We start from the raw sequence: 144,179 nt of genomic DNA, 5'->3' as shown, positions 1-144,179 counted from the left end.
CCAAGATTCCCTACCAAATATCTATTAAATTAATACAACAAATAAAATTCTGTAGTCACAGAACCAGTCAAATGTCAGAATGAGACATTCTTTCAGCCCAAGACAACTTAAGAGTTCAGAAAGAGAGATCTGTGACAATGAGGGTAGAAGCTGGCCCAGATTCAATGTGGATAAAACACCAGTGATGGGAGTAGGTTGTAGTAACAGAAATAGTAGCAACTTTGGGAGGTCCTAAGCCAGAGACACTAAGTGGACCTGGAAACTGGTCAGAAAGAGACTATAGGGGACCCTTTTACTAACACTGGACAAAGAACCAGATTCTGTTTCATAACCCCATTTCCTAAAACCACTTTTGTTGTAATTTGAGTGGAGAGAAACACTTCTGTCAAAAAGGAGTGGAAGGCCTGGGTGGCAGTATCACTTCCCATCACAAGGTATCAAAACCCTGAGGAGCAGTAAGGATTGTAATCACAAGTAATCAGGGACCCTTTCTGTGTAAGAACCAGTGTAGACCAGGAGACTATATGTCTCCACAGATCATATCAGAAGCCCCCCCAAACTTCTAAATTCCTAGAACTAGCTCTGACAACAGCCTAAAACTTAAGACAGTGCCTTGTAACATGTTGGTTACAAGAAACAGACTTGAAACAAAAAGATATGCACGGAGTTAAAATAATGGGCTGGAGCAGAATCTATTGTACTTAATTGGAAATTAATAAGACAGAAATAGCACCAAGGAACTCTATGAACACAATTACAAAACACTCTTCAAAAAAAAAAATCAGATCTATGTAATTGGAAAAATATCAATTGCTCATGGATAGGCTGAGCTAATATAATAAAAATGACATTTCTACCTAAATTCATTTACCTATTCAGTGCCATACCAATCAGACTACCTAAAAATTATTTTATAGAGTTAGAAAAAAAATAGCAAAATTCACCTGGAAAAACAATAAGTCGAGAATATCAAGGGAACTAATGAAAACAAATGCACAGGAAGGTGGGCTAGCCATACCAAATTTGAAGCTATACTATAAAGCTGCAGTCATCAAAACTATTTGCTACTGGCTAAAAAATAGAGTGGCAGATCAATGGTATAGGTTAGGCACAGGAGACACAGTAGTAAATGATCTACTGTTTCTGATAAAGGCCTCATTTCTAAAATATATCAGGAACTAAACCAAATTTATAAGAATCCAAGTCATTCCCCAATTGAGAAATGGTCAAAGGATATGAACAGGCAGTTTTCTGATGAAGAAGTCAAAGCTATCTATTGCCATATGAAAAAATGCTCTAAATCATGATTGATCAGAGAAATGCAAATTAAAACAACTCAGGTACCACCTCACACCTATCATATTGGCTAATATGTCAAAAAAGGAAAATAATAAATGTTGGAGAAGCTGTGGAAAAAATTGGAACACTAATGCATTGTTGGTGGAGCTGTGAACTGATCCAACCATTCTGGTGAGCAATTTGGAACTGTGCCCAAAGGGCTATGAGACTGTTCATAGCCATTGACCCAGTGGTACCACTGCTATGTCTGTATCCCAAAGAGATTAGAAAAGGGAAAGGGACCCATGTGTACAAAAATATTTATAGCATCTCTCTTTGTGGTGGCAAAGAGTTGAAAATTGAGGGAATGCCCATCATTGGGGGAATGGCTGAATAAGTTGTGGTACATGAATGTAATGGAATACTATTGTGCTGTAAGAAACAATAAGTAGGAGGAGTTCAGAGAAACCTGGAAGGACTTACATGAACTGATGTTGACTGAGAGGTGCAGATCTAGGAGAACATTGTACACAGTAACAGCAACATTGTGTGATGAACAACGGTGATGGACTTGGCTCTTCTCAGCAGTGCAATGATCCAAAACAAATTACAAAGAGCTCATGATAGAAAAAGTTCTCAACATCCAGAAAAAAAAGAACTGTGAGGTATGTATGCAGATTGAAGCATACTGTTTCTACTTTGGGGACTGGGTTTTTTTCCCTTCTTTTTTTAGGATTTTCCCTTGTGCTCTGATTCTTCTTTTACAAGATGACTAATGTAGAAATATGTTTAATGTGATTGTACATATACAACCTATATCAGAGTGCTTTCCATCTTGGGGAGGAGGGAGGGAAGGAAGGGTGGGAGAAGAAAAAATTTGGAACTAAAAATCCTGTGAAAACAAATGTTGAAAACTATCCTTATATCTAACTGGAAAATAATAAATTACTTTAAAAAATAAGACAGAGATAGCAATCATGATCTCAGAAAAAGCAAAAATAGACCTAAAAATAAAACAGACCTAAAAGTTTAAGCCTAAAGCTTAATACCAACCCCTCTAATCCCATGCTGGGAACAGAACACAACATTGACATAAAGTACCCAATCAAGAAATAGGGTGGAAAAATGAGCAAACAACAAAAAAAGAACCCGACCATACAAGATTTAACAGCTACCATGCAAAAGAGCAGAGGGATTGGAATATAATATTACAGGAGGCAAAAGAATTGGGATTACAACCTACCCAGCAAGACTGAGTATAATCCTTCAAGGAAAAAGGGAAAAAATTGATATTTAATGAAATAGAGGATTTTCAAGCATTTCTGATGAAAAGACTAGAGCTGAAGAGAAAATTTGACGTTCAAATACAGGACTCAAAAGAAACATAAAAAGGTAAACAGGAAAAGAAGTCATAAGGGACTCAATAAGGTTAAACTGTTTACCTTTTTATATCAGAAGATGATACTGTATCTAATAAATACTTCTATTATTATGGCAGTTAAAAAGATCCTACATAGAAAGGGGGTGAAAGAGTGAGTCAATTATGATGGGATGATGAACAAATGACATGAAAACAAGAGATCCCCTATAAAAAGGAGTAAAAGAGAGGAAGAATGCAGAAAATGATCTCACACAAAAGAGGCACCCAAAGAAGAGATTTTTATCGTGGAGGGGAAAATCTGGGGTGTGGCTGAGTAATGCTTAAACCAACTCATCTAAATTGGTTCATAGAGGGCAAATATATATATGTATATGTATGTGTGTATACATATAAATACATGCATACACATTCAAATGGTAATAGAAATCTATCTTATCTAACAAGGAAGTAGGAGGGGGAGGGATAAGAGAAAGTTGGGGGTGGTGATAAAAAGGAGGCCACATAAAAGGCAATGTTCAGAAACTAAAAACAGGTTAGAAAAGGAGAGAGAGGGGAGGGGTGGAGAGGAGAGAGAGAGAGAGGAGAGAGAGGAGAGAGAGGAAGAGGATAAATAGAAAAAAAAATGCATAGTTACTAATCTTAACCATGAATGTGAATGAGATGAACACACCCATAGAAAGAAAGTAGATCTCAGAATGGATTAAAAACCAGAATCCAACATGTGGGTTACAAGAAATACATTTGAAACAAAAGGACACTAACTGAGTTAAAATAATGGGCTGGAGCAGAATCTATTATACTTCATCTGAAATTAATAAGACAGAGATAGCAGTCATGATCTCAGAAAAAGCAAAAATAAACCTAAAAATAAAACATGACCTAATAAAAAAGGCATAAGCAAGGAGACAATATCTTGATAAAAGTTTGTTAATTATTTCAATGAATTTTTAAACTTATTATCTGGGGTTTTCTAAGTATACAGTAATATCATCTGAAAAGAGTTATAATTTTGTCTTTTCATTGCCTATTTTTGTTACTTCAATATCTTTTTCTTATATTGCTATAGCAAGCAAATCTAATACAATATTGAATAATAGTGCTGATAATGAACATTCTTATTTCACTCCTGATCTTATTGAGAAGGCTTCAAATTGATCTCCATTATAAATAATGCTTGCGGGGCAGCTAGGTGGCACAGTGGATAGAGCACCGGCCCTGGAGTCAGGAGTACCTGAGTTCAAATCCAGCCTCAGACACTTAACACTTACTAGCTGTGTGACCCTGGGCAAGTCACTTAACCCCAATTGCCTCGCTAAAAAAAAACCAAACAAACAAATAAATAATGCTTGCTTTTTGTTTTAGATAGATATTACTTATCATTTTAAGAAAGGCCCCATTGATTCCTATGCTTTGTAGTGTTTAATAGGAATAGGTGTTATATTTCATCAATTTTTTTTCTGTATCTATTAAAATAATCATATGATTTATGTTGCTTTTGTTATTGATGTGGTCAATTATGCTTATTTTTTCCCTAATATTGAACCAGTCCTGCATTCCTGATATAGATCCCTCCTGGTCATAGTGTATGATCTTTGTGACATATTGCTATAATTCCCCTTACTAAAATTTTTATATTGATAATCATTAAGGAAATTGGTCAATACTTTTCTTTCACTGTTTTTGCTCTCCATGATTTAGGATCAAAACAATATTGGTATCATAAAAGGCATTTTTTAAGACTCCTTATTTACCTATTTTTAAAAAATAGTTTACTTGCTATTGTGATTTAATGTTCCTTAAATGTTTAATATAATTTATAAACTCTGTCTTTCTGTGTGTGTATACACATACATATATATGTGTATGTGTTTATGTATATATACATATATATATATATATACATACACATACATGTAATTTATATAACTTATAAATCAAATCTGGTCCTTGGGATTTTTTTCTTAAGGAGCTCATTGATGGCTTGTTCAGTTACTTTATTTTCATTGTTCTATTTTGTTTGTCTTTTCTTTCACCACATGGAACGTGGTGATAGTCTAATATGGAAATATATTTTCTATTATTTATATGTATAATCTACATAAAATAGTTTGCTTTCTCAAAGCCAGGAAGGGCAGGAGATAAATAGGTGGTTTGGAACTCAATTTTCAAAAAAAAAAAAATGAGTATTTTTTTTACACATAACAGGGAAATATTTAACAAAATAAATAAAATAATTTAAAGAAACAAGAAAAATACTTATATTGCATTAGATAAATATGCTACAGAGCATTATAGAAAACATGAATCAGAATCAGACAGTCAGTCTATCAATCAAACATTCATTAGGCACCTCCTATGCACCAGGCACTGTGGTAAGCATTGGGGTTACAAAAAAGAAGTAAAGGCAGTTCCTTCTCTCAAGGAACTCACAATCTGTTCAGAAAGACCATAGGCAAACAAATACATACAAAGCAAGCTATATACAATACAACTAGGAAATAATTATAAGAGGTAAAGGATTAAAGAATGAATTAAGTATTAAGGATTAAAGAAATTTTCTTGTAGAAGATGGGATTTTAGCCAGGGAAGTCAGTAGTCAAAGAAAAGGAGAGAAAAAGCATTCCAGGAATGGAGGAGAACCAGAGAAAATAGAGTATTTTGTTTGTGGGACAATTAGGAAGTCAGTGCTAGTGGATTGAAGAGTGTGTGTTGTGGATTAAGGTGTAAGAAGACTGGAAAGGTAGGAGGGGCTGAGGTTCTTAAAAGCTTTAAGTGCCAAACATGACAATTTATATTTGCTCCTAGTGGCAATAGGAAGCCACTGGAGTTTATTGAGTATAAGTCATGTGACATAAGACCTGCATTTTAGGAAAATAACTTTAGTGACTAAATCAACAATAGTTTGGAAAGGAAAGATATGAGAAGCAGACAGACCCAACAGTAGGTAATTGCAATAATAAAGGCATGTATTGATAAGTGCCCTTACTAGAGTGGTGGCAGTGTCAGAGAAAAGAACAGGTGGTCTTTGAGAGATGTCATAGCCTTGGCAACAGCTTGGATATTAGGAAATAAGTAAGAAATACTGAGGAATTGAGGATGATTCCTAAGTTGTAAGCCTCAGGGTCTGAGAGTTTGGTGTTGCTCATTACACTAATATGGGTCAGAATATTATTACCAGGGGCTCCCTGCTGAGAGAGCATGAGACCACCCTCAACCAATCAGTTTGAAGCAGTGTGTAAGGCATTTCATTTTGTCAGTTGGTGGTTGGTATGTCCTGGTAGTGGTGGTAGAAGGACGAGTAAGGTAGAACTCTGGTATTTCTTTGAGGGTAGATAGATTTTCCTATTCTTTCAGAGACATTTGTTCTCTAACATATTTTAATAAATGTTTAATGCCTAAACTGTTATCCTAGCTAGCTTTCTCCACACAGGGAACAGGTAAGGTGACTTCTCACATTTATTTTTACCCATCACACAGGTAAGGTAGGAGGTAGTGACAGGTTTTTCTTTGTTTTTTGTGAGGCAATTGGGGTTAAGTGACTTGCCTAGGGTCACACAGCTAGTAAGTGTCAAATGGCTGAGGCTGGATTTGAACTCAGGTGCTCCCGAATCCTGGGCTGGTGCTCTATCCACTGTGCCACCTAGCTGCCCCGGTAGTGACAGTTTAAGGGGAAAGATAATGAGTTCTGTTTTGGATATATTATGTTTACTAAATATTCAGTTCAAGATGTCTGAAAGTGAGTTGGAGATATGATATTGGAGAAAAGTAGAGAGATTGGGGCAGGAAAGGAAGATTTGAGAGTCATCACTATTAGAGATGGTATTTAAACCCATGAAAGCTGATGAGATTACCAAGTGAAGTAGCATAGAGGGAAAAGAAAAGATGGGAGGGATACCTACGGTTAGAGGACCTGACCTGGAGGAGGGTTCAGAAAAGGAGAAAGAAAAGAAGTGCTCAAATGGGTAGGAGGAAAACCAGAAGATGGTGGTGTCCCAAAAACCTAGAGGGAAAAGAGAATCAAAGATGAGAGAGGATCAAAGATTGCAGAGGGGTCGAGTAAAATGAGGATAGGGAAAAGGCTATTGGATTTGGCCTCTAAGAAATCATTAGTAATTTTCAAGAGAGACATTATGGTTGAATTATAAGGACAGAAGCCAGATTATAAGGAGTTAAGAGAAGAGTGAGAGGAGAAAAAGTAGAAGCACCTATAATATATGGCTTTCTCAAGGCATTTAACTACAAAGGGCAGAAGAGATATAGCCTGAAAATTAACAAGGGTGTAAGGATGAACTAAGTTTTTCTTTTTACCCATGATAAAGAAGACATGGGAATGTTTGTAGGCATTAGGAATTGATACAGTAAAAAGGGAGATGTTGAAAATAAATGAAAGAATAGGGATGAGAAAAGTGACAATCTTTGGGGGAGACAGGATGGAATCAGATAACTCAAACAAGTAGAGAGGTTCATTTTGGTAAGGAGTAAGATTACTTAATCACATGAAATAGAAGTGAAGAAGGAAAAAGGGGCAGAAGGTACCTGAGTGATAGGAGATAAGGAAGAAAAAAGAAGAGAGTTCAATATTAATGACCTCAATTTTTTTTCTGTAAAATATGAGGCAAGGCTTTCAGCTGAGAGAGGTGTTAAGGAGTACCATGGGAGGTTTGAGGAAGGATCAAAAGGTTTGGAAAAATTTCTGTGAAGAGTGGGATAGGGAGAAATAATCGGATTGCCTAATAGTAGTAAGGGCCCATTTAAGATTATGTAACATAAATTTGTAGTAGACTCACTCAGAATTATTCCATGATTTTTCTCCACCCTTATTTAACAGTACATCAGTAGGCATATGGCTGATGAATGTTGAGAGTGATTCAATCTGAGGCTTGAATGGGCACACTGATGATAGAATAAGTAAGGATAGGGATTTAAGAGAAGAAGACAATGTAGAGTTGAATTGGTTCACCAGGGAGTCATGATAAGGAGAAGAGTATTTCAACTCTCCTGCTTTGAACTAAGTAAATGCAGAGCCAGTACTGGTGGCCAGGGAGGCTGTGTCATCAGGGAAAATCCAGGTTTCATTAAGAACAAGTATATGGAAGGAATGAGAGAGTAATAGATTTAAGATGAAGGGAAAGGGGGCAGCTAGGTGGCGCAGTGGATAGAGCACCGGCCCTGGATTCAGGAGGACCTGAGTTCAAATCCGACCTCAGATACTTGACACTTAACTAGCTGTGTGACCCTGGGCAAGTCACTTAACCCCAATTGCCTCACCCCCCCAAAAAAAAGATGAAGGGAAAGTCATTGCTTATGGAACAGGCATTCCAGAAAGCACGCTAGAAGGAGGTTGGAGATAGGATGAAACTATAGGATGGGAGGCTTGAGATGGACAGTAAAGAAGAATCAGGTGATGGGGATGCTTAATGATGTCTGTATAATGATCTATAGAATTTTAAAGACACTGGGACATGAAAGGTATGATCAGATGTGAGAATATTCATCACTGAATGGAGGGCACCATTCCTCTACCCTCAAGGTATAGGCACAGCAGGAGATGGGAGGTCTGAAGCCAAAGGGAGGGCTGTTCTTAGACAAGAGGTTCTCCACATCCAAGTTGGGATACCATACTGGCAGCAAGAGGTAGAAGATGCATTGTGCTGGTAGAGATGGATGGGTTTTTTTGGAGGCAGATGGAAGATGCCCATCCTAGCCCTCAGGTGGACTTTTCTGTGGGGACACACTGTGCTGATCAAGAGTTTGAAGGTTCAGAGTGAATGTGAATAGTACATGTGAAATCTAAAGTCTTCTCACCTGAAGAGGTTCAATATAAAGCAGCACCAGAAAGTAGTAGACTCCTTGAACAGACAGAAGATTCCTAGCCTGGCCCCTAATAGCCTTTCCTCAAAGGACACATTTTGCCCAGCAGGAGATGGAAATTTCAGGGCGCTAGCACATCTATGGAATGTGACAATATGAAAGAACTACCTATATTGATGAAATAATTGGTTTATTAAATATAAAATATTTATTCCATATAACAATGTTTAGCTAAATAAAGAATGAGAAAAAAAAACCTTAGTATTATGTTCTCAATTGGTTAACCCAAAAATTGGATGTAGAAGTGAAATTTGGCATTACCAGATGCAGAAATGTTTTTTGATTACCAAATGAGTTGGAATAGCCAAGAATTTATCTGTTAGTAATCTTCAGCTGTCTTCTTTCCCCATCTGAAATGGAATTCAGTACCCATTTGCTCATCTGGAGTTGGATAGAGTTTAATCTTCATTATTATATCATTAGAGATAAAAAATATACTTAGGTCATTATAACTAGGTGGGAAAGTGTGTGTATACAACAGGGTATTGAAATTTTCATTGATTTAGTACATGCATTTGAAGTGAGAGAGATGGACCTAAATCATGAGAAATTGAGTTATTTTATATGGCAAAACACATCATGGAAATGTTTGCCCTCATTAGTTAGTGGATATTTAGAACACAAATCTGATTTATATTATTTTCCTTCTTATTTCAGAAGCTTAGAATATAATGAAAATATAAGCAAAAGAGGAAATTTCTGTTGGACTGCTATTCTGGAATTGGAGTAGAAAAAAAAATCTATCATTTCAAAACAATTCCAAGATTTTACTCACATTCATGGAAAGAGGTTCTAATATGAAAAATGGGAACTAAATGACATATTCTCAATGGACAGTAGAATACACAGCAATTCACCTTGTAAGAAACTAGGCCAAATTTACTTGTAAAACCTCTGTGAAATATGTGTAACATGCTAAACTCAAAGCCAACTCAGTTCCTAATTACATTTAGTCCAGTTCTCCTCTTGGAGCTTTGGAGAGTGTAAAGAAGCAACTTCCATGTTTGAAAAAGAAAGAAAATTTTCTCTTTTACCAATCCAGATGTTTTCCTTTAACCAAAAAAATCCTTCACTTTAGCACAAGAAATAGTCCACCATTCATTAAGTTAACATTTATGCTATGTAGTTATTAACATAACCACGCAAAAGAATTACAAACCTCCTGTTGAACAGAAAAACAGAGAAAACAAAAATCAAAACCTGTAATTTGACAAAATTTCCTTAATGACTACCACATTCAAGATTCTAAATCAATTGGCATAGCTAACCTCAAAGAACTTACATTTTACTGATATATTTAAGGTAGGGAGTTATGGGAGCAAAGAAGACAAAGTACTAAGACTAATAAGGAGAGAACATTCCCTTTGGGGGAACAAGGAAGGCTTCAAGGGGGAAGTGGTACGTGAGCTTATAAAAAAGATAAGGATTTTGAGAAAAGGAGGAGTAAACACCTCTATTGTGTGAAAGCACAGAAGACAGAGATGGCTTGTCAAGTTCTGAGGAAAAGCTAATATTGTAGTTTGACTCATACATAGGGTTCATGAAGGGAAGAAATGTAAAATGTGGAAAAGGTAGGTTAATATCAGACTTTGGAGAATTTTAAGTGATAGGTTAAAGAGTTAATTTATGATATAAGCAATAGGAAATCACTGAAGATTTTGAGGAGTGACATGGTCATATCTTTGCCTTAAGAAAATTATTTTCACAGATTGTATGCCAGATGGATTGTAAAGGGTGAGAGACTAGAAGCAGGGAGATAATAAAAGAGGATATAATAATAGCCTAGGTGATAAGTGATAAGAGTTTGGACTAGGGTAGTTGCACTAGGCAGTAGTAGACATATTATGGAGGAATAATCAACAAGTCTCGGAAATGGATTGGACACAAGTTGGGTAGAGAAGTGAAAGTAAAGTATGACTCAGTTTAAGAAAATGGGTTATTTGGGGAATAGTGGTATCCTTGATCAAAACAAAGATATTTAGAAGAGGCACAGATTTAAGAAGTTGAATTAATCAACTTTGTCCACATATCTGCTTGTTGAAATTTTTATTCTTTAAGATTCAATTCAGGTGTTGCTTCTACTAAGAAACTTTCTTTGGTTTCCTAAGCTGAAATTGATAGCTTTTTCAGATTTCTTATAGCACTTTGTCTAGACTTGTTTTTTTGCTTTTTTATCATTATCAAGCTTTTGCTATTATTTTCTTATTTTTTTATGATATAATATCCTGGAGTTAAAAAGACTGTTCTTATTTTCACTTTCCCATTCCCAGTACCTATGTGCTATGATGGCTTGCACCATTGTGTATTGAATAGATTTGTAATGAATTGAATTAGAACAAGGTTTATGCAGTTAACAATAACAAAAGAAATTCACCCAAAGATGACATAAGACATACTTTGGTAAAGATCTGAAGTGATAACTTCCTGGTAGTTCAGTGGCTCTAGGATTTAATTTTCTAATAGCAAAAGTAATCTGTATGATATCCATTGAGTAGCAGTCCAGGCATAGTTAAAATACCTAAACCAGTCTTGAATATCTACTTAAGTATTTTGTACACTTTTACCTTGACATCACAGTTTTAATTATTAGAGTGTTTCTGTGTGTGTGTATATGTATGTATATATGTATGTGAGTGTGTATGTGGGGGGAGGTGGTGTTACTTTGACCTGGAGGCAATTTTATTGATGTGTGGCAAATCCCTCCATAAATTTAACTGTAACATGTTCCTGGAGAATGCCCCAAAGAACTAAGTTGTGTTTGGCTTATCTTACTATTAAAAACATGGCTTGTACCATGATCTTCCTTATATTGAAGTAAAACCTCTATCCAGTAGGCTATTCTAACTTATAGTTAGATAGAAGTTGGCTATCACCCTAGGTTGTAAGTTAACTTGCTTTTTTATAGTTTTTCATAATCTATCTCTAAAATATCCCACTCTAATGGCTCATAGTGATATGGAGGTTATCCCAAGTTACTAAAGATGATTGTGCCAATGAATATAATCTGTGGCAGGACCTACCATTCTGGGAAAGATAATGGTTAAAAAAAGTATTTTGCCCAATGAATCTTTGACCATGGCAATTCATGAAAACTAAGAAAAAAATCATCCAGCACATTCAATGTATCCTTTGGAGGGAGATATATAAAAGGACACAGATAAGAATTCTAGATGCATAGGTATGTATGGATTACAATCTGCTTAGAGGTCTGTGAAATCATTCAAGTATAGTCGGATCAATTTTGCAAAGAAGTAAAAGGAATGAGTGCAAGGCAAATGTTCTAGGATGACTATATTAAAAAGATTAATCATGGATTAGGTTCTCTTGCTTTGGTGCAGTCATCTGGGCTGTAGAGGAACACGAGTGTACATACATCTGTGAAAAACCCACATTGGACACACAAGGGGAGAAATTAAATTTAATTCAACTAACATATATTATGTGTTTACTATATGTAAGGCAGGGAGCCACCAGCTCCTTCTTTACTCTGATTTGTACTTAATGGTTTTTTTTTCTATCATCCCCAATACTGTGAGTGTACCTCACTTTTCACCCTCACCTAACCTCCCAATTTATGTTTTCAAAATGCTCTCACTGCTTATGGCCAAATAAAAACTGTTTTATCAATAATATACCAATGATCTTCCCACAGTCTGTCGTCTTGAAGTATCTTAGGTGATCACTGAACAAAAAGGAAGTGCCAACATGATTAGTGTATACGTTGTCCTGACACTTTTGCAATGAAGAATACTGTTCCTGAAGCAAAAATTTCCATAGGTTTCTAGCCAAACTACAATATAAGGCAGAAACATGCTGAGAAAGACCTCAGCAAGCAATCCATGCTTGCACATGCTCCTGCTGCTTCTAAGCCTAGTTGCCTCTTTCTCTGACTGTGGCCTTGAATGTTTATTAATACTTATTTTCTAAAGGAGTATCACATTGGACAACATAATCCCATTTCTAGTTTTAAGAAACCTTCATGAGTATCACATTTCAAACTCAGAGGTGCTAAATTAAGGTCGTTATTCTTACCGTAAATTTATCATGCAATTATGCAGTGTATAACATCAAAAAAGCTAATAATTTTGGACACAAAATAAAGGTAAAAATACTTTTGATGTAGTACATAAAGCTGTAAGTATTTTTTTTTACTGGCACAAAATGTGAATATTGAATCAGTTTGAATATATGCTGTACTGATTTTACCACTATCCAGTTTCTGTAAAGCCCAAAGGTGGCCTATAATTGTTCTCCAACTGTCCTGCAGTGAGTCAGTAAAATTTTTACAGTAAAAAAATTACTTTCATGTGGGAATTTTGTGTAATGGTTATTCTCTGTATGAGAAAGATGCTGAGGTAGCAAAGAGACTAGCCAGAATAGAAGGTTACTAAAGTCTAAAGAGTAGGGAAATCAGAGAAAAGAAAGGAAGAGGGGGAAAATAACTAGAACTACAACATGAGACCTTACAAATAGCAGCTGAGGATCCCTTCTCTTCACCTTAGGAATTTGGAAGGGATCTTTGAGTCACTTTTCAAAACTAAGCAACATTATTTAATGTGGAAGGTTTGGAAAACTGAAAAAAAGTTGGAAAGCCCATTATAGTCAGAATATTATTTAGGATGCTGCTGGCAACTGAGCCCCAGGACAATGTGAGGCATGACAAACATGCAAGCAGCAACAGACAATCACACAAATTACCCATGAAATAAAAAGTAGTGATTTAGAATTGAGGCTTTTAGCTCCATCTAGTATAGAGACTAAAGGAAAATTTCTAGTGACCTGCAGAGAATATACTATATTTGGATTCCTTTCAATGGCAAGTAATACATGGAAACACGCTTGTATTATTTTGTTTGTTTGTTTTTTAGTGAGGCAATTGGGATTAAGTGACTTGCCCAGGGTCACACAGCTAGTAAATATAAAGTGTCTGAAGTCGGATTTGAACTCAGGTCCTCCTGACTCCAGGGCCGGTGCTCTATCCACTGCACCATCTAGCTGCCCCCACACATGTATTATTATAGGAGGAAGGAACTGCTTGTTTGTTGAAAATGTTGATGAGAATCCAAAAAAGTCACCAAGAGAAAAAACATCCATTACATTTAAGAGAGGGAAGAGATAGAATGTGGTAGTTGTCAATTCTCTGGTAACAGGGTGTATTGAAGCAACCTCATATTAACCTGATATGAATGACGGAGATATGTTGTCTTCTTAAGTTGTATATCATAGACATGTCACCTGCCTGAATTTTGTCAAACCAGATTAATGGTATCAATTTTTGATGATTCACATGATACTGCCATAAAGAACCTAAAAAAATATCACTAGGGGTTACAGAACAAAGTAATCAGCAAGCAACTGAAGACCTTTGAAGCACAGGCCCTGTTTTCTTTGCTGCAGCCAAGTGGAGGTAGAGTCTTCAGAAGAGAAAGCTAGATTGGAGAAATTAGCAACTAGATGAGAAGATACAGTCTGTAAATAGGATTTAGATATCTGACTAATGGCTTAAGATAGAAAAGCAATAAGTTTTTGGACTAAAATGAATAATGACTCTTAAAAGCTAAAAAAAGGGATTTAAACTGAAAAATCCATATATTAATGCCAAACTATATGCCACAGAGCAGCAGGTATTACAAAGGATAAATGTCAGTAATTCATGGGGGATGATAAAAATCCATGGCTCTATGTTTTTATATAAAATGGCATGAAATCTAAGTAACAAAGAAGGTAAACTAGTATTGTTAAAACAAATAAGCAATTTACTCTTGCTATGGAATATAGCAATGGGAAGGCAGACTTTATCCAAAGAGAATAGGTAGATAAAAGAAATGGTGGAAAAACTATTGTGTATTAATGAAATCAACATGTGTGGAAATTTAAACAGTATAAGGAGGAAGCATGGGGGAAAACATCTGGAGCAAATACATGGAAGAAGAAATAAGAATAAAAATATAACAGTTGAAATTCTTCTGGACTTAAAGTCAGGAGAAACCTGGGTTCAAATCCTGTGGTACTTAACTAGAAATATGAAAATGGTACAGTCACTTAACCCGTAGTAACTTTAGTTTCCTTTTCTATATAAGTGAGTATGAAAGGATTTATGTAAAGTGTTTATGAAACATAAAGAGCTTTTAAATATCAGTCATTGGGAAAGGGCGGCATATTACAGGACACCTGAGGAAAATAATAGATGATGAATTAAAGAAACATCACAAACCTGGTATGGAACAAAATATTGAAATGAAAGGGCACTTCTACAATAGTGACATCTGTTGGAACTGTCTCTGAAAAACAAAGGAGTTGATATATTCTTGGATTGTGTTGATGATTTAATTGTTTTTTAATTTATGGAATAAAACAAGAATTTCCATAACAGTACAATAAAAATGATGACTGTACACGAAACTGCAAATATACTATGTACAAAATGCTATTCCTTTCATATATACAATAAAATTATCATGTAAGTTTCTTTTTTTTTCTTTCTTCCCCCACCCTAGAGATGGCCACTATTAGACACAAATAGGTATGTGCAAGTATGTGTGTATATATGTTTATATATATACACACATAACATATATAAACATATAACATTTCTGTTATTTATAATATATGTATATATGGATATACACATATATATAAAATTATTCTATACAAACCTCTATTTATCAGATCTTTTTATTTTCTGAATGCAGATAGCATCTTTCTTCATATGTCCTGTCTAGTTATTTTGGGTATTTATAATAGTCGAAATAACTTATTCACTCAAAGTTGTTTTTAAAACAGTATTTCTGCTATTGTATATAATGTTCTCTTGATTCTGCTCATTCTTCCCTTCATTATTTCATGCAAGTCTTTCAATGTTTTTCTAAATCATTGAGCTCATCACTTCTTATAGCATGGTAGTATTCGATTACAATGATATACTACAACTTGTTTAGTCATTTCTCAATAGATGGGCATCCCTGCAATTTTTAGTTCTTGAACATATAGGTTCTTTTTCTTTTTCCCTAATTATCTTTGGAAATAGAACAAATAGTGGTATTGCTGGGTCAAAAGGTATGGGTAGTTTAATAACTGTTTGGGCATAATTCCATATTGCTCTCCAAAATGGGTTGGGTCAGTTCACAATTTCACCAACAATGAATTAGTTTCCCAGTTTTTCCATATCCTCTCCAACATTTGTCACTTTCCCTTTCTGTCATTTTAGCCAATTTAGTAGGTGTAAATGATATCTCAAGGATGTTTTAATTTCTATTTTGCTAATTAATAATGATTTTGAGCATTTTTTAATATGGCTAGAAAAATGTTTTGATTTCTTCATTGGAAAACTGCCTGTTCACATCCTTTGACCTTTTATCATTTGGCGAATGACTCATATTCTTATAGATTTGACAAAGCTCTTTATATATTTTACATATGAGACCTTTATCTGATACACTGTGTATAGAAAATTTCCCTCTATTTTCTTCGTTCCTTCTAATCTTGGCTATAATTGTTTTATTTGTACAAATATTTTTTAATTTAATGTAATCAAAATTATCCATTTTAAACCCAATTTTCCTCCCTATCTTTTGTTTATTCATAAATTGTTTGCCTACCCACAAGTTTGATAATATGTTTCACATTCTTCTAATTTTTCTGTAAAATATCTCTTTATATCTAGGTCATGTATCCATCTTTACCTTATCTTGGTAAATCTCGTAAGATATTGTTCTATGCCCGGTTTCTTCCATACTGCTTTCCAGTTTTCACAATAATTTTTATGAAATATTATTTCTCATCCTAAAATCTTAAGTCTTTCCACTTGTTAAACACAAGATTATTACGTTTATTTGCTACTGTAAATTGTATGTCTATTCTATTCCACTGATCCACTGTTCATTTTTTTTGCCAGTATGAGAGAGTTTTGATAATTACCACTTTTTTTTTTGGTTCTCCACTATTTTCTTTCTTTTTCTTTTCTTTTTGTAGGGCAATGTGGGTTAAATGAATTGCCCAAGGTCACAGAGCTAGTAAATGTAAAGTGTCTGAGGTCAGATTCGAACTCGGGTCCTCCTGAATCCAAGGCCAGTGCTTTATCCACTGTGCCACCTAGCTGCCCCCTAATTACTGCTTTATAATACAATTTAAGATTTCGTAATGCTAAACTTCCTTCCTTTATATTGCGAGGTGAAACTTCCTAAGTTGAATTTTTTTGAGGCTGTGAATGATGTGAAAATTGAGGGAAAATTTCTTGAGGCCTAGTCTGCTTCCTACAGAGCCTGCTGTTTGTTGATTCAGTGAAGTGACCTGGAGGTTTTTACACTTCATCCAAAACAAACCTTAGCTCTTGAGGTCTTCTGTGAGGTCCAAGATGTCCTAGGAGAGGAACTACCTTACCCCTGTATTTTTGCTTTATTTTGTTTCTCAAGGTTATTTTCTTTCTGTTTGTGGAGAAAATGTGGAGAGCCAGGAAATTTCTGACCTATTCTGCCATCTTCCCAGAATATACCTTTTGATGATTTAATTCGTGAAAAGGTACCTTCAAGGAGAATTGTTATTTTGCACCAACAAGGAAGAACTGGTTACCAAATAAAAAAATGATGGGAAAAATGACCATGAGCACTCTGTCTTAAAGTTTGTTGTACATAAGAACAGCTAACATAATGCATCACATATTTTAGATTTTTTTCTTTTTTTTCTTTTCTTTCTTTTTTTTTTCAGTGAGGTTATTGGGGTTAAATGACTTGCCCAGGGTCACACAGCTAGTAAGTGTTAAGTGTCTGAGGCTGGGTTTGAACTCAGGTACTCCTGACTCCAGGGTTGGTGCTCTATCCAGTGTGCCACCTAGCTGCCCGTACACATTTTAGATTTTGAGAGAGATTTCTTTTTCTTTTTTTTCCCCCTTGAGGCAATGAGGGTTAAGTGACTTTTCCAGGATCACACAGCTAGTGTCAAGTGTCTGAGACTAGATTTGAACTCAGGTCCTCCTGAATCCAGGGCAAGTGCTTTATCCACTGCAACACCTAGCCAGTGGAGACAGAGATTTCAAAGAATTCAGAGAAAGAATAGATAGGATCATGGCCCCAAATTCTAGAGAGGAAGTCAATTGAGACCAATTAAATTCATCAAACATGTATAAATTACCTTCTCTGGCTGGGGATAAAAGGCAACAATGAAACAAAATACCTTTCCTCAAGGAACTTATGTCCTCCTAGGGCATAGTGTAAGTAAACTGTGGAGTAAATACTGGATAGCTAGAAGAGAAAACCTAACAATTAAGAATATCAGGACAGGTTTTGCATAAGAATGACACAAGATGTGGGGCAGATAGATGGCACAGTGTATAGAGCACCAGCTCTGGATTCAGGAGGACCTGAGTTCAAATCTAGCCTCAGACATTTAGCTATGTGACCCTGGTCAAGTCACTTAACCCCAATAACCTCACTAAAAAAAAAAACACAAAACAAACAAATAAACAAAAAGAATGACGCAAGATGAGACTTGCAGGAAACTTGGTTTTCTGAAATATAGAATTAATTAGAAAGAATAGTCCAGGGAAAGTCAGACTCAACAGAGAAAAAGTCAAAAACTTTACACGAGCTAATATGACTATAAGGTGGAATGTGAGAGAGTAAAGTAAAATAATGCTAGAAAGGTTATTGGGTCAGATTATGAAAGTCTTGAAAGTTTGAGAAGTGTGCCGTTTATTTCACAGGCCATAAGAAAACATAGAAAAATTTTTAGCAGATGAATTGCATAATCAAACTGATATTTTAGAAAGATTAATTTGGTAGATTTGGGGAGGATGAATTAGAGAACAGGGAGACTGAAAGTACAGAGAACAATTAGGAGGATCATTATCTTGGCATGGAGCAGCTTGGTGGGCTGAACTAGGATGGTGGTCACTGCATTGAAGAGTATGTGGCAGGAAGGAAGGCATAAGAAGACTAGAAAGATAGTAGATGGATTTATTATGAAGTACTTTGAGTTCCAACCAGAGCCTTTTGTATTTGATCATGGCAGTAATAGGGAACCACTTGAGCCTATTGAGTAGAGAGTGACATGGTTGGACTTTCACTGGAAAAATCTCTTTTGTGGCTAAATGGAGGATGGATTTGAACAAGGAGAGACTTGAGGTAGACAGACCCATCAGCAGGCTATTGCAATAATCCAACCATGAAGCGATGAGGGCTTGTAGCATGAATGTTCAAAGATAACTAACAGCAACTGTCGTCAATGTGATTAGGTTTTAGTCTAGACAAACAACACCCCAGGTTACTGAAAATGATGACTGCAGGATTCAAGATGGAGAAATGTCTCATCTTGCTAATCCTCTGACTCCCCCCAGTAAACTACATTGTTGTATTTATCTACTTTTTTGTATGTTGTACTCCCCTAATAACATATAAGATTTATGTGTTCATTTATTATGCCATACAAAATAGGGAGGCACTAGAGTTTAAGTAGGGCAAGGATATGGTTTGACTTTTGCTTTAGGGCAATAACTTTGTAAGCTATGAAGATGGATTGGAGAAGGAAGAGATTTTAAGGCAGGGATAGCAATTAGGAGACTAATGTAATAGTTCCAATGATAGGTAATGACAGTCTGAACTATGTTGATGAACATGCAAGTGGAGAGAAGAAAATCTGCAAGAATTGTGGAGATAGAATTAATAAGACTTGGCAACTGATTGGATACATGAGATGACAAAGTAAAGAGTTGAAGAAGTCACCAAGGTTACAAATTTTGGTGGATGAAAGAATGGTGATACCCTTGGCAGAAACAGGAAAACTCAAAAGAAGTATGAATTTTGGGGAAAAGATAATTAGGTGTTTTTGTTGGTCGTGGTGGTTTTTTTCAGACACGTTGCAATTGAGATTCCTAGGGGACATCCACTTGGAAATGTCAACAGCCAGTTTCTGATATGGACTGGATCTCAGGAGAGATACTAGAGCTAATTCTATTAGAACTGTGAATTATATTCATAGAGTTGGTAAATGTACCCATGGAAACTGAAGAGGTTATTAGGTATGTATAGAAAGAAGAGAACCCAGGAGAGAACCTTAAGCACATCAAAAGTGAGGGGTGAGATATTCATGGTGATCTATTGAGGACATTTAAGTATTCAGGCAGATAGCAAAATCAAAAACAAAGAGAAAAGAATATTCAGTAAGATATGGTAGTAGAAAATGTCAAGATAGATAAGAATTGAGAAGAGGTTACTGGATTTAGTAATGAAGGGATCACTAGTAACTTTGGAAAAAGAAGCTTCAGTTGAGACATAAGGTCAGAAATCAAAATGAAAGTGGTTGAGAAATGAGAGAGATGAAGTGATGTATAGACAACTTTTTTCCCCAAAGAGTTTGTGAAAATGAATAGAGTATACAATGATATCTAGAGAGTGTGGTAGAGTGAACTGAGGGTTAAAGGTGGGAAAGACTGGAGGGCAGCTAGGTGGCGCAGTGGATGGAGCACTGGCCCTGGATTCAGTAGGACCTGAGTTCAAATCTGGCCTCAGACACTTGACACTAGCTGTGTCACCCTGGGCAAGTCACTTAACCCTCATTGCCCCGCCAAAAAAAAAAAAAGGTGGGAAAGACTTATATATGTTTATATAGGCTTAATTGAATAATTTAGTAGATTAAGTTATATTAAAAATTACAGAAAGAATGATAGTGGGGAAATTCTGCTTGGGTGTTAGAAAGGGATAATTTTGGTCAGGAGCAGGGCTACCTATTTATCAGAGTTTGGAGTGAAGAGAATGAGGGAAATTGTCAAAAGATTTTGAGAGAATAATGTAGAACAGTTCATTCATATCTGATAATTTAGGGGACTACAACAGCCTTCCTGAGAGACATTTGAAAAAGGTCCATAGAGGAAAAAATAAAAACAAAAGTATAATATAGAGGATACAGATCTTTCTGCAGAGCTAGGAAAACCTAGGTTCAAGATCTACTATTTTAGTACATACCAGTTATACCATTAGCATGTCCTTTAATTTCTAAGTGTTCAATACAACTCTCTAACATTTTAAATTGCAGAGAGGGTAGCAGCCGACATTGGTGAGTTTCCTCACCTGATAGTACTCCATGTCAATGAAAGCACAGGTATGTGAAGGAGAGTGGGAGATTGTTACTGCTTCTGAAGAGATCAGAACAATTAAGCAGTGACACTATGAGTAAGATTATAGTTTATATTCAGAGCTACTTTTAGGCAAATTTAGGGAAGATTACAACCTATAGTCTCGTGATAGGCCTTTTTAGCTGTTTTCATTTTAGTCAGTGGGTTAGAATTTTGTAGAAGTTTAGAGCAGTGGCTTTGGTCACTGTCTCTATCTCTATATAATTACAAATATCTTAGCAATGAGTAAGTTTCTTAGGATCTTTTATAAAAGAAACACTACTGATGGCAAATATAGTCACCTACAGCCAAAATGAAAAAACAACAACAAAAAAAACCTCTTTAGCACATACCATGTAGACTGAAAACATCTGATGATTTGATTTCATTCTGATACATAAAGAAATTATAGAACAGTATGATGCAGTTACTCTTGAGAAAAAATCATTTAGCTGCAAAGAAATCCTTAAAAGGAAATTTGTTCTTATATATCTCTTTAAAAGAAACTAAAGGATTTGTGAGATTAATCAGTATATTTTCCAGAGGGATTTTGGTACAGGAAAACAAGAAAGAGTCATGACCCAGAAGTCATTGAACTTAGGATAAAATCTTGTTTGAGCTATACTAATTCTGTGGACTTAGACAAATCAATGGACCCTTCTCAACTTCACTATCCTTGCCTGTAAAATGGGAAAGCTAAGTAGCACAGTGGATAGATGGCTGGGCCTGACTTCAGGAAGACTCATCTTCCTGAGTTCAAATATGACCTCAGACACTGACTACGTGATGGTGGGCAAGTCACTTAACCCCATTTGCCTTACTTCCTCATCTGTAAAATGAGCTGGAGAAGGAAATGGCAAACCACTCCAATTTCCTTACCAAAAAACCTCCAACATGGCTCACAAAGAGTCAGACACAACTGAACAACAACAAAATGAGGGAATTGGATTGGAGTTCCTTCCCAGTCTAATATCTCTGATACTATGTCAACTTTTATTGTTAAGATCGGGACTAAAATAAGAAAGATAGTTTGTATCATTGTATACTTGAATGACAGATTTAATATTTTAACCATTTCATATGCTACCAATATTTCCCAAATGAAACCATGCTGAAGATAATAAAACTTTGGAATATAGGAAAGGACTATGTGGTGGAACTTTAAAATCTTTAAAATTCCTGGAAAAAATTCTGTCCAAACATTTTCAGTTTATATGCTATCATCTTTTCTCTGCATAGCCTGGTTCCATATATCCATCTACCCATGTTTTCAAAGGAATTTCTCCCTTCATTGCCTTTCTTCCTCTCTTCCCTCCCTCCTTCCATTCTTCTCTATTTTCCATATTTATCTTTTCCTCAGTTTCTTAAATTAACCTTATATGAATGTTAGTGTTTTCAATTTTTACAGAGGATTTATGCATATATTTACATTTTATATATTTTTCGTGTGTGTGTGTGTGTGTGTGTGTGTGTGTATACATTAGGCAAGGTTTGTTTCATTTTTTTCTTTATACCTTCGGTTCCTAGGACAAAGTTTCACACTTTATTTTTTCATCCAAAGTCACAAATTCATTGTTGTAGGAAACTCCTCTGTAGGAAACTCCTCATAAGGAAATTTCCTCTACCAATGAAGATATAAAGTTTTTTTGCAAAGCATCAACTAGTTTTGGTTGCCTAGCAAAGTAGGAATTTAAGTGACTTCCCGGGCCATTGTCAATATTCAAGACCAAGTTACCTGTCAATACTTTTCATATAGAATCTTTACTGCTTGTTGGATTGAGTTTAACGTTTTAGCTTGAATTCTTTTAAAATGAGAGACTGTATAGAGATTCTATAAAAATCCAATCATAGATTTTGCTCTGAATCATTATGGGAAGCTTTACATGAAGAAACAGGAAATACGTCACAAAGAATAAATGTGTGTGAATATCTGAATATCTGATCAAAACATAGCTCTGACTTCAAAATGTGTTTTGAGTACCCAAGGAAAGCTTAAATAATCATTAAAATATTTTTTAAAAATTTTATTGTTCAGAATACCTCAACTCTTTCTTAATTGTTGAAAGAAATAATGGTTCTTATAAGGATGGTGAAAATAGAAAAAAAGTTCACATTTTCATTATTTTGAGCAATAAATACAATGTTATAACTACAATTAATTCTATGTACAAAGATTGTATTTGAATGAATGCTAAGGTCCAGCACAGATATTTAATGAAATAAAACACTGGTGAATAAATTCTTAAAAAGAAAACCCAAGTCATTAATTTTTGGGGAGGGAATTATCATTTACAATATTTTACTAGATATTGGTGTAAAAGTAGCAGTGCCTTATCCATGTCATTCATAAATATATACATACATGCACACACATATGTAAACATATATACATATGTGTATTTGTGTGCATACATATATACATATGATTTAGATACTTTTTTTTGTTTATTTGTGGGGAGGAATAAACAAACCAAAATAAAAGCCTTGCTTTACTTTTCATTATACAATTCTAATTAAAAAAGAAACAAAATTCTTAATTATCAAAACAGAAGTCTAACATTTAGAAACATAACATCTAAGAAGATAAGTGCACAAAAAATAACTAACTTCATTGGCTTGATTACAAATCAAAATGATGCAAAAACATTTTTTTAAAAACTGGCCATACAGCGAATCAGCATGAGGTTCTGATCTAAGCATACTGATAAAAGATCAACAACTAATAGGCTTTTCTCATAATGTTGTATTTAGAATAGAATACTCTTTGAAAATAGAACATTTTCTGTAGTCATTTTAAGTTCTGTTATGGCAGGATAGCTAGGTAGTACACATAAATAGATCCAACATTAATATATATATATATATATATATTTACATATAAAAAATCGAGCATGGCAGTTCCATCATTTGAATCTGCTTTTGTAGAAAAGGCTTTCAACACAAATGAGTTAAACAAAAACAGGAGACCATGCTAGTGCACTTTAACCAGTTGGAAAGTCAGAACAGCCTATCTTCATTTTTCTGATACCTACTGTGGATTCCATAAAACTTGGTATTAGTATAGTCATTACATTTGGATAATTTATAATTTATATATTTGCTAACCAGTCCATTCACCTAACTGATTTCATTCTCACTGGCCAGAAAATTTGCCTAGAGCATTTAAAATCAACAACAACAACAAAAACCCTTCTCAATTCAGAAATTACTGAAGACTAAGAAATGATGAATACTGGTAAACACCGTAATAGCCAAATAATTAGTTGTATGCTATTACATTTTTAAAGTTTTGTCTACATATCAGTGACTCAAAATTATTCTTGTTGAAATTATTGTTTATTTTATTATATATTAATATTAATATATTGAATTGATATTAATACTAATATATTAAAATTATATGTTTACCAGTAAGGTATTCTGAGGAGGAGGCTTTTTGTTTCCTCTGAAATTGACCTGGAAGTTTGTTTTAGTGGAAACAATGTTCTATTACACAGGATGTGTATCAATTTTGGAACAAGTCTTTCATTTCATCTTTTTTTTTGTTTTGTTTTGTTTTTTTGTCTTTTTTTTTTTTTTTAGGCAACGGGGGTTAAGTGACTTGCCCACGGTCACACAGCTAGTAAATGTCAAGTGTCTGAGGCCGGATTTGAACTCAGGTACTCCTGAGTCCAGGGCCGGTGCTTTAACCACTGTGCCATCTAGCTGCCCCTCTTTCATTTCATCTTAATACTCTAATTGGTTTTCTGTGAACCCTAAGTTCTGAATTTATATATATGTATATATATATATATATACACACATACACACGTATGTTTATGTGTAGGTATATTTATACACATATTACATATATATATATATATATATATATATATATATATATATATATACATTTTTAAAATTTGTTGTACTTTTATCCAGATTATATTTTATTCAAAATATTCTATTTGCTCAGAAAACAAAACATTTTAGAAGATACACCAACTGGATTACTCATTTCTTTGGGTGGAATACTTCTTAAAACTTTGTATTTTTTTCATATAAACAACTTAAATAGAATGATGTGGTCCCTGAATATGAAAATCATAAATGTATAAAATATCTTAGCAAGATAGCATTTAACAAATCTAAAAATGTTTATTTTTCCCTCACTTTTCAGGGTTAGTGTATCAATTTATAATCAAAATAGAACAAACATATATAAAACATATATTACTTGGGCATAACTTCTAAAAGAAATGCCAATATTCTACCCGAAATATGCCAACCACATTCTAAGGTTTTCCACTTGATTGGAGTTTTGCTTTGTGAAAAATATTTTTATTTTGCATTTTGATTTTCTCTTCCACTCATTATCAAATTTATGATGTCAAGATCTAGTTGTGTTTTTAAAATAGTCCTAAATAAGTTGGACTAATATAGCTATCTCAGACTCTTATTTTAGCAGAATTAGCCATGGCACTTGCATCAGAAATTAACCTGCATTATACTGTAATATTAATGCATCTATTTCAAGCCATTTAAGTTCATGGACAAAAAATGCATTAAAATTATTTACAAGCCAGGTTCTCAGAAACATGATATAACTTTCACAACAAGGGTTTTATATAGGCTCCACAGAAATTAGGAAATCCTTCATCAAATTTCATCATACAGGATGCACTGATGACTGTCTACATAGTAGAAACTCAAGAGGAAAAGTTTCTATTTACATATACTCCCTATTGACCGGACTCCCTCCACCTAGGCTGTGAGGGAGGAAAAAATGGTCTACAATCAAGTCACATATTCCACATGCTGCAGTAAATGCACTGCAGCCCCATCCTATGCACATTGCCAGTCCTGTGCATAGCATACCATCTTAAGGGAACATGATCCAGAGTTGGTCTGGGGTGAGTCAGCAACTGAGCATAGCAGTTCTGCTCTCTTGACTTTTCTAGGGATGGGAGTTAATGGCAGCATAAGTAGCTAGCTCCTCTTCTGACCACTGTGAAGTTGTAGGAAGGGATCAGACCATTCCCTGATGCATCAGACTGATGCACCAGAAAGGCTTTTCTGCCCCACATGACAGGGAGAATATATACATGGTGAAAAGTCTCCCAGGCCCGAAGAGTAGAATCAAGCTTAATGTGCGTGTATGTACTTTTACCAACATATGTTAATGTACTTATGGGCTATTTTGTGGCACTCAAGAGAAACAAGTCCATGTTATCTAGAAATCTTCTGGCCATAAAGTCATGAACGCAATTCCTTCAGTAATAAGGTTGCAAAAGTGGTAATAAAGTTTGTAATTCCTCTATAATCAAGCATAGAAATTTTCTGTTTTCAGAACCACATTTTCCATGTCATGGAAGCTTTTTCCATTCAACTGTTCACTACCAAGGTCATTAGTGTAGCCATGAACATCACTGATAGAAGACACAGTATAAGAAGCTGTACGAAGGGCATCCGAATTGGAAAAGCTGCTCCCAAATTGGATTCTATATTGATTCCAATGTCTTCTCAAAACTGCTTGAACCTAAACATACGAAGGAGGAGGAAAGAAAAATAAACAAAAGAAAATTATATTTTTATTGATATTCATTTTTTTAAAAGAAAACACATGGAACATTATGTGTTGAAGTGCACTGCATTCAGAATATAATCTAGGGGAAGTTAGGTAGCGCAGTGGATAAAGCACCGGCCCTGGATTCAGGAGGACCCGAGTTCAAATCTGGCCTCAGACAGTTGACACTTACTAGTTGTGTGAACCTGGGCAAGTCACTTAACCCTCATTGCTCTGCCCCCCAAAAACAACCCCCTCAAAAGTAATCTAATTTTTAGAAAATCAATGCAAACATATTTACTAAATGTTTATTATCTGCTCAGCACTAGAGCTACAAAGACAATAACAAAAGTTTGTGCCCTAAAGCAGCTCACAATTAATCAGGGGAAGAATGACATGTATATTTGTAAAAGAACTTAGCAAAATACCTGGTGTATTCTATGTACTTAATAAATGTCTGTTCCCTTCCAGGGAAATAAAAATGATAATTATTATGAAAAGTAATAAGGTTGACTTCTTTTGGTGGTAAACTTTCACTTAGGAAATTAAGAAAAACTTCATGTAGGAACTGGAACTTTACCTAAGGGATTTTTAAAAAAAGAATATAGGTATATCCTAAGAGATATAAGTGAGATGGAAGTATATTCCAAGCATGGAAAGACCCTCAAGGGATGTCTTTACAAAGATGGGATTTGGAATATCCTATGAAAGGAAGAACAAGCAGGCCAATTTATCTAGGCTACAGACTATAGAAAGGAAAGTAATAGCAATAATGTTGTAAAAGTTGGTGGAGCCAGATTATAAGGGGCATTAAGTTCCAAATAGAGGGACTTCTATTTTATCCTAAAAACAGTATGGATTCACTCAAGCTTTGTGAGCAGGGGCATATCAGGCAAATCTCTGTGTTAGGAATATCTGTTTGGCAGCTGTGTGGAAGATGATTCTGAGAAGGAAGAGATGTGAGGAAGGAAGATCAGTTAGGTGGCTATTGTTAGAGTCCAGATGGTAAGGCCAGAGATAGAGTGGTATCTGTAAGAGGACAAAGGGAAGGTTGATAAGGATATTTTGGAGGTAGAACTGAAAAGACTTAGTACCTGATTAGAAATTGGGGTAGGGACACTGGAGGGATGAATATGAAATTGCTAACATGGGTGACTAGAAGAATGGCACTTTTCCTTAACAGTAATAGGTTACTTCAGAAGAGAGAGAAATTTGGGGAAAAGATGATGATCTTTCTTTTGAACCTGTCAAAACTGTGATACCTATGGAAACATTCAGTTGGAAATTCTCAAAAGTTGGGTCCACATAGTGATGTGAAACTGGAAATCAGGAGAGAGACTGAGATGTATCTGTAGATCTGGGAGTCCTCTCAAGAAATGATAATTCGAACCATAGGAGTTGATGAAATCATAAGAGTATTTAAATGGAGATGTTGCTTTTTGTTTATTACAGATGATATTTCTGGTAGAGTTGTACTGAAAATATATATAGTAATTATATAGACACACTTTTAAAATTTTATTTTTTAACATTTAAACAAGTTTATGTTGGTATCTACTTTAGACATAGCACTATGAGCTGTCAAGAACCTATGTGAAAATTAATTAATTATACAGATGATTTTCAATAAAAACGATTGATGTCTTATTAGAAAAAAAACTAGGTGGTTAAATATATGATTTTCATTATTCTAAAAGTTCTATTACAAAATTTAATAACGCCATACTTTTATTTTGATTTCCATGGAGCCAAATGATGAAAATAAGTTCTGGGAGGGGGCAGCTAGGTGGTGCAGTAGATAAAGCACCAGCCCTGAATTCAAGAGGACCCGAGTTCAAATCTGGCCTCAGACACTTGACACCTACTAGCTGTATGACCCTAGGCAAGTCACTTAACTCTCATTGCCCCACCAAAAAAAGAAAAAAAAGAAAAGAAGTGCTGGGAAACTTTTGTGACCAGAATAAAATAATTTATTTGCATTTATAATTGCTGTGACAGGCATGACTCCTAAAAACAATGGACTTTGATTCAATATTTTTGCAATATTCACTATAATATCATGGGGTCCAGAACTCTTATTTAATTGTTGAAGGGAATTTCAACTGAGGAAATGCTTGAAAATGAAGATCAGGATCTTGTCTGTCACATATAGTCTGAGAATTTCCTGTCTGTACCAGGAAGATGAATGACTTGCTTAGGGTTATAAAACTAATGTATGGCAGGGGTGGAATTTGAACTCACATCTCCTTAACTCTGGGCTCAATTCTCTAAGAACCACTATGTCATAATTCCTCTTACCACGAAGCTATTATTTTTCTTTGTTATGAAGTTTATTCTTAAATGTATTACCAGAAAATCTGCTCAAAATTAAATATTGAAATTAAGCAATTAAAAAACAAAGCTGGGAAATCTGTCAAGCAAAGAACAAATAGTCTCTCTCTCTCTCTCTCTCTCTCTCTCTCTCTCTCTCTCTCTCTGTCTGGGGGTACAATGAGGGTTAAGTGACTTGCCCACGGTCACACAGCTAGTAAGGATCAAGTGTCTGAGACTGGATTTGAACTCATGTCCTCCTGAATCTAGGGCTGGTGCTGTATCCATTGTGCCACCTCCTGCCTCATAATAAATAGTGTCTGTTAGTGTTTCAGTTAAAACATGTAAGGCGTTTGTTCATTTATTTAAAATATGCCATATTAAGTCCCACATACATTGGAAGAATTATTTGGATATTTTGACAATTCAATTATTTTTCACCATTTCTCTGAATATTTAGGCTGAATAAAAACCACTTTGTCAGACTGATATTTTTCCATCTTCGTGTCTTTGTACTTTTTATGGAAGCTAGGAATAACTTTTGAGAATTTTGATCTTAGTTCAAAGTAAGCAGGAATATATATTATATTTATAAATTATCTTTTACATATTTTGCCTATGTTTATATGTTTACCTTATGTTTTTTCTGCTAGAAAATAAATTCTTGAAGGCTAGGACTATTTCTTTTTTGTCATTGTATTCCTACAGCCTAATATTACATGGCTTATAGTAGATGCTTATCTACTATTGGTTATCTACTGTTGATTGATTTTTCAGAAATATACCAGATGAATGTTATGGAAAGTTGGACTTGTGAAAGGGAAATATTGAGGACAAAGATGTAAAACATATGAATATAGCCTGAACCACATAAAATGTAGTTCTTATCTGATTTAAATATGTTAATGTATTAATAAAAAACAAAATGAGTAAAAGTTTAGTTTTCTAAGTCAATATGCAGCCTGACGGGATCCTTATGTATGGTTTAGTGGCCCTAATTTCTATTTGAATTTGTCACAACTCATTGAGAGTAATCAAAGTTTGAATTCAAGTATAAAAGCCAAAATGGCACTTGAAACAGTTGATTGTTTAGTCTTAGTCTATCTTCCACTTTCTTTTTTGGGCGGGCAGGACAGTGAGGGTTAAGTGACTTACCCAAGGTCACACAGATAATAAGTGTCAGGTATCAGAGGCCCAATTTGAACTCAGGTCTTCCTGAATACAGGGCCTGTATTTTATTTACTGCACCACCTAGCTGCCCTATCTTCTTTTTTCTTAAATTCATCATCTCATAACTGTAGCTAAGCCATCAGAAAAAATAATGGAAAACCAATTTCATGAACTGTCTTTAGGGGTTTTATTTACTCATATTAAAAACAAACCTAACAAAAGAACTAAAATAGTTTTTGTTTTATTTGTTCAGATTATTTGCTTTAAGGATGTTACATTTTAAATTTTTTCCTTCAAAGCATCATCCCACCTGTTCCACAGAATATTATGTTAACTTCAACAAAGTTTATATGGAAATGCTTTCTTTCTTTTTTTCTAAACAGAGTAACTTGAAGTTAAAAATTTCCATTAGAATTGAAGATGTCCTGTTATCATTCACAAGAAACATTTATAGTTTTATATGCAAAGGTATGCCATATGTATCTCACAGCGCCTGGACCAAATCTTTTGAAAAGACTTAATAGCCATGTGTATGACAATCTGAGTTTGACATGAAATCCAGATTTTCTTGGGTATCTCATTGCCTTGTCAAACAAAACAATAAAAATAGATAATGGAAATAACCTCTCATTCAAGTGAGCAGTTAGTCAAATTACTTCCAAACTCTATGGTTTATTACTTACAATCACTTACAAGTTGCTTACAAACTCTATATACAGAGCTAGCACTATAGAATTTATTTAAGAAAAGAAAGCATACTTGGACTGTATAACTGAGTAACCTGCTAATGTAGACATATGTAAATATAGATAAATAAGGTACATATGATATGGTTGTTGTGAGAATCAAATTATTTAATATTTGTAAAAGAGCCTAGAACAGAGTCGGCACTATATGTATATGCATACATATGTGCATGCATGTGTGTATATGTGGATATATACAAATATATATTTATGTATATACATGCACACACATATTTTTATATATTTATATTTTTTCCTTCCTTTCCCCTTCCCACATAAGAGGTAAAGGGACTCAGTATAGTAAAGTGATTAAAGAGGTGGGACATGTAGTTAACCAGATGAAAACATGATGATATAATTGAGGGGTACAAATTCCGTTTCAATGATCAAAAACTTTTATATAGTAATTACTGAGTCATATATGGAAAACTTAGTAGAGAGATGGCTATAATTAACCTCACCATTAAATTTTTTTATATATATGTCTCAATCATCTTGATAAAATGCAAGCTCTTTGAGGACAAGGTACTTAGCAGCTTGTACAGTTTCTAACATAAATAGTAGGCACATAATAAATTTTTGTTAATTGATTTTGTAACTCTTAGCACCTAGTATAGTAACTCTTAAATAGTAAGCAGTAGAGAAATATTTGTTAACAATGAGCTTCATGTGGAAGATTTGTAAGGGGTAGGAGGTCATGAAAAAAGGAAGTCAAAGATGTTGAACATGCATCATCAGGTATGGGAATAGAGCAGGGGATGTGGGTGAAATGTTCATGTTTTCAAGGCTTTTCACTTATCAGATGGTACCCAACAAGCTTTTTACATTAATTTCTACATGTAGAAAAATCTATGAGACAGACTCTTTTATTCTGATGCTTTAGTTGATAGAGAGCTGATCTTACAATCATAAAGAATCTGGCTCCAAGTCCCATCCCTGGCACATGCTGCCTCCATGACTTTTGGCTAGTAATATAACCTTTCAGTGCCTCCTGGTAATTCTGTAAAAATCTAAGTTGCCGACTTTGGTACACAAAATTTCCTCACCACAATGATATCACAGGTATGGGAGAGAGAGGGGGGAGGAAGAAGGAGAAGAAAGGGAGAAGAAGGAAAGAGAGATGGAGAAGAGCTTGCCAGATAGATAGATAGATGAGAGGAGAGAGAGAGAGAGAGAGAGAGAGAGAGAGAGAGAGAGAGAGAGAGAGAGAGAGAGAGAGAGAGAGATGAATGGATAGATGGGTATGTAGGTATGTAGATAGATAAAAGGGGAGGGGGAGCTAAAAAGAAAAGGTAAAGAACTATTTGGCTAAAGACTAGATAGCAGACTATAAGATGGAAAGCAAAAAGAAACAAGCAAGGACTTTTTTTTTAATACAGAGGAATGACATGATCTTAATAGCATAAAATGAATTTGGCAGTTGTGCCTTCATGTCACAGGAGAAAGTGAAGAAGCACAGAGGTCATCAAGATTAAGAATGACTCAAGCACAAATGTGGATTTTTATCTGTGGAGATTAAGGGGATAGATTTTGTGAGATGTGAAGAACTGAAGGTTATGCCAGCATATGGTATTATAATTTCTAATAGCCAGATTTATCTAGGGCATGCTAGAATATCTTATTATTTTTATCTTCTTTTTCTTTTCTTTTCTTTAAAGTTTTTTTGCATCTACGTAAAGCCTTACAGGATTTGGGGGAAGTTGTGTTAATATATTTATTTTGAATATATTCCATGGTATTAGACTTTTAGGATGAACCCATTTGGGATTTGTAGTCACTAACATTCAAATCATTTTTTCTAATATGTCAGTAGGTAGATATAATGATTGCTGGTATCACTTATATAGTCTAAAAACATTCTATTATACCAACAATTGTGCTGATTGTGTTTTGACCAAAATGAAAAGACTACCTGGACTTAAAAAAAAAAAGTGATGGTCACACAGCTACATCTCCAATGTTCTGTCACATAAAAACACAAGACATAAATGTTTACATCCTGGAAGTATTGTCTATTTGGATTTGCTAGTTTGCTCGGTTCTTACATGTTTACATATGAGCTTTCTGATCCATTTGATTATTTTCAGTTATAATCTCTGACAAACCAGTGCCCCTGTTACCCTTACTTTCAACAGCTCACATGGATATTTACTAAACACTTGAATTTTGTTTAGAAAAAATAAAACTCTTATTCTTCCCAATCATATTCTGTGGCTCCCCTTCTCGTTCACTCCTGTTACATTGATGAATTTTGACGACTCTGCTGCCTCTGCATATAAGAAGCAACACAGAGCCAAGTGATTGGATGTGATGCATCAGGAGTGGATTGAGGTTGACAGCCCTTATGTCCCTTTTGCTCTCTTTTGGCCTTCAGAGGCGAGGATACATTCAGAAGACATACATGCACATATCCTGCATGTAAATCAAACCCTTTAAAACCTTTACACATGTACACACATAAAGCACACAATGTAACCATCATATATATATATATATATATATATATATATATATATATATATATATATATATATATATATATATATATATATATATATATATATATATATATATATATATATATATATATATATATATATATATATATATATATATATCTCACATATATAGAATAACCCTCATATGTATACACACATATTACAAATATGCATATATGTATATGTCAACACATGAGGGTTATATATATCAATTTATTATATAAATGTGTGTAGATGAGGGTTATATGTGTATATGTACACATGCATGTATACATATATGTGCTTGTGTGCATGTATGTAGCGTGCCGGTCTGACCATGTCTCTATATTCCTCAACAAATTTCAGTTGCTTCCTATTAAGTATAGGGTTAAATATAGACCCCTTTATTTGGAATATATAGTATTTGACAATGTAGCCATGATATATTCTTATAGTCTTATTTTATATGATTTCTCCTTTTCTTTTTTCTTCTTCTTCTTCTTTTTTTTTTTTTTGGGTGGGGCTATGAGGGTTAAGTAACTTGCCCAAGGTCACAGAGCTAGTAGATGTCAAGTGTCTGAGGCCGGATTTGTACTCAGGTCCTACTGAATCCAGGGCCATTGCTTTATCCCAATTTCTCTTCACCCGATCTCCAATTCACCCAAAATGATCATCTTGCTGTTCCTCACAATATTCCATGTCCCAATTCTGTCCCTTTGCACAGGGTGGGTCCTATATTTGGCAACTACTACCTCCTCACCTCCTCCTCTTGTCTTTGTAGCCTAGATTTGTGGGAATTTCTATGTGGGGTCTTTCCTTAATCCCTCAGCTAGCAGTGTCTTTTCTACACAATTATTTATTATATATTTTACAGTCATATATTTATACATAATGTCTCCCCCTTTGAAGAAGGGATTTTCTTCCCCTTTTTACGTCTTTGTATCTCCAGCACCTAAAACAGTACTAGGCACATAGTCGATACTTAATAAATATTTGCTGATTATTTTTCTTTTTCTTTATGGCTAAGAGACTCAAAAATTGAAAGTTGCCTATGCATCTCTGGACCATCAAAATTCATGCTGCTAGCTGCTCTTGCCATAAGTAGAGAAGGATAAGAATAGTAGCAACTATGTTAATAGCATGTGCAACTTTCCTTATGTTTTTTCTTTTAGCCTAGAATGGGAACAATGCCCACTCCAGACCTCTACTCATTCATCTCCAGGAGAAGGCAGTCTCTCCTGTAGTGTGACTCAAGTGGTTTATTTTTAGGGGAAGAGGTAATCAAAAAAGCCTACCTATTTATGTGCTTCTAGACCTCTTACCTACCCCAGTGTAAGGTCCTTCACTTATAACTTTTTGTATAAATGCTTTTCTTCTTCTTCATATTTAAAAAAAAAACAAACCACATGATGGTTCCTCTAAAATTCCTGATTTTTAGGTTATTTGTTCACACCAAATGGCAATTATTTTAATGAATCAATTAATTAATTAGTCTCATTTAATTGAAATGTTTGTTGTTTCAGAATTTATATATTTACTGTCCAATTAATTTTTTTTGGGGGGAGCCAATTAATTTTTTAAAGCATAGGTTCTTAATCATTTTTTTTGTCTCATGGACGCAAGGGTTAGTAAAAATAAAGATTTTATTTTTTATCCAGGTTCATGAAATCTGTGATATCTAGGGAGTTCCCTTGAAAGGCTGTGGACCACAAGCTTCAAAGAGATCTGTTTGACAAAAATAATTTTGTATTCCTTTATACAAAAATGAAAGTGAATATTGGAAATTATATAAAGGTGGATACTGTACCTCACCATTAAAAAAGCAGAAAATTGTGGAGACCAAAAGACCCTGTAAAATAAAAAAAATGCTCATTTGAGATTTTCATTAACAATAAAATCAGAGAATTATGGAGCAGTACATATAGTATAGTAAAATATCCAAATGGAATTTTTTTTAGCGTAAGAAGTATATAAAGTCCTAATCTAATTGAATTAGAAAAATAATAGGACTGACTATGTAGTATTACATTTAATACTTCAAAAGATTCATGATTTCATTGGCAAAAGTAATAATAATTATAGCCAGAATTTATATAGAACTTTAATATATACAAAGCACTTTACATGTTCTTATGCACACTCTCCACCATCACATTTTGCAGTTTTCATCTCGTAAGAAATCATCTTCAAAAGTTGCTGTGGCCAAAATCACTCAAAATCTGGTGGCCAACTGTCTGGAAATAGGTCTTTCTGAAGTTGGCACTGGTGGCCCTCTGATGAGAGCTGTCCCTGGGAAAGCACATGATGCCTTTCAAGCTAGGAGAACCCTGGTGTGTTCTCTCAGAGCCCAAGGTCAACTCAGATCATGATGAGACACTGGAGGACTCACTACATAGTGGGTCTTGTGAAAAGTGAGGCAACATTTTAAATACTTTTGTTTTGTTTTGTTTTGTTTTTTGCAGGGCAATGAGGGTTAAGTGACTTGCCCAGGGTCACACAGCTAGTAAGTGTCACGTGTTCGAGGCCAGATTTGAACTCAGGTACTCCTGACTCCAGGGCCGGTGCTTTACCATTGCACCATCTAGCTGCCCCCATTTTAAATACTTTTAAAAGAGACTCCCCAAGGTGATATAAGTATACTTCTGATGATATAAGCTAGATAAATCTCTCTCTATCTTTGCTACTCTCTCTGTCATAAAGATAAATAATGTGAAAGATACAGAAAAGTCTCCACTCCCCTAAGACTATCACTTTTACATATATCAATGAGCCTATTCTTAAACATAGGTGGTGAGTAGGTTAATGTAAGTCATACAGGAGAGGGAATACCTGCTATTGTTTTATTCCCCTTTAATTAAATTAGGGAAATCAGATACACATGAAAGTCCTAGTTGAAGGTTCTGAAATATAGGTCTCCATGGGTTTTGGAGTCAGGGTATCTCAATATCCCATATACTCAGATATTCCCTTGAAAATGAAGTGGTATCCTGATATTTGTCTCCCCTTCCCAATACACTTCTCTTCTACATGACTTCTAAGTGGCAAAGAATTTTGCCAGTTTCTAGTAAATAATGAATCCTTTCGTTGACTCCTAAACCAAGGATACAATGTAGGAAGGGGCAATTTATCCTCTCCTCTATTTTGCAGAATAGGGAAAAGATGATAGAAAAAATACTGCTAAGAAAAACAAAACAATTACCAAAAAGAGGATATGCTCAAGTATATGTTTTCATAGAAGGTAAAATATTGGAAAATGAAAGAAGACTGTAGATATATAGTATGGATTGGCAAATATACTGAACTTTGTATAGAATAGATGCTAATAAATTCCCCAAACGGCCTCGTACCTGGTAATGCATGAGAATGTGCATAATATAGTCATATATTTCTTCAGCAATTAGTCCTCCTGGCCTCCAAGGAATTAGAACAAATTCAATTCCAAGTAGGGGCACAAGAATGAGGGTTGCTCTTACTGCTTTCATGTACAGATTTGACTCAGCTTGGTGAGTGACTTTTAACTTGGTGATGAGGACACGCACAATGTTCAACAGGAAGAATAGGTTTACCTAGGAGGAGGAAAATGAAGGTTTTATCTGTTAGCTAGAGCATCACATGTGTTCATTCCTTAACTCGTTCTTAATTGATTTTACATGTGGAAGATATAATACATCATGCATACTTTATTGCCCTGATAAATGAGGATGTGTTGGGTCCAAGAGTTCTATGCAATGACATGATATGTAAACCAAAAGTACATTAAAAGAAGGATGGATGATTTTAAAGGAACATGAAATTCTGATATAATTCAAACATCTGAAGACTTTCTTTTAAACTTCACTATTTGTCATGCTTTATTTTCATATTCTTTTTGGTTGTGAGCTTATAAATCCCACAGTTGTCTGAAACCTCAAACCTTGGGGCATGTTCAGGTCAAACCATGCAAACTGAACTTTACTGGGAATCAACAAAGTTGTTTCAACAAGAAATGCATCTCATACATACTGAATAATATTTAATCAAGAGTTTTAACAAGGAGTTATTGAGGCAATTTCTGATGGCATTGTCATTTGCCCTATACTGACCCTACTAAAAGATTCTGTCTCTCTCTTCCTGTATCTACTTAGTTTTCTTATTCTTAGTCCCAACCCAACCCTTTCTTGATTATTTCTAAAGCCTTCCATATTTCACTGATTAACTAAAGGCCCAATCAACTGTTCGCATCCAAAATCACAGTATATAAACACATAGACATATTCATATCTATACAATAATTTGGAAAGAAACCATGGTAATATTTTATGTAACATGGGGGGAAACTATATGATATGTAGCACGATAGTGCAAGTATTCTAAGCTTAAATTCTGCCTCATAAATTTATTATCTATATGATCATTGGCTGAACAACCTCTTGATCAGTTTCCTTATCTTAAAATGGGATAATATTTGTGTTAATGATATCAATGGGTTGCTCTGAAGAAAACCACTTAAGCAACTTTAAAAATCTATATAAACATAGGATCATACAGGTCACTGAGTCCAAATGCCTAAATTCATAAAGATGAAACAAAGGTTGAGACTTCTTATTGTTAAAATCTACTTGTTTAAAAAAGACACTGTGAAAAGAGACAAGGCATAACAAAATAGAAGTTAAGATAGCATACAGTGGAAATGCCAAGAAAAGTCAAAAGTTTATAAATACAGGCATATTACTACTAAAGACAGAAGTAGAAAGAGGTCTTAGGAGAACTGTAAGAATTGAATATATTATCATATCAGCTGCTATCTTACCACTTTCAATTTATTACCTTTTCTGAGCATATACTGTAGTTGACTTTTATTTTAACTCAATGGGAAATATTACCCACCAATAAAAGACAGAAGACAAAGTGATCTCACATGCCAACATATAAATAAATACATGTAGAATAATAAATTTGGGGCATTTTGTGTAAGCACCTTATCTAATATCCTTTATTAAGACAATAGTAGGGACATGATCATTTCTGTTCCTACTCTGTGAAGGGGGAAAAATCTGATTGAGTTGCAGATTCATTTTCCAAGTTAACATTTTTTTTAAAGAAATCTGAGATTATAAAGCAGACAAGTTTTTTATATAAACTAATCTTGAGCATAGAATTAATATTTTCTTCTATCTAATTTATAAATCAATGTGTTAGATGTGGTCTATAAATAGTGCCCCTGACATTCTGTATGTAACATCAATTTAAAAATGTCACATAAATTCACTCTGATGTCCTGTAAAAGCACTTCTACTTCAAAAAATGAAGAAACTAGGAATGGAAATATGATTATCAAAAGAAATGCATTCAAATAAACATACTATTTGAACACAAAACCAGTGGAAGATGAAAGGTAACACAACAGTAGGAACAGATGGAAAATAAGTAACCTTTACAGTGATAATTGTTATATTGTAAGATATGTGAATTTTTCATGCAAAAGATAGAAGGCAACATGGTATTTGAAACATGAATTATTCATATATCTCTAAACATTTCAATATTTTGAATAGGAAAAAGGAAGCTACCATGTAATTTTCTACCATACTGAAAATCAGTTCCACCTAAGTAAACTACATTTTTGACCTCTCCAGTCAGTACCTTAAAACAAGGATGTGAGATGGAACACTTTTGTCACATAAAAGAATGTCTCCTCTCACCCTTACACACAGCTACACTTGAAGGAAACTATGATTTTACTGGTGTTTGAAGCTCTCCTCTGAGATTCCCTTTACTAAAAACAGATCTGCAACCATTCTGGAACATATAGTCTTACATATTCCAGTTGCCTGGGATACTGAGAGATTGAGTGACTTACTTGGGGTCACATAGTTAGTATGTGTCAGAGGCCTATTATAAAGCAAGATTTCCCCCCATTCTAGTTCCAATCTCCATCCACATTACCATGTTGCCATATTTCTCCTTTGCATTTCTAAATTATTTCCTTCTCTTGAAGAAAGCAGTCTCCAAAAAGCCCTTGTATATTCTTCCTTTACCTTGTCATCTTTTTCATTATTCAAACGTATATGTGCTCTACTTTATGCTCTACTTTCCTTAAAATCACCTAGTCCTTCAAAAAGAATTTATCTCCATTTTTTCCCTACTGGTATAATACTGTATTTCTCTAGTATGAAAAAATCAGGCCATGTTTTAGTGGGGTGTGAAAAATCTGAACTGGCAGGCTGACTGCCTGAACAATGAAATCTTCCCTCACACAATTACAAAAAAAAAAAAGTCACCTTTCATCTTCAATGTATACATGCCTTTTTCAGTAAACAAAGAAAAGTACGCCTTTTTGCTTTCACTTCTCAGAAAACCTCCCCACTTTAATGTCAGATTCATCATGTATAAATATTTGCAAGTAAATTTCTATTATATAGAGCAATGTATCATCCTAGAGAAATAGTCAAGGAACCATACCTAGGAAGTTGGATACATAAGAAAAACAGACTCATAAGCTGAGAAAATGTCTAGCCCATAGGCACAGTAACAAAAGATTATTTCCTTCAAGAATGTTTTCATTGGCTTGATAAATATAAATAAGGACAAGGCTTTTGCTCTAAGCATCATCATCATTGTAAATTTATATTGCCATATATTTTGTTAAGCATTATATATGTATATATACATATATATGTATACACACACATATGTGTGTGTGTATATATATATATATATATATATATATATATATATATATATATATATATATATATATATATATATAATACCCATGCTTTTTCCACCACATATAAATGTCCAGTTAGGAAACTGCTTTTTAAAGGGCTGTTTTTCTATTGAATGCTATAAAGTTAAATTAAGGAATAAGTTCATTGAACATAAGCATAATTTTAAACAATTTCTGGAGAACGAACTTTCTTTAATATATTACTCTTCAAGTATCTAGGAATGTGGTATAAAGGCTAGAAAAATGAGTCAATTAAATGGAGAATAAAAACAAGACATGCTAAAAAAAACATACCAATAAAGCTGCACAAATTGGCCCATGGATGATGTATAGGAGATGGGTATCAGAACTGATCCAGCAGCTGGTGGGGGGTTGGGGGGGGAAGGGGAAGACAGAGACATGAGTACTCAAGATTCATTTTTGTAGATTCGTTGTGAAAATCTGAAAGAAACATTGCCTTACTTGTCATTGTAGTATAAACTTCTTGCAATTGCGTGTAAACAGGCAGGGATCAGTGGGAACCCTGTTAAGATAAAGGAAAGAAAGAATTTAACGAGAAGACTTTACACCTGAATTTACATTCTATAATGGATATTTCTATAAAACGATGCTAGATTACAGGAAGTGCTAAAAGAATACAAATGATATTTGTTGAGGTTCTGCTGTCCATACCAGTCAGTGATCTGGTACTTCTACTCTACTGCTTCATGAAAGTGGTTTCCTTTGCTTACCCTTCTGTCTTAGCCTAGTGCAGACATCTCCTCATCCATCACCGGGTTAACATTAATTTGGGACTTCTCTGACTTGTAAAATATTCTACTAATTTTTCCTACTGTTAAAAAATGCCAACACTATAATTTTATGTTCTAGCAATGTAGGCTCAGTGGAATTTGGGGGTGATAAGTATTCGCTTTCTTTGATTCTTTTTCAATTTTATTGTTCCCATTAAAACAATTGCTTGACTTTTCCTAAAACAAATATCTGTTGTCTCAAATAAAAGAAATTAGAGCTAGAATTCATCTAAACAAGCATTTGGCATGAGCTACTATGTGGAGAGGAACCTTTGAGTTTAATTAGTCCATCCTCCTCTTCCTCATTTTACAGATATGAAATCATTCCCCTAAAGGTCATGTAATTTGTCCAAGTTTATCCACTAGTCAGCAGTAGGAGTGGGACTAGAACTCAGGTGTCCTGACTTGTAGAGCAATGTTTTTTGTTTTTTTTTCTCATTATATTGCAGTGCCTAAAGGAAATGAGTGTTACTTAATGCTTTATAGAATACATTTTTTTTGGGCAGGGAAATGGGGGTTAAGTGACTTGCCCAGGGTCACACAGCTAGTAAGTGTCAAGTGTCTGAGGTTGGATTTGAACTCAGGTCCTCCTGAATCCAGGGCCGGTGCTTTATCCACTGTGCCACCTAGCTGCCCCTCGAATACATTTTTTAATATAATAATTTATCCATTCTGCAAACTAAGAGTCTTTAAGTCAGAAAAGGTAAGCCAATATACTCACATTGTGATAAAAGAGGCTATTTTCCACTGATTTCTAACTATATAGGAAAAATAGCACAGGTCACACTTTTGATTCGGTTTAGTCTAGGTGGCACAGATGTCAGGCTTGGAGTCAGGAAAGACTCATTGTCAAGAGTTCAATCTGGCATCGGACACTAACTAGCCATATGACCCTGGTCAAGTCACTTAACCCTGTTTGCCTCAGTTTCTTCAACTGTAAAATGAACTGGAGAAAGAAATTGCAAACCACTCTAGTATTTTTGCAAAGAAAACCCAAAAGAGGTCACAAAGAGTTGAACATGACTGGAACAACTCAACAACAACAGCAACAAGACCAGATGGTATCTGACTTCCCCTCTAATGTTGAGATTGTATGATTCTATGTATAGGTCAAAGTGCCTTTATCTACCACTTAACCAATAGGACCACATCTGAATATTTTCTCTAATGTGTTTATAAACATAATGGCAATGCACAGTGGGGAAAAAATATATATGTTTACAGTGGTACCTACCCCAGCCAAGAAGATAATACCATAGTAAGTGTTGTTTCTCTGCAAACACAGCCACCACAATGAGTGTATGTAGATAAATGCCTTCACAAAGCATCCAAAAATAATTGCATCCCAACAGATAAAGGTGAATAAACTGGGATATTTTGCAACTCACCTGTGTGAAAAAGAAATATGTAAAATAAAAGTTATATCCTTATTTATTCATTAAATTTTACCTGGACATATATAGAGACTGAAAACTATATATTTAATTCCATGTATACCAGGGATTGTCTAATTCCAGATTTGAGATTGTTAATGTACTGATCCACTTATGTACTATATTGTTCTGTATGTATGTTGTGTACTATAGTACTTATATAGAATAGATTATACTAAAACACATGTAGTACTTAAAATAGTATTGAGTATTATTATTAAATACTATACTAAATACCATTTAAGTACAATCAAGTTCTTCTAATAGAAGATTTTATGAATTGCTAGTTTGAAAATCTGCTGCTGTCCAAACAGGTTACAACCCTCTATAGACTCAGTTAAATTAATGGTCAGATGACAACAATGTGGTCTACCACTAGGTTATATTTTCACTACTGAGGTACCAGAATGAAGTTCCCATTTGCTAATGTTTCAAGTCGTTATAAATTGATTTTGTTATAGCTCTATATTAAATATAAATTATATTTTAAAATTAAATTTAATTATATTCATATTGAGAGGCCTCATGATTTAGTGGAGAGGGAGCTGAGATCAGAACCAGAAAGATTAGTTCATGTCCTTACCATTGTATATCTTTGCTATATGACTTTGGACAAGTCACTTAACCTCTCAGACCTCTAGACACACATTTATAAGTTGTAGAGAAAATGTCAATATGCAGGATAAAATTTCCTGCCCTGAAAGTTCTCTGTACCAATGATATCAAAAGTCCATTCCCAATTCCTATTTCATCTTGCTAAATAAATCTTTCCATATGTTGGAAGATGTACTGTTGGGAGTATTTCTTAAAAATATCTAATAATTACCAGTTGACCATGATGATAAATTTGATCTGTACAAAATAATTAGAATAACTTCAAAATTAAGTGACACAAACATGTTTCATTTTCCTAAATGATTCTGGCCAGACTCATATGACACTGAAAATACTGAAGAGTTAAAAATGTCTTTCCACGATAGGATGCTATCTCAACAATATGTGAAAGAATTCCTTTGGCCCTTTTAGAATAAATAGATCATTAACTAATTTGGTAACAAACAGATAAAGGTTCTAATGAACTCCAACATTTCAGCAAAGAATTATAAACTAAGACTAAGTGTGTGAGTGTGAACTACATTTTTCCCCTTTATTTAGCCACCTTTCTGTGTGTAAAGTCCTTTCACCAATAAAGATATGTAACTTTATCTTAAGAGAATTGTTTGATTCATTCTGATAACATGTCACATAGCTCAGTGGCCAGATTTGAACCCAAGTTGCCCCGACTCCATGGCTGTTCCTTGATCTAATACACTTCACAGATTCTCTGTGGTGTTTGATGTCATATAAAAACAAAACATCACAATTCTAAAATCTAAACTTGTAGCTATACCTTTAAAATGGATTAGATTACTCATTAAAATATTCAGATAAATGAGATAATTATCACTATTATCTCAATACTGAATTTTCCTTTTTTTTGGGGGGGGGGGAAGAGCAGCAATGAGGGTTAAGTGACTTGCCCAGGGTCACATAGCTAATAAGTGTCAAGTGTCTGAGGCCAGATTTGAACTCAGGTCCTCCTGAATTCAGGGCAGGTGCTTTATCCACTGTGTCACCTAGCTGCCCCCTTGAACTTTACTTTCAAGTACACACTCTTCCTTATACCGCTAGGTGAATACAGATATTTTCAGTACCTTAACTTTTAAAATACCCACAAATTTAAATGTGAATGTGTGTGTATGTACACACACACACACACATACACACACATACATACACACATGCACATGCAAAATTAGCTATATGTGTACGCATACAAAAGTTTCCTCCATAAATAAAATACCCAAATCTTACTTACAGGATTGGTTGCAACTAATGCCTGATTGTTGGCCACAGCAGTTAACCAGATGATTGTGACAACAGAATTACAAACAAAAGAGAAGAACAAATTTTTATGCAGAGTGATCCTTTGGCAGCTCAAACTCCTAAATAATTAAGAAAAAATAAAATAGTTACTTTATTCAAATTCCTAGGTATTTTAATTCTTATTAAAAGATCACTTTTGAAGAGACAGTGTGGTACAGGGGAAACAATACAAATTCTGGAGTCAAAGGACTAGATTCACATCCTGTCTCTGCTACCTATTACTTTTGTGACTGTACAGATCACAAACTCTTTAGGTTCATGGAAATGCTCACTTAAACACCTCAGTTTCTTCATCTTTAAAACAAGAGTGTTAGATTAGATTACATTAAAGGTAACTTCCAACTCTATGTCTATGATCCTAAAATCAAATATTTAAAATCCATTCTTGGGTGACTAAAGATATATATATATATATATATATATATATATATATATATATATATATATATATATATATATATATATATACATGTGTGTGTGTATGTATATCTGAATGTATAATTTTTAAATTACTTTAGGAAAAGCAAATCAAAATCTGATGTCCTACACAGAGAAAAATGAGCTAAGAATACATATACACATATATTTAAGTATATATCTTTCTCTCTCTCTCTCTCTCTCAATTGCTGAATCTTCCTAACATTGTATCAGTGGTTGTGAATAGTTAGTCTATGGCTGAAAACAATTTGAATGCTTGGCACAGTACTGACTATTTACTAATTATCTTTTGTAGCACCTAGCAGAGTATTTTTCTAACAATAGGAACTTAGTATATGCTAGCTGAATTCAATTCAGTGGAAATCATGGATTGAAAATGAAAAATTAATTAGGAAGTTATATTGTCTACACAATTTTTTCCAGTGCGTGTACGTGTGTGTGTGTGTGTGTGTGATTCTAGAAACACATAGTAATAAAAGACTAAATGTTTTATTTGTCATTTAGGCATATTAACAACATTCAGGCAAAGTCTACATTTTCTAACCTATCAAAACACAGGCAGTTTTACTGAATTTCCCCTTCTACTTTGTCTAATATGTTATCTCCAGATATTGTCCAAACTACAATTCAGAAGCTTTTAGTTATGAGTCTATAATGAAAATATTTAGTGGTCCCAAAACTGACTTCATAAAATTAGTATATACATGACTATAAGAAAAAAAATATATATGTGTGTGTGCTTATATAATATTATATAATACAGATTATATATAGATTTATATTGATATACATTTAAAGTCTCATCAAATATAAAGCTCAAGGAGGCCACACAAAGTTTTGTTCCTGCTCCCAGATACCAAATGTGTCTCTATCATTTAGACGGGATCTTAAAAGGTAGATTATGGGGAGAAAATCCTAGTTCCTGATATATTATCTCCTATTACATGGTGAAGCACCATAAAGAATATAACAACTAATAGATGTGATTGTATGAAGGAGCACTTTACAATGAAGTTAAGTTGCATATTATTTTGAAACTATTTGTCATTTTAGGATGGGCTTTTGTGATTATTAAATTCAATGCAATGCTTCAGATTAATGAATTGATGCCTAAGAAGTTAAATGGCTTCCTCAGAGTCTCACAGTAAATCCATAGAAGAGGCTAGATTTGAACCCATTTTCTCTGATTCCAGTTTCAGTTGTCTGCATACTATCCTATATCATATTATTAAATGATTTTATGTTAGTTTTAGATTCTCTCTCAAAGTTCCTGAAACAAACATTGATAAATGCTTGTTGACTTCATTCATAAGTCCTCAAAATTTATGTCCTCTGGATAAAATAAGAAAGACAAGGCTCTTATTGTATAATTCTTGATCATTGTTTGTTATTTCAAAACTGGGAGCATGATCAAGAATTTCTCTTTCAATTTCATGATTATGAAAGTTAAAACAGCATAATGAAACATAAAGAACATTGAACCTGTGGTCAGAATATATGAGTTGAGGAATCAACTATACCATTTTCTATTTGTAGGAAATTGGATGTCACTTAACCTATATGAAGGTCCAGCTTCCTCATCTGTAAAATGGAGATATTGATATATCCACTTCTTTTTATATCCTAGAATGTCCTGAATAAAAGGGGCTTTAGAGATCTTTAAATGTTTTGACTAAAGTCTCATAATAAGTTATTGGACAAACTCTGGATTTAAATCCAATTCTTTTGAATCCCAATGCAGTCCTCTTTCTTTTTCATTCCACAGCCTCTTATCCCCACAGAGATGAGATGATTTATGTTAGAATACTTTGCTATATGCATATATTATTTAAATTCAGACTAATTTGATTTAAACTTAATTAAATTTAATTTACATTCATATCAATTTATTTTAATAATGATAATGACAAAAATCTCAGTAACTTAGACCTCTAATTTAAATTTTATGAGGATTCAGGTGTCTTGGGAAAAATGATTTCTGTTCCTTTTTTAAGGAAAGGATTTTCGTTAACTACCTGCATATTATAAAGGAACATTTTTTTCAATTGTACTCAGTATATTGTTTTTATGAAAATGAATGATGCCCAGGAATGAAAATATTTTGAATTCTCATAAATATACATAATTCTCCAAATGCTGAATTAATTTTCTTTTCCTTAAAGAAAGCACAAAGGTATATTTCAGCACAATCCAGGCTGAGCCAAAAAATATAATAATACCAAGTAGAAGCATTTAGTGTATATACTCTAAAGGTGATAATACATCATACTTTATGCTATCATACATATTATATATCATTATATTACAAAGGTGCCAACCTCTATAATGTATACTCTGATTTCAATTCACACCAAAACATTTGAATTAAACTGTGCACTACAAAATAATAACACATTTCTTGTGGATACTTGACAATACTGACAGCCAAAACAAATTAGTATTTTTTTACTCAATTTTGTTTTCAGACCAATAAAGTAATTTTCTTGATCTCTCCCTATATATGTTAAACTGGTTGATATGAATTAGAGAAATTACACAGAATTTTGGGTGGGGTCCTTATGGAAGAAGACCGTGGCCACAGCAGTACAGAACAGGAAGGCATGGATGGGTTTTCTGAATTGTTAGAGAGGACACAAAACCACTGAGATCACAGATTGTTGGATGCATCTCTCTCTCTCTCTCTCTCTCTCTCTCTCTCTCTCTCTCTCTCAATATACACACACACACACACACACACACACACATATACACACTTCTCCCTCCACATTACAACATAAGGGAATGCCCTCTCCCACATATGAAGGGTTGGTGAAGTAGGGCAACTCTGAGACATTACTATTTCTATACAGTGGCTATGGGGCTTTCTTTAGTTTCCAGGTTAATTGGTAGCTATGACAGAACCTCTCTGACCTATTGCACCCCAGGACACATGACTTATAAAGATCTTGGTGTGAGAGGAAGACTCTCACTTGTTCCAGTGCTATCAGCTTCACTATGATCCTGCCTTTAAGGTCTCAGCTATGGGACCACCTTATAATGAGGTCTTTTTGGATTTGAGTACCTAAAATAAGATACTCATTTTACTTTGTAAGGGAATGATCACTAAGAGGTGTTAACATGATGCTAGAAGAAATGGTAATTGCTTGCATTCAAATGATCTGACTTTGGATTTAGACCTATAAGGGACTTTAGAGATCATCTTGTCCAACTCTCATTTTTTTACAAAAGAGAAACTGACACCTCCAGAGTTATGCGACAGTTGCCCAAGTGACATGTGACACACAGGTAGTAAATGTCAGAGCCAGGCCTTGAACTCAGGTCTTCTGATTTATGTGCTTTGTCCACTACACTGTGTCCTTCCAGAACATGTTAATAAGAAAAATAAAAGTAATTATTTGAAATTCTGTTTAAGCTTTAACAAAAAACTGAAAATAAAAGTTCAGGTATAACAATTTTCAATATTGTTTGACTAAAAATAATAGTGAAAACTTAAAATTTAATAGACAAGATGTAATAATACAGTTATGTTTCAAAATAATGAGAAGATATACCCATGATCAACAAACTCCAGGGACTTTCTATTACTTCCAGGAGCAAATATAAATACCATTTGGCTTTTAAAGCCCCTCAGAACTTGGCCTCTTTATACTTTGCCAGTCTTACACCTCACTCCTCTCCATATACTTTGTTTTTCTTTTCTTTTCTTTTCTTTTTTTCTTTTTTCTTTCTTTCCTTCTTTTTTTTGCAGGGTAATGAGGGTTAAATGACTTGTCCAGGGTCACACAGCTAGTAAGTGTGAAGTGTCTGAGGTCACATTTGAACTCAGGTCCTCCTGAATCCAGGCCCAGTGCTTTATCCACTGTGCCACCTAGCTGCTCCCCCTCCAGATACTTTGTGATCCAGTGACCCTGGTCTTCTCTCTATTTCACACACAATACACTTCACCTACTGATTCTATGCATATTAACTGACTGTCCCCCAAGCCTATAGCACTTACACTCCTCTTCTCTGCCTACTGGCTTCCTTCAAGTTTCAGCCAAAGTCTCACCTTTTGTGAAAAACCTTTCCCAGTTCTCCTAAATCTTAATGTCACCCCTCTGAGATAGTCTCCAATTTATCTCGTCTCTATCTCTATCATCTCTATCTATATAATTTATATCTACATCTATATATTTGGGGCATGTTTTCTTGACCTTTAGACTACGAGCTCCTTAAGAGTAAAGTTTGGTCCTTTTTGTCCTTTCTTTGTATCCCCAAGTTTAACACATTGCCTGGCATATAGTGGGTCCTCAATAAATGTTTGTTGATTTTATTATACCCTGTGGGAAAATATAGCATAAGCAAAATCCAGTTCAGCAGAGCCTTAGGGGGAAATTATTTGTATTGATCATTTTCAATTCTTTTATCGATATGTTCTTATTAATAAATTTGCTTTGCACACAATTTTTAAGGAACACAGGTATTACATAAAGCCCACTACTCCTATGTTGCTATGCCTTTGGAATTCTTTAAGTTATTATTACAGTGACATTTCATGGATATGTCAAACATGTATATGTAAAATTATCTCTAGGGGGAAATCATATCTTAAGCAATAGGTGACATAAACTGAACTATTATCTATGACTGACAGAGGACAACATACTGTGGTTCTATAAGATTTTGTTTTGTAAGGGTGGGTGATCTTTTTCTTTCTTTCTCTTTCTTTTTTTCTTTTCTGCTTTTTTTTGGAGGGGGCGGGTAACAAATGAAAGGAAAGCATGCAGGAAAGCAAGGTCATTTGTGAACCATGACAAATAGTTATATGTACAAGTAAGTCACGAACAACTTGGACTTAATGTCTGTATATGGATAAAGTCTCAATGCTAAATCCAGGAAAGGCATACAGCCCTGAAGAGGTCATATCTCAGGGTCATGAAGCAGCTCTTCCTGTTGAGTATTCAGAACAACCTGCAGCTCTCCATCCCTTCCCACCCTCCTCCTCACATGAGCAGGACAGGAACAGAGGGATGAATATTGGAAATAAAAATGTAAGTGAAAAGAAAAAGAAAAGCTTGCAAAACTAGAAGTATTTGAAAAAGTATTCTCTCCATCTTGATAGTTTTGTAATTTTTAATAACATTAATAAGATTACTTTCTTCCTTATACCTGCCATATGTCATCTAAATAGCAAAAAAATCTGCCAAAACATTTTCATATCATTTCATATTTATATAAATACTTAAAAAATTATATTCAGATAAAACACTCTTCTTGATATCTGCAATTTTTTCTATTTTGTAAATCTCAAATTCCTCTATAAGCAAAATCAAGGAATTTCTAATGGAAAACTAGATTTCTCCCCTTGCCTCAAATCTGTGATTTCATCAGTTTAGTGAATTAATTCCCATGAGGAAACATCTACCCATGCATATTTGGAATCAGTATACCATTTATTGTTTCCTGGAGGCCCTGAAAGGGTAAGTGGCTTCTCCAAGGTCACACAGTCAACATGTGTCCAAGGTAGGACTTGATCTTCCTGACTTGGAGACCAGCCTTTTATTCATTATACTACATGGCCTGTCCAAGATAGGGATTATAGTGGCAGTTTTTATTGTTTGTTAGAGTATTGGGGAATGCTTTTAGCCTTTATGAGAGGTATTAGCTCCCTGGGCAGCTAGGTGCCGCAGAAGATAGAGTGCCAGGCCTAGAGTTAGGAAGACTCATGTTCCTGAGTTCAAATCTGGCCTCAGACAGTTACTATCCATATGACCCTGGGCAAATTCAATTAACCTTGTTTTTCTCAGTTTCCTTATTTGTAAAATGAACTGGAAAAGGAAATGGCAAACCACTTCAATATTTTTCCAAGAATGCACCAAATGGGGTCATGAAACATTGAACATGACCGAACAACAACAAAAGATGTTCCCTCCTTTAAAAAAATCTGTTAATTACTTATAAGTGAAAATGGAAGTATTGTATTTTCTGCTGCTTCATTCTGAATATATAGAAGGAAACGCCAAAATCTTCTTCACAGATGCTGTTAAAATAGAGACTCAATAACCATTTGTTATGAAAATCTCCTATTATAAGTGAATTAGTGCTGTTTCAGAAGTTTGATATAAGGTCTTACCCAGAAAAATAGTGATTTTTCTCATTTATTACATGAGGACAAAGAAGAATATGGTTTTGGATACCATGTAGTACCCAAACACTAACATAGCAGCCATCTGATTTTTTTTTTTTTGGCCATTTAGAAGCATTATGATATAGTGAGCAGCATGCTGGCCTCAAGTTGGAAGACCTGAGTTCAAATCCCAGCTTTGCAATGATCAGCAAGTGACATCCCCTTAAATGGATCTTGGACTCCACAGTGTAAAGTGAGGGGCTTAGGGTAGATAAAACCTACAATTTCTTCTGTTCCTAACAAGCTATATTATATGGAAGCAACTAAAAAGACACCCATAAGCAAAATTTCAATCACACAATGATCTTGTCAAATTACGTTAGAATTGCTTACACCTTTAAATGAAATTTTCTATAATCTATAATTATTTTATGATAGACAATTATGATAAAGATGGGTCATGATACTTTCCCTAAGATTTATTTGCCTTGCATTAAGGGAGCAAGCTATTTTGTGAACAGGCCTCCGTAAATGGAAGCATACATTTAAATAGTTCTTGCATAATCTATATTTTCTTATTATGGTAGACAAGCATGACACAGATGCGCCAGGAATTTTGTTTAAGACTTGTTTGTTTTGCATTCAGTCTATGTCTGCATGAGGGACAGATTGTTTTGTTAACAATAGACTGCTGCATACAGATAGAGTCAGTAACAGAATCTAAAAGGGTAAATACCTATTTTCTAACCTGTTCCTTCAACCTCCATAGACACTAACAACATTGCATTTCCTGATCTATCTCTGACCTAAACTATTCAGTGACTCCTGAACAAGCTCAATTATGACAATTTTTTTTTCAAAAGAGAACAAAGTCTGAAAGTTTAAAAAGATCATGGAAGTAACAGGAGCTGAAGCAGGTTTAGAGGCTCTGGAGAAAACACTGACAGCCTGAATCTCTGCCCTGGGTTCTCAAAACTATTTTAGCACTGGATGATCTCTGGGCTAATCTTTAGCTCTGTTTTTCCCCAGGCTCCCCATCTTTCTCATTAAGTTCCCTATTACCCTGAAGAATCTCTGCAGAAAAGTTATTGAACTGGTTGCTGGTAGGAGCATTTCTGCCAAAGGAGACAAAAAATTGCAACAATTTCATTATTTACAATCAATCACAAAAACTGCATGTGTGTGTGTGTGTGTGTGTGTGTGTGTGTGTGTGTGAGAGAGAGAGAGAGAGAGAGAGAGAGAGAGAGAGAGAGAGAGAGAGAGAGAGAGCAGGAGCGATATGATGATAGGGGATGTCAGTGAGGTTAGATGTCCGACAGGCAGTCATGTCTCCTGTTTGATTAGCCCAAGGCCAAAACTGTTGTGTCATGGTGCTTGGAATCATATGATAGCAGAACTAGAAGGGAAATTGGTCTTTGTTGTTGTTCACTCAAGATATTCCATCTCCTTTCTTTTTGCCTTTATACAGGCTGTGCCATATGTCTGGAATGCATTCCCCCTTTACCTCCACCTTGGTCCTGCTCTTTCTATAAAATGCAGTTCAAGCACTATCTTTTTGATTTTTTTTTAAAGGGAAATAAGGGTTAAGTGACTTGCCCAAAGCCACACAGCTAGTAAGTGTCTAAGGCCGGATTTGAACTCAGGTCCTCCTGAATCCAGGGCTGGTGCTTTTTATGCTGTACCACCTAGTTGCTCCCTCAAGAACTATCTTCCTGATCCCCCCAACTTTTAGTGTCCTTTATCCCTGCTTTGTGTGTTATTCATATATAGTTAAAAATATATATAGGGCATAAAGTTAACTATATATGTGTCTAACTTTATGTTGTATATGTGGGTATACGTGTGTGTTTGTGTGTACACTTGTATATATAATATGCACTTGTTTGTACTTGCATTCTCATCTCCTAGGCCAGTGCTGTGAACAGAGTTCACTTGTTTATTGATTGATTGCATTTGTACAAGGCAAAATTGAAAGTTCAAGTAAGCATTGAGTTACTTTCATTTTTGTCGATGATTAAAATTGATGGCAAGCCCCAAGCTTATGCTCTGGTGTCTAAGTCCTCCAGTTTGGTTGTTGCAATTTGATGTAACAAATTGGATAATTGTCAAATCGGTTCACTTTGTATTATATAATTAAAGACCCAGCCTTGTCTGTCAACCTGTTGCTTTATTCTATTCTAATCCCTGTCTTCAGGCATTACCACATCCCAGAAGATCCTAAACAGATGGGTATCTGTCATTCTGTCATATGGTTTGTATCAATTACTATTTGTCCAAGTGGCCCAGATTGTCGAGCAATGCCTATTGTTTCCTAATGAGCACATTCATTAACACATGTCAGTAAATGGGTACAAACTAGATTAAAGTTAAGTGACTGTGGTAAACACACTGATTTGTTTAAACCAAAGCTAAAAACATATTTTTAAAAGACTTCAACCTGTAACTAATTTAACCTCATCTGAAACCTGTACTTTGTTTCTCAGAATCCTCAAATGCCCTTAATTTGAATCAAAATATTAAGCAGAATTTATGCATGTATTCCATGAGAATGTTTGAGGAAAAGACTCTCTTTGCTCCCTTTAAATTTAATAATTTCCTTCTATGTCTTAGCATAACCACAGAATAGAAAATGTGGTCTGCGGATATGGATTGCTTCCATCTTTTGCTCTATGGATCAATCTTTTCAGAAGACTAAGTCAAGGATTTTGACAAAATAAATCCTTTGGCTGTTTTGATAAGGGGGTTGACCAAACCATTACTAAACTGGTCATTCTCTGATTTTCTTCTGGACAAATCAACTGCAGTTAGTTGAAATGGTGGTACAATAATGCCTGACTGGAAACTATAGAATGCTTCAATGGTTTTACTGTCTCTAATATCACTGGGACACTGAAATTACCCCCAGAAACAGTAAGATGACTCACATTCTATATTTTCAACAATTTATAAGAGTATTTAATTTTTTATGATCATAACTTTGTGTGATTTTACTGTATGTAATTCTGAATGTGAATACACTCTCCAGTGACACAGGTAGGCTGCTAGTCTTTAAAATGGAGTCTTAAAGAATTAGCTGGAGGGGCATATAGGTGGTACAGTGGATAGAGCACCATCCTTGGTGTCAGTAAAACTTGATTTGTAATCTGATCTCAGACACTTATTAGCTATGTGATGCTGGACAAATCACTTAACCCTGATTGCTTCCAACAAAATTAGCTGGTACAAAAAAAGAGTCAAATAATTAGTTCACAACTATTAGGTGTCAGAGTGTGAGAAAACAATGAGTTTTGGGAGGTCCAAAGGCCCCAGATCAAGGCGATTGATTGGATTAAGATTGCTTAGATTGACTGACTTCACTGATTAACTCACTTAAAATTAATCCAAGCAATCTTAATCCAATCAATCCCCTTCCATCTGGGACCTTTGGGCCTTCCAAATCCCATTGTTTTCTCACAAGAGACGAGGTCTGAACAAAGTTCTTCCTGACACTTTAACTGGCCCTCTATTCATATTACTATACTCCCTCTTTTACTATCATATTTGATTGCTTTTCAAATGATTTCAGATCAGACATTAATTTTAAAAAAAATCACAGTTTAGAAGGAACCTCTTTAAAATAGAATACTGAAAAGTAGAATGCCCTTTAATTTAGTGAGTCCACCCTCACTGGAGTTCTTAAAAAATTAGATGGACATTTAGCCGGTATGTTGTGTATGTGTATAAATATATATATATATATATATATATATATATATATATATATATATATGTATATGTATATATGTATGTATGTATATATGTATGTGTATGTGTATGTATATGTATATGTATATGTATATGTATATGTATATGTATATATATATTTTTTTATTTGGGTATGCACAGGGTAAACTCCAATATCTCTCCCAACTTTAAGCCTCTGAGATAATGAGACTAGCCCAGTTGTTTGGCATAAAAGGACTTTCCAATAATAGGAAGGGTGAAATGAATTTAAAGTAGAAAAACATTGCTCCAGAGATCTGTCCTTGGGTCCTTGGTCCTCTGTAGCTTATTTGCTTTTGTTGTTTCATCAGTTACTTTGATGAAGGTAGAAAAGGAATATATATATATATATATATATATATATATATATATATATATATATATATATATATATATATATATATATGCAGTGTTCTGGTGGCACAAAGCTCAGAAGAACAGATAAAAGAAGAGCATTAGATGATAGTATCAGTATATAGATAAATGGTTATGAGGACAGAGTGATAGTCTAAATTTAAGATAACAAAAATAGAGAAACTTCTAAAATTCTACATGGGTTAAAATCAGATTTATAACTATTTGATGGAGTTGTATGTCTGGACAACAGTCCTTTAAAAAAATTTGATTTAGTTTCCTTATCATTAACCAAAGCGATATGGAAGCAAAAAGCAATATATGTATATATGTGTGCATATACATATATATGTTTATATATACATGTATATCTATAACTTCTTGGCACATATCTATGTGTATATGTATTTGAACCCAGGTCTTCAAAACTCCAAGTCTGGTGCCATGTGTGCTACACCATGCTGTCTTATTACGATTATATGTCAAAGCAATATTAATTTGGCTGAAAACACATGGCTTTTAAAACAGAATTAGAAAGTAATTCTGAAAAGAAATAGAATTCTTTCCTTTTTAGGACACAACAAACACTAAGGTTATTTCAACAGTTTCTCTTTCTTCCTACTGTTTTACACCAGTCTTTACTCCTCCTCTCCATCTTTTATGTTTATTTTTAATTGATTATGATATACAACTCATTAAATTTTTAAAAATTCTGTAGTATTTATTGAACAAAATTTAGAAATTGCTCAATAATGAATCATTCCATTTATTGAATGGAATAACTTTTTCCAATTTTTAAGGTGTTTGATTGGCACATATTATAATTCTCCATTGGGGGGATTGGTTAGTGGTATTTAATAGTAAAAGTATTCTCCAATATTTAGTATAGAGGCAGACTTTATTAATTAGCATCAGACTTTATTAATTAGCTATTTCTTATATTTTCTATGGAGTCAAATGTTGCAGCAAGGGACTTAACTGTTTCACAGATAATCTCATAATTCTAGATAAACATTCTATTTACCACCAATGGATATGATAAAAAAGGTTGTAAAACAATTTGTAGGCTTAAAAAATCAATTATTGTCGATGACTTAGAATTTCTTATAGACAAGCAAAGGACTAAATGAACCTAATTGCATAAATTTCTTCTTTAACCAGTTATTTTATAATGTTTAGAACAAAAGTACACATTTGTTTCTCCAGGCCACTGAAAAAAAATCTTAATTACAGAATCACAGAATTCAGAAGATGTTATTCAAACACTGAAAAATAGCCTTACACTTGGAGTGAGAAAGCCAAGATTCTATTTGGGTTTTGTGTGATTTTGGACAAAGCAAGTCCCTGAAAAGGCAATGTAGTGCCATAGAAAAAGAGTACTTCTTGATTTGGAGTCAAAGACCCAGGGTTAAAATCTTGGCTCTGGGATTCATTGCCTCTGTTACTTTGGGCAAATCATGAAACTTTTCACTGCCTAAGTTTTCTCACTTACAAAATGAAGGGAACGAGTTAGATAAATTCTGAGGTTCCTTCTAGCTCTATATCTATGATCCTTTGGTCTTATGATCTCTCTGGATCTGTTTCCTCTACAGTAAAATGATAGGGTTCAACAAAATGACTTTCAAAGTCCCTTACAATTCTATCATTCTTTGGCCTATGATTATGCTGGTGACAATGTTTACTCTGTGTGTGTGTGTGTGTGTGTGTGTGTGTGTGTGTGTGTGTATGCATTCACTGCATATAACTAATGCTTAATGAATGTCTTTTGAACGAATAAATGAATGTGTGTATATGCATGTTTGTATAAAAAGATCAGCACGGTTGCTGTGGTCTTTTAAAAGGACCTATCAGATAAAACCTACAACAAGAGCTGCCAAAATCACCATGGAAAAATTCTTATTATTTTAATGCAGTAAACAGAATGAGCAATTGAACCATCAGCAAAGACAATGTAATTAGTTCACAACCTTTATTATTCTCCCATTTAGGGGCCAAGATCCATATTCTTCATGTTGGCAAGATTCCTGCTGGCTTCAGTGCCTTTTGCCTATGTAGCTGGAGCAGAGCACTGGCCCCAAGGGAGATGTTTAATGTTTTCCATAAGATATTCAAGGAAAACTTCGAATTGAAGAGGAGATTCATTCGTTTTAAAACGTGATGTACTCTTGGTTTGAGATTTTTAAAAAGTGTCCCTCTCCAAATTTGCAAATTGAAAAAAAAATGTGAGGAGGGTGGTGGAAGGGGAGAGGTTTGCTGTTATTCATCTGTTTACAAGTTTGTATGCTAGTTGTTTGGGCAAGTCAGCAAATAAGGAAAAGTTTTGGAGGAAACCAGTAAACAAACTCTCCTTACCAGAAAATTCTGCTCTTAAAAATGGGTTTTCATATGTTGACTTAACTGTACCCACTAGCTAATGATTATGACAACTCACATTTCTATAGGTTTATTTTTTTGGGGGGGGGGCGGGGAGAGTTAGGGAGGATTTAAAAGTGCTTTCTGTAAAACAAAGTAGTGCGTGCCTAATTATCCCCAATTTATATATGAGTACAATTAGACTCACTGGTGACTTGCGCATAGTCACAGAATTCGTTGCTGCTACAGGCAGGATCTTAGTCCATATCTCCTTATGACTGTACCCTTTGTTCTTATATTCAGAAAATCACTGTGACATACACCGATCAAATACAACCATGGTAAAATGCATAGTTTAAAGTAAGGATTTTTTAAAAAGTTAATGATTTACATGAAGTATTAAATCTAACTTTGTTTTAGAAAGGGAACTATACATCAGGTGGTAGAGCAAAACATTTTAGTTTTGAAATGAATATTCTTAAATATATACATTTAAATGCATTGAAACGATATTTTTTCCTGTCTCAAAAAGCCCCTTTAAATGCAGCATTAACTCTTCTACTTTTTTTACTAAGCTAATTATTTACTAAGTTAATTCTTAGTGTGACCCATTTCCAAAGCCTTTCTCCTATAGAGATTACCTGTCTCTTTAAGGAGGGGACAACAACTAAAAGTTAAAATTGTAATTTATTCTAAGAATTATCTCTCAATTTATTGTCATAGAGGGTATATGAGTCTAATTTTAATCTATGGGAGATCTGTGAGACAAATTATGTTACAGAGAAAAAAGTAAGGAGAAATTTCTTTCTAGTTTTATACATACATACATACATACATACATACATACATACATGCATACATATATATATATTTATAAAATGAAAAAAATAAAAGAGAATTTTAAGATTCATGAATCAAGAGAAAGAGCTAAGAATAATGCCTGGAGAGATGCTTGAGAGACTTTTCTTTTTCTGGATTGATAGAAGCTGGAGAAAACAGTGAGAAAGATGTTGGAGATACTATCTTCATAAATCTATTGTAATCTCCTTTTTCTTGTGAAGAAGAAGAAAGGTATTCACCTGGTGAAGCTTTAGTTGTTATCCAGAGTGAACTTAATTGTGTGGAACTATTTTCAGAAGTAAAAAAAAAAAAAAGATGTCAACTGTAGTTAGTATAAAGGTTTGAGGTCACACTCACTGTGATCTTTTTCAAAGATAAAATTATCATTTATTTCATTGTTAATAAATTGTATGTCTAGTAATTTTGACATTTGTTTACTCCTAGTAGGTCAAGGTTTTAATTAATAAAGACATATAACTTACTACTATTGGGAAAAGAGATTTATCCAGTTGATTAAAAATTACACTTGATAAAATGGCATCTGTAAGCTGAATTGACAAAATGAAAGATATATATATATATATATATATATTCATTAAATTTGTATTAATGGGAAATATACAAATATATCCTTAGTTTACCCCAGGGTTCAAAAGATAAAATCAAATATGAGAGTAAAGTAGATGGCTAAATGAACAAGAAATAAGTGAGCAACTCCAGAGGTAACCCTTTTATATATGGGCTTCATCCTGATTATCCTTGTTATGCTAGCATAAAATTACAACTCATCACAGAAGTTCTGAGCTAATTATGTTGTTTGTGGTGTTTATTCAGTTTACTGAATTTGTTAATGGAAAAAAAATATTTTATAGGATCATAAAAAGGTCTAACTGTAAGAGTCAACCCTATGTTATTTTGTTCAGTCATATCCAACACTTCATGACCCTATTTGGGTTTTCTTGACAGAGATACTGAAGTAGCTTGCCATTTCCTTCTCCAGCTCATTTTGCAGATGAGGAAAATGAGGTAAACAGTTAGTGACTTGCCCAGGATTATTGAGGTAGTTTGAGGCCAGATTCAAATGAATATTAATCTTCCTGACTCCAGGTCTGGCACTGTTGCCACTGTGTCACCTAGCTGCCTAAAATCACTTTAGAGATAGATTAATTTATCCTTTAACCCAATGTAAGAGACAATATATCAAACAGGCAGCATATAGCTTGTAGTTAAATATATGGCAAAATCTCACTACCTCTCAAAGTATTCTGTTCATAATTTGGACAGTTCTTATTATAAATTTTTACTTATGTTAAGCCAAAATCTTCCTCCCTGTAAATGCTACCCATTTGCACTGATTCTTCACTCTGGAGCAAATCAAGAAAATCTAATACTCTTCAAGTACTTAAAATAACTCATGTTTACCCTACCTTATCTTCTGTAGGCTAAACAAATCCATGTTCCTTCAACTGTTACTCATAAAACATCATGTGCAGACACTTTGACATCCTGATGACCCTTTTCTGGATGTACAATCCAGTTTATCAATGTTGGTTTCATACTTTGTACTCCACAAATGAACACAATACTCCAAATGTGCTCTCATCAGTGAGAAATGTAAGAAAAGCATTATCTCTCATGGTCTGTGTTTTCATTTCCTTCTTTTTTGTCTACCATAAAACACTTTGGAGTCATTAGCTTGAAATGCACTCAAATAATTATTATGAATTGCTACTGTTGAGGTATATCTGCCTCATTATTAAGTTGATTTCTTCCATCCAAGACTGAGACACACACATTTTATATATATATATATATATTTATATTTATGCATATTTGCATATATAAATATGCATTTATATAATATGCATATTTACATACATACATAAGATAGGGCTCATCATTTTAGATTGCTAAATGTAGGAGAAGCTAGGTAGGACAGTGGATAGAGTCCTAGGCCTCCAGGCAGGAAGATTCACCTTCTTAAGTTCAAATCTGGCACCAGATACACTTATTAGCTATATAACCCTGGGCAAGTCACTTAAACCTGTTTGCTTCAATTCCCTCATCTGTAAAATGAGCTGGAGAAACAAATGGCAAACCACTCAAGTGTCTTTGCCAAGAAAATCCCAAATGGGGTCGTGTAGAGTTAGACATGACTGAAAGAAAACATTTTGCTTTATGATGGTTTCATTTTAGTTATTAATGATCTTTTTTCAGCTTTATTTATCCACAAATGTGATAGGCATGCTTTTTATGTCTTTATCCAAGTTTCAGGTAAACATGGTGAAGAGGACTAGACTAAGGACAGAATTGTGTGGTACAAACTACAAAGCTCCTCCAAGGTTGACATTAATGCATTAACTAGTACATTCTTTTAATAGGATCTTAGAAGTATGCCATATGGGATAATCTGTTTTGCAAAACATTGAATTTGTTTGTTTAACAAATACAGTATCTTGCCTTTTTTGTGTGGGGAAATGAGAGTTAAGTGACTTGTCCAAAGTCGCACAGCTAGTGTCAAGTGTCTGAAGCCGGATTTGAACCCAGGTCCTCCTGAATCCAGGCCCAGTGCTTTATCAACTGCACCACCTAGCTTCCCCTCTTACCTGTTTTTTTTTTTTAAAGGAAATATTCATAGTTTGTTGGGCTTTTTTTTTCATTTTTGGTTGCAAAGATCAAGCTTAATTTATTTTACAGAATGAATGAATGAGTTGATTTAAAGCCCTGAAGCAATGGTTCTTTCATACTATGTAATAGTGCCTGTAATTGTTTTTCAATAATGAAACCCTTGGTTATTTTTTTTAAGTCTTTTCAATAAAATATTTTTAAATGCAGTGGTAACGTAAAGGAGTTCACATTAGATTATACAAAGCAGTATATGATTTGAGATCTGCTGCAGGAATTCTGGGGGAATTCATCTTGACATCTTTATGTCTCTTGATCTTCCAAAAGGAAAGGGTTTATATTTCCAAATGTAGGTTCATTTTTATTGGAATAAAACATAAACTGGAGGTTTTATACAATTGCATCACGTTAAAATACCTAAAGTTGTAAGTGCATTCAATTTTCTTTGCTGTTTTTGAATTCCCATATTCTATTTTTTTTTCAAATTTTTTTTGGGGTGAGGCAATTGGGGTTAAGTGACTTGCCCAGTGTCACACAGCCAGTAAGTTTTAAGTATAGGAGGTCGGATTTGAACTCAGGTCCTCCTGGCTCCAGGGCCAGTGCTCTATCCACTGCGCCATCTAGCTGCCCCACCCCATATTCTTTTCTAACCCATGAATATATCAGAAAATTGAATAAATCCTATTGCATGCTTTATTTAATTAGCAGAATGGAAATATCAGATGAACCTGCCTGAAGATTTTGTTTAGGAAATTATTATAGATGAATTCATAATATGGGCCATTTTCCCTTTCTTTTAAATAGATGTTCAAGCCATTTGGGTTTGTCATTAAAAAAAACCAAACTATCAGCTCAATTTATTTAGAGGAAAAATTTTATGAACAAATTGAGTAGTATTGCAGTGAGGAGGAAACAAAATTTCAATAAGATAATAATAAATTTGTATGGTACTTAATATGTGCTAGGCATTGTGCTAAATGTTTCACAATTATCTCATTTGATACTCAGAATAATCCTGGAAGGTAGGTACTATCATTATATACATTTTACAGATGAGGAAACTAGCACACAGAGTTTAAATGCAGTGTTACAAAACTACTAAGTATCTGAGGCCTGATTTAAACTCTTATCTTCCTGACTTCCGACTTCTCAATAGAACCTGGTCCTCTATCCACTGTGCCAACTAGTTCCCTTACTATATGTCGATATAATAGAATCTATTTGTCTTATGTAACTATTTGAAATAACATGGTTGTTGGGACAAGATTTTAAAATAGTAAGAATATTTAATCTAATGCAAGTATTGGGTTAGAATGAAAATTTTCCATTAATTTATAGAAAGTACAAATTGATATTGTAATAACTTCCAAATTGGGCTACATCAGGATAAGTGTGTTATGACACTGTGTGCTGATGGTGAAAAGTTTGTTATAAAAACATTTCTAGGTCTTTTAATTTTATTTCTTCTCTCTGTCCCATCGGTGGCATCCTTATATGGCTTTATGATGACTCGTTTTATGAGGCAATAGTGATCACAATCTCTCACTTTCCTTTTCATAGGATTTTGCAAACATGTATTATATGTTTTTCTAGGTTTGTGATAATATTTATCCTTTCATTGGTGTGGGAAACTATAGTTGAAGAAATCCCTCTATTAATGAAGACCAACACATTTTCTTAGTTCTTTGGGGCACTAAGGGGTTATGTGATGCCCAGAGGTCATATGACCAGTCTTTGGGAGACTCAGGACTCGAAATCAGGTCTTCTGAACTTTGAGGCTAGCCTTCTATCCATTCTGATGAATTTCCTTTTATTTTAGGATCTTTCAGATTATGTGTAATAGCAAATGATTTATATTGGTTAATTTCGCTTACTCTTATTTTTGGGTAATTGGGGTCTGTGGCCTTTTTTCCATCTATTACCTATTTGTTGTCATGAAGTTGTTTTAATAGATAAAGTTCAAATTATTTTAATTACATGATATATATTTTTTAATAATTTTTTATTTGTTCTACTTTTCTATAAATTTTAATATGTGCAATAGGTTGGTTATGTGTATGTAAAAAGTTGATTCAGGAACAATTCCCACATTAGATTCCTATCTCTTAAAATATGATCAGTTTTGGTTTTGGAGATATAAGCTAGTGCTTGCCATGTCCCTAGCTTCCTGTTTTTTTAAAAAAATAAAGTATTCCTTATATATTGGCATGAGGCTTTTATGTGGTCCAAGTCTCTTCTGTCTCTAATTCTTTATTCCTGAATCATATTTTCCAATGCATTCTTTATACCTTGTAATAATGTAGGTGGATACTATCTGGACCAATGTGTAAAACTTTTAATAAGGTTAATTGAATTATATACTTTACCACAATTTCCCCCCTTCTTATGTTCTATATCAGTCCGCAATTACTAGAGTCAAAGGAGTACTTCATCAGCTGATCAAAGCCTCAGCAAACATGTTGTAGAGCATAAGATTCTTTGGATTATAGTTGCAAAAGACTCAGAGGTTATCTACTCCATTGACTACATTTTACAGATAAGAAAACTAAAACCTTTAGGGCTGAAGAGACTTTTCCAATGGCACTCTATTAGTAAGTCTGATTCCAGGTATCTTTTCTTTCCATTGCATCATGAAGCCTCCTAAATAGTGTTATGCATTTAATTTCTTAGCTTAGGCCTTCTCTCTCTGTAAACTCTTAAACTCATAGACTTAAAGAATTCTGTGGGTAGAAGGGACCTTAGAAATTATCTAGCCTAAGCCTCACACTTGATAGATGGGAAAACTCAGTGCCAAGGAGTGGAAGTGTATTCCTGAGGGTTATATATGCTAGTGAGCAGTAACTAGAACTAGAAAAGCAGCCTATTGGTTCACCAGATAATTTGCTGAAGATGTTAAAGATGTTAAGAAGAGAAAGACCAAAAAAAGGAGAGGAGGGAGTTAAGGCAGAATATTCCAGATAAAACTGAGAAAACCAAAAACTCTTAAGCTGCTCAGGTTCTTATTATTTACCCTGACACTCTGACTTTCAGACCTCTGGTACATAATTCTCTAATATATTGATGTACCCTAATGATGTCTAGGCCTTCCTGCTACACCCTTAAAATCTGTAGCCAATCTATCTTCACTGATGCTTAATTTTTTTTTATGTGTTGTTGAAACCAATTAATATATGACATTGAAAGTACAAACTATTAAAAAAAGTACAAACTATTTCAAATTTTCTATTTGCCTGCCTAGTGTTTGGCACATAATAAGCACTTAAATATTTTTAGTCATACGTTCCTTAAAACTGTTACTAACAATAAGTCTAGTTATACCATGGAAATGCTACATACAGTTAAAAAAAAAGTCACCAAGTATAAAGCATAACATGTTGCCACTGTTACTCTCCATGGATTCTACTATTTAGGTAGCACTCTGTCCAGAATGCTCTAAGAAAATATAGTTTAAAAGTTTAACCGTTGTAGTAAAATGTAGTTCTTAAAAACAGCTGAAAGCTCAGATAAAACTAAAGGTACGTGGGGTGTTTGTCATGACAAAAATGAATGTTATTTAAAAGGCTATTAATTTACTCCTCATAACGCTTGGTATCTTGAGGAATTTTATCAGTATTACCCATGAATTGTTCTGTCCTACATGTTATAAGACCATTATTTTGTTCTCTTTTGACAGCATCTATACATTTTCTGTTTTTACGAACACATGCATAGCACATGTTTCAACAAAGAATGACTACAATGCCCTTGAACATACACATAGGATACACCTTTACTTACTTGAAATAAAAGAATATTCCAAGAGAGATCAGAAGTGATGCAATAGATAATCCATGTCCAATGATGGTAAGATAAAACAAATTCAATGCTGTCTGTAATTTTGGGGAAAAAATTAAAAAGCAGAAAGAAAATTGTAGTTCATATTAAAATGTTCTGGGTAAGATACAATCCTGTAAGTATCTGTTATATACATGTAAATTCTAATTTAATTGATTAAATCAATATCAAATACAAAGTAGATCACCTTATAGCTGATGGATTCTTATGAATCCTGTAAATCTCATAGCAATACTATGAGAAACAAATAAATATTTCTGCTACAGGGTAAGATACTAACATTTTATACATGCAGTAACAGTAAACATCTATACAACTGTAGATGTTTGTATTATATAAATATTTATATAGAATCACATTCCTTTTCAACATAATGAATTCTTAGTATCAACAGTTTCATGTTAGATGCCAAAACATTTTATAGATTAAACACACACAATTTTATTAATCAGGGAAATAAAGGCAGAATGATAACCATTCTACTAGGATAAAATGGGTATATAGATAAGAATATACATGGCAATTTAAGGAAGAGGAAGAGAGGGAAAGTTTCTGGTAAGGGGCAGCATGTGAGCTGAGCTTTAAAGGACATGAAGGATTGTAAGAGACAGAGATGAGGAGCAAGGTCATTCTAAGCATGGGAGTAGCATGCACAGTGTGCCCCACCTTTTTTCTTTTCTTTTTACAACGAACATGACCACACATATGTACCAATGACAATCAATCACAATTCCACCTCTACAATAAACATGGGCTTTCTGAATCTCCTCAATTCAATTCAAAAACAATTTGCAAATTCTACCTCATATTCATAAAATCACAGATTTTAAGAGCTGGAAGAGATCTCACTGGACTTCTAGCCAACACATGCATGAAAGAGATCCCCATGATAATGTAGCTGAGAAATGGTCATTCAACCTCTGTTTGAAGACTTCCAAGGTGGAGAGGAAGCTCATTCTACTTTTGAAAAGCTGCAATAGTTAGGAAGTTTATCTTTGTCTCTTTGCAACTTTCACTATTGCTCTTGTCTTTGCTCTCCTGAGCCAAACTTTAATAGAATAAAAGGTATGTGAGAGAAAGAACCCAATATTTATGTAATCTCTTTTCCCTCAAGCAACCAGCACAGTATTATGTACACAATAAGCACTTAGGAAGTATACATTATTGATGTATCATTCCCAAAGTTAGTCATAATTATTGATTCTAATGGATTGCAAACACAAGTTGTTCTTTCTCTTTAACTGTATAAAACATACATTGTCCCTTGAGAAAGACCTATCTCCTTACTTGAAAATTCAATAATTCTTCCTGCAATGGGTTTCCTTGTTATTGTCCTCCTACACTGCCATCCCTTCCAACACCATTTCATATAAATAAATGAAAATAATGAAGATAAGCTTTAATCATGGAATTAAGTTTTCTTTCTTAAAGATGGAGGGCTGAAGGAGATTGCAAACACATAACACATACGAACGTAGAACTGAGGAATCAACTTGTTGCTGTAGTTGAACCAATACTAAATAGTAATGTATTTATGTGTTATATACCTGTACTTTCAAGTGGGTATGGATATTACATCGGGTATAATTTGTCCAGGTCCTGTTACTCTCTGGGTGTTTAAACCAGTTTCCATTTGGGTCACATATTTTCGTAACTTTTTCTGTGAATGAAACAAATGAAGGCCATAATTAAGAAATCTTTTTCTTTGACACAATATAGAAAATGCATATAGAATTACTTAGTATGTGTTTATATGTATATATGCACATGCATACACAAATGCATATATATATATATATATATATATAGAGAGAGAGAGAGAGAGAGAGAGAGAGAGAGAGTGAGCATTAGAGACAGATGAACAGATGATAATTTTATTTTCATTTACTTATATTTTAATTTTTTACCAGAAGGGTCAAAATCCTGAAAATAGTCAGGACAGTGTTGCATTGACTCGGTCCCTGCAGCAACATCATTCCAACACAGCCAACCATCCCAGGTCCTGTTGCAATAAGGTCCTGAGAAATTAAATAGACAAAGGGTGATTGTAGGATCATAGAACTGGAGCTACAAGGAATCTCAAAGGCATCCAGACCAAATAGGCTCACAGGAATGAAATGGCTTGCCCAAGGTCACAAGGAGAGTAAGACTTGCTAGCAGTATTTCAACACAAGCCCTCTGACTCAGGAGCCAGTATCATTTCTATGGTTCTACATATGATTCATAATACAAACTCTCAGGGTATCATTTGCCCATTCCTTGATTAAGGCTGGTATTGAACTACACTAAATACTAGAAATAAAAAATAAAGCTAGCCATTTAAAAATCATCCTCATTTTGTCTCAGTTTCAATGGGCTTTGACTCTGTTGTTCCTAAGACATTTGTAACATGGGAATAAGATAGCTTTCAAATGAAAAATTTTAATTTATGCTTTAAAACAATAAAACCCAGTAATTTTTTCTCAGGGTTTAGGTGCTTTGCTGCCTAGCTTCAAGATTATATGTGTGTATTAATATTTATATAGTATATTTGAATCTACATGAAAGGTTACTAAATGAAGAAATGTAGGTAAAGAGTGCCAAGTAGGTTGAGGAAAAAAGTAAGAATGAAATTTGAACTTTTCTCATAACAGAATTATACTCCCTTTCTGTGATACTGCTATAGTTTTAATCAAATGACAATTATTCAATTGCATCATATCAAATATACATACATACACATGTATGTATATGTATATGTGTGTATGTGTGTGTGTATGTGTGTATATGTGTGTGATTGCCTTCATTTAGTAGCAGTAACCTGATCTTAGGGCAGTTCAAAAACTTTATGAATAGGAGGGACTAGAAAGGGTTTATAAACATAGAAATTGCTCCTAATCTCAGAGTTCTCCCTCAAGATGACCTTGCTTAGGGGCAGCTAGGTGGTGCAGTGGATAGAGCACCGGCCCTGGAGTCAGGAGTACCTGAGTTCAAATCCGGCCTCAGACACTTAACACTTACTAGCTGTGTGATCCTAGGCAAGTCACTTAACCCCAATTGCCTCACTAAAAAAAAAAAAAAAAGATTACCTTGCTTATTTAGTTAAACTTTGGTCTTTGTGACTGCCTTTAATAAATCCAATTTTTGACTTATACTAGCTTATAATTTTTGTGTTATAATCATACTTAGGGAACTACAAATGCATTTGCTTTTACTAACTGGGCTTAGAGAAGCAACATTTTTAAAAAGCAAATCAGTATGCTGCATTGTATTTTTCATTCAATCACGTGTTAAAATAACTATCCTTTTAAGTAAATTATATTACTGAACAAGTAATTTTTAAAAAATTTTGTTTCCTCAACTCTAAAATGAGGAATTTGGAGCAGATAATATCTAAAATTCCTTCGATTTTGAAATCTATGAAGCTATGATATCCACATTGATATATCATTATGTTAATATTATGATGATAATTATATGAGATAACTAAAATTAATATAATTATTTTATTATAAAAGCATGCGTCAGCAAAGAACAATTGATTGCCGAACATTCAAACTCAAATGGGGAAGAGAGAATTTTCATAAATTGAATTACAAATTATATTAGTAATTTATTTGTTTTATATAATGATTCCTTCTGGTTAACCTTAAAAGTCCTCTTGAAAACTAATACCAAAAAAAAAAAAAGTCATGACTGTTGTTTACCCTCAAATGAGAGTTTGCTTCTTGAGACTGATAGTGTAAGGTTAGATTTGGTTGAGTCATTTAGTTAATTCACCTTGTCCAATTTAAAATAAAGGTAAAAATACTATGTCCTGGTATCTTTGTCAGGTGAAGGGGAAAAATCAGCTAAAGTATGAACTAACTGTGAACAAGGCCTAGATAGCAATGAATCATAGCCTTTAGCCTAAGTGGGATTTTTTTTCTAAAACAATTTAAACTTTCTTGAAAGCCATTGGGTAAAATGGAGTGATGTTGTCCATAAAGTGTTTTCAGCTTGGTTGAGAAAATTTGGTCATACCCTGTAGGTTGTTTATAAAATAGTACTCCCATTTGGGACTCAAGGATTTGAATGTATGGTGAAAACCATATAGCTGTGACCTTGAGAAGAAATTACTTGTGGAGGGAGGGGTGGAGAAGAGACCTGGCCTCAGCCTCTTTCTTGATCTCTGTCTTCTGAACCCATCCACCCCTGACTCCATCTTGGCCAGAGGAGCATTTCGTAAACTTAAAAAAAATTGGGACATTTCATCATCATACTAGCAGCATCCTCAAAATAAAAGGGGCTGGGAGCAGGGTCTGTGTTAGGAACCAAGGGTATACTAGACATGGTAAGAAAAGGCAGATTCAAGCATCTACAAGGAGAGAAAAGCTAAACCATGCTTGAGGGGAATATGTTGAGGGCTTTATTAAAAGCCAGTAGCTGAGTTACCTTTTGTCACATAGTCTCTAAATGTGAGTCCATTTTGTATTGGTAGGACAGTGTATCAGAGAATTTTTTGGGGGGGTGTTTTGTACCAACTGCTCTTACTATACAAACTCAGTCAATATTCTTCTCTAAAAACTAATTGTTTCACTAATTGATATCCTTAATCATCAATGGAGGGGGCAGCATAAGATAAAGTACTAGAAAGGTGAGATAAAGTGTTAGAAATACTCTGACACCACCCCCCCCCCAATCCCTCAGAAGAAAAATAGAAATTTAGGAACTCTAAGGACCCAGATGGTCAGTCGCATTGGGGGAATAATTTCAGAGTATGCTACAATATGAGGTATCATTAATTTTTCAAAACTTTTTTCCAGAAGGTAGAGGAGGACCTAAAAGCAAATACGGTAGTAAACTTTAAGCAAATTACCTTTGCTTAATTGATGAGATAAAAAATTTTATTTTAAGGTTTAAGTCCAAAAAATAAATAGCTATTGACATTTTTAAAGAAAATTATGTAGTCCCATTAATTGTCCATCTTAACAAGAAAACCAGGAGACATTCTGGTGGCTAGAATAATTTTAAAGAAAGGTCTTAAATGGGTCAGTACTTCACCTTATTTTCTTATCAGAGTTGTTTTAATCTGGGAAAACTAGATTTATATTTTATATATTGCAAGAGGCAATTATGTGGTAGAACAGAAAAAATTCTATGTAGAAATCAAAAGCCTAGTGTAGTGAAGCCTAGCTCTACTCTTTATTACCAGCATTATGAACTTGGACATGGCATTTAATATCTTTGAAGCTTACTTTTACTATTCTATAAAATTAAAGGTCTGATTAGATGATTTTTAAAGATTCTTTCTAGCTCTACTCTAAAGTATGTGAACTTTTGCCAGAGAGCAGTTCTGATGTGGTAACAGGGCATCTAATAGTCATACTATCTTTCTATGGAAAGACTGTTAAAAGAATGTAGGTAGGGCTGTGCTGGAACCAGCTCAAATAGGCTCAAGACAGCTTATTATACAATTTTCCGTGTGAAAATTTATACCTCAGAAACCAGCAAACAGTGAAAATCAGGGTTTGATTTATTTTTGTTGTTGTTATTGATTGCCTAGTTTTAATAAAATGATGGAGAAAATATAATGCAGATTAAGCTTAAAAGTGTGCTGTGTGTTTTTGGAGCGCCCATGTTTACCAGCATATGCCTAGAGACAGGTGACATATTTTCTATTTTTCACAATATTCTTTTTTTTAATAGTGAGGCTCATAGGCAGTGTTGTGCTTGGATCCATGGCAAATTAAGAATTCTGGAAGGAGTTTTACGGAGGACTGACAAAAGGCCCACAGAGTGAGAAGACATGGATAGGCCATACTTTGCCCTATTGGAAGGAAGACCCATGTAAGTGAAATCAATTATCCACTGAAGTAATGAGATTATATATTAGCAACATAAACAATCATTGTAAGTAAATAAACTTGCACATTTACCAGGAAATTTTTTTAATAGACTCAATAGCATTTCTTTTTCCAGAAATTAAAATATTAATGCTACACTAAAGGTAATTTCTCATTGTAAAATTGAAATGTTTACCTTCTGTCCTGTGAATAGGTTCTTGCATGATTTTTTGGTAGCATTCATACTGGGCCGTCATAATCTTATTTCGAGTAACACCCAACTGAGTTGGTTCTCCAGAAAAATTCTGTCCTCCTTCTGGTTCAGCAATGACCAAAGGCTAAAAATCAAAAAATAAACATCATAGTTTCTACCACAAAACCTTTTTTTAATGTTGGATTCTGTCATTATATTTGTTCTTTCTTTCTATCCTTCTTTGTTTCTTTGCTTCTTTTTTTTTCAGGGCAATGAGGGTTAAGTGACTTGCACAGGGTCACACAGCTAGTAAGTATCAAGTGTCTGAGGTCAAATTTGAACTCAGGTTCTCAGGGCTGGTGCTTTATCCACTATGCCACCTCGTTGTCCCATTTGATTTCATTATTAGAGAAAACTTCTAGAGGGGGGCTACTAGGTAGTAAAGTGGATACAACACTGGACCTAGAGTCAAGATGACCTGAGTTCAAATCTGCTCTCAAATACTTATGTGTGACCCAAGGCAAGTCACTTAATCTCTCTCTACTTCATTTTACTAATCAGTAAAATGGAGATAATAAAAGTGTCTAGCTTCCAGGGTTGTTGTGAGGATAAAATGAAAGAATATTTGTAAAGTATTTTGTGAAACTTAAAGGGTGTTATTGTTGTTTTTATTATTATTACTAATATTATTATATAGCAACATTTGCTCTGCAATTTATAGCCTTAGAGCACTCTCGGGTCTGGGAGTACTGGTAGATTAAATTAATTGCTCAAGATCACTAGAACTAGTAAATGTCACAGGTAGGATTTAGACCCAATCTTTCTGACATTTCAGACCTGCCTTCCCTCTTGTCCACTTTGCTACACTGCCTCTCCCTATATGTTCCTTAATATCAAGACTTTAACCATTTGATTAGTATAGGCATTCCCTCCAATGATGCTGGAAAACTTTCCATATGTTACCTTTTGTTCTTTGAGAGTTATAGGGGCTAAAAAATAAAATTATCACTCTAGGATCAGCTTAATGATGATCCCTGCCTAAGGCTGATCCTCAGATGAGAGAGAGGTGATATCTCTTTTGAAGCTTTTCCTGTCCAGTGGAGGCTGCTAGAGCTTGTGTTCTTCAGGTATATTATTTTGGAACCCAGGATAACCTCCACACTATAATAAGGCATATTTATGCAGATAAGCATGGAGACTTGACCTTCATCAGCATTTAAATGCCCTATTGAACTTGTCCATCAGTATGTACATCTAGGATGGCCAGTTTCTTTGGGAGGCAAGGTTTGGAAGGGTCACTTTAAGAACACCGTAGCCTAACTCCATTGCTAATATTGATGGAGGCATTATTTTTCTCTATTATGTATTTTTCTGACAGTGCTAATCAAATAAGAGTGTGGTTACTGATTTGCTTGCAGTAGGAAGAACAATAAATACATTAAGATAATAAAGCTACCCTGAATTAAAAAAAAACAAAACAAAAAACAGTAAATGAAGTTTTAAGACAGATAATCTTTGACCCTGGACCACATGTCAGTCAAAAGGTGGAAATCTGATTTGAACATGAGGTCAAGTTTTAGAGGAGATTCGTTTGAATAGAATGTTTTATTTTAACAGGCCAAGTTAATTAATCATTATGAAAACTGTAGCCTGGTCATAGTTGAAAGAAAGGCAAAGGTTATGATGATGATATATACCTATTCAATTTAACTGATTTTTTTAAAAGATTCTGACAAATTGTTATATAATGTTCCTGAGAAGAGGGATCAATTTTTGGCGTTTTTGTTGTTTCTGTTTTGGTTTCTAATACATTCTACAGAAGTCAGCACAGTGTTAAAGAGATAATATGCTGTGAATCAATTATTGGTGCCCTGAATCCAACTGAGTTATACAAACATCTCTGTACAACATAATGCATCAGGAGCACCATTCATTTCTTTTGCTGGCTTCATGAAACTAAATAGAGATATATAGTTGAGTTATGGAAATGTTACCTTAAAAATAGTCAAGAGGAGTAGAAACACCAGGATCCACCTTTGTTCCATCATTAAGATTAGCTACAAAATTTCATGTAAAATTAGATCTTTCTGTAACAAAGAAATTAAATTAAATTAAAAGAATGTGATGTCAATATTCAACATAAAAATGTTAAATTCTCAATTTATATAACTTTAAAATATATGTATATTATATCACACACATATATATATTTATGTATATATTTATGTGTATATACGTGTGTGTATGTACCTACACATACAATAGACTCATTTTACTTTTAGGATGGGTAAAGTACAAATGTAGGTACACATTTATAATTCTACTTATATCCAAAGAATAAAAACATAGATGTTCAAGCAATGAAAGTATCAATACTAAACATAATTAATTGAATACATATAATCCTGCCTCGTAATTATTATTCTGTGACCTCTATTTGCTATATATAGATCAGGACATATTCTTAGCTTCTTTAATTCATCTAAATTATATTTATATTTTTCTCTTAATATTATGGTTATCATTAAACTGCTTTGATTTGAAAATTAAATACTTGATTTCAGTTGAACTATCGAAATACATAATTTTTAAATGCACTTAAGAACATGGAAATGAAATTTTTTTTCATCTTTTCAATGGAAAATGTTGAATTTAATTTGCTGACACCCCAGTAATTTGGCTGAATAAATTAATTCATTTCCCCCATGAGATATTATCCACACATCATCTAACCTTACTTATACAGAAATCATCCAAGGCCTGAATGAGGAAATGAGCCATGAGCTTCTCCTCCCCTCTTCTCCATTTCATGTCCAGTAGACCTCTTAAACCAACATATTCGAAACTGAACTCATTATCCTTTTGTTTAAACCATCCCCGCCTCACCTTCCCTATTGCTATCAAGGATATCACCGTCCTCTTACTCCCTCAGGCTCACAACCTCTGTGTCATTTTTGGCTCCTAACTCTCTCTCATGTTCCATATCCAATCTGTTGCTGAGGCCTATTTATTTCACCTTTATAATATCTCTTAAATATGCTATCCTCACTCCTTCAATCTCTTTGCTCCAGGCCCTCATCACCACATGAATGGGATTATTCCAATAGCCTGCTGGTGGATCTGCCTGCTTTGAGTCTCTCCTCACTCTAATACATTCTCTATTCAGCCACCAAAGTGATTTTCCTAAATCACAGATCCAGTGGTGTTCACATGCCACCACATAAACATTCAAGAAACTCGAGAAGCTCCCAATTTTCTTCAGGACTAAATACAACATCCTATATTTAGCATTCAAGGCCCTCCATAACTGAATCCTCCTACACCTTTCCAGTCTTCTCTTACCTTACTCTTGACCAAATACTCTTTGGCCCAGTGACATTGGCATCCTTGCTATCACTGAACAAGACATTCTATCCTTTGGCTCCAGGTATTTTCGCTGGCTGGCCCTTCTTATCTTCACCAAATATTATCTTCTATAGGAAGCCTTTCCCAATTCCACTAATTCTATTGCCTTCTGCTTTTTATTGATTTCTTGTTTTGTTTATAGTTTGTTTTTGTATGTTTGTTTGTTTTTTTCGGTTTTTGCCTCCCCGACTCAATTTTGAATTTTTCAAGGGAAGGGGCTATATTTTAACCTTTTTGGATCCCCAGTGCTTATCATAGCAGCTGGCACATAGTAAACATTTAATAAATATTTATTGACTGAATACCCAATAAATTATATGAAGAAACATGTTAATATATTTTTAGAATTTTTATGTCATGAATATTTTATCTATATTTACATAATATCATGTAGAAGAAAAATGCTTTTATTAAGATAATTATAATTAAATGGGTAACTCACTGAGTTAATCCTTAGTACATATAATTAGGACAGATTAAATTAGATAGAGAATGAGGAGTTCTCAGAATCAACTAGGATTGAATTTGAAAAATTCTTTAGTTCTTTCAAGTGGTCTCATCTGTTTCTTGGCAAAAGATCTCATTTAAAAATTAGATAAAGGACTCATTCTCAAATATATAGAGAACTGAGTCAAATTTATAAAAATACAAGCCATTCCCCAGTTGATAAATGGTCATAGTCATATAAAAAATGCTCTAGGGGCAGCTAGGTGGCGCAGTGGATAGAGCACCGGCCCTGGAGTCAGGAGTACCTGAGTTCAAATCCGGCCTCAGACACTTAACACTTACTAGCTGTGTGACCCTGGGCAAGTCACTTAACCCCAATTGCCTCACTAAAAAAAAAAAAAAAATTATTCCCCTTGAGGTTGAAAATCATAAAATAACTCAATCTCAGAAGAATCATAATTGGGAGTGATCCAAAGGACAATGGAAATGTGCTGGAGCATATGTATTCTAGGACCTATTATTAAAGGCAGAAAAGTGTCATCGGAAAGGGGGATTACACATTTATATTCTGCTTACTATTTGCCAGGCACTATGATAAGCATTTTCCAAAAATTATGTAATTTAATCCTCAAAATAAATCTTTGAGGTATGTGCTGTGATTATTCCCATTTTGCCGTTGACAAAACTGAGGCAAACAGAGGTCAAGTGACTCACCAAGGGTTACACATATGTTAGTTGTCTGAGGTCAGATTTGAACTTACGTCTTCTTGACTCTAGGTCCCACAGTCTACCACCATGCCACTGTACTGACTCAAGAAATACATTATTAAATGCATGGATAAATGGAAAAGGAGTTGGGCCTGTCATGTAGTGAGAGTGAGGGAGAGAAAATGGACATCATTGCTAGAAATGATTTTCTCACAAAAGCTCAAAGGATTTATAGGAAGATCTCCCATGAGTTGGGTAAAACCTGTATGGATATTTTGTAAAATGACATCTAACAATCGATTTCTCACATCAGAAGTACTCTCCATTTTTACAATTACTCCTCCCCCCTGCCCCAATCTCCATTCTCTCTGTCTCTCTGTCTCTGTCTCTGTCTCTCTCTGTCTCTCTGTCTCTCTCTGTCTCTCTCTCTCCCCCACTCTCCCTCTCCCCCTCTCCCCCTCCCTCCTTCCCTTCTTCTATCCACCCCTCCTTTTTCTCTTTTCCAGTGATTAGCATATTGCCTGGTACTTAATAAATACTTATTATAAAATAGATTAAAATTTTAGAGAATTAGAAAACCTAAATAGTTTGTGTTTTCTGCATTGAGTATCCCAGTCAAAGAAATTATGGATCCTTCTATCAAACTATAAATATCAGATATTTATACTTATCTATATTTGGCATATATATATTGAATTAAATACAATAGGCATTTATTAAATGCTAATAATTTTTAATTTGCTATAATAAATCTTGAAGATACAGAGCAAAACAAAAAAAATCATGGACTTTTAAGAATTTATATTCAGTGAGGGAGAGTCAACACTTATAGAAAAGTAAGTAGGTGATAAACTGAGGAAGAAGCAAATATTAATAAGCAGAGGGACTAGAAAAAGCTTTGCCTAGGAAATGAAACCTTAATTGAGCCAGTATATATGTACAATCATGAAAATGAGAAATGTTCTCTGGGGAAAATATCTGCTACAGATAAATCCTAGCTATTGGGCTATGAAAATCACGTCAATTCTTGTCAGGCAACATGTCATTAGTGTTGCTATGGGGATAATGTTAGTAGAACATGGAGTTCAGTGTTTAAATTCTTTTTTCACATTTATACCTTTTTTAAATGACAGCACAGCGTTAATGAATAGAAACAATGTCACTGACCCACTGAAGCTCCTTATCTTCTAATTCTGGTAATTGTTCAAATGAGAAATCTTTTTTTCTTTCTCTTCTATCAGCAGTATTTGTTTTGGTACTCTTAATATAGAGATTAAGCTATCCTAAAAAAAGTCAGAAAACATCGTATTAAAAATGTAAAAATAATACAACAAAAACCAAACTTTTATAGGAAAATATAGTAAAGTGATATTTTTTTTGCAATTGACTATTTAATAGGCTAATGTTACTTTAGATAACATTTTATTCTGAAATAATCTAAATTGCTCATACTTACAGTTGTCTTTTGGCCCAAACCATAGTTTCCCTTGGGGTTGGATTGAAGCTGCCTTGAAAATTTATTTTTAACCAATAGTCATAACCTATGATGAAATATGAAATAATATGTATAAAATGTTTTGAAAATTTTAAGTAGTACATAAAGTTTCAAGTTTATAATTATTTTACAATGATCAACATATTTATTAATTATGATTAATATTGGTATATTCTTTTAATTTATTAGCTTTATTTTCATTAAAAGCTTATAGCCAGAACAAAAATATAAATATATGGTTACTGGTAATAGCTGTTGAACTTTTAAAACTTCCTTTTAATTTTCATTTTTCAATGTAAGCTCATGGGGGCAGCTAGGTGGCACAGTGGATACAGCACCAGCCCTGGATTCAGGAGCACCTGAGTTCAAATCTGACCTCAGACACTTGACACTTACTAGTTGTATGACTCTGGTGAAGTCACTTAACCCTCAGTGCCCTGCCCCCCCACCCAAGGAAACAATATAACCTTAGTATCTCCTTGTCATTGTACTTACATCTGATTTCTATGCTTATATATGCTGTCTCAAAATAAAAACTTTTAATTCTGTAGCATGAGATTGGGTAAGAATTCAGTTCATATATTCTAATAATCATGATTGCAATTGAAACTATTGAACTGGTCATCACCCTCAATCACTAAATTTAAACCTCAGCCCCCCCTTTTAATCTTCATAATCATTGATAACCATCATTCATAATTACTACAGTAGATAGAAGTTAAACTGGGAATAACAAAGAATTTTTAGTCAGAAAACCTGTGTTCTACATCTGGCTCTGCCGTTTATAATGTATAAACTTGGGGAAATCATTTATGCTCTTTGGGTCTCTGTATCCCCATCTTCATTATGAATGTGCCAGATTAGATTCTTTCATCACATACTCAGAATCATCAACTCTCATCATCAGACACGTATAGGGAAATATATATATATATATATATATATATATATATATATATATATATATATATATACACATGTGTGTGTACTATTAAATCTAATTTGTTCCTTAACAAGAATCACCTTCAATATATCTCCAACTAATGTTTATCCAGTCTCTGTGTAAACACCTCTATTAAGGAAGATGGTGAGGCCAAAAGGGAGTTGTATTCTGAATCAGGTGATCTGAAATCCTGGTTCTGTAATTTACTATGTGTCACTTGAACTCTGTAGGCCTGTTTCCTTCTCTGTAAAATGAGAATTTGGACTTTATAGCCACTGGGCTCCCTTTAATCTTAAAATCCATGTTCTTATCATCTTCTGATGAGAAAGAACCTACTACTTGCCAAGACAGGCCAGACAACATCTAGATAGCTCTAAATATAAATGCTTTACAGAAACCATCATGGTCCTTTGAATTCCCAGTTTCCTCAACCCAACTTATCTGTATGATTGATTGACACTCATAGCCTTTAGCAGTTGACTTGGCTGTTAGCTCTAACAATCTGGTCTGTTATGATATTTCATTGTTTTCTGCATAGATTTATTTTCTTCACTATGCCTTTACTTTTATCCCAATCAGATCTCCCTGATGAGTTATAGCTACAGTTATTATTAGTGATGGTTATTAATAGTGATGGGTACCAGACATTTTGACTTCCATTACATATTTTGAAAACAATTCAGAAGTTTCTATTTTACAGTTCAATTCAGTTGGAATTTATTAAGCTCTTATGATACAGGTTATAAGAGGAGATTCAGACAAATGACACAGAAGCTTGTTGTTTTATTGTTTTTCCTTCATTCTTGAAGCAGAACATGACATCAGGGTGATGTCATGACTTGAAGTGAATTGAATTTTAATTGAGTAAGGGCTGTGCAAGGTTACCAACATCACTCTCTCCTCCAGAGCCATCTGGGTCTAGTGGCAAGATATATATCAGGACAACTGGAGACAGCCCTGGATGTTTAAGGAAATTGGGGTTGTGACTTGCCTAGGGTCACAGATCTAGTTAGTGTCTGAAGTGACATTTGAACTCAGGTCCTCCCAACTTCAGGGACAGTGCTCTATCCACTGTGCCATAGATGTCCCCACAGAAGCTTAGATTCTAACAGGGAAGCTATTAGAACTAAAATGTGAGAAGGGAGATACAAATTTGAATGAGAATAATTAGAGGCAAGGAAGTAAAGACTGTTTTTGAGGAAATCAGGATAAGTTATCATTGAGGAGAAGACAATTGAAGATCTCAAAGGATAAATAGGATTTCTGTTGTTTTATTATGGAAGATAGTGAGGTTTCTTTACTTAAGTCATGCAAGCACCTTCCCAGAAGCCATAACACCTCTTGAATATACTGAAAGTCCCATATTGCCTGCTGTCAGATTTTATTTGAAGCTCTTGATATAGCCTAAATTATAACTACAACCTGAACCTGTTTCAATTTATCAGCTCCTAGAGTGCATATTATTCATGATTGTTACTTTTTAAATGTTTGATGGAGAAAAATAAAGTTTACTGAAAATTTCCATTTATCTAAAATGATTGGGAAGAATGAGTTTACTGGGTAGTTCAATATCATTATTCTTGACATGTTTCAAAGACATAATAAAATAAAATATTTATCATGAAAAGTGGGCAAAATTTAACATTCTGTAATGATTCATATGTTATTTCAAGATCAGGAATTTTAAAGTATAAATATCATTCAGTAGCTCTAATACAATTGAAAAAGATGGTAATAAGATAGGAGGAATTATCTCTCTGCATAAGAGTCCAAAATCTATATATCCAGCCTTCATCTATCTATATTGAGATCAAGTCCTGCATTGTATTGACTGATGGGCCTTAGGCATATCAAAATAAACATTTTCAAAACAGAACTTTTTGTTACCCACACATATTCCCTGTTCCCCAACTCTAGCACTCCTCCCAAATTCCCTATTCCTAAGAAGGGTAGTGCTATTGTTATACTCCAATCATATTCATCACTGAGAAGTTATTGTCTCATTCTTTTTATTCATACCCAACCACTCTAGTTCAGGCCCTTATCATTTCTGGCCTGAACAAAGGTGTCCTAATTGATCTGCTTACCTTAAGTTTCCCTGTCTCCAATTTTTTTTCCATGCTGACCTCAAATTTACATTCCAGAAGTACAAGTTTGATCATATCATTCCCTTGCTCAAGAAGATTTACTACGATAAAATACAAAACTGCTAAATTTGGCATTTAAAGCTTTTCACAAACTCCAGTTTATCTTTACTATTGTTTTAATGTTTTATTTGTTTTTATCAGTAAGGATCTACCTCCTTTCTGTCCTATCCCACCCTCATCTAATTAACGGTACAAAGCAAATTTCCATGTTGGCTATATCTACAAAAAGTTGTCTCAATCTACATTCTGAGTCCTTCAGTTCTCTATCAGATTCATGTTTTTTTTTTCAATTTTGAAAGCACATGTAATTTTTGAATCCTTAGAAAAAGAACAAAAAATTATAAACCTATTTAGTCAACAGTCCTTCCAAACAATGCTATGATGAGTTCTACATATGTGACTTTGGAACACAAGGATTAAATTTCCCTTAATATGCACATGGGCTTAATTTAAAATAAATATAAAAGTAGTTTATAAAACATGTTTGGGGATTTCCTGTGAATCATAATATGTTACAACTGACAGACATTAGAGATTTTCTAATCCACCCTTTTCATTTTTTCTTTTAATAAGGAAAGAGACCAAGAAATTGAACTAACTTGCCCAAGGTTGCAAAATGAATTAGTGGCCAGGATTTAAAGGCCATTTTAAACTATTTTTCTGTTCACAACCTGATGTCTTAATGCTTTAATTTACCTAATCACCTAAAAGTTATATCGATTATCTAAAATCCTTGGAAATTAGCAATATAGAGCAGGCACCAATCCATGGAATATAGGCCTGGGGATGGGCCAAAGCACTGGCAATTTAAGTGAGCCACATGTGTTCTGGTACATTGCTAAAGGATTTATAATCAGTTGTTCTTTGTTGGTTATGAACCTGACAAGTTCATGTTCCAGTGATGGTTGTTTGGTCCATTGTAATTCATGAGAAGGTAGGGAAGAGGGCTACTCTGCCAAAGAGGATAAATGATTGAGCTAGGAAAAGACACATTGGCTGGGTTTTTATGAACAAGGAGAAATGGTTTCTGCTTCTGTTTGAGTAAAGTTCTTTCTTTGGAGATAGATAATGTCAAGTTTCACTTTGACTTCTAGCAAGGAAAAGAAAACAAAGAGATGTCTCCCTATCCCTCCCATTTCTGACTTGGAAGAAATATCTCAGAAAGAATATGTGCTTATTGTCTCCCCTGTTAGATTGAAAGCTTCTTGAAGGAAGGGACTCTCTTTTGCCTTTTTTTGGGTATCCTTATCCCTTAGCACAGTGCCTGGCACATAGTAGGTACTTAATAAATGTTTATTGATGGATTTATTATGTAAGAATACTTGAGACTGGACCTAGTAGCCCTAGCATCTGCTTCTGTTTTGTGTTTCTTTCCCTGACCATGAATTACTGAATAGTAATCTTGAAATGTGGATATTCTGGTCTGTACAGCAACCTCATGAGTTTAGAAAGTTAGGAGTTTGTGATGACCAATCAGGAGGTGATTTCTGCAGCAGTTTCTCAGAGCCAGAGAGAACTACCACCAGGAAGATTATGTAGTAAAAAAGTTAAAATCAAAGTTGTGTCCAGTGTTCTAGGAGTTCTGTTCTTGAGAATTCCTTTCCTAGTAAAGATCTAAGGTAAAAGTGAAATACCTGCTCAGTCAGTCCAACAAAGTTGTCATTATCTCTTAGGACAGGATAAGAAGTAATGTGTTACTGTGTCACACTATTTGTTTGTTGTCTTGAGCATTTTTTATAGTAAAGTAAATGAATAGCTGTCCTAAATCTGATTTTTTTTACATTTACTATTTTAACTTGAAGGAATTCTATTAATCACTTCTATAGCAGACCTTAGACATGAGCCATATCTAAGTTTTATTTTAGGGAATTTTCTGGAATTTCTCCTTTGGGATAGAAGCATAATTAGGAATAAGGAAAGTGAGAGGAGATGGAGAAAAAAGGAGATGGGTAAGAAGAGAGGGAAGGAGAGACACATAGAAAAAGAGAGACAGCTAAGAGAAAGAAAGTGCAAAATCTGACTCCCATCTTTAAGGACAGGCTCTCCATGGCCTAAATCTGAGTTTATCTGTGACCAGAGTCATGGCCATGTCCTTCCTTCTTTCCCTCTCCTTAGACTATTGGTGCCACTTGTAAAAGAATAGGAAAAGGGGGCAGCTAGATGGCACAGTGGATAAAACACTGGCCTTCGATTCAGGAGGACCTGAGTTCAAATCCAGCCTCAGACACTTGACACTTAACTAGCTGTGTGACCCTAGGCAAGTCACTTAACCCTCATTGCCCTGCAAAAACAAAACAACAAAAAAAGAATAGGAAAAGGGATCATGCCTTTTCCTTTGTGAGTGCATAGATAAATACATTTCACATGAGAAAATGTCCTCTGTAAATCAGGTTCTCTGTAGTTTATAGTCTTAGGCAGTTGCCTTGAAAACAACTATTTTGTATCAGTGGTGAGACATGAACCAAGATCTTCCTGATGCCAAGGCCAGCTCTGTATTTCTCATTTAAGTTTTTTTTGTTGTTGTTTGATTGATTTTTTTTGTGAGGCAATTAGGGTTAAGTGACTTGCCCAGGGTCACACAGCTAGTAAGTGTTAAGTGTCTGAGGCCGGGTTTGAACTCAGGACCTCCTGAATCCAGGGCCAGTGCTCTATCCACTGCGCCACCTAGCTGCCCCACTCATTTAAGTTTTAAAGAAATATTTTAATAAATTACTTCTTTCAGTATTTTAAAATCATCCTTGAAAAGTATTGCTAATTATTAGTGGAGTAGTGAACTAGTTCAACCATTCTGGAGAACAATTTGGAACCATACCCAAAGTGCTATAAGGCTGTGCATATCCATTGACCCAGCAATACCACTACTGGATCTGCACCCCAAACAGATTAAAGAAAAAGGGAAAGTGTGTATGTGTACAAAAATATTTGTAGTGATTCTTTTTGTGATGGCAAAGACTTGGAAATTGAAGAGATGGCCATCAATTAGGGAATGACTGAACAAGCTGTGTTATGTGATTGTGATGGAATTGTTGTTGTTGTTTTTCATTCTCAAAGAGCATCAATGACATCACAAGATTTATGTATTGACTTGCATGTGAATTGGATTTAAGTGAGGCAGAGCTATAAGAAAAGGAGAGGGATTAATTTTAGAAAAAACATGAGAATATCTGTATGAACTGATGCAAAGTTAAGTGAACAGAACCAAGAGATCAGTATACACAGTAACAGCAATATTGTAATGATGATCATCTGTAAAAGATTCAGCTATTCTGATCAATGTAATGATCAAAGACAATTCCAAAGGACTCAATGAAAAATGTATCCATCTTCAGTGGGAAAACTGATGCACTCTGAGTCTAAACTGAAGTATGATTTTTCTCACTTTATTTCTTCTTACTTTTTTGTAACATGGCTAATATGGAAATGACTTTGTATGATTTCATATGTACAACTTATATTGCTTGTCTTCTCAGTGGATTGGGGAGGAACTCGAGAGGGAGACACTTTTAAACTAATATTTTTAAATATTAAAAATAAATAATATTTTTAAAAAGTATTGGTAAAACTTTGCATACCATTTATAAAATATTTATTAATGATGTTTCCCTTATGCACCAAAAATATATGTGGCATTAAACTACTTTTTCTGCCCCTGTTGTTGCTGTTGTTGTTGTTCAGTTACTTTACGTATGTTCAAATCTTCCTGATACCTTTTGGGGTTTTCCTGGCAGATAATGGAGAGGTTTGCCATTTCATTCTCCAGCTTATTTTACAGATGAAGAAAGTGAGGCAAACAGCTTTAAGTGATCTTACTAAAGTCAAACAACTACTGTATGAGGCCAAATTTGAGCTCAGGTCTTCCTGACTCCAGGCAAAGCACTGTATAAATTGTGCCACTCAGCTGTTCCATGCCTCCTATGCTTCTGTGCAATAACTGTAAGAAAGGCTGCTAAATAAGGTGTCTTAACTTTTCTTTCTCTAGGTTATGCACTACTAACAAAGACAGAACTGTGATTTGTTGAAAGCAGAGTGGCAATCACATATATAGAAATTCTCCCACCCATTCGGTGGCAGTCAATACTCCTCCTGATTTGAATTCTGCTCTGTCTGCTTTTGATGTTGGACTTCATATAACTCCTACACTAACAGACATGGGAGGCCAATGGCAGGCATGAAATAATTTTTCCTTTTTTGTATAGGAATTCTCTGACACAAAGGGATTATAAGGGAGGGACCACACTGTGGTACATTATTTGCTCTCTGACCCAAAGAGGTTATATAGGAGGGGGCAGCATCATGGTATATTATTTGTTCTTAGCAGGTAAAACTGAGGGGATATTGCTTCAAAATATTGCCAATGGACAATATAATCTTCATTCCTTTTTGCTTCTCAGTTTCATGGTTTCCTGGCTCATTACCTTCTAACATGCAGCCTCTAATTGCATCATTTTGCACTTTGTTACTTCCATTTTTAGTTGGTTTCACGTTTATGTATAAATATCTTTGCTATTCCTTCACTATCCCTTCACTAACCCTTCACTATCCCTTAATATCCCATTGTTACTTCTTTCAAATCTGGTTAAATTTTTGTCTATTCACCGCAAGGCTTCAAACTATACTTTGTGAAATTCAGAAGCTACAACTGAAACTTGTGGTGAAATTTAGGTAATAATGGGACAGACTTAATTCAAAGCATTGATGCTACCCAACTGGTGTACTCAGTTTCCTCAGCTCTGTTAGCTTAGCCAAGAAAGTGACATCTTAATAAGGTAAAGGCTTCCTTTGCTCCCTGAAGAGAAATCTTTTGAGCCACATCAGTAGTTGTAATAGTTATTGTAATTTTATCTTCCTACATGTCAGCCTCATGAATCATAAAAACATTATTATAGTTTTATTTCCTCAAAATAGAATAAAATGGCAGTTTTTAAAATTCTTGTCTTAATAGGATTGAAGTTAAGCCTTATTTGATGTAAAAGTAGGGCATGAGAGAGCTTGTTTTGAAATTTCTCTTTTCTTTACTCTTAAAATGGAACCACTGGGATTAAAGAATAATATTGCATTTTGATGATATAAAAAGGAGTAAAAATTGGAGAATATCTTATGTTTTCAAACATCTCTGCAACTTATGAAGCCATTATAATAATGCAAGGTTCAGCCTTCCATAAAGCACAATAGCATTTGACCTGTTCTTCCACAGTTCTTAGTGAAGATAGAACTTTACAGATGAAAATTTTGAATCATACAAATTCAGAGAGATAATAATGGTATATAATCAGGAGATACACTGCTTTCATCTACATTAGAATTATAATGCTCTATAGTCACAGAAACACAAAAATCTTGACCATCACGCAGATCAAAATGTGTACTAACCTGCCTCCTAATTCCCAAAGCTTATGATTTCTTAAAATCTTGACTCTTGATTTTTAACTAGATTCCTCACTCAGGAATCAGCAAATGTATCTGGATCCCAGGTTTAGGAAACTTACTTTGTTACGATTGTTTTGTTTTGTTTTCCTTTTCTACAAGTAAATTGTCTTTTTACAGGACCTCGGGCTTTGATGATCATTAGTTCAGCCACCTTTTTCCTGATTTTCACAGATGATTAGTGGTTTCCAGACCTCACAGAGATTTTTTCCCCCATTTGGTCTACCCTTCCTTTTCCTGAGAACAGAAGACATTTCCTTTTTTTTTTTAATGACCCAGTTAAATACTATTTTATTTCTGCACCAGTTCCCATGTTTTACCTTAGTCCATAAGTCATTTCTTTCCAAATCTATATCCTTAGAACAGAAGGGATTTTATGAGATGTAAAACAATTGATGAAAAATACAAATTTAGGAGTCATCTGCTTTTAAAGACAATTTATATCTTGCTATATCAAAATTTACTTCGGCTACATTTAAATTCTAATTTTATTAAAATGACAAATTTTAATTGGGTCTTTTAATCAAACAATTGCCTCTTCCCCCCCCCCCCCATGTTACAGAGCCTAAAGAGAGGTAGAAAAGTCAATACTTTGAATAGTGAAAACAGCTCCTGTCTTATTCTTTACTTTTTAGGTTTTGGAAGAGTATTGGAGGGAGTGGATTTTTTTTCTCCTTGATCTTCGTCATTCTATAAAGGGTAAGTTAAGAGAAAGTTCTTCATTTCAGTATATTCTGATTGGACACTAAATACTTTCACACATTCTATAGTTGTATCCCACAATTTCATTAGGTGGTAGGCCCTGACACTAATATGAACAGATAAATGAAGCAGGTTAATTTTTATGGGTTAATTTTATGAAAATAGTTTGCTGAATTTGAGAGAAAAATGATTTCAATTCTGTCCTACCATACTTTATAGCCATCTAAGATGCTATGATTTCCTTCCTTCCTTCCTTCCTTCCTTCCTTCCTTCCTTCCTTCCTTCCTTCCTTCCTTCCTTCCTTCCTTCCTGTCTCTCTCTCTCTCTCTGTGTCTCTTTCTGTCTCTCCTTCTCTCCCTCTCTCCCTCCCTCCCTCCCCCGACCTTTTAGGCAAGGAAATAAGCCTTTATTAAGTCTCTACTATGGGCTAGTTGTTGTTCAGTCTTTTCAATTGTGACTAACTCTCTGTAACCCCATTTGCAGTTTTCTTGGCAAAGATACTGGAGTGGTTTGCCATTTCCTTCTCCAGATCATTTTACATGTGAGGAAACTGTGGCAAACAGGATGAGTTGTATAGGGAATATGTAACCAATATTATCTCATTTGATTTTTACAGCAACTCTGGGAGGTAGGTTCTTTTATTATTCCTATTTTACAGTTGAGGAAACTGAGGCAGGGGTTAAGTGACTTGCCAGGGTCACACAGCTACTAAATGTATCTAAGGCTCGATTTCAGCTTGGGTCTTCATGACTGCAAATCAGTGAACTATCCACTGTTCTCCCTAGCTGCCTCTGGAGACACTAACAGCCCATGGGCAGGAAAATGGAGAAGTAGAAAACAGGTATGTGAATCAAAATAAGTGTTTCTGTCCCTTAAGCCAAGGCATTAGTACCAGACAAACCTGAAAGGGGTTCCCCTTAAAGAACTGCCAGCTTATCAAATTCCAGTAACCAAAAACTATGGGAGGAAGATCTTGTCTCCATGTCCTCTATCTTAATTTTTTTTTTGTTTTGCACTTTGGTCCCAGCTCCTATGTTGTATATCCTTTATTTGTTGTTTTTCTTTACCTTATTTTCTTATATTATTATTTTTATTATTATCATTAAGCTATATAGTCTAAATTTTTTGTATAAATTGCAGTTCATGATAACACTGAGGGGTAGCTATGTGGCACAGTGGATAAAGCACCAGCCCTGGATTCAGGAGTATCTGAGTTCAAATCCAGCCTTAGACACTTGACATTTACTAACTAGGTGACCCTGGGCAAGTCACTTAACCCTCATTGCCCCGGAAAAAAAAAGAAGATAATACTGAGTTAAGATTACAACCAATTCAACAAAATCCCCTATCTGAAGGAACAAAAAGTAAATCAATTTAAATAACACATGATAATTTAAAAGTCATTCTCACAAAAAAATACAATGAAATCCACATTGCATAAATTAAGAATTTATGAAATAAGATAAATATTGTTTTATATGTTTTGTCATAGATATTTGCCATAACAATAAATAGAAATTCCTGGAAGAATGGATGGTAGAATGGGCTTAATTTAGAAAAGACCTGGGTTCAAAGCCCATTTCTAAAATATACTGATTATGTAACTAGGGACAAGTTGAAGAATCACTCAGTGCCCCCACAGAACTGTCTGAAATCATAAGCTGCCAACAGATTGCTGACCTGCTTTGACACAGAGGGTTTCCTCTCCTGGAATCCTCTACAGCATAGATGTCAAACACATAGCCCATAATACTCCCAAGTACACTTTGAACCAGATTAAAATGTAATTGGGAAATATTTCTCAAAATAAATTAGAACACAATGAAATACAAGCAAGATTACATTTTAAAATTGTCAATATGAAACCCAGAGGGATCTTTATATAAGGATTAGTGGTCCCATTTTTTATTTGAGTTTGACATCACTGAAGACATCACAGGTGTGGGGCTTTGGGGTTTGTACCCTTAATGAGCCAAACTATTACCACATGGATGATGCACCTTTCTTACTTCACAAAGGACCATATTGAACCATCTTATATAGATAAGTTACGCATCCTGTTTTTAGATTTATACAGTCTCCACTTGGAGAAAAAAAAAGGCCGTGCTGTTAGGAAAGTCTTCCACATAATGAAGCTCTATATTCCATTATCTATTTTTTTTTCATCAGAGGAGAGAGACCTCAACTTCTTAATTTTTAACACTATACATTATTCATTAGTCTTTTTGATCTAACTAAACCTTTCCTTTTATTAGCCATCCAACCTTTCTGTTATCTTTGAAGGTGTCTTCTAATAATACTCCTCCACATTCTTCACATACCTGCTTAGTGTTACAGCCCAGAATTCTAGGGATGGTCTGACTCATACTGCATAAACTGTATGGGTTATCTCATGGCTAGTGAGTAATTTTCCCTCCATTCTGCACCTAAGGATTGGGCTAGCTTTTTAGAAGTAGAGTTGTATTATAGAATCACTATTCAGGAGTTGTCAAATAAACCTACTAGAGCTTCTTCTTCCAGGTTTGTACAATCATTCCTTTTTCATCTAACCAACATGATATTTTAAACCAATTATTCCATTTACAAATGTCATACAAATGCTTATCCTATTTTCTAATGTATTTGTTATATCCATCTCCAGCCTGGTGCCATGGATTCACTATATTCCATCAATCAAGTAATTAGTGATCAGTGTGGTTCAGTGTAACAATCATGGACACTCATAGATAATATCTTTAAATATCATCTTTATTGGTCACAGAGCTTTTTCGTGTACATTTTCTTATATGAGCTTCACAGCAACTTCCTGGATTCTGGTACAGGTATTATCAGCCATATTTTTATATGAGAACATTTAGACTGAGAAAGTAAGAATGATTCATCTAATGGCACAACCCTAGTAAATGGCAGAGCCAGAACTTGGCCTCAGATCTTTCTACAAGTCTGTTGTTCTATTCAGTATCTGTTGAATTGAACTGATTTGAAAATTATAGCACATCTCCCTTCAACAAATTTTAGATTCATATTTATCATAACTATAAATTCCTGGTAGATTTCTTCATAATTAACTGCCCATAGTGAATTTCTTGGGATCCCTCTGCTCTAAATCTAAAAATCGATTCTTAAAATCAAATATCAAAATGGTCTGACCCAATTAAATATAAAACTCCCTAAACTCTGTAACTTGACAGGTTGACTAAAACCAGTTTTTCCAACACTGCTCTGGAAAGAACATATTCCTGGTATGCTTACTTGCTTATCTAATAAATGTTCTCTTTTGAGAAAATGAATAACTATTAAAGAGATAGAATTTTGAGATAAAAGTTTGGATTTCACTGGCAATGCTGAGTGGCTAACCTTAGGAGCAATTTTCCCATTGTGGGCATAATTATCCAATTTCCGGTGCTGTTGGTCACTTTCCTTTTATTTGAAGGAGGCAAGTGTCCAACCTTGGTCCAATTAGCAAAAAAGTGGGAGGGAACCTGAAAATACCCTTTGAAATTTCAGCTATTGAACTCTATCTCTTCATAGGATCTAATGTGGAAAGAATTCATTGCTCAGTGTAATGTAGAAACAAAACATAGCTCCAATTAATCTGGACTATGGGCTTTAAAGCTTCCCCATATACAAAACTGGAAATAGACTTGATTGTGTAAAAGTTCATTCCTCCTACCACACAGAACACCAAAAGAATATTCAAATGCCTTCGTCATTTTGCAGAATGCTTTTGTTAAATATTTTCAATGAATGGTCTACCAGATGGAGTACAGATTTTTTTGTGTGTGTTTGCGTGTATGTGTATGTGCATATATGTGTATATGTGTGTTAATAGAAATTTTGTTTCTAACAATATTGGATAGTGAAAGGCCTCAGATAAATTTAAAGTAGAATAGCACAGACTAATGTTAAGAGTGTGCTATAATAAATGTTAACATGATATAATAGAAGGGATGTTAAAAGTAGAAGTCATTTCTCGTTGTAAATGCCACTAACTTGCTTTGTGACATTAAGCAAGTTATTAACCTATGTCTTAATTTCATCAGCTTTGGAATGAATCTTTTGGATGCACACTTTAAGTTATCCAGTAGCATTAAAATGATATCTTGTTCCTATATTCCCTTTGGTGACACCCCCCCCCAATCCCTAACACCACTATGGATTTCCAAAAACATATTCTAAGCCTTGGACCACAAGGTCTCTGAGCATCAGATAGATTTGAATTCTAAAGAGATGTAATTCATTGATTCACCTTCACCTTAGAGCAGAGTGGGACTTAATAAATACAATTAATAATAGAATCTAAGGAAGGCTGTAAATTATAGCAAGGCTTCCTGAGGTTAAAACTTTGTAACTTAAAGAAAAAACACCTCTGATTTCATTAATGTAGTAATTCTTTTAATTTATGAATGCAACTCTTCCACATCTTTGTGGTATGTCTTCTTGAGTTGAAGCTTTATGAAGAGACCATCATCTGGTAGCCAGCTATATAGTGATAAGCATCAGACAGTTAGTTGGTGTAGTGGATATGTCATCTGCTTATTTATCAGTCTCTGGATTTTACTTTAGACACTCACCCTGGGCAAATCCCTTCATCTTTCTTAGTCTCAGTTTCCTCATCTGTAAAATGGGGATGATGATAACACCTGTCTCACAGAATTGTTGTAAAAATCAAATGAGATAATATACATAAAGCTATATGTCAATATTAGTCATCATTGTCATCATCATAACCATCAATAATTTTAACCAGGAAGATGACAGATAATCCAATGCCAGGTATATCTATATTCTAAGCCTTTTCAGCTTGGTTAAACCTCTTTACCCATAAATGTTCTATTTTTATTGTCACCTCTACAACACAATAATGCACAAGAGTAATACTTTTATAAAAGAGATTATTATGATTGGTTCAAAAGAAAATTCAAAAAAGAGCTATTTCTGAAAATTGAAGGGGAAAGTTGAGTTTTTAATTTTGCTCATTTGAACAGTTACAAAACAGAACTTATCAGCACCAAAATCCATGCTGCCTTTGAATTTACCTATTTTTATTGATGACATTACAATCCTTCCAGTCACCTAGATTCACAACTTCAGAGTCATCCTTGACTATCACTCCCTTGGCTCTCATAATCAGACTGCTGACAAATTTTCTTAATTCCACTTTCATAGCATTACAACCATTTACCTCCTTCTTTCCACCTAAACTGACCTTCATTACCCCTCTCTAGGACTATAGAAATAATTGATTTCCCTGCTTCACATCTTCTCTTGAATCTATCCCTCAGAGTTGTCAAATTAATATTCCAAAGACACTAGTCTGACAATATAACTCCCTTACTCAAACATCTTCAATGGATCAGTATTAACTGTATTGTAAAATACAAATGTATGAGCCAAAAAACCCTCTGCAATTAGGCTCTAACCCACCTTTTTATGATTATTACCTATTATTCCCCTTTACCTAGTCTACATTCTAGGCACCAACTTCTTTCAAACTTTAAGATCCACTCCTTTCTCACCTCTGCCTCTTTATGTTCCTAATTTGTTCAAGGGTTAGCTCAGGTGATACATTTACAGGAAACCTTTCCTGCCTTGACTTCTTCCCACCTCCCTTCCCCCACCCCCACCCCATGTTTTTGGTGTTCTGCCCCTCCCCATATTGCTCTGTATTTACTTATTTGTAGACACGTTTTATACCACCAAAAGAATGTAAGCACTGTGAAGACAATAGTTATTTTTGTATGTTTATGTTTAGTAATGCCTAGAATGGTGCCTTACACAGTGGATCCTTAATAGAAATTTATTAAAATTAAATGGAATATTCATTTATCTAAAGCCAACTAATATTTATCCTTTAAAAGTGGATTTGATTGTCAAAGAGCCTGTCTTGTTTTTTTAACAGATTAAAATACTACATTTTCCTAGAGATACCATGCAATTATCATACCAATTTCCTTTATATAAGGTACTGATTCTTCCAACTTGATGCATGTTATAAATTTAAGCAATAATGAATGTACTATTGATGTTAGCAAACTGCATTAAATTTTAACAATCAGCAGGTTTTCTTAAAGTTACCTCTAATGATCTGTTGCTTATTTTTTAGGTTAAAAGATTATTTTATTTCCTGTAAGAACTCAATTTCACTTTATTGAAAAGAAACCTTCTTAAATAAGATCAGCAACAACAAAACAAAACAAATGCCTAGTTAGACTATTCCAAAATTGTGTTAATTCACTAAGTTGCCCTTTACAGAATGTTTTGTTCCTTTTGGCAGAGCTTCTGTAGCAGGATAACATTTTCTTGGGTGCCAAGAGGAATAAGTGACAATTCATTCATAAACATGGTTGTGATTTCTGTCTCATATGTAATGTAATGCCTTTAAGTTATTCATAAGTGCCAGAAAAAGAAAACCTACTGTAATAAACAAAAGAAGAAATTCTTGGAATGGTGAAAACATTCATTTTTGGAAATTCTCATTTATAATTAAAAATTACACTAAGCCTCTTCCCCAATATAGAGTCGCTGTTCAAGGGGAAAAACAAAACCAGCTATCAGGCTGTGCAGCAAGAAAATATACATACATGCCAACACACACATAATTTTGGGTGCTAAATTCTTTGGATTAGATATTATACTGTAAGACACCTTACATTACTACTGCTGACACACGTCCCTGACTTGTGTTTACTATAGTCATTCAACACACATTTATTAAGTTGTGTTCCCAGCATTTTAGTACAAAGAAATTTATATATATATATATATATATATATATATATATATATATATATATATATATATATATATATATATATCATATGGTCCTGGCCACTGAGACAATTCTAGCTGGTGGGATAGAAATATTCTGTATAGACATTAGTCAGCTAGAGAACAATTCATGTACTTTGGATAGGTAAAGAAATAGGTAAATAAATAGCAAGTTGGGGCAGCTTAATGAGGAAAGGAGGTCAAGGTGTTTTTTGAATGAAATATAAGATTTGAATTGGCAAAGAAGAGGGGAACAAATTGTAAGGCCCGGTTATCATTTAAGCTAAGCTATAGAAATGAGTATAAGAGCCAATACGGAACTATTCTGGAAATTTAGAGGGTTGCATTTGGAGAGTAGTGAGAGACAAAGTTGGATCACTATTGTGAGGAAGTAAGCATGCTATCCATTGATGCACTTTGTGAACTATTTTAATTTTGCACATGCCAAATCAAATTTATTTTTAATTATTTATTCCAGTGACTAAGTCTGGGCTATGGTTTAAAAATAGATTTTTCCAGTACGAAAAAAAATGTATCAGGAAGAAGATTCTGGCTGCTTTATGCAGTGCTTAAGTGAGAACTGCACCTTGAGGACAACACGTTCCCTGTGAAAAAAAGACGGCATATCCATTTTAGTGTTTCTAACCTTTACAGAGTGCTATTATCAACTCAATTGTATGTTTTTTCCTGTTTTAAAAACATGTTCCCAAATGACTTCCAAAATAGCTTTCTTTCCTGTTAAATCTTTATGCCAAACACCATTTTTTCCTTCCTAATTCTAAACTTTGGCTGGACTAAGATTTCTTTAAGAAGGAATGCACTGTCATGTTTGACATAGTTTTTAACAGGAATTAACAATAATAAGACATTTTCCTAAAATGATGTTTCACTCTTTACCTCTTAAGGGATTCATTTTCTTTGGAATACAGAATATCCTCAAAAGAGATGGATGAGAAGTAGCTCCTTTCCAAGAGTCACAGGTTTCAAATAAGGTCCCCTCACTTTAAAAAATTGTACTAATCACAAGAAATTTTTGTTTTACTACAGACAGGGATGATCTATCTTGAAAAAGAAAAAGAAACAGAGTACTCAGGACTAGTTTGGTGTAGTCTAAATATCTACTAGAGGAGAAATAGAACTTCTAGATTATAATGTTTCCCTAAGTAGGTAGCAAGTCAATTTCTAGTGGTAAACAAATAACTACAATGCATTGTCCTTTAAAACAGTTTTAACTTTCAGCCTACTTCCATGTACTATTGTATTCACTTCTCAAAGAACACTTATAATAGTTCTTTTTCTATTTCCAATGAGAAACATTAACTTCAGCCCAAAGTTTTTTTCCTAGAAGTAATAAAAGTGGCCATCCCTGAAAGAAGATGAAGTAAAAACTGAAGTGATGGGTCCTTTGTGGTCATACTGTGGCTACAAAACCACATGTGACCTTCTAGGGCAGGGGTAAGTGAGATCCTCTGGAAGAAAACAATCTGCCTCTGCCTCTGAGAGTACTTACCAGAAGAAAGGGCAGTAAGAGAAAAAAGAAAAAAGAAAGACATAGAAAAAAAGATCTCTCTCTTCTGCTTTAAATTGCTCTCTTATGTGCTTCATATTACTGAGGTTTATAGGAATAGCTGAAGAAATGAACAGGGCCATCCAGAAGTGCCACCTTCACCAACTGCCTATAGAAAGGGAATCCATTGGAAAGTTTTCAAGTATTTTCAGTGGATGGATAGGTAAAAATGTGAACAGGAAGAGAGAATAACTAAAGTCCTTCACAGCCAAAAATGATTTATCTGAACGTCAGGCTAGATCATAAGACCTGAAAGTTATAATGTTTATTCTATCACCAAACTTAAGTTGATCATTATTTAAAACAAATAGAAAATAATGTAATAAAGAATATGAGCATAATTTTATTTCCAACATACTAGGTTCTAAAATTCACCAGTTCCTTGTCTCTCAAAATTTCCTTCTTAATATCCTTTACATAAAATTATTACTGATGGTCACATTTCCTATTGGATGATGAATTTTGAAAAGTTTGTGCTTAAAAATAATGCTAGCTGAATTGACTAAAACTGCATCTAGTCAAACATTCATATTTGCATATAGACAAATAAAACCCGTAAAATATGATAAAAATATGGGACTTAGCCATTAGAGAATTAACAATAAAATATTATGATTTCAGTGCTTTTCTAATTTTGCTTACATTCTATCTGTGTCTTATATACTAAAGCTGAAAGTTGCATTTCCCCCCCTGGAATCAGCATTAAAATAGAATCTATGGGAATTTTCTTTTGGTGGAATATTTGAAGTTATTTTTTCTCCCCAGTATCTTTTATTTTTGTATGTTCTAAATTATTACCCCTTGTAACCACCTCAGTTATTATTTATTTATTTATTTTGTATGTGTGTGTGTGTGTGGGATCAATGAGGGTTAAGTGACTTGCCCAGGGCCACACAGCTTGTAAGTGTCAAGTGTCTGAGGCTAGATTTGAACTTAGGTCCTCCTGAATCCAGAGCCAGTGCTTTATCCAGTGTACCACCTAGCTGCCCCCTTCAGTTATTTTTTAATTCCAATTTCTCTAATTGATGCTCTTCATTCAGTAATGATAGAAATATTAGATTTCTCTGAGAAAAAAATATATAATATCATGTCTCTTCTAATGGATCTTTTAAAAAAATGGTTATTTTTTTCCAATTCACTAAAATACCTCAATAGAATGCCAGGAATTCCCTGAGTCACACCTTCTTATCTCATGTTCCCTACCATCCCCCATGCCCAAATAAAGCAAATTTGGTGAATACTAGGAATTTAGGATCCTTAGTGTGTGTATATAGCAAGTACACATATACATATGTGTATATGTATCTAAATTTATCATGCATTTATACACATATATGTATTATGAATATGCATACATATATATGGTCTAATTCTATAGTAAGTCATTATGAGTTATTACTTATATAAACCTTTGAAGAACAGACAATTCATATGCAAGTCCCCAAAAATCAAATTATCAAATGGCACTGCAGTGTCAATAAAGCCTTAACTTTCATTCTATTAATTAGAATTTATTTCCAAACTGTCATTGGTCTCTTTGATATCATGAAAACAAGCACACTTTCCTTAGATATGAACAAAAGATGAATAAATGATGAAAGGTATTTTAAATAAATAAATACAGTATAAAATGTTGACATGAAGAAGGTATCAACTTCTTTTACTAATAAAGGCTTAAATCAAATTTGCATTTGCTTTCAAGGTTGCAAATCTTAGTTAACAGTTTTCTTCATTTGCACTTCCTAAGTTTAGAAATGAAACTATCAAAATTATCCAAACTGTGCATGGTGAAAGGTTTAAAAAATACTAATGCAAATAAACCAAGAACCATCTAACATATTGCAATGTTTTTATCCTGACAATGACTAAACATCCACATAGAAATATATATTTAGAAGCTAAGACATTTGGATTTACTGAATGATTTAACCCAAATTTTTCTACCACCATGTTTTTGATCCTAACTTGGACTACTTAGGATTTAAACTACATTCAACAAATATGGGATTATTACTGCCAAGTGAATGTGCTTTGCAAGGTTAGCAAATAAAGTAACCCCTGCTCTTAGCATGGTGCTTTGCACATGATAATTGTGTAATGGAAATTTGCTGAATTGAAGTAAAGCTGTATGACTTATGAGTTTTTCTATTTTTGAAGGAAACTAGAAATTCTGATTTTCTTAAAATATAACCTAAAAAGGGCAGGTACGTTGATAGATCACTGACCCTGGAGTCAGAAGGATCTGAGTTAAAATCTGGCCTCAGACACTTACTAGCTGGGTGACCCTGGGCCCAATTGCCTCCAAACACATAACACACACACATACACTTTTAGATATATAAATTTATGTGTATATGTATGTATATCCTAAAAGAGAAGATCAGGGATCTCAATCTGTGGTCAAAAAAGCATTTATATTCTGATAAAAAAACATGTACCTTCCAAAAATCCCTCTCATTGGGGGTTAATATGGAAATTACAAGTAGTAGTCCACCGACATATGTTCATTTTGCATCTATTCTGCCAGATACTGTGGGGAAGAGAAATGTGATATCTGCTCTCAAGGAGTATACAATCATTCTGGGTTAAACAGATCAACCTAATATAGAACTGGGAACTAAACTGTAAGGCAAAAAAGGAAGCAGGTGGATCATAAGATATTATGTACTCAGGTAGAATAGTGAGTTAGTACCACCAGGTTCAGGACATGGACAAGAATTACATGGTCGAAAAATAGGAAGACAGATGAGTAAAAATCTGTCCCACTATGTAATTATCCATACCTATGAGATCATATATACTTTGACGTACTAAAGAATTGAAATATAGTTTATGACGGTTTGGAAAAAAGCATATTAACTTATTCATTCATTCAACAAACACAAGGCAATATCTTAGGCCCTGGAGATTAAAAAAAAAAGATTTTGGATAGAGCACCGGCCTTGGAATCAGGAGTACCTGAGTTCAAATCTGGCCTCAGACACTTAGCACTTACTAGCTGTGTGACCCTGGGCAAGTCACTTAAGCCCAATTGCCTCACTTTAAAAAAAAAAGATTAAAAATGGTAAATTCCCTGTTCTTGAGAAGTTTATAGTCTAAAAGTAGCAAGGATGTATACAAATAATTATAAATTCGACTGAGATAATCTTTCAAACCTAATGAAAGATAGAAGTGTCAAGAAAGGAATAATGGGGGAATGGGATCTGGGTGGGTCACTAAAAGATGAAGATGTTCACATGTGTGGAAAAAAAGAGGGAAAGCCTTATGGATATGGAAAACAATCTAAATAAACTCATGGAGATGACTGCGGCTTAACAAGGACAACGTATTAATGTTCATGAGAATAAAAATACATTTTTTTGGTTAGGGTTACTGGGGGTGAGGGAGGGATTTGGCGTTGGTTGTAAACTGATTTCATCAGTACAGGGAACTCCCTACGTGGAATCTCCCTCTCCTGATGCAAATTGATATCTTGGGTGTGATTTGTAGTCTTCGAGTACTGCCTGAAACACTGACAAACCAAGTGATTGCCCCTGTTTATACAGCTAGTGTTTATCTGAAACTATGTTGCAGATCAGGTCCTATCTCTAGCTAAACTGCCAAGTGTTCAAACTCTACTGCAAGAGAACTACTCTAATTGACTGCCTAACTTTAACGAATGCCAAATGTATGCTTGCCTAAAAGACTATTTTATGGAGAACTCATAGAGGAAAGGGTTCACCTGGTGGTCAGAAAAAGTGACATAAGGACATTCTCAAGGTCTCTCTAAGAACTTTGGAATGGATTGCATGACATGGGAGACACTGGCACAGGACCACCCATATCATGGTGTGCCCTCATCAGAGAAGGTGTTGTGCTCTATGAGCAAAGTAGAATTGAAGTAGCTCAAAAGAAACACAAGATGCACCAATTTGGAGAATTCAACCCAAATATTCACATGAATAATTTGTGCATGGCCTGTGCTAGAGCATCCTGAGCTCATATTGGTTTGATCAGCCACAACTGGACACACTGTAACTTGACTCTAACATAGTGATGTCATTTTGGTCCTCCTTGAGAAGGAAGAACAACACCCATCAAAAACAAGATCTGAACCTAGGTCTTATCAACACCAAGGCCAGCTTCCTCTCACAACCATGGGCATTGCAGTACTTTATTCAGAGCAGCACATTACAAGTAGTTTCTTTAACATCACATATGACTTTGAACATTCAGCACTAATTTTTTGCCTGTGTCACTATAAAGAGAATACTGACCTATCTACAGGATTAGGTCCCAATTTGAACATTACTTATATATGGAGCCATTTTCTACATTCTCACCTTAAGTGAGAAGGCCCCTGCCCTTTACTCATTGGGCATAATGATGCCTTCTTCTTAGGGACGCTCTAAAAGTTTTCTTAGAAATCAAATGTCATGGGGCCTAATGCATGGTTGGGGCCTGAACCTAGGGTTGTTTATCTGTGTGGTTAGGCAGAATAACTACACTCTAATTTTTAATGTGGAAGATTACTAATTGTTTTTCACCCAGCAGGAGGGATGGAAAGTGCTACGTTTAAATTGGGAACATTGCAAAGCAAATATTTGGCTATCTGCAAAGACTGTAACATTAAATAAATAGTTTCATATTCAACCCATGGGAAGAAAGCTGCCTTTTACCTGTAACCTTTACTAAAATCTAATGCTGGGGCAGCTAGATGGTGCAGTGGATAGAACACTGGCCCTGGATTCAGGAGTACCTGAGTTCAAATCCGGCCTCAGACACTTAACACTTACTAGCTGTGTGACCCTGGGCAAGTCACTTAACCCTCATTGCCCCGCAAAAAAAAAAAAAAATCTAATGCTTAGGGTATGACAATGGGAAAGTCCATTGCATTATAGCTGTACTCATTCCCAGAAGCCTAATTAACCTTCTTTTGTGTCTAGGTAGGTATTTCCACTTCCTTTACATGACTCTACTCTCTCATACTTGAACACAGAATCATCTTTGAATGATAAAGCAAGAAAGAAGTGTTACTATTTCAAGTTGGAGTGCTACTCTCTTCTCATAGGTAGCATATCATTGGAAGCCTCCCTTAACTTTTTTTGGTACTTAAGTGGGAATCAAACTTACAAAAACTTCAAAACGCAATCTTTCCCCTTGCCCACCTCTTCCAGAATTGGAAAAGAGATGCTGTAAGTTAGTGTGTCCTGATTACCCAGTAAGAGACAGAAAACTCAATTAAATATGCATCAGCTTCAGAGATTGGCTAGGAAGAGATCTTATTTTTCAGAAAAGATAAATAGTAATGAACAAAATTGAAAAAGGAAAATGCTTATTTAAACATGCTTCTGCAATCAGCAAAACCTACAGTTGAAAATGTTTCATACAATTAAAGAGAGATGAAAATGTTCTCATTTAAGTTAAAAGAATGCATTTATCATAATTCCACACACCAAAAAGGTGAGGAGGAAAGAGGAAATTTGAAATCACCCATATGGTAGTAAATATGTGATTTGTATTTAGTGTAACAATTGACCCATCTTCTATAATACGTTCTTTGTTTCCAACCTTCCTTTGCTTTTCTTTTAAAATTATATGTCTTCTAGGGCAGCTAGGTGGCATACTGGATAAAGCATCAGCCCTAGATTCAGGCAGTCCTGAGTTTAAATCCAGCCTCAGACACTTGACACTTACTAGCTGTGTGACCTTGGGCAACTTAACCCTCATTGCCCTGCAAAAAAAAAAAAACAAAAAACAAAAAACCCAACTATATATATGTGTGTGTGTGTGTCTTCTATTAAAACATTCAAGTTTTTATCTGTACAAGGGCAAGAAGCCAATTTAGAGAGATATAGACCAATGCATATGGATATAGTGGGTGGTTTTTAAATTGTCAAGCTTAGCAAGACAGGAGAAATATTCTGATGAAATTCATTTTTCTGGACTTTTTATTTCTATAATGCAGAGGTAAGTGATCAGCTGAAATGCTTCATTAATGGCTAGCTAATTAAGGGACCATCAGCTGTTAATCACAAAATCTTATTTTCCTGTGTTCTTGTCTCTATCTTTGGGTGTTAGAGAATTGGCAAGCAATTCAATAAGTCTAACAAAGGAGAATTCTCAATTGTCTTAAGACAGTTTGAAACTAGGAGAAAATTTTAGGCTGCTCATTTCTATTGCTCAGATCAAGTGCTTAGCAAAAACACTTGAGCCTAAGTAAATGTTTGTTTTTTAATGTGAGTTTAAGCATTATGATATAGTGGAAAGGAACAATGGATTAATATTTAGATCTTTGCTTTCACCACAACTGTATATATAGTCTCAGCCTCTCTGGGTCTAAATTCTGCTCACTGTTCCCACCACATTTGGAAAATGATGACGTTAGACTGATCGTGAACAAGGACATATTAACTGCTATGTAGCAGGCACTGCGTAATTGGATTAGGATTTTTTGCTGTTCATCAAAAATGACATTCCATCTATGGGCTCTGGACATTTTCACTGACTGTCCCAAATGCCTGGAATGCTTTGTTCCTCATCCCTGCCTCTTGTATTTCTTGCCTTCCTTAAGTCCCCGTTAAAGTCTCACCTGCTGAAATAAGACCTCCCTTAATGCTTGTCCCTTCCCTTTGAGATTTCCCCCCAATTTTTCCTGCATAGATCTTGTTTGTACAGAATTTTTTTTGTTTGTACAGAATTATATCAGTGTTACCTCTCCCATCAGATAGGTATATACAAAATAAATATGAGATAATTGGGTAGGGTGGAATGTTGAAATCATCATGCCAAAAGTACTACTTGAGTTGAGCTTTGAAAGAAACAAATGATCAAATAAGACAATTACGGGACAGGATCTGTGATCTCATCCATTTAGTAGTTCTTTCCAATAACACATGTTGCAACCCATCCATGCCTCCCTATCCTCTCTAGCCATGGTCCAGATCTTCCCAAACCTTTGCCATAGGGAATTGACCCAACATGTGGGAGCACCTCCTTGCTTTCTCCATGTTCAGTGAGAATCTTAATGGAGAACTCTGTCCATTCCTCTTTCCCACCTTGAGACCATCCCATCTTCTTCTGTCAAACAACATCTGGATAATATATTTTACAAACCTTAAAATGATGAGTGTTAGTTATTAAAGAGTCATCTTGACTATTAATAAGGAAAACAATAATTCTAAGAGGCAGGGGTATGAAAAGAGTGCAGTTCTGGCCTTGGTATAGACATTACCAAGACAAGGAGTTGGAGCTGGAATGTCATGTATGAGGAGAATTTGCTGATTTGGCTATACCATAAAGTGTGCTAACAAGAATAGGTTGTAAAAGTGAAATGGCACATTCAAGCTAGGATTTGAAGGATTTTAAATAAATGACAAGCAGAAGAGTTTATATCTGTTCTGAATGGCAATAAGGAACCACTGAAATTTAATGAGTACAGGCCTGTGCTTTAGGAAAATACATTTGGTTATTGTGTGAAGGATAGATTGGGGAGGGGACAAATGTGAGTCAAACAGACCAATTAGGAGGCTTCTATAATAGTCTAAGAAAGAGGTAATATAATCCTGGACTAGTTAGTAGCTATGAGACCAGAGAGAAAGATATTATAGAAGTAGAAATAGCAAAATAAATATTTTCCTCCAACTTTGGTGATTTTATATTTGGGCTTAACAGAAAAGGTGCTTTTGAATATTGATAAATTCCTATTTGCCATATTGAACAAAAAATTCAGTGAGAACAAAGGGTGATGTAATGAAAGAAACTGTGTATTTGAATTGAGAGGATCTGCATCTGAATTGATCTTTTGCTTGTAACAACCCATATACTCTTTGGGTAATTCATATTTAAAGGCTATGGGGCCTCAGTTTCCTAGTGCATAAGAATAGAAATTGTAGGAGATGACCTCCAAGGTCTTTTTTAGCTTTAAATCCTTGAATTTATAATTCAATTCTATCCTATTCAATTCCACAAACATATCAAGTATCTAATATATAAAAGGGCTGGGGACACAAACTCAAAAACACATCATAGTCTCTGCCCTCTCAAGGAACTAATTATTCTGTTTAAGGATTGGATCTTATAATTTCCTGCTATCAAGGTTTGAAATACTTGAGAAATAGTGTAATATGTTAATGACTTTATAGCAATTTAATATAAATACCTAGATCCTATAAACTTCCATAATATCAATTCAAAAGGGAATTTCTTGGCACATTCTAGTTAAAATAGCAATTTATAAATTGTAATTGTTCATGTTGCAGGACTTTATATATTCTCTCTCTTTTTTTTTTTTTTTTGGTGTGGGGCAATGAGGGTTAAGTGACTTGCCCAGGGTCACACAGCTAGTAAATGTCAAGTGTCTGAGGCCAGATTTGAATGCAGGTCCTCATGAATCCAGGATTGGTGCTTTATCCACTGTGCCACCTAGCTGCCCCGACTTTATATATTCTTAAAGTTCAAAGATGTTAGCCTAGCAGCAGGTTATTGCTATTTAATTTCATAGTATCTTCTATACTTAAGAAAAGATGTGATCAAGGTCCAAATTAATAAATCCAAGTACCAACCAATTCTTGGTTATATGTAGACTTGCTCTGGTCACTCACGATATGCCCACAATAACAATGAACCTATTGTTTGTCTAAGATTACATTTAAGATTCCATGACCATAATCTTTTTCAGGGTTCTTCTATGAGGAAAAACAGGTTGTCTGGTTGTTTTGGTAAATTTGACTTTATTCTCTTTAGTAAGACTTGCCATCCTGTCTCAGTTCCATGAGATATTCCTCTATGGCAACATTCAGACTTTGAGCTAAAAGACTTCATTTTTGTATTCTGTAAATTGAGGTAACTGTATTAGAATTTATTAGGGGTCCCTCCCTGTTCTAAATATGTGATCCTATAAAATATGATCCTGAAACCTGACATAGAATCTGAGATTAGGTGAAAATCTAGATAAAGGGAATTGGATCAATATGCTCTGACTTATTTATAACTTTCTGTCTTTCTCTGTGCATATATGTCTACATATATAAATATATATGCATATATAAAATATATTTTTTAATGTATGACTTTTATGTATTGTGTAATTAATTGGAATCTGGGTTAATCTCTCATATGCATCCAATAGATAGTAGGTATCTCAGGACAATAACTAAATCTAACTCATACAAAGCCCATCATAATGCTTAGCATATTGCTTTGTGCCACATGCACCACTGACAAGTAAAGTATTAGAATCCCAATGTGTGAAGTCTGGCAGAAAGGATTATATTTTCATTTTCTGATTCATAGCTAGAACTAGGTCATTTTTGAGGAAATTTTGAAACAAGTTACTTTTTTCTCATCCATACTATATAAAATTTAACATCCACTTAATTCACCAAATATTATACAATCTAATGTATAAGGAAGTAAAAGAAAGGAGAAATCACAGAATCTAAAATTTAGAAGTGATTTCATAGACAAGTATCCCTGTCACAAAATTCTCTACAAATTGTCATTTAGTTTTTAATGACATATAGTGAAGGGAAACCCACTTGCTCCTCAGATAGCCCACTCCACTTTTGTTCAGCTTTAATTATTAGAAAGTTTTCCTTACACCAAGACTAAATTTATCTATCCCTTCATAACTTCTATCCAGTGCTGTTACTTCTTCCCTCTGGAGTCATGTAGGATCTTAGTCCCTCTTTCACATGACAACCTTTTTTCTACTACTTACAGACAGCTACCCTATTCCTATAAAAACAGAGAAGGGGGGGCAGGGAGATAAAGGGGAGAGAGGGAGGGAGAAAGAGAGAGAGAGAGAGAGAGAGAGAGAGAGAGAGAGGAGAAAGGAAGATGGGGAGAGTGGAAAGAGAGGGAGAGAATGGGAGAGGGGTGAGGGAAGAAAAATGGGAGAGACAGAGACACAAAAGGAGACGGAGGGGAGAGAAGGAGAGAAAGGGGGAGGAAGGGAGGGGGAAGAGAAGAGAGAATTTTCTTAGTACAGAATAATCCAGAGTTGGATGCCTAAACTAAACTGCATGTAAACAACAGTGAAGGGACTGGGAGTAAGAAGGTGGAGAGGAGAAGAATTTTCATTGAGTGGAGAAATACAATCTGTCAGTGATTCTAGCTTATACATGTAGTCCTGGGATTTTGTTCCAGCTACTGTTTAGCTCAGGATAAAGATGAATATAAAAATGTGTTGAAACTGGGCGAGGGTTCCTGTAGGGTGCTGCCAAAAGGAAGTCAACAAGGAGCACATAGGGCTTAATTGGGAGACTCATTAAATTCTTGAGGCGATAACATGAACAAACATTTTAGGAGGACAGATTATTTTGAGGCTGGTGGGACAGCTGCAGGTTGCAAAGCAGAAAGGAAGTAATGACTGGAAGTAGGGACAAGATTATGCAGGTGTGTGTAGGAAGTGGATCAGTAGATGGAATTAGAAAAATGCTTTGAAATCTAACCTTTAGTAATTAGCAAACTTGGGTAAGCAGGTACTCTTCTCTAGGTCTTTAAAACAGTCCAAGGAATCCATGATCCAGTCATTGTGGTTTTCCTTTCTAATAATGCCAATCATAACCCATGATTGCCTATGCCTTGTGAATAATCTGCAGTGGTATTGTGAAAATAATGAGCTAATGTTTTCAAAGCCTTTTGAAATTCATCTTGAAAAAAACCATGAGAGCCTGAATTATTGTCACTGTTATCAGTGGATCTTAGAATGTTAGTTTGTCAACTGTGTCAAAAACAACCTACAAGAACTTACATGTTTCTTCTCTTATGTTGAACCACCCATGCCCGGAATAGAGTAACCCCTGAGGCTACAGAGAATATACCAAGACCTCCCATGTAGATGGAGCTGTATCCATCTTTTACACAACTAAATGTAATTTTCATAGAGGAGCGTCCATTCCTCTTCACTGCAACTAATGATATAAAATAAAATCAATTTTGCTGAGTCAGTTAAGCAATGTATTTTAAAAAAAACAATTTGGAACACACTGAGACTAATTAATATTTCTGTGCCAGTTAAATATTTAAACCGAAGTAGGACATTATATTACAAATAAGCTACATATAAAGATAGGTGTCTCCATAAAATATTCTGAAATTCCTTGATGTGTTAATCAGAAATGTCCAACTAAAAATAATTCACGATTAGGTAGAAAAACAGAAGGATAAGTATATGTGTTTAAATTTCATAACATTTGGGGACTACATAATTTAAAGAGGACTTAAGTGTATTCCCACATATAAAACTATTTGACATCAATAAACAGGCATTTATTAAATAGCACCTAATATGTGCCTGGCAATGTCTTCTGCTCTAGAGATACACATATAAAAGAGAGACTATCCAGGTCTGCAAGGAATTTATAGTCTACTGGGGAAGGTGGGGAGCTGGGGTATGGGAGTGGTTAAGGAATGTACAATTTGATCACAGATAAGTAAATACAAAATGATGGGGGGAGGGGTCCTAAAAACTCTCAGAATCAGGAAAAGCTTTTCAAAGACAGTTATAGTTGAACTGAGGAATGAACTTGGAGATTCCAGGTGACCAAACTGCAGAGGGAGAGAGCACTGCTGACTTGGGGGCAGCCTTTTTCAAAGCCTGGAGGCAAAAAGCTAGAATGTTTTGTTAGGGTAACAACAAATAGGCCAGTTTAGCTGGATCTTAGAATCTGTGAGAGCATATAACATGTCATCAGCCTGGAAAGAAAAACTAGAGGCCAAACGAAGATTGTGAATTGGTTTAAATGTCAAATAGAGGAGTTTGTATTTTAACCCCAAAAGATCATCTGGCATCCATGAAGGATACAGGGATGGCAAAAGGTGAATAACAAATTCCTGTTACTCCATGTTCTAGAAAGGCCTTTCCCTTTTTGTAAAGTACTCATCCCAATCTCCTCCAATGTGGTAACTCTGCTAGGTAGGTTAATCAGCTGGGCTGCCTGGGTCTGCCCTTCATTCTGTTGCTAGTTCACTTTTCTGCTGTGAGGGATCATACAGCTTGAAGCTATTTCCTCTTTCAAGAGAATGTCTCTCTGTATCCTTGTCTATCTTTGTATGCCTGTCTCTGCTCTCAGCTAGATACATTATCATGACAGAAAACTAGAAGGCTGTCCTTACAGTCAGGAGGACCTGAAACTTAGTCACACTACTAGCTATGTGACCCCTCTCTTCCCATCCACCCCCAGGTCCCCTTCACCATCTATCATATCTTTGATAGATGGTGAAAGGTAGCTGGGGTGGAGTGGGGGAGGGGAGGGAGAGAGAAAGAGAGTAAGTCCTTTCCTTCCTCCCTCTCTCTTCCTAAACAGTGCTAATTGTAGATGCTTCAACTGGTGAATAGCTTGCTGGGCTTTTTATTTTTAATTTACATTTAAAAATATAGATCCAAAGGGCATGACCTTAGACAATCTCAAGATGTTTCCTGCATGGTGTCAGTTGTCACCAAGGGTCTATCATCCTCTCAAATTTATCAAGAGATTATTCACATATTATTGTACGATTATAGGAAAGTTTGTTAACACCTATTTTTCACTTGTAATTAAATTCTGGCTTTTCTTTAACTACATCAATTGAAGTAGAGAATGGGACTGCCTCTCAACTTGATTACAATTCTAGGCCTTCTGTGATTACTTTATTAGAGGTGGGAGGGAAACTCCCTCTCATATTCATAAATGATTTTAAAGGTCACATATTCATAAATAATTTTAAAGGTCACATGAATTAGAGGAAAGTCATTCTTTGTTCATGTTTATACATTCAAAACACATGGGTAAAACAGAATTAAATAATTTTCAGGAGAGTATGTGCATACTAAATATGTGCAGTAAATATATAATTTGAATCTGCTAATTCACAGTTTAATTAGGTTAATCAGTGAACATTTAATAATGTGAAAGAACATTTTCCCTTGAGTTTAGCATAATCATTGTACTTAATAATTATGTGTAGAATAATTTAAACTGTGACGTGTATTTTAATTGTATTTAATTTGAAATGTAAAATTCTTTGGAGGAACCAATACTAGTACCCTAAAGTCACAGTACTCAGTCTCTGTTTCTATCTCTGTCTCTGTCTGTCTGTCTGTCTGTCTCTCACACACACACAAGTAGCTGATTCTATCCATACATAGTAAACTTGCTTTAAATCATTGGGTCTATAGGAAAGTGATTTTAATCAGTTCCATATGTGTACAGTTTCTATATATGTACATAGATATGCATATGTGTATATGTATATGTATGTGTGTGTGTGTGTGTATCTATATCTAGGGAGGGGGGTAACTGAGTATAAGTCAGGTCTTAGTTCAAATCTCACCTCAGCCATTAACTGGCTCTGTATGATTGGGTAAATCATTTAACCTCTCTCAGATTCAATTTTTTCATCTGTAAAGTGGGGATAATAGCACCTCTTATACAGAGTTATAGAAATCAGAGAGATGATTTCTATAAATGACTTTGGAAAACTTAAAGCTCTTTTTCTGTCACTATCCCTCTTTCTATATATAATACATACACAAAATGAATAGGAAAACACTATAGATTAAGTGGACTAAAAATAAAAGGGGCTAAATTTCAAAAGTATAATGTCCATAGAATGAAGCTGCCAACAATGTGAATTGTATAGTTTGGCTTAATTATTACTTACTGTTATAAATATACTGCTACTGTCTATCTATAATATAATCTACAAATGCCCATTCTACCCATTAGAATGTAAGCTGGGGGCAAGGATAATCCCCCACACCCTTTTCTTTGTAAACTGAGCATTTAACACTTAGTGTAGCATGTAGAAATCACTTAATGCCTGTTCTGGTTAATACTCCCATGGTTTATGATCCCACTTCTCCAAAAGAATGCCACTTAGCTCTACAATCCCATCTTATTTTCAAGGGCCTTTCTCGTATTTGTTGTATGCTAAATGCTTTACAAATATCTCATTTGAGATGAGAAAAACACTACTAAGAAATAGGTGCTATAATTATTTCCCTTTTCCATTTGGGGAAATTGGGTCAGGCAGAGAATAAGTGACTTGCCCAGGGTCACTCAGCTAGTTAAGTGTTCTGCTTTGTAGTACTCAGATACTTCTGGCTGCCAATACTGTGAAAACTTACCCATACCAAAATTTAACCTGGTTTAAGTTATTGCCTCAATGCCCAGGTTTACAATAAATAACACCTAACTAATTTAATAAATTAATTCATGTTACTTAATCCTTCTATGTTAGTATGTTAATTTTTTCAGATATTATATTTATTAACAGAGACCTTCTGGATTTAGTGCCTCAGTCTAAAGGAATAGCTCAAATAGTAGGCATTTCAGGTACCCATGGGGGCTATAGAGTATGACATTGTTAAGAAGGATACATTTTATATTGACTCTAAAATTGTGCCATAATTACAGGGGATTTGCTATATCTAAGGAGACATTATAATGGTTTATCATGAATGTCCACATTCAAATAATCTTATTTAATAAATGAAAAATCATGCTCTTAAAATATTTCTTGATGACAAATGACCATAAATATTTGGAATGACTACATCCCCAACAAAAGAGATAAACACAAAAATAAGACCTCAGTTGGATTTACAATATTATTCATGGCTCATACAGGAATCAAATGACTATTTCTAGTCAAAAATCATATTTATTGACTACTAAAATATTACTAGAAGAAATCTGACTTTAAAACTAATTAGAGTAAAAATAAAAATAATATTTGATGGAAATTCATGATTAACCTTCAGATGTGGAGGATTTCCTCAACCAGTTATCCTCATATATAGACAAACAAAATAAATTGTTCTACTCTTTATAATTTAACATTTGCTAATGAACACACTTCCTTTTTCTCATTATGCTCAAACTAACCATGTTTCTTTAAGTTCCCTCAACTTGAACAATATCAGCAGCATTGTAGTTATTGAAGTACTTTTTAAAAGTACTTTAGAAATTCCATTTGTCTACAGTTTCAATTCCACTAAAAGAATCTAAATTACTGAATGAATCAGTGCCTTGAAGAAAATTACTTAAATGCTTTAGGGCCAATCTCAAAAGATCATTCATTATCAAGAATAGTTATCTAATTGTATGTGTGTTTTTGTGATAAGGTTAAAATTCTACCCTACTTCAGGTGGCACAATGAATAGAGTGCTGGGCCTGGAGTCAGAAAGAATTATTTTCCTGAGTTCAAAACTGCCCTCAGATACTTACTACCTCTGTGACCTTGGGCAAGTCAGTTCATGCTGTTTGCCTCAGTTTCCTTTTCTATAAAATGAGCTGGAGAAGGAAATGGGAAATTGTTCCAGTATCTTTGCCAAGAAAACCCCAAATGGGGTCATGAAGCTTTGGAAACAACTGAAGGACCAAACAACAGGCCCTACTTCAACTACTCAGTCTTATAATGACAATTAAATTACAGGGTGCTTTGCCAGTATAGAAAATTATTGATAGGAATTCATGTTTGTATATTTGTATGTACATACATATATACATATCTACATGCATACATATACACATATATAGTCCTTTTTAGAACTTTCAACCCACTGTTAGAGATAGAACCAGGAATCATATTAGTGGCTTAGTTTTCAGATCACTCATTTATTATCCCAAAGCTTTGAAAAAATTAGAGAATAAACTAAAAAATAATCAATTAGTTAGCATATAGTTATCTTTACCATAATTACTAAACCATCTCATATCATATGCAATTATATATAATTTTAATTTAAACATTTTTTTTTAATTTGAGTTCCAAATTCTATCCCTCCCTCCCTCCCCTTACCCCTCCCTTAGGCAGTGACCAATCAAATATAGGTTATACATTGCAATCATCAGCATTTCTATATATTACCAACTTAGTTCAGGAGCAACAGATAGAAAGAGAAATTCAATTTAAAATTACTTTAGACCATATAAAATACCTGAGAGTCCACCTCCCAAAAGAGATCCAGGAACTATATGAACACAACTATAAAACACTTCTCAAACAAATAAAGTCAGATCTAAATAATTGGAAAAATATTAATTGCTCATGGATAGGCTGAGCCAATAAAATAAAAATGACAATCCCATTTAAATTAATTTATTTATTCAGTGTCATACCAAACTATCAAAAAATTTTATTTTGTAGCTCTAGAAAAAAATAAGAAGAAAATTCATCTGGAAGAAAAAAATCTTATGGATAACAAGGGAATCAATGAAAAAATATGCAAAAGAAGGTGGCCTAACCATAACAGATCTCAAACTGTATTATAAAGTGGTAATTAACAAAACAATCTGGTACTGGCTAAGAAATAGAGTGGTGGATCAGTGGAATGGAATAGGTATGAATTGCACTATAGTAAATGACCACAGTAATCTAGTATATGTTAAACCCAAAGATCCCAGCATTTGAAACAAAAACTCCTTAACTGACAAAAATTGCTGGGAAAATTGGAAAGCAGTATTGCAGAAACTAGATTTTGACCAACATCTCATACCATATACCAAAATAAGTACATGACTTACACATAAAGGGTGATATATATGCAAACTAAGAGAGCATGAAATCGTTTATCAGATTTATGGATAGGGAAAGAATTTAGGACCATAGAAGATAATAGAGTGTTATAAAATGTGAAATAAATAATTTTGATTATATAAAATTAAAAAGTTTTTGCACAAAAAGACTAATGCAACCAAAATTATAAGGAAAACAGAAAACTGCTAAATAATTTTTGCAAATATATTTTAATGTGAATAAAGGATGTTATAAAGGTGAACCAAAAGTGTCTCTAGCATCTGTGGCACATGTGCTGAAATGTAAAATGAAATTGAATAATTTTTCTTTTAATTTTATTTTTATATATGGAATAATATTTCAATTCTTGGTGTCATATTTTAGAAAAGGATGATTATAGCAATAGATAGGAAGCAGAGATTAATGAAAAGATGATTGTTTTCAGAACTAGGAAGACCTGGATTCAGGTCCTGTCTCTTACACATGCTGGCTGTGTGACCCCAGGTAAGATGTGTAACCTCTTTGAGTGCTAGACAATTCTTTAAATATAAGTTGCAGAGGAGGAGGTACCCTACCCAAGGGGAAGTTTCCTTATTTGTAAATTCTTGATATCATTAAATCTGAGGTTCAGTCCCTATCCCTTATAATAGGGGAGAGAAGGGAAAAGAGTAAGCATTTATCTAGAACCTACTATGTGCCAGACATAGTTCCTATTGCATTTGATTCTCTGAACATGCCTGTGAGAGAGGAGCTATTGTTATCTCCATCTTAAACTGGAGGAATCTGAGACAGGGAGAGGTGAAATGACTAAGCTCACAGAGCTAGTAAGTATCTGAGATCAGACTTGAACTCAGGACTTTCTAATTCATGGCCTGGCACTCTATCTACTGAGTTACCTGTAGCTGCCACTGTGAGGCACATAGTGATGTTAAATATTATAACTGATAATTATGTGACATTTTAAAATTTGTAAAACTTTTCACATAGACAGGGCCTATAATATGGCAAATCCCCCTCTGTCAGGCTTTTCAAAATGGGATTTGTAGTTGTGCTGACACAAAACTACTTTCCTAATAAAATGCAAAGGCTATCAGCCAAAATGAAAGAATCAAAAACTTGAAAAGGAAAAAGGTGAAAATATGGGACTCCACGGTAGTCATTAACAATTTGTTTTGAAACATCAGTTTTAGTGAAAGAAGCAAACACATCCCTAAAATCATTAAAAAGGAAACAAAGCAAAATCATATAAAATTTTTAAAAAGTATCATTGTAGAAGACGCTTCAGACAGACCTACTCATTTTCAGATAGGGTGATTGTCAGATTGTCAGATACCATTTGTACCAATCATAAAGAAGTGAGGGTGACTATTCAACTTCTCAACTTGGCTGGGCATGTTTGTTGGCATGTGTACAAAATTTCAGAAATTCACAATTTCAAAGAGAACAAATATCCATTTTTCTCTCTCATCCAAAGATAAGCAATTAGAAATATTTGCAAATATAGATTCTTCTCTCTCTCGCTCTCTCCCTCTCTCTCTCTCTCTCTCCACTACTTCCAAATCCAGTGCTCTTTCCACTTCTCCATGTAGTCTTAGCCAAATTTCAGGGAAGGGGACATTTCCCCTCTGTTGAATTCTAGTGGTCACTGCCTGTGTATCTTTTCATTGCATAGGAATTCCCCGTTTAAAAAAATTCTTGTCATGTCACACTATGATAATTTATTATTGTTCCATTCACCTTTATTTGAATTTTCTAATGCCTTTTGTAGACATCCGGATTCTTTTTCTACCCTATCTAGTGGCCTTTCAAGGACCATATCAATTTTGACAAAGTCTTTCCTCTTCCTGAAGGATACAGAATAGTAGCAAGGTTCCCAAGTGTGTATTTCTTTCAATCAAAATTGTCTATGAGTTCATAGAAAACTTCAGTCATCTCCATGAGTGTAGTCAGACAGCTGTCTGATCTTCTTCTTGTTGACTATTCTTTAAAATACTTGCCATAATACATTTGCCTAGCATCATTTCCCTAGTCTCCTCCCACTCTGTTTTACATCACTGTATCAGTCATAGAGTTCTCATTGCAGGTCCACTTAATACAATTTTGTCCTTTGGTTCTTGTTCTTGTTACATAGCAGAGTGTGACTTGCTACTATTTCTATTTCTTCTCACCTATCCTTACATTCCCTACCCTGGTCCAGTTTGTTTTATATATTTTTCTCCATGTTCTTTCACACACAAACAAAAACACATGCCATTTCCTGACTCCTGTCAAAAATGACTAATTTGCCACTGCAAATATTTGGAGAAATGTCTAAGACAAATTAAGAAACAAAGGGAGTGGCCTCTGTAGGAAGGACACTCATTTACTGTATTTTTACAAAACACTTCCTGCTTGGGGTCTATGTTCTTTGTTCTCTCAGACCATGGTTGGGTATAATAAAACAAAGGAAAACCAAGAGCAAATACTTGTAGCATCCAATATGCTGATGTTGAAGATTTCCTGCCAATGAGAAACAGACCCTTGTTTTATAGGGGAAATAAGACCATGACTCAACAACACTGGCAAAAAGATCTGCCAACAATTAGTTAACCCAAGCAAGTCTGTGAATTCACTGTTTGTATTTTTTTTAAAGATTGCTTCTACATGAAACTGAAGCATGCAGATGGGAAGTGAAAAATTAGTTGTACTTCCAGATGTCTTTTCTCCTTACTGCCAAACATCTGGACATTTGGAAGTATCTTCTAGGTTTTGTTCTTAGCATCTAGATGGTGAGCATCATGGAGACAAGGCATTCATATGACTGACTAAATTTTTCTTGTTTTTCAACATTGGCTAGAACCTGGTATGGTAGAAGGAATTCTTGATTTGAAATCAGAGGAACTGAGTGCAAAACCTAGCTCTGCCAATCATTGCTTACTTTGTAACTTGAAAGGATATTTAATATCTCTACGCCTCAGTACCTTCTACAATTTTTTTTCAGAGAACACTCCTCAACACCCATTCCTTTTTATCAGTTACCCTGCTCAAAGAAATTTTATGTAAGAGGAGAGTCTCTCTATAGCAGGAACTATCTAGCCAAGGATTTCTCATCCCAGGTGTCTATGCAATTCTGGATATCTAAAGGAAGAAAAATACTTCAAGCTCTATAAACTTATTGTCTGTGAATCAGTATATGACCATAATTATATATTCGAGTCATAAATTAAGTAAGGGGACCACTGGATGGAGCACTGTACTTGGAGTTAGGAAAAATTGAGTTTGACCCTGCCTCAGACACCTATTAGATATGTGACACCATACAAGTTGTTAGCTTCAATTAGTCCCCACATCTTAAGCTGGTTTTGTGGGTCAGATGAGATAAAATATGTCAAATGCTTTTGCAAACCCTAAAGCACTATGTATATGTTAACTATTATTATCTTACTACTTCCCCTCTCCAAAGGATCCACCAGGATTATGGGTCTTACTAAAAAGAATAAAGATCAAATTTACTGAAATAATCAGACATATCCTTTTTCCCAAACCAGCTTAAAAATTCCCTCAGAAAGGTTTATGGACATGCATGGAATTTGTATTATTCTTCTTTGACATCTAAAAATAAAGTCCAAACTGAGGCTCAGAAGTTAAATAATGCTCACTTTCAACTAATTAAGGACATGCCAGAAGCAAGACTGGAACCTGAATCTTCTGCTTCAAGTGCAGAGCTCTTTTCACTGCAGAAGAATAGTTCTGTGCACAGTTCTAATGGTTGGTTATTGTATAGCTTTTACTTAAAAAAAATTTTGGTTTACAAAAGTACACCTACATGGAGCTAGGAAGATGGGTGGTGGGTAAGAAGGGTAAAGTTAAGAATATATTCAAAAAGGGAAAAGGAATACTTTTTCAGGTGGAATGAAAAGAAGAAAGGAAAGTTATGACATTGGGGAATTATAGAGAAGAAAAATAATATGGGAAATAGAATAATGTAGAAGGCCATGAGTCTAAAAAGCTTTTGTCATATGTCAAGCTAATAGGGAAAAAGCCTTAAGTGTTTTCTAGAGTAAGATATAAAGGCTGTATAACGTAGTAGAAGAAACAATCAATTTAATTGGACATTGTGTTTCATTTTCTGATATTTCTATATAATTGCTGCGAGTAGCTTCATGTCTCTGGGCACAGAAGTGAGAAGGCTGATCTAGAAAATTTTAAAAATCTCTTCCACCTCTCTCTCTAATATATATATATATATATATATATATATATACACACATATATATACATATATATATACACACACACACACATATATATACATATATATGTATATATATATATATATGCAAATGGAAAATGTTGATCAATAGAATGTAATATGCAACAGGATAGCCAGATCTCCAAGGCATAGAGGCACACACTCAATCTCTCATTAATAAATTCGGCTAAATAGTAAGCTCTGGTTCATTAGTTAGATAAGTAGGAAATCAGGTGCTAATGAGATCAAAGTCCAACATTCTATTTCTTTATAAATTGGTTAGCTTCCTTTTGTTCTATGGCAACAAAATGTGACCGATTCCAACACCTATCTCTCAAAGCTTTCTTAGGAAGACTATTTGGGTAAGTGAATGCAGGAAGTTCAGTGCAAATTGACCCTATTCCTAGAAAAAAAATAACTCAAATCACATAATTAAATGGGAATAATGAGGTTGATCATATATAAAAGGCAGAATATTACTGTTATTGTTATTGTTGCTGATGCTGCTATAAACAATTGAAATGGGTTACAACTGTATGCCAATGGCATTGATTGGGAGGGGAAGGGTGACAAAACATAGATGTATTTATTAATTGGCTAATTTTCTTTATAGATCATTCATAAAAATGATCCCTCCAAACTCTGGAGGCAGTCAGTGCTGCTCATTCCCCAGAGTTGGGAAGCACCTCTGAGGGCATCCATTGTACATTTTACCCTCTACAGCATCTCTGACATGTGTTATTCAGTCTGAACTTGAAGATGTCCAGGTATAGGGAGCTTATGACCTCCCAAGATAGCTCTCTCCAGAGAATAACAGAATCTCAAGAGAGGGAAGGGAATTTTTTTCAAATCATAAAAGTATTTTATTATTTTCCAGTTACATGTAAGGAGAGTTTTCAACATTTGTTTTCTTTTCTTTTTTTTTTAGTGAGGCAATTGGGGTTAAGTGACTTGCCCAGGCTCACACAGCTAGTAAGTGTTAAGTGTCTGAGGCCGAATCTGAACTCAGGTCCTCCTGACTCCACGGCCGGTGCTCTATCCACTGTGCCACCTAGCCGCCCCAACATTTGTTTTCATAAGATTTTGAGTTCCAATTTTTTTCCCATCCTCCCTTCCCTCTCTCCTCCCCAAGACACAAAGCAATCTGATATAGGTTATACATGTACAATCACATTAAACATATTTCTGCATTGCTCATGTTGTGAAAAAACAATCAGAAAAAAAGGGAAAAACCTCAAAAAAGAAAGGACAAAAATAAACATAGAAACAGTATTGTTTAATTTGCATTCAGAACCCACAGTTCTTTTTTCTGGATGTGGAGAACATTTGAGGGAAGGGAATTTGAAGGACAAGAAGGTCCCCTCTTGTCCCAAGCAGGTATCCTCTATACAGTATCTATAACACATGGTCACTAAGCCTTCATTTCTAGTGATGAGTTACTTATTATCTATCCAGGCTACTCATTTCATTTCTAGGCAGCTTGAATTTTAAGAAATATGTATCTCATATTTAGTGATATCTGAAATTCAAAGTGAAAGGTCATCTACAATACCCATTTCAGAATATAAAACTTTGATGTTTTGAATCAGTTTACAAGTAGCCATGAAGTCTCAGATTAAGAAACAGCTTTGGAGTGCTCTACATTATCTAAACTTTCATTGAAGAATCAGATATTTATGGACCGTCTGCTTGACAGCCGTTTCCAAAAGCCATTGATAAATGAATGATTTATTCTTTGTGGGAAAAATAAAACAATAGCATGAAGAGGGGTGTTGACTTCCTCTTTAACTTCTAATTATGGTCACAGAAGTCATAACATGTTAACTATTTTAATGCTAGAAGAGTTATCAGATATAAGTTAGAAACTGTTAAGTCTCTTTGTTTTCCCCCTTAAATTAAATTATCCTTAGACCCAGTTTTTTAAAAAAACACACACACAATGCATACTGAAATAAAGATACTTTAAATACCTTCCAGATTTAGTCCTAATTCTTTAAACAATAAAAGTCAATGTGTCATTGATAGTGACATCAGTTTCATGTGAATAGTCTCACATAGCTCTGTTCTGTAGAAAGTGACCACATGCTGATTCAAAGTATCTGACAAGACACTCCCATCCCACCCCTTTACAGATGTGGGGGATCTACAAGAGTCATATATAACACATATTTTCAGACTTTTTAGATGTACTGATTAGTTAGATGGGCTTTTCACATTTTTTTCTTTAAAAATAGTATTACTTATATAGAATAGCTCTCTGGCAGCAGACAGACAGTGGGAGTGATTATGGTGCTGTGAAAAAATAACAGTAAAAACAATTCTAAAAAATCAGGGGTAGGATTTTCATCAAGGTCTTTTTTTTTTTAACTTTAGGAGACACTGTGGAATTACAAACTTGGAATCAGAAAGATCAGACTTCAGATCCTGTCTCAGAACCTAGCTGTGTTGTCCTGGACAAGTCATATAAGTTCTGGATGCCTCAGTTTCTTCATCTACAAAAATAGGGATAATAATTGTATCTATCTCCTATGATTATTGAAAAGATAAAATATAATAATTTGTATAAAACACTTTTCATACTTAACATACTTTGTAAATTCTAGTTTATTGTTAATCATCAACTGCCTTTGTTCTTTAATCTCTAACCCAGTATTAATATATTTTTTGCAGGAAATCTCTCTAAGCTCTCTCAATGATGGGTTTATAGCAAATGCCTCCCCAATCTTTAAATCAATCCCTAGAATTCTGAGCTTCAGTCTCCCATGATGAATTACTGATTGAACATTTTCCAATTGATGTGCCATAAGCATCTCAAACATATTTTCAAAAGAGAACTCTTTATCTTTCCTCATACCCCCAAACCTATCCATAATGTATTCTTAACTTTCCATTTCTGTTGAGTCTCCCTATAACCTATCACCAAAATCTGAAATCTTCATTAAGTGTTTTTCTCTCTCATGTCTATTTCCAACTTTCAGGTCAACATTTTTTTTCTCATCTAATATCAAATCCATTTCCTTGTTTCCTCTCACATGGCTATCACCCCAGTTCTCAGGCTAATGTCCTTTTATCATCACCTCTGAACTATTACCATAGCCTCTTAACTGGTGCTCCTGACTCATCTACCCCAGCTCCAAACCATCCTCCACAATGCTACTAAATTGATATCGTCCTGACCATGCAAATTCATTCCCCTGGTCAAAAACCACAATGGCTCCCAATTACTTCTAGACTAGAGTATAAAGTTATTTGCTTGGTATTCAAAATATTTTACAATATGTCTCCAGATAACTTTCTCAGGTTCATTCCATAGTGTTTTCCCTGATGCATACTCTATGCTGGTCAATGAGACTCCGAGTCCCATCTCTATGCCGTTGCACAGGGTGTCCCCCCTTCCTTGAACACAATCCTTCTTAATCTCTGTCTCTTTGAATCCCTACCTCCCATTAAAGCTCCTTCATTTTATTGTCCCCTTGCTCCTGTAAATATGTATATTTATCTTGATTACTATATTAATGATACTTATAATGATAATATGGAAATTAATGACCCATTTCTAATACTAAGTTATTTTCCAGTGAAAGATATTATCCTGAAAAACCCTATTATGAAGAATTGGAATAAAAGGGGAAGGGGAGGGAATAAGTATTTATTACTTCCTAGCATTTACCAGCCACTGTGCTCAAAGCTTTCTATAAATATTACCTCGTTTGATCCTCACAACCACCTTTCAAATTAGGTTCTATTATTATTCCCACTTTACAGTTGAGGAAACTGAGACAAACAGAAGTGATTTGTCATGGTCACAGAACTAGTAGATGTCTGAGGCAAGATCTGAACTGAGGTCTCATTGACTACAGGGCCATCGATTTATCAACTGTACCACCAGCTACCTCATATTAACACCCTGATAATGACAAAAATATTTTACATTCCTCTTAGAAATTTTGAAGTGCTTTAAAAATAATAGGTCTAATAGTGTTAAAAAGGGGAAAAACTTCATTTAAATCATTTGGCTTCATTTAGTGACTTCTCTTTCAGTTTGATGATATAGTCATGGCCCAAAGGATTTCATGTATCCAATGATTTGTTGTTATTTATTTTCCTGCCATATGAAGATTTTAATATTTTAAATCTATCAATTAAAAAATATCTGAATAGGTTCTGCCTTCTTCTCTAGATGTTTGGGTGTTTTCCCTTGGTATTAGAGTGAGAGGGAAACTCAGATCACTACTCTCAGACAAATGTCTATGTCTCTCATAGATAAAAGCTAGCATCAACCATTACTTCCAAAATGCATAGATCACTATTATATGGAACTTAGGGACAGACTGCAGGTCATATCTCCTGTGTCAATGCTTAAGATTGATCAAGAAGGAGAAACATAAACTCCCTCAATGGCAGTTTGAGAAAGGAAAGTTAGACATACTGGGAAGGAATTGTGGAGTTGCCTAAGTAACTCAAAGCATAATCCTCTTGCCTTCTTCAGTTACTTTTTTTTTTTTTTTTTTAGTGAGGCAATTGGGGTTAAGTGACTTGCCCAGGGTCACACAGCTAGTAAGTGTTAAGTGTCTGAGGCCGGATTTGAACTCAGGTACTCCTGAATCCAGGGCCGGTGCTTTATCCACTGCGCCACCTAGCTGCCCCCTTTTTTTTTTTTTTAAAAAGGGCAATGCTAGATCTGAGGTTGGTTGGTTGATTGGTTTGTTTGTTTGTTTGTTTGTTTATTTATTTATTTATTTTGCAGGGCAATTGGGGTTAAGTGGCTTGCCCAGGGTCACACAGCTAGTAAGTGTTAAGTGTCTGAGGCCGGATTTGAACTCAGGTCCTCCTGACTCCAGGGTTCAGTTACTTTTTAAAAGAAATTTGAAAAGGGAGAGGGTAGGCAGGTTCTCATCAGATCACAAGTGTTAGATAAAGCCTTGATGCTGTCTAACAGAACTCTAAGCTAACTGTTTTCAGGGTGACAGCTGATGCCACACGTGAGAGTACTCTTAACCAGCCTTATGCCTATATCTTTGCTCCCTTTCAAACAAAAATCTGTGATGCTGGAGCTCCATTGACAATTACCCCCCCACACACACATATATATATACATAGTAGCTCCAGCCAAATGCATGCAAAATTCTATTGTGGGCTGTGTACATTTGAAATCACAAGGCATTTACTTATTGTCATCTGGGAGCCCCTAATAATTTTGGTGAGTTTAAATGATAAATGTTAACACTTTAAGAAAGAAATAAAAGGCATTAACATATTGACTGCAGTGTACAAAGAGAGAACCACTAGAAACAGACCCTAGATTTTAATTCTCCTAGTCCATTGTATATTGCATTTCTATTATAACATAAATGGCCAAAACATGGACATACAAAATAATATATGTTACCTAAGTTATATAATTAAAGACCTGTTACCTTTTAATGCCTATATCATAACAATATAAATTATATTTCTATGTTTAATTTTATCCACAAAGATAAATATCTACATAATGCATTTCTTCTTAATACGTAACTAAATCAGTTACATATCTATTTATGTAAGCTGAACAGGGATGCTTATTTGCACTGGTGGAGGAAGTTGTTTTGTAGACATCCCCTATACCAATGAAATCATAGATCTTATATAAAAAAGATGCAAAATGATGAAAATCTTGGCTCCAAAGCACTATACATCAGGTAATTTATTAATAGGTTTTCATTGGTTTGCTTTAGCTAGAGTTTTGTTTTAAACCTATGTAGGTACTGTATCTCTTTTGAAACAAAAGTTTTTAAAAATCTGTATCTGTTTTAAGCGTTTAAAATACTTTAGAACAATTTAAATTTGACCCAATTCATCATATAATACATCATGGGAACCAGAAATGTTCTAGAATATTTCATGCAGCACCCAACTTGTCATGGACTCTACCCATTGGCTTCATTATTTTTGGAAGGTACTCAGATCTTTGGAATCCTCAATGAATGACACTGTAGAACAAGAGACTGGTAAAGAAAAAGATGCATTTTAAGTCAAATGAGTAAAAGAGATAGTCAGCTGTGACCCTATGATGCTGTCCTCTGGAGGTGAAATTATCTTATTATATAGGAAAGGATAGGAATCTGGCAATTGTTATTTTATGTAATGGTTCATGGTGACATATTATAATTTGAATTTGGATTTAGGAACCAGGTCTGAAGCTTAGCTCTGCCACTTAGGAGCTGTCTAATGTTGAGCAGATTATTTACCTTCTCAGTGCATCAGTTTCCTTATCTTCACATGGTCATAGGATAGATGTGATTATTGGGAAGAAGAAAGGTTTATTTATGGAAAGCACCATATAAGTATCATCTATCCTTATGATTATTATGAAATGAGAGAATGCAGAGCAGATTGTATTCCCAACAGAACTCACCCTCTCCCTAGGTATTTTGCTCCCTCCTTCCTCTTCTTTCACATCTGGCAAGCATGTGGTCATGTTAACAAAAGACAAAACAGACAGAATCTGGAGGGAGTGGTCTGCTCAAAGCTACACTACCCCAGAGTTGGAAAAAAAAAAACCCTCAGATCGCTTAGTTGCTCCACAAACCTTAAGGCCTGACTATGCTTCAATGGCTCAGCATCATTTATTTAAGATATATAAGGAAGAAGGTTTTATAACCTAGTCTTACATTCAACTACCCTTTATAGCCAATAAACTGTCTAATGGAATGCTGGAATTTAAGACCATTTTCTTTTCTGCTGTCCTCTCTCAATGTAGAGCACAGATAAATAGGTGTCTTCTTTTCTTAAAACATACATATTTGTTTACATTTACATATATGTATATATACACTATATATATATAAATGTATATATACAACAGATCAAACTAATAAGGAGAGAGATAGTTTCCAATTAATTTCTTCCTATTCTGCTACTGTAGTTCCTAGAGATCATTAAAATATTTAAAATAAAATGGGGCCTTAGAGATCATTTATTCCAACTCCACCCTTTTATAGGTGAGGCAACTGAGTTCCAGTAGCTAGTGTTGGGATTAAGACCCAAAGTAAGGGATTCTCTCTGTTCATTACAACATTCCCTTTGAATCATAAATGAAGCAAAATTATACTCTTGCAAAATTGCATCTGATACCATTTCCTACCCAGATGATCAGGATAGAAACAACTCAGGTTTCCAGAGATAAATAAGCTTGGAATTTTCAAACCTTGTTCCAAGGAAATGGATTCTAAGAAATGGAAATCTCATATATAATATAATGTGAAAAGTTTTCTGAGGATAGAAAATATGTAGTACAGGAATGATAAAGTTTCCAAAGGAGGTCAAACGTTCTAGCCTTGCTCTGTGACTGACAGGATGGCCCAGAAAAATAAAATTATTTTACATAACCAAAGAACAAAGGAGTTATTTAATTATGTTATGACATTTGGAAGCAATACTCTCACTAAATAAGTTAGAATTTGAAAATAGCATATAGTATGTGTACTGTGTCTCACTATCTGTGCCTCACTCTCTAGTGAGATACTATCTACTGTGATTCACTTACTTTCGAATCCAACTCAGCCTTTTAAAATTGTAAAAAAACACACTGATACTGCCAACTATGACCATTTCATATGCCTATTTTTTCCCTTTAGGATGCTATATACTGCACAGATGATATTTAGCCTCCCTTTCTTTATCTTCCTTTCTCTCTTTTCTTTCTTCCACAAAGCAGTATAGGGAACTCCCAGTATGAAAAATCTCTCTACGGCCTCTGAATACTGGCAATCTTGTTAGAACTTAGCAAGTCCAAGAGAGTCTCCTAGGGGCAAACTCTAAGAGTTAAATGAGTTGCCTAACACAGCCACTATGCACCTGAGGTGGAACCTGAACCTAGCTTATTTTTTTTTAACTTCAAGGTTAGCCCATAATGTACTACCTCACACTGCCTATGAATGTCAGTTAAAATATGAGTAAGTGCCAATATCATATTACATTCCAATAAAAGCAACAATGCTGTCTGAAACTTGCTGTTAATGACTAGGATTGCAACCAAAACTGTTTGGCAGAGAGACCTAATTATATCAGTTTTAGTTCATCAAAAAAGTTTTCCTCTTTCCTTGCTCCCTAATATATTTTTCTATGTTTAGATTTCTTTTGGCACCTTGGTACAGACAAATAGAAATGCCTATGTATTTCAAGTTAGAGAAAAATTTACAGTACCAAGGAATATACTAGAAATAAGCAATCAACTCTATTGTTTTCTAAATAAAATTAAAAATGATTCTTTGAAAGGCACATTTATTCAATATCCTGCTAGGCCAATGGTTAGCTCTATAAAGTTGAAAACCCTCAATCCAATTTGACCACCAAGAGGAGTCCTCTGCAGAAAACATAGAGGAATATGAGAGCTAAGTCAAGAAAGCCCAGTGAGCAATCCCAAATTATTTTATAGCAGTTCTACTTGATACACAGCTTTCACTTTACTAATGTTCAACTTTATTCCTTTCAAGGAACTTTGGAACCACTATGAAGATTTAAAAAAAAAAAATTAAACAACATATCCATTATGCAATCTATACAATTTCTGCATTTCTATTATTCCATAGGAAATGAAAGTTACTCATTGTTTCGGGATAGTGTTGAATCAATTTGTTTCTCCAATAATAGATTCAATTCTTGAAAGCAGGCCCATCATTATGGAGAAGAGAGGCATTGTGATGCTAGAGAAGGAACTTTGGATCTGGGTGAAAGGACCTGGCCTCAAATCTCCCTCTTATAATTTACCACTTGTGGGACTTGAGACAGGGTATTTGACCTCTTTCACCTCAGTTTCCCTCCTGTAAAGTGAAGAAGTCGACATCTAAGGAAACTTCTAGCTATAAATTTGTGCCCCTATTAGAGATTAAATGGTATTAGGGAGGGCTTCACCCTTATCAATCATTTCTTCTCAAAAGCCCAAGAGCACATGAACACAACTCAATAATTTTGTTTTATGTATGTGTATATTTTGTTTTTGATTTTTGTTTGTTTGGTTTTTTGGTTGCATAGCAAGCTCAGTTCAGTGCTGACAGATTATAAATGAAATTTTCTCAGCACTTTAAAATTAAGAAACAACCCATTTCATGTACTATCTTACTTGACCCACACTAAGAGGTAAGTGCTATAATTATTCCTATTTTGCAAATTAGGAAACTAAAGATACAATAATAATTTTAATGAATTATAGTTTTATTTAAATATAATATATTGCATATAATATTATTTATTATGATGTGATATATGAGTTTACTATTTCTTATTATAGGATATATAGCAAATATCATATGACTGATAAAATTATTATTATCAATAAAATAATCAACATTTACATGGCAGTTTAAGCTTTGCTAAATGGTACACACATTATTTTATTTGTTCCACATAGTTCTATAAAATAGGTACTATTATTGCCTCCATTTTACAGATGAGGAAACTGAGACTAAGATAAATTAAGTGACTTCCCCAGGATAACACAGCTTGTAAGTTTCTGAGACAGGATAAGGCCTTCCTTATTTCAAGACCAATACTCTCATATCCTGTGCTACAAAGAGGTTAAACACCACCACACAACTAACTTGTCTGAGGGAAGATTTGAACCCAGATCTCCCATCAATCAAATCAAGCTGCTTTGATATTTTCCTTTGATTCCTTTACAGGTTGGAAAGTTGTGGGGTGAGGGGGGGGGAAGAAGGCAGTGGAATATTTGTGCAGAGAGAAGTGCAAAGAAAACAAGTCAAATTGAGAATTGGAGACACAGAAATCAGAGACAGTGTCTGAAACAAGAACAGGATCAACCAGGAATCACAATAAGGCTAAAGGGAAGCCAAACAGATATAGTCTAGAGTCAAGAGGTTCAAGGTTTGGTGCCAGCAAAAGGAAAGATTTGAACTAGACAAGAGAATGGTGTCAACTTCTCACCCATACATTGGAGGTGCATTGGAATTTTAAGACCCATTGTGCATGGTCAAGTTCTCTGTCCCAGATTTCCTTTGGCCCCTTCCACTACATGTTCCTAATATGACCACAATTCATATAAAATTCTGCAGCATCTACATAGAAGTGAGCAGTTCTTCCTGTAGTCTGTGCTGGAAATTTCTAGAACTCAGTGATCAAATGCAATTTAATTACTTTAATCCATTTTGCTTTCTACAAATAAGCACAAATAGTTTTCAGAAACTATCTTATAAAAGAACAGAAGCAGATGAATTGTACTTTGTTAGAAGAAGGAATAAAAACACTATATTAAGAGTTTTGTAACCTGCAGTTCATGAACTTTTCTGATGGATGAGAGATAATAGCAATATAGGGATACATAGAGAAGTATATTGATAACATATTCTACTATCATATAATTGATTTTATCAATTATCTCATTGAAAGATTAATATTGATAACTCTATTTTGATATCTTTGTTTTGCTGTGTAATATGTATTTAATCATTTAAAATATTTTTCTGAGAAGGGGTTCTTAAGTTTACACCACATTGCTAAAGGGTTACATAACACAAACATCTGAAAATCAACCCAATTGACATTTTTTCTAGATAATAGATTAAGAGTTAGAGAGGATTTGAGAGGCCACATCCATTTCAAAATATTCTACCTGCAATTGGGGAAATTGCGGTCCAGGGAAGTTAAGTGACTTGCCCAAGGTCACACATGCTTACCGTCAAGTGCAAAACCCAGGTTTTGGACCCAAGTGCTCTGACTCTGAATCCAGTGAGTACTACATCTCATAATGGAGTTGATGTAAAGAACTTAGCAGAAGTCAATAGTGGGATACTGGAAAGTAGTAGAATTATTCCCCCCTTTTAATAACAGATTGATCATCTACATTTTTTGAAGAATTTGTTTTTGTCATTAACTTATCCTTTTATTTTGTTTTTTAAAATTAGCTGTTAACACTTTGAAATCATGTTTCTTATCTATTGATTATATGAGAAATGCACTCCTCTCATTTTGCATAAGAAGAAACTGAGAATCAAAAAGGTTCACTGACTTGCCCAAGGTCAGACAGAAATTGTTATAGTCAGTATTCAAAACTTGTTCCTTTAATTCTAAAGCTAATACTCTCTTTACATTACAATATTCTCCCACTTTATCAATTTCAATTATTTTCCCTTTCTTCTCATTTGTAATGGTGTTCAGATAAGTTGAATATTAGAGGGGGGAAAAAACAGGCCATGAACAATTAAATGTTTGATTAAGAGTTTAAAATAGTTCTCCAAGGGGCCTCTAGGTGGCGTAGTGGATAAAGCACCAGCCCTGGATTCAGGAGTACCTGAGTTCAAATCCAGCCTCAGACACTTGACACTTACTAGCTGTGTGACCCTGGGCAAATCACTTAACCTTCATTGCCCAGCAAACAAACAAAGAAACAAGCAAACAAATGAATGAATGAATAAAAATAAAATAAAATAAAATAGTTCTCCAGAACCAGCATCATGTTACTTAACACATTGATTGCTCTTGGCATTCACTTAATGAGGAGTGTTTGATATTTTAAAAATACATTTTAAAGGGAGAGGCTTAATGATATGTAGGCTTGTAAGCTGCTTTAGAATATTTGTAGTAGATTTCCAGCACTTTGCACAGTGCCTGGAAGTTAATTGTACTACTCATAATAAATGCATAATACATAGTAGTTAATTGAGTATGTCTCTCTGTACAGATCTCTTCTTTCCTCTTAAATATTCTTTTTATGCTTTTAATCTTATGTTTTATGAGTAGATTAATATACTATGGACTTAACATTCAGTCAATTTCTCAAGGAAGAAAGATGTAAATAATATAGGACCAAAAAGAGACTCTTTAAGAGCTACAGTGAAACCAAAAGAATGAGCTAATTTTCTTTAAGTAGCATTGCCTGAAGCCACTGACCAACAAAACATAAACCAACCACACTAGAAGCAAATCTTGAAACCACAGAAAAGAAACAGATTTGAGGAAGAACAATATGGCTTCTCTAGCAGATAAGCTTGCAAGAAATAACTTGCATTAAACTTAAGGAAGGAAATCAGAATCTTGAAGAAAAAAAAAATGAAACATGAGGGAAGTAAATCTCCATTTGGTAGAAGTGAACCAGGTGTTTATTTCTAAAAGACAATATGTTTCCACAATATCAAAGTGAGAAATTCTGTTAAAAATAGACTGTGTTTATCTTTATTTTTGTGATGCAATTTCCCCAAACTAGAAACACAAAGAAATGGCTTTCTTTATGTGACAAACATTCAATAAACATTAAGTATAGTATAGCATAGTAGAAAAAATACTAACTTCGGAACCAAAAGTTCTGTGTTGGAATCCAAACTCTACTATTTATTCCTTGTGTGACTACAAGCAAGATTCTTCCCATGAGTCTACCTGTGTCTCCATTAATAAATTTAAGGGGCTCAATTAGATGACCAATGAAAGAAAAAGCATATGTCAAGCTGGGTGCTAAATTATAGGGATATAAACAGAAAAATCAGATGTCCCTACTTCCAAAGAGTTCACATTCTAATTGGGGGAGATAACACATAAGAAAAAAATAAACTACAAGGGAAATGGAAAGACCTGGAATTTCTAAGGGTTAAAGGCTATGAAGCCCACAAGTCCTTAGATTTACATTAGTAGGTTGGATGATTGTGGCTGGGGTGTGCAAGGTATGGAGGCAAGGCAGATGGTAAGTCATGGAGGACTTTAGCAGTCAGTGATAAAGCCCAGTAGTTCCACATTTTGCCAGAAGGAAAAAGAGGTGGTGACTCACATCTCATTCAAGCCTTATGAGTACTCAAGAAGCCCAGATAGGTTTTTGGCTTCTGATGGCTGGGAAATCAGACAAAGGAAAATGAAGGGCGTGCATCCCTGATGGTGTCATTCTAGCTCTAAATCTTATGATTCCATTATGTGTAAACAACAGTGGTTGAAAAAGAAAAAAATAAACCTTATCACTTTCAGATATGTGGAAGACTTTATAACATTTTCAGAACTGTGGTTGATATTCAGGATAAACATGGATTCATTACCACTATTACCATGTACTCATGTAATTAAGAAAAACTTCCTTCAACTCAGAGCTAAAATATTTAGGAGGAAAGGAAATAGTTGGTCCTCCTTTAACACTATAGGCATATACTTCATAATAAATATCAAAGCGTTCAAAAGTGTCATGAATCTACCAACAAATTGGAAACATCTGATTTTTTAGGATGTTTCATTCATTTCCCATAACAATTTGCTGCTGAGTTGGAACCCTTAAATACCCTAAAAATCTGCTATGATTGACAGTGGTGATGAGGTGGGGAGGGGCTGCTTTAAAGTGGGCCAATCTATATTGAAATTTGACTTTGTTTTACTGGAGTGTTGCTGAGGTTAATAATTTTATAGCATTTACAGCTGAGCCATGGGAGAATTATGATAGAAATTAAATAAAAAATGTCATTGTTGGTGAGTTCTCATATAGGTCAAACAAATGGACAGATAATTAATTATGCACCAACCAAATAATATGAATATTTAAATTCTGTGTAACTCAGGATTATTATTAGAAATACCTAACATGTTTATCTCATACAGCTGGGCCATACACTAGACTATTCCAGACATTTGATGTACACTTGTCTGCATGCCCTTGGCAGGGTAAGCTCATCAATTAATTAATGAGCTATGTGGCACAGTAGATAGAGTACTAGATTTGGAATGAGGAAGACTGGAGTTCAAAACCTGCCTAAGACATTAGGTATATGACCCTTGGCAAGTCAATTTATTTCTTTCCGACTTGGCTATCCCATTTGTAAACCAAGGATGATATAATACCTAACTCACAGGGTTGTTGTAAGAATGAAACATGATACAATGTACAACATTTGCCAACCATAAAGTGATAAATAAATGTTATATGTTGTTGTAGTTGTCTTTATTATTATTATTATAAATTATTGCTAGCACCTTGAAATATTCCTTTCTTGGCCTTGATTTCAAGTATCCAGATTTCATCACCATGTCTTTGCTGCCTTCTCACTCTGGAACAAGCCCCTGTCCAAGGAACTCCCTTTGGTGAGGTCCTCCTGGGATTCTCATTTTGGGGAGCATTTCTTCATTCCTCTCCTGGCTCTGCTTCTGGCTCTCTACACTGCCACCATGGTAACTTCCCCTCAGTTTTTCAGATCCCTTTTATGTATTCCTCTCCCACTAGGATGTAAGCTCCTTGAGGTCACAGACCATCCTTCTTTTTATATATTTGTATCTTCAGTATTTAGCACAGGGCCCAGTGCAGTGTTTAATAAGTAGTTAGTTGATGACTAACTGATGAGATAGCTGAGAGATTAGACATCACCAGGAATTGTCACTATGCTACAACACCCAGGGAAGACACTGTAAGAAAGCATGCTAAATCACATGCCTTAGTTCCTGCCTCAGTGAAAAGAAAACATAACAAACTAGGAGTAAGATATGCAAAGCTATGAGGTATTATATGGAATTTATTATTTTTCTAGGCAGTTTTCTGATTCCCAGTAGAAGGTTTGAACTAGCTGGGAAAGAGGGTTACATCCAGATCTTGGTAAACTAATACTGTTAAATGTGTTCTTGATTTTGAACTCTCTTGATTCCTAAAATATAATGGTTTGTGGCTTCTCTTTTTTCCCCTCAAAACAATTATAAAAGTTTTAAAATACAGTCTCTTTAATGTCTTAAAACTGGAAAAACAGAAAGTGTGTATCTTCAGAATGATGAAGCATTAGTTCCAGCTTTACTTAGCTAGCAGGCTAATATATAAAATGATGTGTAGTCAAGCCAAACCATGGAATTGTAAATGTTATTAATTTTGTTAGCAATAATAACATAAAACAGGAATATTAAACAATGACATGTTCATTGTCATCTACAGGTGATTAGGAATTCTGCCTTGGGATTTTAGACCGATAGCTTCAATTAATAAGGCATGATAATGAAACCCGATTTTTAAAAGGGTAGGAATTCCTACTTCCTATGTAGACACTATTACTCAGATATTAGTGATTTTCTTTCTAAAGGGTAATGAAAGTTCTTTGTATTGCAATTGCATCTTGTTTACAAAACAACTGTTCTTTGAAACAAAAAGCTTGGGCAAAGGCTATCTCAGGGGAATAACTGTTTTTAGATCATAGAAGACATATGGAGGATATTTGAAGGATCACCCTGTATATGGACAGTGAGTCTATTTGTGGACAGTAAATATTTCTTGCCTATATATGGTAAAATATCTTTATTTAGAAAAGGGTGCATGTATATTTCTTAATAAAAATCTTTTTTCTAAGCATTGAAACAGTAATAGGAAGCACTGTTTCATCTCACTTGCAACTAATGCCTCAGCCTAGGGCAAAACAGGCATAATCCTCATTGTTTTCTGTCCTGGTCAGACCACATTTAGATTGTTGTTTTCAGATTTTGAATATACATTTTAGGAAAGCCATTGATAGGGCAGAGATCATGCAGATAGCACCTATTAAAATGATGCTTGAGATATTGCCCAATGAAAATCTGTTGAAACAACTGTAGATGTTTAACCTGGAGAAGAGATTTATGGGGGATGTGATAGTCTTTCAAATAATTGAACACAGCTATCAAGTAGAAGATGGATTGCACTTTTTTTATTTGGCCCCAGAGGGCAGAACTAAGAGCAATGGAAAGAGGTAAAGTTATGTTTTCTATAAGAAAAAAACACCATAATAATTAGATATTTGTAAAATTAAAATAAGCACAGCCAGGTGACAAAGTGGCTAGAGCACTGGGCTTGTTGTCAGGAAGACTCATCTTCCTGAGTTCAAAAATGGCCTCAGACACTTACACCTGTGTGATGTTGGGCAAATCACTTAACCCTTTTGTCTCAATTCCTCATCTGTAAAATAAGTTGGAGAAGGAAACAGCAAAAAGCTCCAGTATCTTTGCCAAGGGAATCCCAAATGGGGTCATAAAGAGTAGGACAAGACTGAAACAACTGAATAACAACACAACAAAATTGGAATGGATTGTCCCAGAAAGTGACAAGTTTGTCATTACTTGAATGCTCCAAACAAGGGCTGGATGAACATTTGCCAGGTATGTTGTAAAAAGGATCCTTATTAAGGTACAGGTTAAACTAAATGGCTTCCGAAGTCTCTTCTAATGTTGAGAATTTATTACTCTATGAAGAGAGGCCTCTGCACTCTAAGTAGTAATCCTTAAACATAAAGTTCTCTTGTCAACTCCTTTAGGAAAAATCATATTTTAAATTATTTCCATAAGTACTGTATTTCACCCATTTTCCAGTTATTCCAGAATTAAAATATGCCTATCTTTCTTTTTTTTAAGCAGCTGGATAAAATAAACCAAAAAGTGCCAGTGTTTCTGAGCTAGCTTGCTGAAGGAACACATACTAGGTTTTTTAGGAAGCCAACTAGAGTAGCTATGTTTTCTGAGTATCAACATGCCAGAAATAATTCAAATGCAGACTAAGCACTACCATGTATTTTGGGAAAAATCATTTAAATGTTGAGATGCCCTTTTAAGGGATGTACTATTTGTTCTTTATATAATTTAAGTTTATATAATAATAGTTTTATTTACAGTACATGACTTTTGGTAATTTTCCATCTAGACAGAAGCCAGAAAATTTGGGGTGAGAGAAGGTTAGAAGTAAGGAAGGCAAGTGGGTAGAGGAGAGCTTGTGAATACTTTAAGTTGGACACTATTTTGGACAAATTATTGGCTCTTTTACTTAAATACATTTGTTGCTGATGATTATAATCCTTTCACTTATACTAGCAAAATGTGATATGTTAGATTCCATTAATAGAGAATAGAAGGGTTTTACATGCTTCCTCTTTTCACTTCCTCTTTTTAAATATTATTGCCATGTTTTGAGATTAAGGATGATATAAGGACAGTGTCCTACCTCAGCACTTCTCTTTGGGAAGAAAAATACCCAAATATATCTCTGCACTAAGAAGGAAGATATTTCTTAATAAGATAGAATATGTTCTATTTTCAAAGAGCAAAGGCCTATAAAGTAAAGAGATCTCCAATCTAAGGAATGTTTTTAGTGGGGATATTTGTAGAATATTAAAACTGGAAAGGATGTTAAAAATCATCTTTTCTGACTCCACCTTTTTTTAGTAGATCTGTGAATTTATTGGCATAAACATTCTATTCAGCCATATCCATACTTTCTGTACAATTTACAGTCTTAGACAGTAGACTGGAGAGACAAGCTGACTAATTGACATACTAGTCACATAGCCAGTATAGGTCAGAAATGGGACTTGAACCTAGGTCTTCTTCTCTCTAAGACTTATTCTTATTACTATATGCTTCTCCAACCCTTTCATTTTATAGATGAGAGAACCAAGCCCCAAGAGGTAAAATTACTTATCCATGACGATACAGCTTTTTGGTGGCAAAGTCTAAAATAGAAGTTAAATATCCTGACTCTTATCCCTATAAGCCACATTCTTTCCTCCATATTAGAATCTCAATTTTAAAAATTACTTAGGGACAAAAGGGAGCTTGTACTTAATGGTTTATTGTGATTGATAGCAGTGAATCTATTGTAATGAGATCCATGAATGAATTCTGCATTTATAAAGAAATTTTATTTATTTTCATTATTTTCTTTTCCCATTTTAGTGGACAAAAGGCATTTAAAAATATGTGACTGTAAAAATGCTATTCATAGTTGATAATATATCAGTTCTGTTCTATATTTAAGTACTGTTTACACCCCTTTTAGAAGTCCTATATTCTTTGATAAACATATACCAAGAAACTTGGTAAATTACAATGAAGCAAATACATATAATTCATCACATTGAATAAAGCAAGACACGGTTCTCATGACAAAAGAGCTCATTTTGTATTATGCTGTATGAACATTTTTTAAAAATTGGCTTATTAACTTTCAGAAGTCACAAGTACATACTTTTTTATGTCTGTAGACCCCTTAGCAGTTTTATCCAGGAAGGCAATAAGAATGGACTTAAAGTTTGTGTAGGGAGGAAAGAGTTGGCAAGTCTGCCTGTTTCAACAAGTATTCTTTGCTAATTTAGTCCATTGTTCTGTTATGTGGGAGAAGGTTTCTACAATCTTCGTTAAATTATTGAACAACCTTCTCACTTACCCTATTTTGAAAGGTCATATTAGAATTCACTGAAACCTGAATCATGTTTCTACTATTGAAAAAATATATATGATAATGTATTTATATATAAAATATATCTAAATACTTAAGAAATGTAAATATATTGATATATTATCAGATATTACTAATATTAAGATACTTTATTCTCTTCTCTCTAATATTTTAAACATGTAAATATATCTTAATATATTTAAATTTTTAAATATTGGAGATAAGAGATAATAATCTAAGTATAATGTAATGGTAACAAGCATTGCAAATATTTTCTCCTTAGGACTGACCAATTTTTCTTATACTGATTTTTTATTTCAACATCAGATGGCTACTTCATAGACACATCTGTACCCCATACCAATGAAAACAAACATTCACTTTTTCCATAGAAATAGGGAAAAGCATATATGTCATGGTTAAAAGAAATCTACAGATAATTCCAGAGCCTTATTTCAACCAATAATTTAAAGCTCCCATCAATATTTTTAATGAGCTCTATAAAGGAAGCTAAATAATTGATTTCTCTCAGGTTGAGTTTTCAGAAAAGTTATAAATTCAAAAAGGTACATTTGATCATTCTGATTCAATCAGATTCTATGAATTCATTTGTCTAAAACAATATTGAGAAACCAATCTGAAGAATATTTAGAGGAAAAATTTTAGGTTGATTAAAATAATGGAAAATGGGTTATATGAGGAAGGATTTGGGGGATTATCTTTTCCTATTGAAGAGAATCCTAAGGGATTATATATTGATTCTAGAGATGAGGAAACTATGACTCCTAAAATACCAAAATAATTAACTTAGGCTTACATAGCAAGTAAATGTCAGTCTGGATTAGAACTCAGGTCCTTCATTTTTAAAGTCAACTATAGTGCATTATTATCCAAGTATGCTATTTATTATTATGGGATATAAATAAAATCAATAAATAAGACAATCCATTAAAATTTGAAATCTTAAATTTCCAAATATTCATCACCTGCATAACCATTCTCTTATCTTGACAAAGATACTTCAGTTTTCTAGGAAATACTATACCACATTATAACAAGAAACTATATTCTATCATCTAAGAATAATGAGATCTGAGTACTGTATTATGCGACCTCCCAAATTCCTCCAATCATTGAGATTTTCTCTGGTTATATTTAAGTCTGAATCTTCTACCCAACAGTTTTAAATCTTTTGTCTGCACATATGTGCATAATACAGGAACACATAAATATACACATGGGAGCATATTTTTTCCATAATAGGACTTTCAAAACATATTACCTTATTTTCAGTTATCAGGTTCCTCACTGATATGTAAAAAGGATCAGAATAAAAATGGGAAAGATATACATTGGCTTTGTGATTATTTTAATTCCTTTAAAAATTGTTACCTTATGAAATCAAATCTTTATAGTAAATTGCCTCACTGTTTCTCCAAATAATTTAGCTAGTATAAGGTAGAATGTTCTTTGTTTAAAAACAAACTTTATCATTTTCATTACAGTTACCTCAATCTCATAACTTTACTGTGATATACTAACCTAATATCTTCTTGCTCTTATAGAATTGGTTCCCTTCCAAGCACATTATCTCAAATACTTATCCCTGGAAAGAAAATGCACTTCAAAATATCACTTAATCATAGAGCTCAAAGTAGGTGTTAACAACCTGTCATTAAAACAAGGGTTTGCCCAGCTGTAAAACTCCAATATCCCTTATAAACTTGTGCCATAGAGTCCCAATTTATATTCACACTATATAAAATATTTTGGCTCTCCTCACACTGGATCTTTTTAGTCCTAAGTTACACACCTAGGGAATTTCCTTTAACTCTTTCAAAATAATGAAAAACTCTAGTTGCCAACACACTTTTTCATGCATTTCCTTCAGATTATTCAATTCTAATTTAACACTGATATGCCTTAAATAATGTTGCCTGATGAAAATAAATGATTTATTCATGATTGCAATAAGAAGAGTTACAATTTAAAAATACTACTATGAAGGACTTTTGAGGAATTTTTCAGCTTTTCTACAAAATTGAGAGGGGGAATGTTAACTATTAAATACTTGCAATGGCAATAGAGGATGCTAAAATTTAGTTGAATTATGGAACTATATCAATTTTCCTACCTAGAAATACCCACAGCATCACAGGGTGAGCTGATGAATCACTAGTGTTATAATGGGCTCTAGGGGCAGCTAGGTGGTGTTGTGGATAGAGCACTGGCCCTGAAGTTGGGAAGACCTGAGTTCAAATATAACCCCCAACACTTACTAGTTGTGTATCCTGATGAAGTCATTTAACCCCAATTGCCTTAAACATCTAGGGCCATCTTCAGTCATCCTGATCTATTTTTTGCCACTGGACCTAGATGGTTCTGGAGGAGAATGTGAGGCTGGTGACTTTGCATATCCCTCCCTCACTTAAGTCCAATTCAGTGCACATCATGATATCAACCTGATATCATGGTCTTGGAAAATTTAGGGCGAACAATAACAATAGTGAGCTACACAAGATTTAGAGGATGTCCCCAAGGAGACTGGGTCCCACCTCACACCCTGAGGAGGATTTACCAAAAAATAACCAGAAAACAAAAACAAGCCATGAAGGAATGTCACTGAAGGAGGGAATATTCTGCCCAATGCTACCTCCAAAAGGACCACTCTATCTATCATCCTGTCAGCTCATCTGCCCTAATAACTGGCAAGATGAATAAATACAATTATTATCAAAGAAATCACTTTGTAAACCTACAAAGTAATGATTTGATTGATGAAATGAAGCCAGAAGAAATTCAGCACCATTTCCCCCCACAAAAAAAAATGTTTAAAAGGCAATGATTTTAACTAGGTTGCTTAAAATGTTATAATATTCCCAATGAATTCTGAATAGTTTTTGATACGGATTGTGGACATGGTATCTAGGAGACAATTTATTTTATCCCTTTATGTTCAGCAAATACTATTCCTCCATTTTTAAAGGATTGGCCAATTTTTAACTTCCTTTGTAAATTCCCTACTTTTCACACTGAATATCTATTGGGATGTTTCATTTAATTATGGAAGTACTATGGAAAGAGTAAAAAAAGATGGGAATTCCACTGTTATGAAGAATGGGAGAAGGATTTTTTATGGAGGGTGTTCCTATCCAATCCAAAAACAATCTAACAAACATTTATTAAGTATCTTCTATGTCTAAGGCACTGTGTTGGTGCTGGGGGATACAAAGCAAGATCTTTGCTGGAAAAACACTTCACATTCAAAGATAATTTCTACAGAAAATATTAAAAGCTCGTGTATCCAGTTGAGAGAAATCATCACTTATTGGGCCAAAAATACCTGGATTGCTGTTTCAATTTTCCACCTTGTATAGCTAATAAAGACTCTGCTTTAAAGGAACACTTATGAGCTCTTTGTGGGATATGCAATCCAACTATTTGATTATCTCAAGGATTTATCTTATATTTAAATGACAGAAACAGAGGCTAAAGTATGCATGTTAATTGCACAAGTATATAAACTCCTCTCTGGGAATGATCTATATATTTCTGGGAACTGCATTACTCTTTCTGATCCTTAGAACACCATTTCATACACTAAAGCAATGAAACATATTTATAATTCCTTCAGATTCTCTGACACATAGACCAAAGGTTAGGTCTGTATATACCTGCCCTGAGAACGTTTCTTGCAGCTTGTACAAAAATGGAAAACATTGGTTCATTAGGCATTCCCTTTACATAAAAGCAACCTGGTAAATAAAAATAGATGGATAAACACAGGTACTTAGAAGGTACAGTTTACCATATTCCAGTTTTCCCTCAAATGAATGAAGGAATATTTTTTCATGTTATTATGCATGTTTTCTTTAAGAACATGGATGAATTCTCTTAACCTAGGCAACAATTTTGACTCATTTTGTAGCTTTCTGAGTAGGAGATAGCATGGCCTTTGTCAAACATTTGAAAGGTATTCAAAACTCCTGATGTTTTCTCTGTTTGTCCCTTAAAAAAAACACACCACAAAAGCTTTTTTTCCCTAATAAATTCACTTAAGAATTAAAACTGTATGAGAAAACATTTTAAAAGGTATTTAAAACCTATTATGTAGGCTGATAATAGTAATCTATGATACTACCTGCATTTCAAACAACATTACAAGCAATGATTTCCTTAAAGTCAAAGAAAGTCATTCCTTTTTGTTTCTATCATTGCTTCAGCCATTTTACCCAAAAAAGCTAGCAAAAGTATTTATTAAGTTCCTTTAAAATCTTAATTCAGTGTGTTGCACAAGTGCAGACTGATTAGTGAATATAAGCTGATTTTTTAAAATGTGGAAGTAAGGAAAATATAGATAAAATGAACCTAAATATTTCCATTAAGGAAAGAATTAGGGGGCAAATTACAGAGATAGGTTTTAAATTTAAATGAATTATGTGGATAAATTTTCAACTACACTTCAGATTCACATGTAGGTGTGTGTATACACACACATGCCCATACACATACATACACACACACATATCTATGTGTATATATAAACTTATTTCTGGTGATTTTTGTTTTCTAAAGTTCAGCAGAATACTTTTAGTAACCCAAGAAGATATTGCTAAAGGAGATAGGCTACTTCTGGGTGGCATGGAATAGCAAGGACATTGGAAGGTAGCAATAAGAGCTTTTCTGGGAAAACAAACAAACAAACAAAAAACATTTGAGGTATTGTAAAGATACTGATATCAGACCTGAGAAAAAGTTTATTTTACTGCACATATTCTTCACTTTTTAATATTCACTGAAATTTGCTTCTGGTTACATAAAACCAGTAAGGGAACACACTACCACCTTTAGTCATTAAGAGAAGCTTTCACACCAGTTTATAATGGAACAGTTTATCTTAACTGGCAAGGGAGTTTCTTGGTCTCCTAAACAAAGATTAGATATAGGATAAGGCTAATGCCTGAAAAGATCTTCAAAATGTATTTACTCAAAACGTTTTCCTAGGAAATCTGATTATTTTTATCCTAAAATCTTTAAAAAACCATGATCATAATGGGAAAAATAAAATTCAAGATTTGGGACATATCAACAGGCTTGCTTTTGTTAGCTAATATATGAAAACATAATAACTGTATGCTTTCAGTAAGTATCACCAATTCTCTCCCAAGCTGCTTAAAATACATTTACATTTACACAGTGGTCTCTGCATTCCCCAGGAAGCAAATTAGTTTGCCAAAATGAATTAAATAATAAACTCTGAATTAAAATCAGCCTTTTACTTTATTGCCTATGCCACTTTGTTTCCTTCAGTTACTTTTGAGAAGTTTCCAATTAGGTCCTAGGAACATTCTTAAAGACTGAATTATGGCCAAACTTCAACACTCTATCTTTGATATTTTTTATAGCAAAATAGTAAATTTGACTTATTCACTTTAAATATGGTTAGGCAATCAAGGAATTCTTTAATAAATCATGTAACAGTAATATGGGATACACATGTAATACACAGACACACATATACTATGAGTTATAGATTTCTATTTTTCACTAAAAAGTTGACTAATCTTGAGAATAATGATGCAACTCTTCAAAATTTAATATTAAATGTATTTTCCTAAGAGAAATGTTTACATAATGGTGAATAATATTATTCTAGAACTTTTATAAGCTTTAATATACTTTACTAAAAGCTGAAGAATCTTCTTTTGGGAAAACTACAAAGTGAATATGCTCTAAAGATAGCCATATTGGGAGCAGAAATCTGGGCTAGTCAAAGGATGTTTTTTTTTTTTAAATTATGGATTATGTTTTACATGTTTACAATTCAATTTTATATCATTTTCTGTTACCTCAAAATTAATTCAATTTATTGAATAAATACAAAATAATGTGGTTTTTATCTTCTGTATTTTTCTTAGCATCACTACTTCCTAACAAGATAGTATTGTTGACAAACAGAATAAATCCCAATATTTTCACATCAAGAAATATATTGAAAAATGAAGGAAAATTTGAGCAATTATACCAATAATAGATTTTTATTTAGTAGTTTAAATATTTTAGCTGAAAGTATGTTTTGGCTTAAAGCATCCATATCATTGCATTACCTTAATTTCCCTGTCTTAGGCACATATGATGACTCCATGCTGTCAATGCGGGATATCATGAGGAACAAATATATTTAAGATAGTAAAATAATTGCATCAGGACCACAGTAATTGATGGATTCATAAAAGGTATTGATTTTTAGAGGAAATGATTTTAAAGTACTGTGTGTATGTGCACATGTGTGCACATACATGCATATGTATGTGTTCCAAGTTATTTTAACCTTTGATTCAGTCTTTAGTTCCAGAAGATAAGTACTAAATGGTTCTTTTGTACTGTTATTTTTGCAGATCAAATTTATAAGTCATTTCAATTTGAAGACATTTAGTGAAAATAATATTGGATAAACACTACTCCCCTCACCCCCAATTCTCTAGGTATTTGTCTCTTTTTGGTCCATGGTTTCACTCTGTATTGTTGTAATGTGAAATATTTGGTTAAACACAACTTCCTAAAGAAAGGGATAAAGTCTTTAAGTATCATCAGAAATAAAATTATTTTAACATCTGTTCTAAGCACAGCCAAAACTAGAATATGTATGATTACCACTATGGCCTTCCTAATACCCATTCCAGGCTTCAAGAAGCTTTCAAAAGTAACCAAGAATCCCTCTCACCTGCCATTTCTGTATTTGTGTACCTCTTATTGCCAAAGAACTAGGCATAAGTAACATGTAAATTATGAGCAAGAGAATCATGTAGCTAAAATCTTGTGAAAAGTTATTTAGAAGCATCTGAGGTATTGAATAACCAGGGTAAAACTGCCAGGGAATTACACCGGATGAGAAAGTAGTCCCTTGTAATGTGTTAAAGTTATGGGTGATTAAGTCCAGGATTCCCATAATAGAAGCAAAAAGCAACAACAAAAAGACATAATTTCATGGATATCAAAACCTATCTTGATCAAAAGTGGCATCTTCCCCATCAATCAAGCACAACTTTGATATCCCATTTCCCTAAAATAAATAATGGTATTTAACAATCTACAAATTCTCTTAACCTATAAATTATATGGGTATTAAATTGTTGAATTCATTAGGACAATTTTTCTTGCCTGAAGGATCATTAATTCACTCAAAAAATAATTGTCACCAAAACCAGAAGTGAATAGTAATTATTCTATATATACTTATTTAAATTCTTATTAATTCATGGTCCCTCTCTTTTTATATTTTTATTCTTTTTCTGGATATCCCCATGCCTCCACTTCCCTTAACCCCCTTACAAACACATACACAGAGAAGCAATTAAGTCAGCAGACTATAAGTAGCACAATAGGAGGAAATACTGTATTCGCTATGAAGTGACATTAAAAATAAAAAGGGACATATCTTCAGAGCTTAAATCATATTCTCTACTAGCCCATTTTCCAACCTTTCAATAATGACTTTTTACCTAGAATACCACTCTAAAACTACTTTAATGCAAATACTTGGAATTTTGTAAAGGGATGGTTTAAAAACACAAAAAATGAAAACGGTATTAGAACTGCTTAAGAAGATATATGTGAGTTGAGGTGAACTGCAAGTAGAAATAAGTGTGATAAATGGAAGGCTAGTGCTTTTGCCCTTAATTGCCTGTTCAATAACAGTGGCAGTGAGAGTAGGAGACCTCAGGAGTAGAGAACCGGTAGAGTTTTTCATTTATTCTTACTCTTTCCTAAGAGTCTAAATTGTGCTGAGAGAGTTTAGAGACCTTTTTCTAAAACAATTGCTTTAATGTTTTCCAGCTGGCAAGAATAAAACTTGTTTAATATTAGGACTATAAGAAAATACAGCATAGCCCATAGCATAGTTACTTTTGGAGATCTAGTCCCACAAGAGCTCCTTTAAAGTCATACTTCTCTTTCTTGCTCCCCCCCCCAAAAAAATCTGAAATACTATTCAAAATTATAGGAGTATTTAGCAGTTAACAAGATTTCTACTTTTACTGTTGCACCCTATAGCTTATCTAACATACACTAATGAAAATGTTTCTAGCTTCTCCTAATGTTATTAACTAAAGCTCACGAAACAATCTCAAGTCAAATGACTGTATAATTTACAATATTTAGATATGCTTTAATAGGTACTCACCCAGCACAGTTCCTGAGGAATTTTTTTTTTTTTTTGTAAAATAGTCTTAGATGCAATTTGATTTTTCAGAGATTCTGCAGAAGAGATTCTCCCCCTCAGGCAAGGTGGGGGAACAGCAAAAGACTTGCAATTTGATCCTGCAAGCTGGGTGTAATCCAGTTATCAGAGCCTGGTGATCTTAATGGAAGAGGTTACACTGCTCTACTGTGGAGAGAGGGCTTGTTCTGAGTAGAATTGGAAGTGTTGTCAGATTGTAAGTGATCAGCAGCAGAAGGGAAACATCAGAGCTTCCTGTTACATCACTCTGACCCCGCCTGCATTTAGTGTTAGATTACTTTCTTGCTCAAATAGCACACCCCAGGAAATCTGTGCTCCTCTCCTCTCAGGCAGGAGCAAGAAGCAGCCTGAGCAAAAACAGTTCCTAAAGTCATGAATACATTGTTACCAGCAAAGACTGCCTGGCTTGCATCTTCCCTGTGTTCTGTTAGGACTTGTCAAGCAGATACATCAGTGATTTGAATGAAGTTGATCTGAAAATAATACTCTATATAAAGCAGCTGAATTAGGCACATGGGTTTGGGTGCCTATCAATATGAACACTCACAATGGGACATACAACACTTTAAAGCATTTCCAGAAGGGGGAGAAAACAAATCAGTGCATAAACTCAGATTTTACACAGAAGTGAACAATGATTAAGATTAGCTGCATTCCACTATACTAATTCTGTAATCTGACTCTAGTCTATATGAATTCTGAATGAATGAATGCATGTCTTAGACCATGCTTTATAGATATAGCCAGAGAAATTGTGCCTTTTTTATCTTCCCTTTGAAACATACTACATATTTATGACTAGTTTAAAAGGTACTAGTTTTAAATCATTTAGAGGCAGGGAGAGTTTGCAAATAGGGTACTGTCTTTCTCAAAATTCTAAATGCATTTATTTATCAGTCAGTTAACAGCAGTTAGTGAGTACTCACAGGTGTCAAGGCAGTTCACTAGTTGCAAGGGATATACACTGGATGACAGACTCAGCCCCTGACCTTATGGATTTTTGTGTCGAAGTGTTACAGATGGCTTACATTTTCCACAGTCCAAGCCTATGTGAAAATCTTTAGCTAGAGAAAATGTGAAGCAAGGCCTAGGAAAACTGGGACTGAAATCTGTGGTTATCAGTAACCCTATGCTTGAGTTAATACATAACCAACTCATAAAAAAAAGTCATGTTGTTAAAACTTACAACTAAATAAATCAGAACAAAATGAAAGGAGGAGAAGCAGAACAGAGTCCTTATTTATTTATTTTTGTTCATTCATTCATTCATTCATTCATTCATATAGTTATATATTTGTTTATTACTTTCCTCCCCATCCCCCTATTCCCCCATCCCCCTTCCTTCCCCCCACTCTCCCTCTGTCTCTCTCTGTCTATGTATATATGACTATACTAAACATGCAGGTAAAAAATGAAAAAGTCGATCAGGCACCCGGGTGTTTTAAATTGGTCTAACCAAGATTTGTAGCCAGAATATCCAGATGATGCATGAGGTTTTTCATTTTCACTGAAGTAGTTGGCATCATATGGATTCAACACAAACCTAATTATGGCTACCTAGTCTCTGAATTTTGGAGATTGAATACATATCAATATTTGATTAAAGTATGAAATTTTGTGGCCTAAAAAAGGTTTGAAAAAATAAATTTTCAAGGAAAAGATCCATTTTCACAAAGTATGTAATTAATTAGACCATCATTTTTAAATAGATTCCACATATATAATAGTATATTAATGTCTTGTTAATATATTTTAAAATTAAATTATCTAATTTTGTCTAAAGAAAATATCTCTTTGATATGAACCCAGTATTTATAACATATGAGTCGATTATCTAGAATTTTCTTATGTATATATGTATAAAAGGAAAACAATTTTCCAAGATATTTTGAAAACACTGAGAAGTTCCCCCATAATGTGTGGCTATAAATGGAAAGTATGTTAAATCCGTGACTCAGAACATTTATGTCATCATAATTACTGGAACTTGAAAATAGCTTGAACTTATTGAGCCTTACTTTTTTTTTTTCATTTCATAATCTTAATAAAATAAGAGTGACTGGACTAGAAGACTTCTAAAGTCTCCCTTGAGCTAGAACTAATATTTTTTTTATTCTATGAGTTTAGTTAAGTTCAAAGATAAATAAAAGGCCATTTCAAGATGTAAGGTGGTAAATTTATACTAATGTAATTTGAGATTGCTGGAATTGAGGGCTAGGTGAGCTTTCCAAATTAAGGAACAATTCAAGAGTTTTAAATGCCATGTGTCTTAGATACATGCCATCTTGTGAAATTTCAGCCAGTACACATAAATTATGAAGAACTGGGTTACTAAAGGAAGATCATGAATCTATATATAAAGAACTAAAGTGAATTGCATACAGTGTCAGCAGTAGCTCCGGATCTTATAATCTTTTGACACATATCATTCTCACACACACACACACACACACACACACACACACACACACAAAGAGGCATAGTTCATCTTAATGGAACTAAATATATAAAAGGTAGTACATATTAGAAGTAGGGCATGCAATGATCCATAAAAATCTTAAGCCATGGGAGAGACAATTATTAGAAACTGAATTACATCAAGTTTAAGTATTGAGAAATAGCACATATTCTAAAAAGGAGCTTTACTTGTTTTAGAATATGGTATTTAGGAACAAATGGTTACTTCTGCTGTTCTCTGTCTGCTAGGAGACAACCACAGCAGGGAACTTCTCATTGATACAAGGGGCCCTTCAACCTCTAGGGTAAAGAGGAAGGGTTATTGATTGTTATACACTTCAGAATGGCTGTGGAACTTAATTGTTGGCTAGACTTTACACATAGAATTGGGAAGAATTTTGAATTCCAGGTTAAAAAAAAATCATGGGATCCAAAGATATGGGTTCTCATAATAACTTCCACTGAGGAAATTCTTTAACTTCTCAGGATTTGCTATTTCTTTGTCAATAAAAAGAGATGATTGAACTAAATGATTTAAAAGATTTCTGGCTTTGACATTCTTTGCATCCATGGAATGGGGAATTGAATAAAAGTAGTGTTCTTTTCAGGACATGAAGAATAGAAAAGTGTCATATAAAAAATCTTTTGGGGTGGAGGACACTTTAAAGTTTATGAAATGATTTGACAGGGTCTCATTTGGCAGGGATTATTATCCCCATTTTAGGGATATGGAATATGGGCTTCAAAGAGATTCAGTAATATATAGCTTAAAGAGAAAATAATAGTGTGACACACATTGAAACCTAATTCTTCTGGTGGTTTTTACTTGTACATCAAACACCCAGGAGGGTACTGGTAAAGATTCAATAACTGGATCGAGAGAGAGAGAGAGAGAGAGAGAGAGAGAGAGAGAGAGAGAGAGAGAGAGAGAGAGAGAGAGAGACTTTAAAGAATTTCCAGAGAGGGGATAAAAACAA

General features: G+C 34.4%; 1 protein-coding gene across 3 annotated transcripts; it reads right to left on the bottom strand.

The window, feature by feature from the left end:
• Nucleotides 1–24,545: 24,545 nt before the first annotated feature.
• CALCRL (calcitonin receptor like receptor) lies at nucleotides 24,546–140,919 on the bottom strand. Of its 3 annotated transcripts, none has more exons than XM_043990996.1 (15): nucleotides 140,689–140,919; nucleotides 76,065–76,149; nucleotides 75,726–75,891; nucleotides 72,043–72,135; nucleotides 70,052–70,193; nucleotides 65,959–66,069; nucleotides 65,599–65,711; nucleotides 63,995–64,086; nucleotides 43,673–43,799; nucleotides 41,616–41,769; nucleotides 40,053–40,113; nucleotides 39,885–39,951; nucleotides 36,229–36,447; nucleotides 34,689–34,730; nucleotides 24,546–26,151 (listed from the first exon to the last, which is right to left on the bottom strand). In XM_043990996.1, exons 4-15 carry the CDS (start codon nucleotides 72,094–72,096, stop codon nucleotides 25,936–25,938), a joined length of 1,398 nt encoding a protein of 465 aa, XP_043846931.1. In that variant the 5' UTR covers nucleotides 72,097–72,135; nucleotides 75,726–75,891; nucleotides 76,065–76,149; nucleotides 140,689–140,919; the 3' UTR covers nucleotides 24,546–25,935. The 3 variants fall into 3 exon arrangements, with proteins under 3 accessions (XP_043846931.1, XP_043846929.1, XP_043846932.1); XM_043990994.1 differs by having other exon boundaries at nucleotides 75,776–75,891; XM_043990997.1 differs by lacking the exon at nucleotides 34,689–34,730 and having other exon boundaries at nucleotides 75,776–75,891.
• Nucleotides 140,920–144,179: the final 3,260 nt, after the last annotated feature.

Source organism: Dromiciops gliroides, chromosome 3 (assembly GCF_019393635.1).
Source record: "Dromiciops gliroides isolate mDroGli1 chromosome 3, mDroGli1.pri, whole genome shotgun sequence".
NCBI classification, from domain to species: Eukaryota; Metazoa; Chordata; class Mammalia; order Microbiotheria; family Microbiotheriidae; genus Dromiciops; species Dromiciops gliroides.
The sequence above is the reverse complement of the archived record's forward strand: the minus strand, read 5'-3'. Positions and strand labels throughout refer to the sequence as shown.

What these genes read in the sequence shown, in the direction of transcription:
- CALCRL (XM_043990996.1), bottom strand. Translation starts at nt 72,096, where the DNA reads ATGATGGAACAAAGGTGGATCCTGGTGTTTCTACTCCTCTTGACTATT. An exon ending in GGAATATTCTTTTATTTCAA is followed by an intron (nt 43,800 to 63,994) that starts GTAAGTAAAGGT and finishes TTAATTATTTAG; the next exon opens with GAGTTTGAGCTGCCAAAGGA. An exon ending in CATTAGTTGCAACCAATCCT is followed by an intron (nt 41,770 to 43,672) that starts GTAAGTAAGATT and finishes TTTTTCACACAG; the next exon opens with GTGAGTTGCAAAATATCCCA.